General features: G+C 43.0%; 3 protein-coding genes and 1 long non-coding RNA gene across 7 annotated transcripts in view; 3 read left to right on the top strand and 1 right to left on the bottom strand.

Annotated features, from left to right (window-relative positions):
- The window catches only part of LOC116684802 (transcription factor CP2-like protein 1), a 7,428-nt gene extending 6,303 nt beyond the window's left edge, over nucleotides 1-1,125 (top strand). Inside the window, exons 10-11 of the mRNA XM_032510234.1 lie at nucleotides 322-373; nucleotides 487-1,125. Coding sequence (XP_032366125.1) covers nucleotides 322-373; nucleotides 487-524 — 90 coding nt within the window. The 3' untranslated portion in view covers nucleotides 525-1,125. The remainder of the gene's footprint in view (nucleotides 1-321; nucleotides 374-486) is intronic.
- An 8,394-nt stretch (nucleotides 1,126-9,519) lies between these two features.
- LOC116684801 (sterile alpha motif domain-containing protein 9-like) lies at nucleotides 9,520-17,759 on the top strand. 3 transcript variants are annotated; one of them, XM_032510231.1, is made up of 4 exons: nucleotides 9,520-9,768; nucleotides 11,566-11,630; nucleotides 11,781-11,839; nucleotides 13,186-17,759. In XM_032510231.1, exons 3-4 carry the CDS (start codon nucleotides 11,816-11,818, stop codon nucleotides 17,698-17,700), a joined length of 4,539 nt encoding a protein of 1,512 aa, XP_032366122.1. In that variant the 5' UTR covers nucleotides 9,520-9,768; nucleotides 11,566-11,630; nucleotides 11,781-11,815; the 3' UTR covers nucleotides 17,701-17,759. The 3 variants fall into 3 exon arrangements, with proteins under 3 accessions (XP_032366122.1, XP_032366123.1, XP_032366124.1); XM_032510232.1 differs by having other exon boundaries at nucleotides 11,775-11,839; XM_032510233.1 differs by having other exon boundaries at nucleotides 9,588-9,768; nucleotides 11,569-11,630.
- Nucleotides 17,760-35,051: 17,292 nt separating this feature from the next.
- Nucleotides 35,052-139,538, bottom strand: LOC116684804 (zinc finger protein GLI2). 2 transcript variants are annotated; one of them, XR_004330844.1, is made up of 15 exons: nucleotides 139,052-139,538; nucleotides 122,758-122,897; nucleotides 88,375-88,480; nucleotides 75,567-75,772; nucleotides 69,058-69,261; nucleotides 62,284-62,485; nucleotides 60,414-60,612; nucleotides 58,357-58,467; nucleotides 57,656-57,796; nucleotides 52,509-52,658; nucleotides 50,008-50,172; nucleotides 49,198-49,479; nucleotides 47,381-47,747; nucleotides 44,098-46,912; nucleotides 35,052-35,065 (listed from the first exon to the last, which is right to left on the bottom strand). XR_004330844.1 is itself a non-coding variant. In XM_032510237.1 (14 exons), exons 2-14 carry the CDS (start codon nucleotides 122,870-122,872, stop codon nucleotides 44,610-44,612), a joined length of 4,551 nt encoding a protein of 1,516 aa, XP_032366128.1. In that variant the 5' UTR covers nucleotides 122,873-122,897; nucleotides 139,052-139,538; the 3' UTR covers nucleotides 42,757-44,609. The 2 variants fall into 2 exon arrangements, 1 of the variants encoding a protein (XP_032366128.1); XM_032510237.1 differs by lacking the exon at nucleotides 35,052-35,065 and having other exon boundaries at nucleotides 42,757-46,912.
- On the top strand, nucleotides 78,375-95,335 carry LOC116684805 (uncharacterized). Its single transcript, XR_004330845.1, has 3 exons — nucleotides 78,375-78,478; nucleotides 93,352-93,359; nucleotides 95,326-95,335. It is a non-coding gene; the product is annotated as an uncharacterized LOC116684805 (long non-coding RNA).
- Nucleotides 139,539-144,179: the final 4,641 nt, after the last annotated feature.

Below are 144,179 nucleotides of genomic sequence, written 5' to 3'. Positions count from 1 at the left end.
CTGAAATCTAAAATGAAAGTATTTTGTTAAAGCAACAATTGTCAACACTACAATATTGACAAAAATATGGACATTGATGTATTTGGTCAAGGTGTAATTACGTAAATGAGTAACAACAACGGTATAGAATCAGTGGGGAACGCTTTCCTCTAGAGCCGACTATTTAACACTGCCTCTTCGAGGCCAGGAAATCCCACGTTAAAGGATTGTTGTTGGGGAGTTGGGTTTAAACATGATATTCAACCATGTGGAGATTTTAATTTGCAGCACGTTGGAAATGGAAGTGATCTGTGCTCACGTCGGTCGATCCCTTTGTTTCAGATGGTGCAGAACTTCAGGGATGAAACAAGCTTCATCCTCAGCATCATAAGAGGTCATTATTTTAAAGTCAACTTCTTCACAACTCACTGTTGGACATTCAGTGTCCACCCTGTGTAGCTTGATTGGCAGTCTCTGAATGATCTCTGACTGTTTTCTGTTTCCCAGATGAAAACACTAATGGCTTCCACGTCGTGTTGAAGTGACCGACAGGTACTCCGGAGCCTCGAGGTTTTTTCTCTGACAATCAGTGGAATTGTACAGCTTGTATATAATTCCTTCAAGACTGCGGTGCTTTTATAAACACTGTTAACCTTTAGGTTCACTGTTGATTTTGTTGCATTGTTCCTGTGTTATAGTTTTGTTTTATTCCTGTTGTTAAGTTAGTTTTTCATGCTTGAAATGTCTAGTGCAGTTTTCAGAGGGAACCCCTGCTGTATTACTCCTTCACATGGTCATACATTTTTGGTCAACACCTAAAAATGCAACGTGAGGGACTTTCATGATAAATAAAGCAGAGTAAATGTTTCACACCATCACGCCGACAAATAGAAAAGACAAATGAACAAACTGTACCATGCTGTTTGGATGTAATGCGATGTCCCTGCTCTATGCTCATGAATTATGTCCCGCATAATGCTGTCATGTTCCTGTTAGCCGTTCTGCTCTACGACCTATTTTCTTGAAAATTCTAATGTGAAATTTAATACAAGTGAGGTGGGAATGCACATAGACCTCTGGATGTTTAAATTCAGACCCTGTGTTGCAGTTTGGAAGGATGCTTTGGACTGCCATGGCTCTATGATTGTGTGTATTTCACTCAAAATAAAGTATTCTGCAGTTTTCTAGAGGTCAACGGACTTTATTCAAGTAATGAAAATGCTAGTAAAACTTGAAAATAGAGGCTAACAATAGAAGTTAAACTGAAAAATAAGTAGCTACAAAGCAGTCAGGTGCAAGTAAACGCAATAGTACAATGTTTTCCTCTACAGTAGAAGTACACAGTAAGTCAGTAGTATACAGTTAAGTTGCATATTAGGTACTTCAGGGTCCTGTAAGTAATGTTGAGGTACGATGGTTCTGGAGGAACCTGCGAGCCGTAGTACCACAGGCCAAGCAATCGGCTTGCTCCAAACAGGCCCTTTTTGAACATGCACTGCATTAGTGTCTCTAAAATACAGATCATTTCTTTTTAAGTCACATATACCTGTATCCCTGCAAATGCCCCTTTATTGCAAAAAGACGTTTCAACCCTTCCTGTCCAACCTGTGTGTGTATGTAGACCTCAGGCTAGCTGCAACATGAACTGACGCATTTATTTACGCTATTTTCCTGACAATACGCACATAATTGCTAGGGTGATGCTGAATAAAAAGGCACAGACTACTATAATTATCCACATTTTGCAGCAAGCGGAGGAGAGTTTAGCTGTGGTGATGAATTTGGAAATGAGGCTAAAAACTGTCAGAGTGCTCTATTTCTCCCCCAGCATACAGTAGTGGAACTGTTGTGTTTCAAATGGTGTTCTTTATTGTGGAATCGTCACAATTTGTCTAGTACTGGAACCCAGAAGCAGACCAGGACAAGGTGAGTTGGAATAACAAGGGGAGTATTTGTAGTCTGAAAATGGAAGCGGGTAAGTCCAGATGGTTGGGAGTGGGGGGGAACAGGCAGGCTGGGAGTTTGTACAGATCCCAGAATGCAACTGTGGGGTGGTAGTAGCTCAGTCCATAGGGAGTTGGGTTGGGAACCGGAGGAGTCATAAGTCCCCGTACGGATCGAAAGTATGGTGGTGGACTGGTAGCTGGAGAGGGGCCAGTTCACCTCCTGGGCACTGCCAAGGTGCTCTTGAGCAAGGCACCAAACCCCCAACTGCTCGGGGCGCCTTTCCATGGGCAGCCCCCTCACTCTGACATGTCTCCATTTGTGCATGTGTAGGTCCTGAGCATGTGTGTGTAATTCAGGCCTGTGTGTAATAACAACAGAGTGAAAAGTGTAGTTTCCCCTTGTGGGATTAATAAAGTATAATAAAAAAAAAAAAAATATATATATATATAATAAAGTTGTCGACCAGACAAGCGTGAGTTTCTATCCAGGTGGTTAACTGTAGACAGAGGAACAGGAGGCAGGTTAGTGACAGGCAAAGAGACTTCCAAAAACTAGAGGTTTGACACGAGAGCTACACACACTGGTTAGGCTAGCGATCCGCAGGGAATGGCTTACATGGTGCAGAGGTGATAACCAGCAGGGATGTGTTCAGGAAACACGACAAACAGGCTCAAGATGCAGGAGTCATGACATGAATGGCAGCCCAACAGAAAAAGAGTGAAGTCCAAAGTTGCAGGACTTGGCGGCGCTGAATGGGGGCTGACTGGTTGTGCGTTTTGCAGAATGAACATCATTGTATAATGCGTCTGTTCAGAACACGGTGGCTTGTTGTGGTACTTTCCATTTGTGTTTAACTTTAATTGAGGCGGCTGTTACGCTTTAAGGAAGTGAGGATCCAAACGCAGAGATGAGGCAGGAAGGCAGGAGTAGTTTAACAAGGATTTATTCACAAAAACGGTAATGACAAAACCAAAAATGCAAAAAACAAACAACTCCAGGAAGAGGAAGACAAAGTCCAAAATGTCTAAAATCAAAAAAAAAAAGGGTCCACAGAGAAAAGGGGAACCTGAAACCAAAGGGAATAGTCCAAACAGGTCAACGGCAGACACACAAAAGGATCTGAGGAGAGACAACGGCAACACACAGGTTAAATCCAGGCGGTAAGGAGGAAGGAACAGGTGATCCAACAGGTGAGACACGTCAGAGTGGACGACGATCTCAGAGGCCGGAAAACACAAGGCAGGTAGCGAAACTAGACGCAAAAAACAGACTATAATAAGTAATTAGCCTGTGCCTGTGTTAATGTTAACTAGCATTTTTAATTATTTTCAGTTTTGAGGGTTTTTTACCTGCTGTCTCAGCTAGCGGTTAGCTGAAATCCCCCCTCCACACACACACACACACACACTTATACCACTTATGATTAAACCAAATGTTGGTGCCATCTGAATAACATCTAAACTGGGGCTAAAATAAACATAAACTGTTAATCACTGTGTTGCATTGCATTCAGTTTATTAAAATGGGGCGATAAGTCCTAGAAACGCCCCTGGTTTTGACACAGACTTCAAAACCTGTGAACATATCCTCTAAGCACCCAAAAAAAGACAGTGATATGCACCATGCACCAGAGATAATAACTATATTAGCGCCGATATCATTTCTGACGGGATGTTCGACAGCCACTTCTGTCGTTACCATACCCCAGTGGTTCCCGAACATTTTCAGCTCAAGACCCGAAAGAGAAATTTGGTGTGTCCCCGGGACCCGAATTTACAAAAACACACCATGAATCATTGTAACATCTACATTTTTAATCTGTGGACAAAAGACGGAACAAACCATGAATTTAAATGTATATGAAGTACATTTATTCCATTATAAAAGTAAACAAAAACAGAAAAGGTCTCTCTTCTCCTTTCTGGGTCTCACCCCTTTCTCAACTCATGTTCTTATCCCCTCCTAGGATAAGAGAAGAGAGAGAGAGAGAGAGAGAGAGAGAGAGAGAGAGAGAGAGAGAGAAACCCCCCCCCCCACACAGCATCTGAGCTGAACAGACCAGTGTAGCAAAAAAAAAAACGCTCATTCACATAAGATTGATATGCATTTTACTCTGCCGAATGGCGACCCAATAAAACGGGTCAGCGACCCATTTTGGGTCCCGACCCTAAGTTTGGGAAACATTGCCATAGACCATAGACCAGTGTTGCCAGATCTTGCGAGACAAATAAGCAACCAGGCCTGTGAAAACAAGCCCAAAACAAGCGAATTTATTTTACAGAGCCCCCCCCCTAAGATCCTGGAAGAGAAAAATAAATAAACTGTGTGACGGTTTTCCAATCCGTGCGGACGGGTTGTCAATTTCCATCCACGTGGACAGATTGGTAAACTGTCCACACGTTAGTTTCATTTTCTCTCCCTGAGCTTCAGGACGATGACCACAGGAGGGAGTTAAACCACCTTTTAACGTTATTTAACATTAGAAAACTGATGGGCTATCAAATATACACTTTGTACAGTGATTTAGAGTTCCTCCTTTCTCTTCCTCCCAGTCTTTGTTATACTTCTTCCCGTATTTCGCCCACTTTATCCCGGGTATTTATTCCTCCAAAACCTCTCCTACAGTCCAGTCACCATCAGTCGCTCCTCGCGCATTTTCCTAACCAGAAAACAACAGACTGCCCTGCTCTGCCTCTGATTGGCTGGTACTCGTTTCCATCTGGGTCAGAGCCAATTAGAAGTAGGAGCTGGGCGGGAAATAACTCTGTTGTCTCCAGTGTGTATGGGGAAAGGGGCGGGACCGAGGAAACAGGCAAGACAAACTCCTACGTTTATATAACATATAGAAAATATCTGCTTGACAACTTATTATGAAGCTGGAAACAAGCCCAAACAAGCAACAAGCCCAAGAAAACCGCGACCCGCGACTACCAATATTTTTAAGCAACTTTAGCAAAAACAAAAAAACAAAATCCCAGCTAACAATCCCAGTTCGAACGAGCCAGGCTCGTCTGCGCAGATGAGCCACCGCAGAATCGATCACCGGCGATCGGCGCCCGTTGAATGCCGTGTGGAGTTGTCCGAGTTGATCCCGACTTGCTCTGACACGCACACGTGGGGGAAATCTCACGAGAGCAAGGGGCCGCAGTTCTGAGACGCAGGCGGCGCAGTTGCTTTTCACCGACTGCAAGCGCCAGGCGGACCCAGAGCATGCTGGGAAACGCCGGCTTCTCAGCTGATTTAACAGCTGATTGGTTTACAACATGATGACGTTTTATCTAAACTTTTTACTGTTTTTGAATCGGAAGGATTTTAATTGCTATTTGTCTGATTTAAAGACTTATTCTGTACATAACACATGTTGTGAGGCTGATAGTTAAGTTTAGAAGTCAAAGAGATAAATCCGTTCAGATCACGGATCATCTCCAGTGTGTTGTTCATTAAAATCAGCAACAGGTCGCATGTAGAGCACTTTGCCAGCTACTCTGTCATAACTAAAACAACTGGAGACTGTGTACAAGCTGATATGTTGGTCTGATTAGATTTTATTAAATTGGAATCGCACCACAGTGTTTTCATCACTTCCTGTCCAGCCTGAAGGCGGCTGGAATCGGATGGAAACTGTCCGACTTTGCCGCAGCTTTTTGTCCCCGCCCCCCGCTGCTGCCGCCTGCTCTCGTCCACTTTACAGGCGAGGCGCAGTTCATCTCGAACGAGCCTAATTTTTGGTTCCCAGAACGTTCTGGGAACGTTCGTTTTTGGTTGCGGGAACGTTCCCTGAAGGTTTGTTTTGGTTGTAGTTTGGTTGTCTGTTGGTTAATTGGAAGGTTTTCTTAACGTTCCGGTAACGTTCGTTTTTGGTTACAGCGAACGTTCTCGGAACGTTCCCCCAACGTTCTCTGAAAGTTAGTAAGAGTTAGTTCTTTAGAGAAGGCGAACGTTCCGAGAACGTTGCAACCTTTAGTGAACGTTAGGCGAACGTTCCGAGAACGTTGCAACCTTTAGAGAACGTTAGGCGAACGTTCCCTTAGCGTTGCAACCCTCAGCGAACGTTACAGAACGGTCTTGCAACCTTTAGAGGGGAACGTTCGCTGTAACCATAAACGAACGTTCCCAGAACGTTAAGAAAAGATTAGATTCCCATAACCTTACCCGTACCATTTGTGTGTATGTATGTACTGTATATACACACACTACATACAAAAGTTATATTAGTAGGAATGGATAAACAGGCAAACTTGATGGCATTACAAAACGTTAATATTCAAACAACTGAAAAAAATACAAAAAAGATAAGGATGTAGTGCAAATGTAGTGCAAGATGCATTAAGATATGCTTGTAAAGTGTTTGATAAATAAGTCACTAAAAAAAAAAAAATATTAATAAAAAAATTAAAAAGGGGCTCCATGGTTTCAGGGCTCAGTCCTTCTCTGCTGGCCTATAAAGAAATAAACAAAAGTTAGACATGTAATACTAAGAATGAACACATTGACAAAAGATTTTTTTTTAATGAACTTTATTATGAACGGACTTGGCAACACTGCCATAGACCGTTAATATTAATATACAGTCTATGCCATAGACCTATATATGTAGTCTATTTTTTTATTATTATTTATTAATATAACATTACAAACATTCAGACAACGCAGATCAAATAAAAGATCTTATGGAACAGAGAGAACAATAAACGATAGTAATAAAAATAGTACACGATAAATAAGAGCATGAGGTAGACAATGGTAAAGTAAAAAAATTAAAATTAAAAAATTAAAAAGAAGAATGTGACAGATTTGTAAAGGTGTATAAAATGTGAAAACATAAGTGTTTCATTCAATAGATTGGGGTATATATCAAAAATGAATCTAGCTTTTTTTTTTTATTAGTTATTAAATTCAGAGACTCAAGATAAGTATCAAATTCAATTTGGAATAATTTAAAACAGGGTTTAGAGTAGGAAAACTTAGATTTAGGAATGTGAAACTTTCCCAATAAAATAAAAAGATTAACAATATTACATACATTTCTAACTTTATATATAGATATATTTCTTTTTTTGCGCTTTATTTTAACAAGGAACATAACAAAAATTCAGACATCTCAGTTACAATGTAAATAATTACAAAAAAGAAAAAAGTGGTCATGATAAAAAGAAAAAAAAAGAACTAGAAATAAAAATGTGACAGTCTTGTAAAGAAAAATAAAGTGTTACAATATAAATCTTTAATTAAACATCTTTGAGTGTATGTCAGATATATATATATATATATATATATATATATATATATATATATAGCTTTTTGTTTGTTGTTAAATTAACAGACTCAAAGTAAATATCAACTTCAATTTGAAATAATTTAAAGCTGGGTTTTGAATTAGAGAACTTATGGATTTATGGATATGAAATTTCCCCAGTAATATGAAAAGATGAACAATATGACTTAAGTTCCTATCTTTACATTCAAACAATGTAAAACACATGTTTCCCTTCTAATGTAATTGTATGTGATGTTTTAGAGGTCAAATAATCTTCTAAACTTTTCCAGAATGTAAGACAAAATATACAACCAAAAAAAAGGTGAATTAATGATTCTGGTATTTCTTTCTTTATGTAGTCTATGGTTGTTACTGGCGCCGTCTAGTGACGTATCAAAGGGAAGGGTCGGCTGCACTGAAAGAACGCGTTAAAGTGCCATGTAGCCTACTTAATGTGTAATATACCAATAATATATATATTCCAAGATAGAATAGCCTATACGCCATAGACCGTCAGTATACATACAGTCAGAGATGGGAAAAGTACTCACTTTCCGTACTTAAGTAGAAGTACAGATACTTGTGTTAAAAAATACTCTGGTAAAAGTCAAAGTACTGATTAAACTTCTTTACTCAAGTAAAAGTAACAAAGTACAGGCTTGGAAATTTACTTAAAGTATAAAAGTAAAAGTAGCCTTAGAATGACAACAATATTTTTTGCAAAGCTACCTGGAGCACACAAATGTTACTAGAGAGACGCTGAGGAACTTCAGTGGACATGGAGGGTACGTCTTTATATGGCAATGGCTACATTTTAAATGGATGTCTGCCAATAGGCCTAAAACATAACATATATGATTATTATTATGACAGACACTGGGACTCCAGGTTAATAAGATTCTGACTCATTAGCAAGATATGAATTCAGTTGTTATCTGTAAGAATTCACAGATCCAGTTTCTATTTTTAATCTTCCCCCTAACATGTAAATGAATCTACATGTATGTACGTGTGCTCAAATATGGCTTCTGGAAAGAAAATAAAGGATTAAATATGAATAAACAAACTGACATTAATGAGGAAGTTCCCCAGCACATTGGCCAGGAGTCTTTCTTGATGCCTACTGTTTACATCTCTTTCAGATAAGGTCGAGGATGATGGGAATGTATTGCTGCTTGTCTGCCCTTTTTTCTTCATTTTCAATCATGTTGCCATCCATACTACCATGTGCTAACGTTAGCGCCATCCATACTACCATGTGCTAACGTTAGCGCCATCCATACTACTATGTGCTAACGTTAGCGCCATCCATACTACTATGTGCTAACGTTAGCGCCATCAAGCCTCAATGATTTGCTGTGAATGAATGCAGAATCTGTTGAGTTGTCTTAGTCGTGCGTCAAATGCAACGTACAGTAGATATATTCCCATCCATTTAGATTGAATATGGTATTGATGACATAAACAATAATAACAAAAACTCCAGTGAAATGATGTGAAAGTTGAGGACTAGATTAGGACTGGAAAGCTGATTCTGGTGTCCAACTTGGCCCCAGGTGTGTCTGTTAAAACAGACGGAGACAACTTCTCTCTAGCTAAGGTTCCATCCACTTGTCAATTGAATTACAGAATCTGAAGTTTGGTAAAAAAATAAAAATAAAAAAAAAACTCATGCGAATAGAGCTGGTAACGTGTAACCCAGCTAACATGTGAAGACCACACCAAAACCACGAGCTAACAGGTGAAGAGCACACCAGAACCACTAGCTAACTTACTTTAAATGTGCAAGAACTATAGACCAGTAACAGGCTTAAGTGAACTGACAACATGAGTTATACGACTTACAGTTCTCAAAGACTCACACACACAATCTCAGCTGGTTATCCTCCGACAGCTTGTCTCTTTTCTTTTCTCTCACTTTTTTCTCCGTGTGGCGCGCGCACCCGCTCGCGGTGTGTGGCGCGTGTCCGCGCTATTCTCCGAAAAGACGACCACTTGTACAAAACTAAAGTAACGAGCCAATTTTGTAAAATGTAAGGAGTAGAAAGTACCGATATTTGTGTTAAAATGTAAGGAGTAGAAGTAAAAAGTCGCCACAAAAATAAGTAGTAAAGTAAAGTAAAAATATCAGAAAAATCTACTTGAGTACAGTAACGAAGTATTTGTACTCCGTTACTTCCCATCTCTGCATATCTATCTATACACTTGCTATTACACAGGGAAGGCGGGGGACAGCTCCCCCCCTCCCTAAACTTATGAGGAAGCTAAGCGCATAGCTAGCTATCGTTTCTGTGGAACCAATACACACACACACACACACACACACACACACACACCACACACACACACACACACACACACACACACACACAGTTCTTCTTAGGTTTCGTTTTCTCAGAGCCGACCGCGGCGCAGCAGCACGGTCTCTCTTCTCTTTTCTAATCTTCTCTTCTCTTCTCTTCGCTTCTCTCTGCGAGCCAGCAAATAGACGTGTCCTATCTTAATTACTTTTTGTATCAAACCCTGTCTGAAGACGTCGCATTTGACGGTGTGGTGTGGACAGCAGTCTTTAAATGTCCCGGATGGTAAGTGGGTGTTATTTTCCCTTTGGCAGTGTGGAAAAAGTAGTTCCTAAATCTTTTTTTTTAAATGAATACCGATATTTCCTAAAAGTAGTTCCTAAACATGTTGTTTTAATTAATACCAATCTTTGCTACGTTTTACGATGTAGCCTATGTGAATCATCTGTAGGCTACTTCCTGGATCTAACTTGCAAGTTTTATAAATGGATGTAGGCTAACAGGCTAATCTTTTGGGAATATACTTGATTTTTTTCCCACTTTGTTATTGCATATTATAGGCCTAATTATGAAGTTATACTATATATAGCTATACTAAAGTAAGTCGGAATCATGTAGCCCTGCCCAGACAGATTCAGCTTCTTCCTGGTTTTATTAAGAGAGTGTGTCTCCATTATCATTAAACATTATAAGGAAAAATATAGAGAAAACAGATTGGATAGGGAATTTAAAATACGGTGTGTGGATTAGTATTGATATGAAAATATCATTAGTTCATAAGTGGAACTGTTGCATTCATCAACACATAAATGTTGTAAACTAGCCTTTAAATGTTATATTTTATGGACACGAGGGCTGACACAGCTACCTTACCCAACCTACAAACGAAGCAACTGAAAAGATAAAAAAGTGGCGAGGAAACCTCAATAACATACAGTAGTAGCACACACACACACACACACACACACACACACACACACACACACACACACACACACACACACACTGGAATGTTACTAAGCACTGCTTGTTTTGTTCACTAATTCAGGGCAGTCCGAGGAAAGGAAAGAAATAACAGATCGGCTTTATTGTGATAGAAGTGATGAAGTGGCATGCAACCCTGTAGCAGGACTTTGCATTCCCCATATTATTTCATAATTATTAGCATGAGTCATCAGTTTTAATACTACTGCAGTGCCCGTTCAAAATGGGCCTGTTTAGTACTTTACCTCAGACCTAGTTCCAAAATGGGTGTGGTCCGGGTGCATGAAGTAAGGTGCTAGGAAGTAGGAAAGTTCCTCTTCCTGAAGATTATATAAAATAATATATATATATATAAAGTCCTAGTCCAAAATATGCTCAGACATTTGTCAGACAGCTCTTGCTTACACACACAAACCTTATGCTCAAGGAGAAAAACATGGGCCCAGATGTGCGCCACTAGTAACACAATGTCAGCCTCACACTGCTTGCAAAGCACTAAACACACTTGTATACACACGATATAGACACAGAAGTACATCATGATGTCACTTCCTTGCAATTCCAAAGCACTGGCTGTCACGTGAGCACACCTATGAGCCAATCTGTGAAACACAGCCATCACTTGTGCAAGCGCATGCTTTGTAGACCTACCAATCAGTTTTAAGCACTATAAAAATGCAGCAGGTAAGTGTAGTGTTTTTTTTAAAAGTAATTGTAACCTGTACTGCATACAGTATTTGATGTTTGGCTGTTTTTTGCTGAGCTAACAGTGTTTATGCAGTAGTACTGTAGCATCTAACTGGGACATGTTTAGCTGTGATTCTCCATGGTGACATGTTGACTGTGATGGGTATATGGAGAGAAATAAATGATATTTTCCTCAGTCTGCAACATTGGTCTTGTGTAGTGTCAGGTGAACTTATTGTATATTTGCACTCTCTCTGTGTACCTCATTTACAGTACTCTAATCACTCAAAGGGTCGGAGGTGTTCTGCTGATTGGGTGAAGTGTTCTGAAAAACCGGTCCCTGCTTTCAAAATAGTGCTTAACCAATCAAAAAAACCTGTAGTATATTTATATGTATGCCTTCTTTTGCAGCAGCCGGGTAGTCAAGATTGGTGTGAAGTGAGCCAGCTTTTTTGGATGATCAGGAAAAAATGAAGGTAAAAATGAATACCAGGATATGATATTTTGTAGGCTATTTTATGTTTCCAGTACATTATTCAGAAATGTACATGTAATGTAGAAGTATCTTTTATTGTATCTATTCCTCTAGTGTGAATCGGTCTTTTAAATTATTTTTGTATCATTAGTGAGCTACGTCTGTGAAGAAGGAACCAGTGCTATAATGGCAGATGAAGGTGAAATGAAGGTAAGAAGCATTAAAACAATCTGCATTACATACCATAACCCATAAACTGACAACTATGATAAAATGCAGGGCTTAAAGCAGCCGTGAGCTAAAATAAATAAATAAATAAATTTGGGAACTTGCATGCGGGTGTCATATTTTTGAGTCAATTGATTCCAACAACCAATCATATGAGAGGAACGCTGCTCTAACTAAGGCAGAGCTCAAAGTACTCAGGCCTGGTGCCGGATTTCTGGGTCATGACTATTTTAGAAAAATAAATAAATGAAAAAGTCCACATGGGATTTGTTTTTGATGCGCTAGGTTTAACCAATCATTGAACTTCCACCTATCAATGAAAGTAGTTGTAGCCAATCAGATGCAAAGTAGGGCAGGTCCTTACCAAAAAGCAAAAGTGCGGTGTGTGGTCCGAGGTAACGCGGCTAAAAAAAAATGAATATAGGACAAGAGGAAAAGGTCACTAGATGCTACTCATTAGATGTAAGTCACTAGATGCTAGTCATTAGATGCTAGTCATTAGAGGCTACTCATTAGATGTAAGTCACTAGATGCTACTCATTAGATGTAAGTCACTAGATGCTAGTCATTAGATGCTAGTCATTAGAGGCTACTCATTAGATGTAAGTCACTAGATGCTACTCATTAGATGCTAGCCCTTAGATGCTAGCTTTGTTCCGTGCACTCTGTCATACGAGTACGTTACTGGCATTGACCACTGCAACTGTGCCTTTGCTGACCAACCGTGTTGGTGATTAAAACAATACGTGTGTGTGCACGTTGAAAGCGTAACATGATTTGTCATTAACAATGGCCGCTGTATGAAGTATATTTAAAGCCCAAATTGCCTTGACAAAACTGTATGGAATCAGCTTGGCCGTTATTTGAACATAGTTTCAGAGTCTAGCTATATCAAAAGCTAAACAATACTAAGTTTTTAATAAATGTACATGAAGCAACTAATGTCAACATGGACAAAATCATGAATGTACTAAATCACTTTGATAATGATGACCTGGCCAAAGTAACAACGCATCTAGAAAGTTTTACAATTATTTAATGTAGGATTATGATATTATTGAAATATGAAAATCTACATTGACTCTTTATTTAATAAATGGTTGGACAAAGTAGAAATGTACCCATTTAATTTTATTCATCCCCCCTTCCAAAAAAAGTTTCAGGCTCAGGATTCTTTTCACTTTAAGCCCTGTAAAATAAGTTTTAAAATAGATTCACAAGCATTTAAAAGATAAAGTTATGAAACCCACAAAACTTTATAAAATGTTAAACCACTTCAGGTCTTGTGCGTTATTACACAACAATAATAACAGCACTTTTAATTTCAGAGCGAGGAGGACCTTCCACCTGACATCAAGGATTGGAGTAAACATCATGTGAAAGAATGGATTCTCAAGGTTGTGGATGATAAAGTTGCAGAGAGACTGTTTCAGCAGGACATTAATGGACCTAGTCTTTTGCTTTTAAATGCAGAAGACTTAAAAGAAATTGGTGTGACTTTTGGACCAGCAAAACTTATCATTAATGCCAGAGATATTGCAGAGAAACTACAGAAAGAGAATCCAACAAGCTATACATATCAGCCTGGGAGCCCGTGCAAGCCCTATCCATTTCGTAGGTATGATGATACATATAGATACATGGAGAGCAGCATTCTTGATATTACAGAATCAGGTCCCTCAGACTTAATTGAACCCTGCCACGAGTACAAAGCTTTTATCAATACAACGAATGAAACTAAAATGAGCAAGTTCATAGAAGAGACTATTCGCTTTGCAGCTGCCTGCATGAACAGCCGCACCAATGGCACCATACATTTTGGAATTGGAGACGAGCCGGACTTCAGACACGGTCAAGTGTTGGGAGTGGTTGAAAAGGTCACTGAGGCCTATGCAAAAGAGCTCAAATCTGCCATTGATGGTTATTTTGAGCATAAACACAAACAAACGGCTCAAATTTGCATCAAACATCCGCGATTTGTTGGGGTTCTCAATAAGAATATGACATCATCAGACAAATTTGTGATAGAAGTGGACATAGTTCCTGACTTTACTCTGTGTGAAGAAAACATCTACCACACTTTCAACGTGGACACAAAAAAAGCCAAGAAAAAAGCTAAAGGTAAAGAAACAGACACAACGGACACAAAACCATTCAAACAATTCTTTGTCCGAGATGGCGGTAGCAGCAGGGATCTTCTCAAACCAACCACATCTGCCAAACCTATGGACGACTACAACCGGTTTGTTGACAGTGTGAAACAGCGATCACAACTCCGAAAACAAGCTGAAGAGAAGCACCTGAATGTGATCAAAAGCAGTACTCAAGGCTCCAGATTAAGTCAGATGATAACTGGTGGATCCCACTCTTTGGATAAGTCACACTTTGAGCAGTATGTGATAGTAGCTAACAAATCTCATCCAATCCAGTTTGAATCACTGGGGTTTATTGTGGAGCTCAACCCAACAGCTGTTTTGGACTTTGATCCGGAATCAGCTAAACATGGATGGCAGTATCACTTTGAAAAGCAGAGTACAACAAGTGTCCATTTACCAGCACAGTATAAAATCACGGAAGGAGTTGAAGACATTGCAAACAAGTTGAAATTGACTCGAAACACCAGTTGGGTGTTCTGCAATGGAGGTATTGAGGATGAGGTACCCTCAGACATAGACAAGTGGTTGATGGACAAGGGAGCCTCCGTTCGAGATGTGATTTCTTTCTTGTGTCGGAAAGATGTGCTTCCAAACAAAAGATTCCTTGTTATTTTCTTACTTTTGTCAACAGTAAGTGAGAAGATGGACCCTCTTGTTGAGACTTTCAGTACATTCTACCAGGAGCTCAAAGGCACAGATCAAATCCTCTGTATATGCAACAATGAAAAAGCGTTTACTTCCTGGACAGGCTTAATTAACGCTCGGTGCGGCACCAACATCTCGCAAAGATGCATATATGACCTCAGCTTAGCTGAAGTCAATGGCACTGTCCTTAGTCTTTTGTCAAAAAACCGTAGATCCAGCCGTTTCTTACCCTGTGGTGGAGAAAGCAAAGTGCTTCTTGAAAAAAAAGTGGAGCGTAGCCTGAATACCTTAGAGGTCCTGTGTGTGAACCAATGTGAAGGGGGAAATGAGGATCAAATTGCCATAGAGGAGAACTTCTACAAAGGAGGAAAAGTGTCCTGGTGGAATTTTTATTTCTCTGAGCAGCCTGGATCCACACCATTTATCAAACGAGACAAGTTTGACTTCATCATGAACACACTCCTGCCAGAGTTGTGCTCCTTGAGAAGAGCCTGTGTGTTGCTCAACCTCATGCATGTACCTGGATGTGGTGGGACAACTTTGGCCATGCATACATTATGGGCTCACCGGGCAATGTTCCGCTGTGCTGTTCTCAAAGACAGCAATGCTGACTTTGCTGAAGTCGCTGATCAAGTGGTCAAACTTTTAATGCATGAACATAAGGAGCAAATACCACGGGTCCCTGTTTTGCTGATGATAGACGCCTTTGATGATAAGGAAAAAGTGTTTGACTTGCAGCAGTTCATTGAAAAAGAATGTGTGAAGAAAGACATTAAGTCTACCACTCCACAGGTAATTCTCCTGAACTGTATGAGATCAGAGTCCTCTGACCAAACTGAACCAACTGCCGAGATGGTATTCATTGGAAATAATCTCTCTGAGACTGAGCAGAGACTGTTTGAGGATAAACTTAAAGTAATAGAGAAAACACACAAGAATGTAGACACATTCTATGGGTTCATGATCATGAAGAAGAACTTCAAGCCAGAATATGTTCAGAGTGTGGCCCGCAACACCCTGAAAAGCTTCAACATAAATCAGAAACATGCACAACTCCTGGCTGTTTTAGTTCTGTTGAATGTATACTGCAAGAATGCCTTGCTCTCCGTGTCTTTGTGTGAGGAATTTCTTGGTCTTCAACCAAAACCAGTTTGTGGAACAATCAAAGTCGAAGATGGATTTGGGAAATTCTCCACTTTAGTGTCCACCTTCCGCTATGAGGGTAAGGTAGTTTTCAAAGCTGTGAAAATGATCCATTCAAGTATTGCAAGTCACTGTTTGCAAGAACTCACAACAACACACAATGTGAGCAAAGCTGATATCACCGACCTACTGCTGAACACAGACAAGCTTTACGAGAGCACACAAGGCAAAGACAAACTCCTGCAAGATGTCCACTACATTCTGGTGAAGAGACATCATTCAATGGAGGAATCTAAATTCTCTCCACTAATTCAAGACATCTTAGCTGAAACCCCAAGACTGGAAGAGATTGTGCTTCAAAATGCATCCAAAAGATTTTCGAACGATGCAGTTATCTGTCAGTTACTTGCCAGGTACTATTACCTAAAAAAGAAGGATTTCTCAGAGGCAGAGGTTTGGGCAAACAGAGCTAGAGATCTTTCCAAAGACAGCTCATATTTTGCAGACACATCAGCGCAAGTCATCAAGCACAAGCTCAAGGATGCCATAGCAAACTGCAAGGAAGTGCCTATTCGTCCTGAAGAATTGAAAACGTGTCTTAAAATGGCTCAGTCAGCAATAGATGCATTCAAGGACACACAGAACCTTGCAAAAAAGGAGTCAATTCAGCGGTTGAATACCAAGACAGACAACTGCCCTTTCAATACAGCAGGGTGCCTTGGAGAAATTCAAGTTGGAGTACTTGTCATTGAAGTGCTGAAAAAGACCCCCATATTCTCTTCTGACAATGTCCGCCATGACATAATGAGTGGTGTTCTCTCTGGACAAATGCAACTTCAGGCTGTAGAGAAAAATGATCAACGGTACACCAAACATGCACTCCACTACACAATTCTCAAACAGTTTGAGGATGTACTTTACAACCTCAGATATAGGATGAAGGTGAACTTTGACTTTCTTGACAATTTTTATGTGAACTTGGGTTCCATATCTGGAATGAAAAACAGTCGTGAGCAAACAGCCCAAAACGAGCTTTTCAGATGTTTCAAACAGTATGTAAATCTTTTCTGCAAGACAGACTCTGCAGCTCTTTTGAAGACTAAAACCCTGAATAACATGCTGAAACTATACGAGGCAAACCAATTCCTGGAGATGCATAAAGCTGATACCTACTCTGGGATTCTAAATTGTCTGTCAAATGGCATCTTACCCGACATAATGACGAAGATTGCCAAACAGTATGCTTTTGTTTGCGCACCTGAACATAAGCCCACTGTGAAGGAGAGAATCAACTTCATCTATGTCAATGTTGTGTTGAGTTGCATCAAGCCGGGATCCCAACATCTTGTGCCGTACCAGAAACTACATGCTTTCCTTTGCCAAGTTCTTCGTGAGCAAATCCCAATAAGTGAGAACTTGCCACTGCACTTCATCGCAGTCTTGCTGTTGTGGCCACAGCAGTATAGTCCGGAGGTGGTTACACCTAGAAGTCTGGAGAAGTACATCTCACAGATTAGGACCTTTTATCACACAGTGATGAAGGAAGTGTACAATGGCAAGAGACCCGTTGTACATTTCTTCCTGGGAAAGAAGCAGGGCTATGAACGACTGGTACACTTTGGGGAAATCACAGCGTGCATCAACCTTCAGCAGGAAGACTTTGCCTCCATGTGGGAAAATGGCAAAATATGGAAAGAGAAGAAGGTGGAGGAGCGCCTTTTAAGGGTAACTGGCGAGGCAAAGAACAACATGATACTGGCACATACTTGTTTCCCAGATCTGAAGGTTGAAGTCACCCCAATGTTTCAAAGTCAGCTGAGTGGCTATGCACCGGGTTCAAAAGTGTCATTCTTCATTGGTTTCACAATGAAAGGCCCTGTTGCACTTGACATTGACTAAACTTTGAAAGCAGCCTATTCAGACCAGGGGTTGATGCACAGACTGTGTAAGTTAGGCCGGAAAATCTGGAATACCCCCTTGTGGCTGGCTGCAGTACACTTATGTCATGTGACTTGGACCAAACCAAGAAATTAAAGAACACATCAGATACATTTTTCCCAAGATGGTTTTTGTCATTTTAGGTTGTTCTGATCAGGCTCATATATTGAAGTGTTCATTCACATCTGGTTAAAATAGTTATTTGATGGCTCCAAAATAACAAGATGGCAACGATACTTTTATAAGTAGGAGGAAGTGGAGACACCTATGAACCTACTTTAGCTTACAGCTAATCATTGTGGATCCTAATGTGTGACACACCCTTGTAAACTTTAATGTTTTGTGCATTCCTGGCTCTGTACATTATTAAGCGGTACATTATAGCAATGCTTTGCAAAGGAAAACATTTGTCAAGTATAATCTTAAAATTAAACCTCTTAAAAAGCCTCTTGTTAAAAATGAACTGTAGCTCACAAGTCATTGTAAATATGAGTATTTTTTTAATAATGAAAATTGAAATGTTTTTTTTCTCATAATGAAATAATCTGCATCAAAAGTACAATTTCCACATTTACTTTTAAAATGATGTACTTTAACAATTATATGACAATTATGTGACAATTTGAATTTTTTTGCAATTAGTATCTTTAATTCTGCATGTTCTATTATTGATATAACTAAATTACTTTTAATAATCCTTTAACAGTGTTTTGCTTATGTAAAAGATTCTCTTGTATTTAACCGAGACCTCTGTCTGTTTAAACTGTATGTCAAAATGTACATTTATTTTGTTGGCTTATTCACAAAGTGATACGATGTTTAAAATACAACAGTTTACAGTACATAACTGGGATTTTGTTCAAATAACCTTTTTTTTGCATTCCAAAAAAACCATATTGAGCATGCACTTTTCCATTGTCTATTAAATAAATGTGTACTGTGACATTACCACAAAATGTATTTATGTTTTACTGCATTGTGTGTACATGCTGCAATGCAGTCACACACTTGAGAAACACATCACCATCCTAAAACTCAGTATTCCAAGCGTATTGTCTACATTTTCTCATTTTGTTTACATGCTTTAGATAGCTACTAATGTACCTAAGATACACACATTAATTAAATACATATTTGCAGTAAGTACAGTATTTGGAAGTTCATTGTCCAGTTAATGATGCTCTCATCTGTATCACACACAGGAGGGCGCCACAAGCTCAGAAATGATGATGATGATGGTTTGTGTTCCACAGAGTCTGCCATGTCCCACAATAACAACATAAGATATACACATTTGCCCAATCGTATGACCATATATCAAGAAGATGATAGCTGGTTACATTACAGATGTTAAAGCAAACCTAAATTCTCTTTTGATATCATTCCACTGGGCACTTAGACTCTGAAACTACATTACTCTTAGAAATTGTTTCTTTACTGTAAATACGACAATTACTTCTGTTTTTATGAAACATTTGCACACTAACAATACAAATGTTTATATACATATAAATATATATAAATTATACAGGTTTCTACCACACCCTGACGTGTATTCAATGTAATATTGATGTAATTTATATTTCATGTCTGTGAAACAAATAAACATAACATTAATGTGTAAGCGCACACATTAAACAGACAGGTGTTTGAGGATTGTAAACAGTAAAACAATAAGGCAATGCAAAAGTGCATACTGTTCCACGACGCCAGCAACACCAGGAGCATGTGGAAAGGCATACGGGCGATCACGGACTACAACACGCCTTCCGCCCCGGTGGGTGAAGTTGACACTGACTTCCTAAATGGGCTAAATAACTTCTTTGGGAGGTTCGAGGCACTAAACAGCACTCCAGCAGTGAAGGCTGTTCCACATCAGGAAGAGGAGGTACTCTGCCTTGACACAGCCGACGTGTGGAAGACTCTGAGAAGAGTCAACCCGCGGAAGGCACCAGGTCCTGACAACATACCTGGGCGGGTGTTAAAGGAATGTGCAGGTCAGCTGGCTGGTGTGCTCACAGACATTTTAACACCTCGCTGGACCAAGCCACAGTGCCAGCATGTTTCAAGTCTGCCTCCATCATTCCGGTGCCAAAGAAACCCCAAGTCACCTGTTTCAATGATTACCGGCGGTTGCACTGACTCCATCATTATGAAGTGTTTTGAAAGGCTGGTGAGAAACCACATCGTCTCCAGTCTCCCCACAACATTCGACCCGTTTCAGTTTGCCTACGGCGAAACCGCTCCACTGAGGATGCCATCTCCTCCGCTCTTCACCTGAGCCTTGCACACCTGGAGGAAAAGAACACCCATGTGCGGATGCTGTTCCTGGACTTTAGTTCAGCGTTCAATACCATCATCCCACAGCACTGGTGGGAAAACTGGAACATCTGGGCTTCAACACACCCCTTTGCAACTGGCTGTTGGACTTCCTCACCAACAGACCTCAGTCGGTCCGGGTCGGACAGAACATCTCTGACGTCATCACCCTCAGCACGGGCTCCCCTCAGGGCTGCGTCCTGAGCCCCCTGCTGTTCACTATGATGACTCACGACTGCGTCCCCAGGTTCTCCACTAATCACATCGTGAAGTTTGCGGACGACACAACGGTGGTGGGCCTGATCAGGGATGACAACGACCAGGACTACAGAGAGGAGGTGGAGCAGCTGGTTTGCTGGTGCAGAGACAACAGCTGATCCTGAACGTGGAGAAGACGAAAGAGATCGTCGTCGACTTCAGGAAGAACCGGCCTCACCACGCTCCACTGCTCATCAACAGCTCAGCTGTGGAGGTGGTCAGCAGCACCAAATTCCTTGGGGTGCACATTACAGACAATCTCACCTGGTCTGAAAACACTTCATCACTGGTGAAGAGGGCACAGAAGCGTCTGTACTTTCTACGGAGGATGAGGAGAGCCCACCTGCCCTCTCCCATCCTCACGACCTTCTACAGAAGCACCATAGAGAGCATTCTGACCAGCTGTCTATCTGTGTGGTGTGGAGGCTGCAGAGCCTCTGACTGGAAGAATGTGAGGAGGGTGGTGAGAACAGCAGAAGGGATCATTGGGGCTCCTCTTCCCTCCATTAAGGACACTTCATCACAGCGCTGTGTGTCCCGAGCCCGAAATATAATCAAAGACCCCACACACCCCCACCATGGACTGTTTACCCTGCTGCCCTCTGGAAAGAGGTTCCGCAGCATCCGCTGCAGGTCCACCAGGTTCTGCAACAGCTTTTTCCCCACTGCCATCAGACTGTTGAACTTCTGATCCATAAACTGAACTCTGCACCTATTGCACGCCATCGGGTATTTAAATGCTGCTGAACTTTTAGCCATTTCAGTTCCTCTCTTTTTTACTCTTTTTTACTCTTCAATTTGCACACTGTTCATCCCCTGCACTGTTTTACACTTTGATCACTGCTGCACTTCTGTATAACTATTTGTAAATAATCCGGAAATGTATTCCATTGCACCTGGAATATCATTGCAATATTTATAAGCTGTATGCAACGCAATTTCGTTCTGTATGCACTCTGTACATATAAAATGACAAATAAATAAAGTTGAAGTTGAAGTTGAAGTTGAAGATATGGGGCTGGAATAAATAAAGAATTATTTATGTAACAGGTGCTTATATATCTGAGGTAGGTGCATACAGTGTATATTGGACAGATATTTACATGTTTAAATTATGTGTTTAACACTATAAAAACTAAAAGGTGGAGGCAGGGTGTTCCAGGGTAAATGTTCCAAGGGTATTGGTGCTAAGCTGCGCAGCCTACCGCCTCCCATGACGATTGTTATGCCGCTGCTAAATAGTCTCAGGAAGGAACTTGTTTTGGTGGAACATGTCTACGTTCAGAAGTAGTTTTAGTCGACAACAGAAAACTCAGATTGGACAGATAGTCTAGCTAGCTGTTTGGATTTACCCTGCAGAGACCTGAGGACCAGGTAACCATAGTCCTCAGATTGGACAGATAGTCTAGCTAGCTGTCTGGATTTACCCTGCAGAGATCTGAGGACCAGGTAACCATAGTCCTCAGATTGGACAGATAGTCTAGCTAGCTGTCTGGATTTACCCTGCAGAGATCTGAGGATCAGGTAACCATAGTCCTCAGATTGGACAGATAGTCTAGCTAACTGTCTGGATTTACCCTGCAGAGATCTGAGGACCAGGTAACCATAGTCCTCAGAAATCCACCCGAGGTTAGAACGGCAACACAGAAACTGAAGAAGGTAACAGACCTCGACAAAAATACATGCTTTTGGCAGAATTTCCTGTGGCACTAAAGCAATCCTGGAAGTGGAACGTCGAGGATATAGACTAGAGCTGGAGCGATCCTCCCTGGTCATTTCTTTAAAACTTCTTTAAACGTATGGCACATAACCCTAATAAGAGTATTAGAGTGTAGTCTGATGTCCTGCAAACCAAAATGTATCTACAGGCCAAAGCCAGAGATGCAAAAAGCAGTTCAGAGGATGCTAATACATTTTAGAATCTCCTTGCTCGTGCTGCTCAAAAACAATAGACAGATGGTTCTAAGTGAACTCGAGGGTGGCGCGTCCCTGTGGCAGGTGATTGAGTCACAGGGCTGTGAACAGTGGAACACCCACCTCCTGGGACAATGGACAGTCTGACTTGTGTTGTCATCTGAATTTTAAATGGTCAACAGGGCAATGCTGCATCATGTTTCTGTTTCTCACACACGCCATATCTATTGTACATAGACTGGCATTCACATTCTCTTGTAGGCGTGCTGCAGATGCTGCGTTACCATGGGGGTCAGATGATTAGCGGGGCCTTGGAGCCTGTTCCTGAATATGTATGTTGCTTTCTGGCCTTTCTGGGGGCAGGTTCTTTAGGCAGGCCTAGTCTGTGTCACGCTATGCCAAGGCAGCAGATGGCTCAACAAGTGACAACATCTGTAAGAGATTGTATGTCTACATTTGAGGAGAGACAGCTTACAGAAATCATAAGCATCTGTTCAGTTTTAATATCTTGGTCACGTTGAATGCCATGAGATACAGCATGGGGCTGCATTTCAATCTGCAAGTGGTAGACCAGGCTGTTACATCTACCTACCTTAGTGTGGCAGGTTTCAACACTGGGGGGGGGGGGGGGGGGGGCTTTTCTGCATCAATTTATGGTGCAAATATCTTTATTTATGTAAAGGACATTATAAAAGTTGTTTGGGGGGGGCAATGTTGCACCGGCCAGTTTTGATGATTGGAGGGGTTGTAATGTTATGGACGGCCTAAATGGGGGGCACACTCTACCAGATGAGATAGAGGTCGCCCCAACGGTCTGTTAAATTTAGCAACACTGTGATATAAATAACAGGCCGTAGAATGCTCTGATTGACCAATCAGAGTATTCAACCAAGCCGTGTAATAAAATGGCAACAACAAGCTAATTTGGTTATTAGTATGCAGTGTTTCTGACTCTGTCGTGTCCGTCAAGATGGATGGAGTCAGATGACAGCCTGAAGTATGTGTGGTACTGCAACACATGGCTGAAAGCAATCTTCAGAGGGTCATCTTCTGGGGGTCAAAGGTCAGTCTGGTGTGCCCTTCCTATAGCATATTGCAGTGAAAAGGAGCTGTGGGTCACAAACTTGTCCCTTTCAGTACTCGAAGAAGGACAACCATCTGTAATGCTGCAATCTGTAGGTGTCCTGAATGTTCCTTTCTGTTTCTGTTCTCTCTTACTCGTTTTGGGATTGGCTTGGCTCAGTGACCAGCTGCCGCCCATACACCAGTGATCTGCATCTTTGGCACAGGGCTTAATCCTGTCAGAGAACGGACCTTCTACATCTTCTTAATACACCAGTTGGAAAGTGAAAGCAAGCCTGCTGTGTCTCTTCAGGAGATATCATATTGTTAAAGATAGAATAAGGTTAATAAATAAATAAATAATAATAATAATAATATTAATAACATTAAACCCAGTCAATTTGGAATGTAAAGTGACATTAAAAGAACTGATTTATTTTTTAGCATTTCAACCACATAACTGAATGAGACTCATGGAAAGATAACAAACTGCTGCAGCAGAACCAGAGACATTGTCTTTTTACTACCACGCACTTATCTCCTTGTCAAACCTGGGGCCTACATTACTCACGTTGCAACTTGATTCATTTTTTCAAACTAATTCATTAGCAATAATTTAAAGAAGAATTATCACCAAAAAGACCAACAATTGATCATTTTAACAAGTGTTGTGTGTTTAGTCAAAAGGACACACACTTCTTCATTACCATAAACACACAGTGTTTCACTCTGACTCAATCCAACATTCATCATTCAATATAATCTCAATAGCACAACGTGTGTATTAATCCGCTGCTGAAAATAGTCCCCAGCAAATGGACTGTTTCCTCCTGTTTTTTTGTTATCAATTATTTTAAATTACTTATTTTCATTATTAATATATTAAGAAATTAAACCTATACAAACAATTACAAACAAGACATGGAACGCGTCCCGGGGCCAAAATACACAGAGAGAAAATCTGGGCGGGAGGGAGACAGAACAACACGTGCAGAAACAAACACACACACACACACACACACACACACACACATATATATAAACAGATACACACACACAGACAGACACGAGACAAGGGACCAATCCCATGCGCAGGTTGAGGCCAAGGCTGCGGCACAAGGCCACAGTCCGGACCTCAAAGGGCCAGCGATGCCGCGCCAAGTGGCCAGGGTCCTTACCGGCGCTCCACGGATGCACTCAGTTGACAGTTCAATGCACATCCAAGAAGGCAAGGGTCCATGCATAGATAGACATGTCACGAGGTGGCTCTCGACAGGTTGCAATCATTCTCTTAACAGCTGTAAGACCAGCAAACAGCACGTTTTGGAGCTTCAGAAACCTTGAAGGTTGGCAGATCATTCAGAATCAAAACATTGACCTTAATAGGCACATTAACATTAATCAAGGTGGACATTTTGGATGCAATATTCTTCCAGAACTGACCAACACGCGAGTACTCCCAGAACATGTGAAGAAATGTACCTTGAGCTTTAATTGGGCAGAAAGTGCATAAAGGGCTGTTAATTTTTTTAACGTGGTGCATTTTCACGGGGGTGAGATGTGTCCATTGTATGAAATTGCATTGAATCTGCTGATGGTATGGATTGCGAGATACTTCTGGAATGTTAGACCATACAGCATGTCAGTCAAGAGCAGGGTATGGGCAATCACATGCCCAGATCCTCTCAATAGGAAGGGCAGAGCAGCCAGATTTCACTAATTAATTCCCTAAGAACTGATAAAGTCTCTATACCATACCACAGTTTTTAGGCTGACCAGTAAATAACTTCTGAATAGGATGAATGGGCAAAGGCCTCTGCCAAGGAACACCATGTGCCTTGAGTGCTGATCCTAACTGAAGGTAAAAGAATAAAGAAGAACGTGGTAGATTGATTGCGTTTTGTAGGTGAGAGAATGGTAACAAGCCACCTTCGCTAAAAATGTCTTTTAGATAATGAACTCTTTTGTTCCCACTGAGGCACTGTTATCGGCCTACCACCAATCAGGAGTGCTGTATTATTGAATAATGGGGAAAAAGTGTGCCAGTTCCAAGCTATATGGCAGTTTGCTTCAACTTATCTCAGAGTTTTGATTAATATGAGAGATAATGGGGCCAAAGCGTAGCTGTCATTGATTATTAGAGATAATGGCAAAGAGAAGGTCATTGAATGACCACGGCTCTGTCAGAGCACTCTCTAAGGTACGCCAGCAAACATACACATCTGGGTTAAACCAAGTGAGGAGGGGTCTTAAGGACAAAGGACCAGAAATAATGTTTAAAGCCACCATCCTCTCTCCTCGTCTGTAAAGGAGACATCTTGAAACGTGGTCGCTTGCCTTTCCAGATAAATTTGGATACCGCTGATTGTAATTCCCGCCAGTAGCCAACAGGAGAGGAGAGAGGAAGCACAGAGCTCACAAAATGAATCCTGGGTAAAACATTCATTTTAACTACTGAGATATGGGCTTGAATAGACAGGAGGAGACCCATCCACTTTTCCATATCTTTCATAACAATATTCAGACCAACATAATAGTTACTGTATTAGTTTAATAATCTGGTTTAAGCAGGGGAATGCCTTAACAATGCCTTATTTAAAGTGCTTAACAATGGGGATGTTAGCAGAGATGGTTGAGTTGCGGGCAGAATTATTCAAATGAAGTAGTGCAGATTTGGACCAGTTTATTTTAAAGCCTGACAAGCTTCCATACTCCTCGCATAATGATAGAAGGTGAGGAAGAGACCAAGAGGGCTTATCTGTAAAAAACAAAACATTGTCCACAAATAATGAGAGACGATGCTGCGTATTACGAATGCATATTGGTGACATCATAATCGATTGGCGAATGGCTTGAGAGAGGACAAGTAGCGCAGGACTCAAGGGGCAACCTTGGCGGGAGGATCTAGAGACTGGAAATAAAAAAGGAGGAGGTGCGTCCGGTTGACACATAACTACAATCATATCTATGAAAGTGTTACCAAAGCCCAATGTTTTCTCATGTTTGTGTGGCGGTTGCTAATAAACTTAAGGAGCTAATGGAGCTGAATGCCAGAGACATGGTGAGAAGTGAGAAGTATTGAGAGACGCATTAACACGTAGTTGCTTCTGGTTATCTCATGGGTTGACAAAAAAAAACAAAAAGCCAGGAGATTTACTGACTGATTGTCATGTAAGGGATTCATCATCATGCATTACTGTTTCCCCTACTTAATTAAAATTGAAATCTATTTGTGGCACTTTTTGCCCTCTTTTGAATAACCAAAAAAACAGACAGAACTATCTGATAGTTAATATTTATATGTACTTTTTTGATAGATCCTGTGAAATTGCAGTGGCTTAGCAGGTCTAGAGTACTGACCAGGTCTAGAGTTCTGTTTGGGGGGAGCCAATGATCTTGCTGGCCTGATTTCTTATCCAGGCATGTTGTGTGTTGTGTTTGAAGGTGACAGCATTGTATCAAGCTGACACATTTTAAGAGAGTATGGATTCAATGGCCCAATCCCAAAGTCCGGACTCACAGACTCACAAACTTTGGTGTGCGTTCTCGTGAAATTCATGAGGTCTTAGGGTTGTCCCAATGTCAAACTCAAAAGGGCGGGAGAGTTGGAGTACACACTCACCGAGCCCTTTCCATCAGTCTAAATCGATGCAGGCTTCACCAAAGGAAATTACCCACAGTTCAAAGTGTTTAACGCGGAGACCATAGGGAAATCCTGGGCAGGTGGAGGTGCTGCTGGGCTTTCTTGTACACTGAGTCAGTGTGCTGTGAGAAGGACAGAGATGTAAAAGATGTACAGTCCAAAAAGTGGTCTGGGAGTGCTAGAGGGATTTTGACACACCACTTCCTGCCCTGCAGAGAGCGTATCAGAGCCGTGGAACGCTGACCTCAGCTCACACTCAAGTCTGACTTAGAAACTTCCTTTTCTCTCTCCTTTTCTTTGGCAGCTTGATGAAGTTTTTTATATTTTAAGAACTGCATGTGTGTTCCTGTAATGCTCAGTTGGGAATGAAAACGATCCTGATCATCTTGCGCCATTCTGCCATAGGGTGCAGCTGTCCACCCTACATTAACACATCTGGAAAAGCAGAGCTGGCTGAAAATTGGAAGAAAAACTTTGGGTCAGCTATGCCATCGGATATTTTGCCTTCACAAATGTTCCCACTGTAATAATGCATCCCATTCATGGTACAGTGTGCTGTGATCGTAAGCTGGAGTTGGAGGAGTGCTTTCGGTCTCCTTTTAACCAGCGGTGCTCAGGAAGGGATCAAAGTACACAGAAAGGAGGACGAGTAATGACTAATGCAGTCATTTAAAAGTACAGGCACTCAAGGTTGATTACAAAAGTAATGAAAGGCCTTTGGACAAGACATTGAAGATAAGATAAGAGATAAGATAAGATAATACTTTATTCATCCCACAGCGGGGAAATTCCTTAGTTACAGTAGCATTCTCAACAATAAGAGCAAAAAACACACAAAAACACACAAAAAAAAAACAAGCGAACAGTAGACAATGAGCAGAAGGTAGACTGAAGTAAAGTGACGTCAAATAAAGGTTTTGTAAAGTAAAGTGCGGTTGCCGTAGAACAAAAAACAATATTGCAGTGTAAGTAAGTGACTTTAAAATTAAATTGAACATGTAATTAAAGTTACAAAGCAAAAGTAGGTAACCATAATATAAGTTATGTTCACCAGTGACCATGAATAATATGGAAAAATTAAGTACTTGTTATCAAAAAATATAAATACAGATAAAATTATACAGAGAGTGTGGATTAAATGAAAAACAGGAACAGAAACTACAACACTACCAGGTAGTGCAGGTGTTGTAAGAAACAGTGTTATGACTTTCAGACACGGCGACAATGAGATTGGCAGTCGCATCAGGTTTCTGAACCGTCGAATAGTCGACTATATGTTGTCACCCTGTTAGAGATTTTACTTTGCTAATAATGCTCAAAGTGTTTACACTGCTTTATTGTCAGGGGTGACACTCAACAGCTCTCCTTGCAGCAAGTAAAACTTGTCGTGTTTCCTGTCTTCTGTTGATTACTGGAAAGAGTCTTGGTTACGAACCTCAAAGTACCCAACACACCCCTACAAGATATATGAATGAATATAAATATGTTTAAGACCCATGCAATGATCATGTCATGCAACTGCTGAGTTAGGATACTGGCACTTTTTTTTCAGACCATTTCATGCACTGGTTTAATGCATGGATGTGTAGGAAAGTTTCCCACAACTCCCTGAGCGGTGGTTCTCATCGAGCCCAGAATACATCACCCATGTTGACCTTCTTCCCTATGGTCCACTACCAATAAACCCGACGTCCCCCGCTCTGTCCGCTGGCTCTGAATTATAACATTTGCTCACTGGCGGGAGCACAATGTGACGATTGTGATTGTATTTTAATTCTGATGGCAAAGTGAAAAAAGATAGCTTCCTCTGAGAATGGGCTAGATTTATGGGCCCTGTCCTGGCCGCCGGCCCCACATCCTCTCTGATCTGCTTTTACTCCGACGACCCCCCGACCCCCGGGGGTCGTTAGAGAACCCCTGAATGGTCCGGCTGGCCGCCAGCCCATCTCACACTGCTTGTTTTCCAATCAAATCACTATATTTAACGGGGACACGAGCCCAGGGCCAAGTCCAAACAGACATCTGTTTGGAATTGTTCCTCGCAATTATTTCACACAGAAGTTCTCGCTCTGCACCCCCCCCCCCCCCCCCCCCTTCCGCTCTCCTCGCCCCACTTTGGTCTTTTGTTGGTTGTTGTTTGTTTTCAGCAAAAAACCTCTCCCCCCCTCTGGATTGCTAATGGACAAAAATGAGAGGGGGGGGGGGGTTGGAGTTGGGAGGTGTGGTAAGAGGGACGTTCTGGCTTCTGGAACCGCTGTCACAGAGCTACGCAGCCAGAGGGAAATAGGAAAAGCAGGGAGAGCTTTTTCATTCAGCACAAAGCAGGTTTTTCACTCTGAACACAGGGGACCGCTTCTCCACTCAGGGGCCCCGCACTATTGCCAGCTCACATGACGTCTCCATTAGACTGTCTGTCAGCGGCTTTCATAACTCATATTTAACTAGGCTAATCTGATGGAGAAGAAGCCCTCATTATTATGATCATTGGTGCTGTGAATTGTCTTTTTTATTGCTTGTATTGTGTATTTTTTTGTAACGTTTAACAGGCAGTGAAAGCTGCTATAATATAAACCCTAATTCTTGTCATGTATCTTATTCTTTGGTAAAGACACACAGGGATGACAAGATTTGAATCACAGCAGCAGCAGATAAATGAGGTCAGCAACAATTAAAAGTTGTTAGTTTTTCCAATAGGCTTATCAAAAGCCTGTGTGAATAAAAATGGCATCACTTAATAAAAAGCATCACAGGAGTCGAGGGATAACAACAATGAGGGGAGATCGGGGGGCACAGCTTGAAAAGCTTGGCCACCTCGAGTTTTAAAGTGGGTTTAAGGGACATCCAGCAAATTCAGCTGGTGATCCAAGAGCTCGATTTGGCATAGAAGGATGGAGAAAGTCAGTAATATACTGGGGACTAACATTTTTAGGGTTCCAAACGTTAACACCAGTACTTGAATGAATATGAAATTTAAAAGGAAGCCGGTGAAGAGAGGCCATAGAATTAGTGTGATAGGTGATCTCTTGTTTGTTCGATTAAGTTTATTTGGAAAATGTTAAATATAAAAAAAGAACATACAAAAACAAACTACTCAGCAAGCGCGTCTTTAAGGATTATTGTAAATGATTCAAATAAGGATTTCCATGCTCCAAAAGAAGTAGGAAGAAGTTAAACAAAATGTGTTATGACCCTAACCCCGTAATAAAAGTACATAGTTATGTACAAACAATTCGTTATTCACTCATTTATACATGTATACTTACACCCATATGAACATGCATGTTGATATACACATACATATACATAAATATTCTTTTTTATTTTTATTGTCCAGCTATCACCCACTGGTGTCTATGTTTCATTTGGTCAGTTATATCAAACCCAATGATACTTGTTCCTTCTAGTTAAAAGCTGAGCGGCTGCGTTTTTTCTCGAAAATCATGTCCTTACGAAGATATTGTGTGTTGTGTGTGTATAACACTCCATAAGTCCATTCTTGTGCACTTGAAGCATTGTCATCCATATTAAGCCCCTGTCCATTTCCCCTGGATAAGTGGCTTAGACCCAAACGCCTCACCTCCTTTGGGACTTGGTTCAAACAGTTGACTCGGAGGAAAAGGTCAGGCCGAGATCCGCCCGTCGTCCACTCATGACGCTGTTCAGCGGCTTTAGAACGACATTAGGTCACATTCAGTGATTCAAAAGACTATAACCATGCTGGGGGCTCTGTGAAGCTGTAGCCCACTGAGCTAAAGGCTAATATTAGCATGCTATCATGCTCATGATAACAATTAACATGCTGATGATGATACCAGGTATGCTATATTGTCTGTCTATATGTGTCTGCTTGTCTGCCTGCCTGTCTATTTGCCTGCCTGTCTCTCTGTCTCTCTGTCTGTCTGTCTGTCTGTCTGTAAATGTCTGGCTGTCTTCCTGCCTTCCTACCTGTCTGTTTGTATCTATCTATCTACCTGTCTGTATGTCTGTCTGTCTCTATCTATCTATCTATCTATCTATCTATCTATCTATCTATCTATCTATCTATCTATCTATCTATCTATCTATCTATCTATCTATCTATCTATCTATCTATCTATCTATCTATCCATCTATCTATCTATCTACTTGTCTACCTGTCTGTCTGTCTCTCTGTCAGTCTATTTATGAACCAAAGCATTGGACAGTTTTTGACCTCATGGTAAAAAGGTTATTCATGTATGATAGAAAAGACACTCAAATTGTCTTAAAAATGGAAATTGATCAAAGTCTGTCTCTTTTTTTTTTTAACAAAAGGACAAGCTTTTTTTGTTGGCAAGCTGTGAAACACCACATATGTGTGCACCTAAAAGGCAAAATGAAGGTAGGGAGGCCAGGGTGGGAACATGTATTTGTCAAAATGTCAAAATGCACATTGAAAATCAATCTTTCACTCATGTTTTTCCCCTGTAGCCATTAAATTGAATAGACCATCAGAGGTCTGACTCAGCTGTCTGATGAAGAGGTTAGATTAGATTAGATTAGATTAGATTCAACTTTATTGTCATTACACATGTACAGGTACAAGGCAACGAAATGCAGTTTGGGTCTAACCAGAAGTGCAATAGCAGTAAGTGCAGGATATACAATGGTTCCGTAAGTGCAAGACATGGATATGTAATGAATAAATATAGAAAAGAATACTATTATAAACAGAGTTTTACAGATGGGTTTGTCCTATGAATACAAAATATAGATAACAGGTATTGTGAGCAAGATTTACAGCTAGGTTGATGGTTTTGAGAAAGTACTAAAGTGATCATTGTGGCAATGAACATTCATCACAGTAGGTCTACAGCTTCAACAGCTTAGTGTTTATACACAGAGAAGTGTGGGGCAATGGTTCCGACTGATTGGCCTACAGTGACTTTAGCAGTGGGACTCTCTTGAGTCAGGAAAGTCAGGAGTCCCCAACTGGGACCAAACTTGTCACAAAATATAATGGCTGGTTTCCTGAATATATAATGATTATTCATGAGTGCAGAATGATCATGATGGGTTGATCATGAGTAGACAACTAAATGAGTTTGCTAATAGTCTGTTTACAGTGATGAATTAGTCTCAAATATCCAGACTGTCCTCCACAGCGCTGCACAAGAAGGTCTGGCTAGTCCACACAGCATTCCTGGATGGGCTTTGGTTTATTGGCATTTCTTTAAATTTTTTAAATTATAATCATCTTTGGCGGTGGTCAGCTCCAGACGGAGCCACGGTGCTTCTGGAAATAGTCTCTGGGTGGAACCTGTTTTGGTGGAACATGTGTACGTTCTGAAGTAGTTTTACTCGTCAACAGAAAACTCAGATCGGACAGATAGTACCAGGTAACCCAAGTCCTCAGAAATTCTGGTTTTAAAGCCAACATGAAGAAAGAGGAAGGGGACGGACATTTGGCCAAAATGGGGGACATCCGGCGGAATTTACAGCGGCAACGGAACAATCTTGGAAGTGGAACGTTGTCGACATAGACTAGCGACGAATAGATGTGCAGCTGTTTGTTGGGATATATTTCAGCATTTAACAGGAGTATCCTGCCGTAGTAAAATGATGCTCTTAGTCCCCCCCACCCATGGAGCCAGAGATTAAATGTGTGATAATGCATTGCCACCTAAAATGGAACATTTTGACACTTTGGAGTGCTAAAAGCAGAAATATAAGTGAGGACATTAACACTGTACCTGAGTTACACTAAAAGCCAAGTACTGAGTGGTTTTCCTTCAGTCGTTTGGTAAGGATGCAACTAAGAACAAAATACATATGCTGGATCTTAACTCCATGGCCAGGAAAATGAAAATAGCATCAGAAAAGGCGTCTAATTATTATTATTTAAAGACAGATTTGGAACACAATCACAGCACCAGATTGTTGATGTTCAATGTTGTGAGTTGCCCATACATTAATCTTCAAATTTCTTGGATGGATACAGATTGGTAAAACAGCATGAACAGAAGCTAAGAACACTTGCTAAGCATGCTGTCTTGTTTCCAGTGTTCATCCTGATCAACTGAGACATGTTCAAGGCGCATAAGGCGATGAGCATTTAAAATAATAGAAAAGCAAATCCCGGTTCAGCTTTGTCTTTGACAGACAGTCATATGTTCATCCAAAAGAATATTTTAATTTGCAGTGTGGACCATAACAGAAGGAGAAGCCTTTGAAAAGTGTGCGTGCTCCACTGCAACAGGAGACACATGGAGTGAGCTGTCAATCTGTTGCACATGGACTAACTACTTTATTAATGCCATTATGTTAACAAAATTGGATTACTGTAAATCGTGCTGTCTAAGTGTGGAAGCTGAAGCAAGGGACATCCAACGTGCTACAGCTGCTGCACATAAGGTCTTCAGTGGTTTCATATTTTCTTTCAACATGTAAAAAAAAAATGCAAAGTCTGATGTTTTTTAAATGTTCTTGTTGTCAACAAACCCAAAGAAAAGACCAAAATGAATAACGTGTCACTCCGTCATTTTCTGACTTCTTGTCCCTAGCAATCAAGTCCATTGGTTTCTACTGAAGATGTAAAAGTTGAGCTACACAAATGTAAATTATTTATTAGCAATGTGTAAAGTGACGAGCGTATCTTTACCACCTGACTCAGCTCTCCTGAGTGTTTTAGCATCTTTATGCTCGGTTTTGGAGCTGAAAACATGTGCTATGAGTCCGACCCTTTGCTGCATGTCATTCCCCTCTCCTCTATCCCTTGCCCTGTCAAACAAAGGCAAAAAAATTCCATAATATTAATCAGAAATATTTTAGGTAAAGTTAAGAAAATTGTCCTGCTGACATGAAATACACAGTTGACAGGCATTTGGCACTTTTCCATCCTTTAGTGTGTTTAACTATATTTCCTAAGCAAAAGTAGATCACCCTCATCATCTGTCAACCAATAGTTTTTCATTTTTAGATGTAATTTGACCCAATTCCAGTGGTTTAAAATAATGCAAAAAGACAACAGAGAATGACAGAGGAAAGAAGTAGTTCCTGAGAATAGCCAGCGTCCCACGTGCTGACATCATGTTCCGGATATACGCAACACTTGTTCCTCCTACATTCTACACAGACCAGCTGATGCTTTTTGCTGCATTAGACCCCCTTTCCCGCCTCCAGTCCTGAGGAAAAGAAGGGTGCATATATGATACTTGTGAGATGGTAAGGCCTCATGTCAAACTCAAGTCCCCAGCTGGGACTCTTGGAGTAGTCTAAGGTAACTGACCCCAGAGCAGAGCGTGTTGTGGTTAGTTTCACTAAAACGCCTTATGGCACTTTGTTCCATTGATTTATGGTGGTATGAAGATGATCTTAGTGCTGAACTCTTTTAAGGGATTCCAGACCTGTATGATAAAGAAACACGTACATGCTAAATTATCTGTTAACAAGGTTGTAAGTCATTCAACTGTCTCTCAAATGTGCTCAGCTATTGAAGTTGTTGGCATTTCCACTTCATATATACAATTGTGTGGATGTCCCGGCTCCTAAACAAAGTCAAGGGTTCAGGTTTAGGGAGGGAAACCTCCTTTCGTCCATCAGTTTGTTTGCTCCAGAAGAAGCAAAAGTGTTATGATGAGAGATGACAGACAGTGTTGGGTCAACGTGGCATGGAGAATATGGAATTGAGCCAATTCAAAGGAACATTAGAAAAAATGGAACAGCCCATACTCTCTGTGGTCCTCCTTACCCAATGAAGTTCTCTTTGCTACAATACCAGTTCTATATTTAATATTTTAAAGCATAAACAGGAATATTAAAGTGTTACTTTGTTTTGTTTTTTCAACCTGGACTCTATGTTCCCATGTTTTTGTGTCTAAGTGACTGATGAGAACAGCAATCTTTAAAATTGGTCCAGTATTGTCAGAATCAGAATCAGAGATTTCCGAAGGGAAATTCTGTGTTGCAGTTGCACAATTTGTATAAATATCAAGTAGAAATATAAATAAAGACATGTGTGGATGTGTACGGTATTTACATAATTAAGGAGTTGTTCTGGTGAACAGTATTAATAATGATAATAATAATAATAATGGGAGCAGCAGAGTATTGCACACATTTGAAGCCAGTGTTATTGCGCAAAAACAGATAATATTGTCCAGTTTTAACCTCCTCCCTCTAAGTGTCACACTTAGAGGGAGAAGTCATAAAGTTTGATGGCCACAGCCAGGAATTACTTCCTGTGACGCTCTGTGGTGCATTGTGGGGGAATGAGTCTTTCACTGAAAGTGCTCCTGGGATTGAGCAGCAAGCCATGGAGTGGGTGCGAGACATTGTCCAAGATGGCATGTAGTTTGGACAGCGTCCTCCTCTCTGACACCACCAACAGAGTGTCCAGCTCCACCCCCACAACGTCACTGGCCTTGCGGATCAGTTTGTTGAGTCTGTTGGCGTCCGCTACCCTCAGCCTGCTGCCCCAGCATGCAACTGCAAAGAGGATAGCACTGGTCACCACAGACTCCTAAAACATCCTCGGCATCGTCCTGCAGATGATGAAGGACCTCAGCCTCCTCAGAAAGTAGAGACGGCTTTGGCCCTTCCTGTAGAGGGCTGGAGTGTTCTTGGCCCAGTCCAGTTCATTGTCCAAGTGCACCCCAAGGTATTTGTAGTCCGCCACCATGTCCACACTGACCCACTGGATGGAAAGCAAGACAAGCTGCAATGTAACGTTAATGGGCAATTACTCACCTTCATTTTCCGTCCACTTAAAGTTCTGTATTTGCCGTTTACAGACTGAGATTATTATTCTAACAACATTACGGAAAGGGTCTTACTCTTTACCAAAAAGATCTATACAGACCTTTTTGTTAAATAGTAAAGGTTAAAAATCTATATAGACCTTTTTGTTAAATAGTAAAGGTTAAAGGTCTATATAGACCTTTTTGTTAAAGAGTAAGATCCTTTTGGTTTAACATGAAACAACCCCCAAATTGTTGACTCCACCCCACCAGACTCTGGAAAATTGATTGACGAAAATTGATGATGGACATTGATCCTGTGTGAGTATATTGCTACCTGGTTCACTGCTGCCGGTTTCAGTGTTCTCGCTCAGTACTGGGCTAATTTCGTAGATTTCTGTCAACATTAGTATCTTAGACACTAATGCATTGGGAAATGCTGTAGTGACCAGGTTAAAAAAAATCCTGAAATTACCATTTAAAGAATTTGAAATGTTTTATTCACAAGGGTACAAGCAGACAAAAGGTGAATTATACTTAGTGCTGTTCAACCATTCATATCAAAGGGATGGTGCAGCGGGTGAGGGAGATGAGTGGGCGCACATTCTTTGTCCCGGTTGCAACAGGAAAAGCAAAAGTCTAAAAAGCATAAAATAGTAGCTCTAAGGGTTGCTGACCAAGAGCAAAGATGAGGTCATCCACTCACTCTCTCTCACATCCTCAGCCTCAGAAGAGCCCCCTGACTTCAATCAAACGGTTGCATTCCTCAGCGGCCTACTCATGGCGAAGTTCTCAGAGCATCTGACCTGCAGTCTGGCTGCCAATGGAGGCTAACCTAGGAGAGGTCATGATCTGGGTTGACCGGGCTGACCCTGGACTCTTACATCCACGAGGAAGGCTACAATGCTGGCCTTCATCACAGACAGCCCCTAGGCTCTGTGTGGCTTGATCATAATTCTTGCACTCCCAGAGTTTAGCGGGGCACGCTCTGCCCCTGGGCCAGCAGCAGCAGCAGCAGCAGCAGGACGGGCCAAAGCTCTTTCGGAGCATAGGTACCCCTGAGTCAGACACGGGTCACGTCCCCTATAAGGCAAAGTTTGATGCTGCAATCCTTTGATGAAACTGAGCCAAGCCTGGGGAGAAAGGCACAGCAGCCCCATCAGCCAGTGAATTGTTTTATTATGATGACCTGACCTCAAAGGTCCGAGAGCAAAATGTGACACACTCGGCTACGTCTTCAAATACATCCGGCATACATTTCAAACTGAATTTTAAAAACAATATAGAGTCTTTCATAACAGCAACATCAAAGTATCAACCAGTCTAATTGGTGGATACCAGCGATGGAAGAAGTGTTCAGATCCTTTACTTCAGTAAAAGTACTAATACCACACTGTAAACATACTCTGTTACAAGTGAAGGTCCTTCATTAATAATGTTAATTAAGTAAAAGTTTGTAAGTATCATCCGGGAAATGTCCTTCAATTATTAAAAGTAAAAGCACTCAATGCAGAACTCTCCTCCCAGTGTAGAAAGATTAAAGGATCCAAAGAGTTGTGTGTTTAATGGTCTCATCCTCTCAGCTGGACTTTATGTTGCCGTTATATTTTTGCAACATCTGATTTTATAAAAAAAAAATCTGAATGTGAATCTGAAGATCCTGGGTTCTTTGGTTCATTTTCCCACTGCTGTTCACACACCACGTGGACCTGGTGAGATCGTAAGAAACTAAATTCTCCCTCAAGTGGGAAAGATCTTTATTTATATAGCGCAAAATCACAACAACAGTTATCTCACAGCGCTTTTCATAAAAGAAAGGTCTAGACCGTACTCTGGGATGTAATTACATTACACAAGCCCAACTATCTGCCAAGTGTCTGGAGATAACTCTTGTTATGATTTGATGCTAGAAATAAAATTGAATTGAATGGAACTGGCACCAACTGGTTCTAATGACGTATAACGTTCTTCTTTTATAGTTTGCTCGGTGTGTGTGGGATGAGTCAAAATTAGCTGCAGAGTGTGTGTGTGTGTGTGTGTGTGTGTGTGTGTGTGTGCGGGTGTGTGTGTGTGTGTGTGTGTGTGTTCATGGTAACACATAGTGAATGTGCAACAGTGTGAATCGTCAATGTGTTTTTATTTGTAACAGAGCTAGTTAGACAGGTTGTACAGCATAACTGTTTTTCTACTTCAAAATAAACGTGATGACATTCATGTTCACAGATAATTAGCACAAATTTCAGCACTTTTTTTTCCTGTCCCTTTTCATGGATCTTCAATCGATTATTTTTTTATCACACAGACAAAGTTCCCATCATTGTTATCATCCCGGATTTAGTCATTGAGTTATTTAGTTATTACAACCATCCTGTAGCAAACATGAGTGTCTGTTAACCTGGTGGGGGTGGGCACCTACGCAGCCGTTAGGATTCATCGTCGTGGGAACCATGGATGCCTGTGCAGAATTATGTGCCAATCCATCCAGTTGATGTCAAGACATTTCACTGGATAGCAGGAGAACTTTGACATGATCATGGCGCTGCTTATGACGATAGAGGATCACAAAAGGAATGAGGACTCCTCCTTAAAGGACTTTGAACATATGTCCTAAATGTCATGGTAATCTGTCCAACAGTTGTCAAGACATTTCACTGAAAACAAAAGTTGAAACTAAAGGAAATATCCATGAATAACGCAACTAAAAAGGTCACAGTTATTGTCATCCCTAGAGCCAGCTTGCTTAGCTAAAGAGATATGAGTAAGCTAGATAATCACCGCAGAGATCCATCACCTGTCAACAGTTGTTCCAAACCCAAAAGAACTTTGCCACTTTGTGTCATTACCCCCCCCGAATAAACCAGGATATCAATGGTGCAAACATTATACTGTTGAACTGGGGAGCATGACACAACATTGGTTTCAACATTAGTAATGTAATTAGACTGTTGCATCTTTATTAGGTGTGAGGAGTAGAAATGAGTCATCCTCAATATTTGGGGTGTTCTGGTTTCACAAGGATGAAGACAGTTGGCAAACAATAAGATAATAAAGATACTAAACAGGCTCTACAGTATACAGGAGGATTCTTTTCCTTGGCAAATATCAGGTGTTCTTCATATGATGTACAGCTTTACACGCTTTATCTGAAATGTCTTGAAAAATAAAAGCATATATATTCTCTAAATGGGGAAAAAAAATCTCCCCAGGGGAGCATGCCTTTTGACCCCCCAACCCACCCCTAAAAATGTGAACAAGCTCAGGCTCCGCCCCTGCTTTGCAGCTTGCATTTGTTTTTTTGTGGGTCAGCTTAGGATAGCGGTCTCTCATCCACTTGTCCCTCGGCCTCTCTTTTGTGTTTTGTTTTGTCTGGTGGCAGCCATGGTGCAGCTGACTTCCTCTGAAGACCTCCAACTTTAGGGAGGCGAGACGGAGAGGATTCCACAGGTTGAGATCAGATGCACTTCCATATATTCCATATAATTCCTATCGGTTTTAATTTCAAGAGTATGCTCTCTTACTGACATCCTATCTTCCACTTTCACCGTTGTATGGGCTAAGTGCTGCTTAAAATATGTGCTCTTTCTCATTTTTCATGGTGGTGGTGGTGGTGCTAATAGATAACGTAGACAATTAATTGTTTGCTAACTTGTTAGTCATACCAACTTTGGAAGGCCATAGCATGTTGGTTTTTCAGCTTGTTGGAAGTCTGTCTCCAAGTAAAAAAAAAGATGGCTGATGGAAGTTTAAGATCAGGTGTCTCGAACATGGTTAAAATCTACCTGTGACTTAAAGACTCAGTGTTGCGCTGAGCATTGTCAAGGAAACAGGGTGATCCATGGATCTGTGTCTTTTCTACAGTTTCAGAGCACACTATCTCTCCTCATCTGTGTGCTTTGTCTAATCATCCATTTCTGCCTCACTAACCTCTTGTTCTCCTCTGGTGAGACTCCTTACCCCGGGGCTATTTTTCTCCCATCCTCTCTCTGAGAGAATAAGGAATTCCAGTGGCAAAAGCAATCAGTGGGCTCCACTTCTAACCAGTCCCCAGCTGCATTTGCTGTCAAATTAAAAGTGATTTGTTCTCTTTCTTTTAGCAATCTGCATCTTTTCTTATACCCACATCCCCTTCCCTTATCCCCAGTCTCCTTTTCTGTTCAACAGTAGCTCTCTCTTTTTCTCCTAATTTTTCCTCACACCAACTCCTCTTCTCTCTCTTCTATCCTGTTTCATGTTGCTCCCAGACCCATTTTCTTCGGGGCGAGCCTGCCGCTGTTAATTTCGGACAACATGCCATCTAACTTTAGAAAGTGCTCTGTGTGCGTTTTGTGCGTATGGAGTAGGCTATCCTCTTTCACTTGGGTTTTCAAACTGGAGGTCACTGTTGTTGCTTCTTTTGTTCTAATATGCAGAGTGAAGAATCAGGGCTAAAAAGTCCAACTACTGAGACTAATACATCATCTTTTAATAAGCAGAGCATCACGCACGATATAGATGTATGCTAAGGAAAGACAGAGCTTCAAAGAAAAGCAAATGTTGCGCTTCTATTATTGAGGCATGTGCACTGCAGTTTCCATAGAGCAATCTATAGAGACCCACCCTGGAGAAAAGAGAAAGGAGTGTGCAAAGAAGTTGGTTCAATTCAAAACCACATCAATGATGATGTTCTATCTATGTTAAATCAGCATTGACACACAGCTCTGCAAAGAAAACCATTTAGAACGGACAGTTTGAGGAATTTTTTTTTAAATTTCGCTTTCATCTATCCTCTAACAAAATGGTTAGAATAGAGAAGGGTGAAAGGGGGGTTGTTTACAACTTGTCGGGTTGTCTTGCCTCTCTTGATGATGCCCGGCTCGACTAAACCTGCATCCGCAGAACTCTGCACATTCAAAACCTGCCAACAAAACCTGGAACGCGCACATTTATGAATGAAGAAAATAAGATGCTTGATTTTGGATTCCTATGTTTGAATAGCCAGATCCCGAGATTAGTGCGTGCTCTCGTGGCACCGCAAAGAGAATCCAGCGCCGTGAGGCGTCATGTTGGCATGTCTTGTGGCATTTTAAACAAAAAGGAAAAACGGACGCGTGACACAGCATCACTGGTGATATAATTAATTACAGTTTGTTAGATGAAATAAAGATTACTGTAAAACTTTTATAAAATTGTTTCTATGTTAAGATAAAAGATGATGAGCAAAGAGAGCTCTTACGTAATCCCTTAAAGGCCCTTGCCATCATACGGTAAATCAGGGGGACCCTTTACTAAATAATGTATAAAATGGAGTTGCACATTAAACTGGGCCTAGAATAAGGCGGCCTAGAGCCTTCAGACAAATATTGTGTTGGGTTCATGTTATTTTCTTTTTAACTATCAAACAATAATTTGTCAGCCCCCACTGCAGCAATTTCTGAGGACCCCCAGATCCCCTGTTGAAGATTTCTGCTCTAAATTATGTTATAGACCAATTTAACCTTAATGGCAATATTATCTCCAAAAATCAACAGGATTTGTTTGTGATGACTTGTAATACAATGGCAACCGTTGCACATGGTTTGGTATAGTAATTAAGCATGTGCAGCCTTTTGCCAAAACTGCATGGTTTGGCCAACTTTTGTCGTAGAAGTTGTAGCAAGCTAAGATTTTTAGATAGTGACTATCTGGTTTCAGAAAAATAGAAAAGTCTAAGGAATCCAGTAGTACCAATCATGTAATGCTAGCTTGCCAGGGAGGCTGCTAAATAATACTCCAATGATAGGCTAAATTTTGGTGAGAGAAGAAATAGCATGGCTATTTTAAAAGTGGCCCTTCCTCTCACCGCAAGAGATCAGAAGGAAAATGGGTTTTATGGGTACCCGTGAGTCTTCTCCTGACAGATTTGCCCATATCATGCTAATATCATGCTTTCTCATGTTTTTATCATGCATTACAAATCCCCGGTCTCCCACCCCACCCCCCCCCCCCCCCCAACAAAAAGGGGTGGACATTTATTACTAATTACTAACTATTTATTATTAATACATTTATTTTCATATGTTGTCATTTAATTATTTTCATAAATCAATGCCATTGGTCAGCCATTACGTTTGTCAATGGGTTTTACAAATATGTGAACAGTGACGAGGCAATTATTTATTTTATTAATTTTAATTAGATGAAAGAGCTCATTAAAATGTTTTTTAAATTGGCTTTTTTTTTCATTTTCTGAAAAACAACGGGTTATGGACGAACAATGTCTGTCCCCGACAGCAACACTAGAACGGTCTAAAGACCACTTTTTGAAGGTTTAGTCTCAGAGGTCTGAATTAAACCCGAGGTGTCAAGGAATAAACCTCTACATATGTGCACCTGCCATACCAACTGAGCTAATCTGGCTACAAATTGACTTAATTCTAACTTGAAATGTGTTACTGTTAACACCATTTCCTACGAAGCGCCTGCAGAGGTGTCTGCAATCGCTTTTGATTATTTAATGAGGCATTTCTCATGATACACTTTTGTCAATGAAAGAGGTGAATGAAGAAGAATCTTAATTTGTTTTCTGTGGGTGTTTTTATATGGGACTGTGGACATTGGTCTCGCCCTGCCAGGTCCTTGGTCTTGACTTGGTCACAATATACCTGGTCTTGGTGAGATCTTAGGACCAGGTAACCATAGTCCTCAGATTGGACAGATAGTCTAGCTAGCTGTCTGGATTTACCCTGCAGAGATCTGAGGACCAGGTAACCATAGTCCTCAGATTGGACAGATAGTCTAGCTAGCTGTCTGGATTTACCCTGCAGAGATCTGAGGACCAGGTAACCATAGTCCTCAGAAATCCACCAGAGGTTAGAATGTCAACAGACATTTTTCTTGGCCCGTTGATTTTTGTAAAACATCATGTTAGGTCTGCCTTTTGTGTATGCACTACGTATGATCAGCGTGGGTACCATCGTTTAATATCAAGGTTGTTTTCAGAAGCATATGTGTGAGTATACTGGGGTTTGGCCTTAGAGCTGTACTGCAAACATGAGAGCAGTGTGCCAACATGCCAAATGTGATTTCACTTGTAGCATATAGCTCTACTTTCATGTCACCTCCAGGGACCACAGACTCTGATATATCAAAGAAGACACAACGCCGGGATTTAAACAGAAAAAAGAAGAGATAGTTTATTTGAAATGTACAAAAGCTATATACACACATTCACACAAAACCACACACACACACACTGAGCATAGTAGATGTAAATGATAGCATACACACAAACATTTTAAAGGCTACTTAGAAATTCAGCAAACATTATAAAACTGAGGAATTTGCAGGGCTAGTTGGCCATTCCTGTCTGAAACAGGATTTCATTATCAAAGTCTGTGCCCCTTCCAGGACTCTCTGCAGTTCATCCAGAGCCCAGGGGAAGGATGGGGAGCGGCGAAGGGGGGGTTGGTATGAATGTGTTAATTAGGTTCAGATCTCGACTGAAAACACACAGAGGTACTTGTATATTCTTTTAGAGAATGCTCCTCATCAGACACGGGTTCATGTGCCCTGATAGACTGACACAGAGGCGTATCCTTGTCCTTTTCAATCATTTACCCTTGTGAAATGGGACCACGGTGAGTTAATGCCTCTGATCCAGAGGGCAAAGAAGGAAATCGGATTTTACAGTGCCATCCCCAAGAGCTCAGACCATGATCAAAAAGCACTCACTATCTGTGGCTCATAATGTACAACCACATATTTAAACCAAGGCTGCCAAATGCTTTCATATCTGAATTGCAATGAGTCACAGGTTTCTGGTTTAATATTGAATTTAATGAAATGTCATGAAAAAATGTTTAATGTATGCAACATTAGCTCAGAATCACAAATAACCTTTATTCCAAAATCTTTGTGTAGCTGAAACTCAGCAATACAAAGACAAGTTGTGCACATGACAGGTTCCTATAATGGCACTTCTCTGCTTATTTCTTATCCTGCAAGATAGCTGAATTAAGTGCATACACACATTGCAGTAGCTGTTCATGTTCAACAGGCATGTATCAATTTCTACTTCTGCATGGTTTGTTTATAGGCTTTGACTGCTCATTAACAGTAATCAGTGCTTTAAGCACCTGCATGTTTGGCGTAAAAGTGAAAAGCTAAATAAACTGTAGTTCTGTAAAGATTTGCCTGCATAACAATTACATACATTTCTATGTACAGTATGAACTTCTGAGCTATGGCATAGTGTTTGAAACCTTGTCAAGTAAAAAGTACACCTTTCTAATTAATTTGCATAACATGTGTACAGTGTGTACAAGGTTAGTCTTACTTATGAAGCATATTGTATTGTACACATAAAAGGTAGCGAGAATTTTATTTTTCCAATCCATGTGATTAGCACAAAGCAAACTAAAAAAAAAATAAAAGAAAATCGCATTACAAATCTGTCACTTTTCTTTTGTGAATGAATAGTAGGTGCCCAAATTTTACTGTACATTTGACAGCCCTAGTTTAAGTCTATAGCATAATTTAAAGCAAGTACCATACAGTTTAATCTATACACATAAAGGTCTTCATGAGAAAATATTATCTGTTATCTACATACATATCATGTCCATTACCTGCTAACTGTTTTCATGTCATACTCAGATGCTCAACGTCGATGTCCCCTGCAAGGTAATACATGTATGTGAACCACTTTCAGTGCACCACTTTGTAAAGGGCTATTACACCGGCAAATACTGGCAATTGTTTATAGATGCATTTATATACCTTGGGCTACTCGTAGGTAAAATGAATGGCTTTTTAACAAATAATGATAGAAATGATCCTTAATCCTAGCTTTACTATTTTTCTTTTAATGTAAGTATAATATTACAAGATAGGCATATTACTATGGACAACGAAGAAACTATTGCATGAAATAGCCAGTTTTACTTTGTTCAATCAGTGCTTTGTGTAGTCCATATATTCCTGGGTTAAGACTGGATGGATGATGACATGTTTGATTGCTCTCAGCTGATCATGTTGAGGAATTTGCTTTCTTCAGCCAAGGCTGTGAGCATAGAGTTCATGTCACCGATGGCCATGTTGCCTATCCCCGCTGGTACGGAGGCGAGGGTGACTGAGTTGCGGGGGGTGGTGAGACGTGAGGAATTCTGGGAGAGGCTCTGCAGAAGGCCAGGACTCAGGGTGCCCGACATTAGGCTGGAGTGATCCCCGTCATCTAGCATGGTGTCAAAGTCAATCTGGGCATGCTCCGTGCCACCAGATCCACCAGTGGAAGAATCCACCGTACTGCTGGAAACATGGTTGACTCCCGGTGAGGCCATGTTTGCGGCAGCAGTGGTGTTGCTGGCAGGAGCCTGGCTGGCACTGGGGGACATGGGAGCATCAAAGCTGACAGAAGTTGGCTCAAACATATGAATCTGACCTGTGTAGAACACAGCAGAGTTTAGATTTTCAGAGTTGATGTTGCCACTTGGCCTCTTTGGGCTTGCCTCTGAGGTGTCAGTACCACGACTAAGACTCAGATCACATGACTTGGGTATTCGGCTCGGTGGCATCATGCTAGATCCTGTGTGTTGCCTGGCATTCGACTTGGGCTCTATGGGAGGCCTGGGTTGTAGCATTCCTCTGCCTCCATTATGGATATTGTGCTGCTGTTGCTGGGAGAGAACGCTGTAATTATGCTGCGGATCCACTTGGTTCACGTGAGAATACCCATCAGCCTGTGTCCTTGCTCTGCAACTTTGCAGTTCGGGCTCTGCCATAGTGTTCCGGGTAGGTCTCATGCTTGTGCTTCCAGATATAGAGTTTGGGATTGCCTCTTGTCCAAACCCTTGCTGAGGACTCATTTGCTCACTAAAGTTTACACTGTTGCATTGCCTCTGTTGCTGATGCTGCTGGTGGGAGATGTTCATTAGCCGCTGGTTGCTGTGGTTTGCATAACCCTGCATAGACATATTCTGACTCATAGGCACGACTTGCTGGTTGCTGCCCAGGCCCTGACCTTGTCCCTGAAAGGAACCAAAATTTTGCCTCTGCTGAACCACAGCTAGGTTCCCCCTGAGAGGATGCTGTTGTTGCTTGCTGAGCTTGGTTGTGGTGTCCACAGTTCCTGAGCTCACCTCGTTCCACTGCACCGGCATGTTATTTTTATTCATATTGTCCAATGGTGTAGAGAACGACTGCTGGGAGCCACTGGGACCCATCTGGTAGGATTGCATGTCCTGACCAGACTGAGTCATGGTGGTGTCCACCATTGCCATCCTCCTCTGCGCATAAAATGATGCCGGTGGGGCCATGCCTATCTGGTAGCCTTGAGTCTGATTGTTGGAATGGCAGTCCACTTGCCCCGAGTTGTGACCTGAGGGGCCAGAGTTCTGCGACGAAAGGTACTGCACCACATCATCTGGAAGCACCATGTCGTCCTCCCCACTCTGCTCCCCCCCAATCATCATCCCATCTACTGCCATGTTCTCCATGGCTACATTCTCAGAAATGCTAGGTGGTCTAGGGGCAAAGGGGTAGCGTTGCAGGCTGCCATCAGAGCGAGTGTAGCCCTGCATAGCCAGTGTTTGGTGGGGGTCAGCAGATGGACCATTCATGGGGTTCATGCTGTTCATGCTGTTATAGCGCTGAACCCTTGGGAAGGAAAGAGGGTCCAGTGTGGGACGACGCACTGGATCGCTGGCACGACGTGGAAGGTTGGGGGGTACCTCATGTGGCATCATGCTCCGTGTGCCATATCCAGTGTCACTGCAACGCCGAGGCACAGTTCCAGAGGATGGCTGATGGAAAGGGTATGACGAGCCTTCCTGGGAGTCACTATAGAGTGCCATGCGGGTCCTTAGGCTCATTCGATCCATATTGGGGAGAGGAGTAGGTGGACCTCCACCAATGGCAGCAGCATACTTTGCCTTCAGTCGATAATGCTGAGCTGGTGTCAGACTAAGAAGGCTTGGGAGACCCCCTCCGCCTCCTCCACTGACACCTCCACAATGGCTGGCCTCGCTGGAGCGGCGAGACAGATCGGTGGAGATTGGGTCATAGGAGTCAGCCGAACTGATGTTGTTATGACGATTGGTGCCAAACTGGGACGCCTCGCTGGAGCGGCGGCTGGAATAGCAGGGTGAAATACCAGAGGAGCGCCGACTCATGGTGTAAGCTGAGCTCATGGTGCTAGTGGTGCTGTCACGACGCTCATTCAGCTGGTTCAACAGTGTCACTTCATATGAAGACAGGTCACCCATGCGTTGGCCAGGATAAGAACTGCTTAAGTTACTTATCATGTTGGAGCTCTCCAGCAGGGAACCTGGCAGACACAAAAGGATATTATTTAAGATTGTCAGTTGATTAAAATATGTAATGGCAATTAATGGAACAATTGTCCATAGATAACATATGATTAATTTCAAATTACTCACACATTTTATATCTGTTCCAAATGTGAGGGATATTTTTTTTAAAGTTTTTTATCAACATATATGCTTACTTTATGCACATGTTCGTTATTATTGCAACAATGACAAATACAGAGTAGAATATTCTCCTGAATAACAGCAAAGGTACTGTATGCTCAAGAGATATGCTGAAAGCATAGTATCACAAACTCAAGCCCATCAAGACGGACTTTGTAACTAAACTTGCCATTTAAACAAATCTTTTCTTTATCCACGTCTGCTCGAGGAGGCTTGTTTCTGCTAGCATTTCAGCCATCTTGCACCCTCATCACACAGTACAGAACTTTTAAAAATGACAGCAAACAACCTTCCACACTTACCGACTGCAGGTATGGGAGGCAGCTTCATGCTGTTGCGTTGGCCCGGCGGTGGCTGTGGTGCAGAGTTGACCCAGGGGCAGGAGTCCCTCACTGTCTTCAGCCTTTCCTTCTTAATATTCTCCAGCTTGATGGTGACCGCTCCACCATGACCCACAGCTTTTCTCAACTGAAGCCCCACCCCAGCCTGCTGTCCCCCAGCGGGAACAGTGGAGTCAACCATGGGGCAATCATCCTGTGCGCTGAGGTCCCCGAAGCTGCCCCCGCTGTGCAGGGCCATCTCTACCCCACTGTCGTTGTTGTTGGCGCTGCTGAGAGGCGACGGCTCGCTGCTGCATGACGAGTGGCCGCCAGGACTGGACTGATATGTCTGGTGGAACCAAAGTATAGAAGCTTTATTAGAAATGATAGTGGTTCAACTTCCCAGTAGCAATTAGGTCGCATTCTGCAAAACTTTGGTAACACTGAAAGCAATTTGCTCTTTATGAAAAATTATGAAAAAAAACAAGCAGAATTTAAAAATAGAATTCCACGTTCAGAGAACTCCATTATATATATATTCTTCAATATTAAATAATCACCACATTTAAGAAATTCAGATTGTAATTCTGTTTTGTAATAACTAATGTAGGCCTGTACTTCCATGATCTTATGAATTATAAACGAGTTTGATTTATTTACAACAAGTGGATAATAAATGAGTTCTGTGAGCAACTGTCCAGCGGAAACATTCAAACTGGCGAAAAATGAACTAAAGTGTTGATCACAGCTTGATTCTGGCACTATTTGTTTGTCATGCTAAAACAGTCCCAGCCTTTGAATATTAATGTGACAATGACTTTTATCATCGGCCCGACAGCAGAGGCTACTGCCAGTGAGCTCGAGGGCGGAAAAGTCCAGTTGAATGGTAGTTAGTGTGTCTCCACACATGCATATACTGCATCCCATACACAAAGGAGCATGTTTTAATGTGTGAAAATGGATAATCATGCAAAAAAAGAACATTGTACATCATGAAAAATGCAACAAGCACAAAGCACGAAGACACGTTGACACACTTCCCCCATGCCGAGTTGCGACCAGATGGAGAGATAGTTCGAGTGCTCACCTCAGTGAAGTCTGTCCATTAGAAAGGTTAACTTGAGAGGAGCAAGTTCAAGCAACAACCAGAGAAGTGAGTTAAGAAGGATGCAGGAGTTGGCAGCAGTAAACAGTTAACGTCAGAGCAATGTTAGTAAAGCGTAAAAAAGTGTGTCCTTGTCTTTCTTGTTTCCTAAACATACAAATGCATGCAATTATGTTACATACCATGTTATATTAACAGGTGATATTGATCATTTGGAGTGCTGAAAGTTGCACATTTTGGTGTCGCACTGACCGCTACAAGACGTCATTCCTACCACAGGCAATGAATCTTTATAACACTTCATCACTGAGTGTTAGATAAGACTTACATATACATACATCACAATACTGCATTAAGTGCAACTTGCACAAACATGGCTTTACTTACAACTTTATGAATACTACTTAAGTGGTTGTACTTGTAGATTCATTCTTTCCTTTGTATTTTTTTTTGTATTTATTGTATATTGTATTCTATCCTTTTACTTATTTATTGTATGGCTGTTTGGCAGCTGACATTTCCTAATTTGGGATCAATAAAAGTCTATCCAATGTAAGCTGATCTACTTTTCTTCGAAATGCAGTCAATCAAAGTTTGATGGAAAAATCTATTTCCTGCACCCACATATTTGTACAAAGTATAAAGGAGGTTTGTATGGGATGATGTTTTTTGAATGTATGTGATGAGGACCCACCATAGAGTTCTCGGTCTTGATAGATTTGACTTGTAGGCAGTCCTCCACTCCTCTAGAGGTGCTGTTGGCCTCAATCTTGCCGTCCATGCCTCTCGCTCCCAGCTTGAAACTGGCCTCATTCTCCCCGTTGCCTTTGGGTGGCTGCAGTCTTGGAGGAGCGTCGCTTCGTTGTTTCTTGGTGACGTGGGCTTCGGGTCCGTGGACCGTTTTGACATGCTTCCTGAGAGAGCTGGGATCCGTGTAGCGCTTGGTGCAGCCCGGGATCTTACACACATATGGTTTCTGCCAAAAGGGATTTACTTAAATTTCCAACTGAAATTAAATTGCATGTTTTGGGGTCTGCTACTGCATTATTACTGTAAATATGTTCTGTATATTACTTTTCCTGTGTTTTCCTTTGAGAAATACCAAGACGGAATTTTTTTTGGTTTCATGATGGTGCCACCTAGGGCTGCAACTAACGATTATTTTTATAGTCAATTAATCTGTTTTCTTGATTAATTGATTAGTTGTTTGGTCTATAAAAATGTCAGAAAACTGTGAAAAATGTGGATCAGTGTTTCCCAAAGCCCAAGATGACGTCCTCAAATGTCTTGTAATGTTCACAACTCAAAGATATCAAACACTAAGCTTATTGTGGCTTAAATGCATTGGCACAGATTTCGAGGGTGGGGTGGGTGGATGAAAGACAACCCACTCCCCAAAAAGAGGTAAAAATATTTGTTCAGGCCCCTCCCCCCAACCTATGCCCTTGCTCAAATGCATGAAATCCCACTTAGTAAGTCAGTCGATGGATGTGTGTGAGCTTACCTCATTAGAGTGTGTGCGGTTCTGGTGCTTGGCCCGGTCGGAGGCGTTGGAGAAGGCCTTGTTGCAGCCTTCGTGCTCACACACATACGGCTTCTCCCCGGTGTGGGACCTGAGGTGGGTCTTGAGGTTCTCCAGGCGAGAATAAGCTTTGGCGCAGCCCTCAAACTGCAGAGAGATGGAGATAGATACATGTCCCAGGGTGTAATGTAAAAGACATTGAAAACACTCTTAGTATGTCAATTAGTGGCTAGTAGACAATGAGCTCTCTATGCATAAGGGAGAGACTCATACAATCTTGTTCAGTACAAAAAGGAAGTTGGCAAACCAAATACTTTAAAGGTGATGTGTAACGGGTCTGAAAATGTATCTAAATCAAGTGTCACACCTTGGGTTTAACATTAGATCAATCACTTATAGGTGAATCCATTGCAGCCAAAGTGTTAGCCAAATGTACCTGTAGGTGGAAGTTTTTATATCACAAGACGAAGCTTTGTGACTTTTCTGTTAATGGTCTTGCCCCCAATACGCAGCATAGTCATGATACTAGGGTCAGCATCCGTGCTTGCATAGTTCCTAAAGCTAATAATGCAATTAAAAAGGATTTCTTTTCATGGGATAGTTTGCCTACTGCTACTGCACTCCTATCAGCATGAGGGATTTTTAAAAGACGGGTCAAGCAGCTTTTATGAAACAAGGTGAATATTTCTTGACACATTGGATAATTGTTACAGCATTTTTGTTTCCTGTTTATATTGTTTAATGTAATGTCCCCCCCTCCCCCCCCACAACTAATTACTGTATGTCTTCTTAGTACGAGTTTGTCTGCTTCTTGTTTATCGTTACCTGCGTGTAACACCAAGGACCGTGCTGGACGGAAGTATTTTACTTCAGCATGTCATCCTTTGGATTAGTGTTTTAATGTTTTGATCCAAAAATCAATCAATCAATCAATTAATAGCCAGATAGATAGTGAGACTGCCTGAGTGCTGGGCTGTTTTGTCTGCAGCTGGGTAGAGAAAAGAGCTGGTCAAACGAAACCAGTGGGTTTCAGTTTTTCAAATGTAATCTACTCTTGGACTTGTGCCTGCCTACTGTGGCATGCCACACAAAAGCAAAGCAGTGCCACTTTTTTGTAAAAAGGGCTATTATACAAAATATCTAAACTGAGTGTGAGGTGTGGTAGAGCTCTATGGCTGGAGTGCTTTGTTGAGAAAAGAGAAGTCTGTGTTTAGCCTTTGGGTTCACTTGTGCTGCACAAACTATAATTTGGTATTCCTTCAGTCAATGTGAACGAAATTGGCTTTGAAATTAAAAGAGAATAAAACGAGACCAGCTCATTGGATACAAAAAGTCAGAAGATTCTCCGTTGAAAGACGAGACTGCAGGGGAGTGTTTTGAGAAGATGCACGTGGGAGTAGTGCCCAGCATACACAGCCTGGTCTTAATAAGGACCCCAGACCCCTACTTGTCTGCAGATTTTAATTACACATTACACATTCTCCATCTCTCCTTCACAAGTCAGCTGTTTGAATGCATCCATAAGAGTCTGTGAGCAAGCTTTGAAGCCAAACAAAAAGGCCCTCAATTTATTCTTTACACAGCAAATGAAGGCTTCAATAAAACCCTCATGATTTCTCAACATGGAAAATATCACTGGTTCTAAGCATAAAGGACACGACAAGAGCGTTTTATTTATTTGAGGCAAAGGGAAGGGTTGTATGGTAGAGACTGTTCGGCTGAGTAAGTTCTAGTTCCACCAGTCAGTTAACCACAAATGCGTAGGTGTTATTTTTTCAAACTATCCTGCGTACCCCATGTTAATAACGACCCGCACCAACTGTTCCAACGAAACATGTTCCTTCCCAAGACTATTTTACAGAGGCGCCATTGCTGCAGCCGGTCGATTGTGATTGGTTTAAAGAAATGCTAAGCGGGTTTTTTTCTGCTATCCCAGAATGCATCAGAGGTGTAGGCCACAACTCACTCCAATGCAAAATGCCTAACCAAAATCCTGCATTCCAAATTGGGGGGGGAAATAGGGTTTAAAAGACATGGACATTTTGGTAGCCAGGTTATAACTAAAAAAGCTTGCATCATTGCATATTTTAGCCTCTGCTACTTTGATTTTGAAGATTGTTCTGTTTAGAGTATGTATATATTGTGTGTATATTTTAGTTTTGGTTGTTTTGTGTGCAAGCACAGTGTGAGTAACGATGCTCCAAAGAAAAATTCCTTGTATGTGTCCTCATACCTGGCAAATAAAGCTGGTTCTGATTCTGATTCTTCTTAAACATCTCACAAGTCCCCCAAATTTCAAGGAAAGGCAATAATAAATTGCCGGAGTATGCCTTTTAAGGCAGTAGCCAATCAGTGAGCGAGTCAGTCAATTAGTCAGATGATCCTGTGCTCAGTCAGTCAGTTGACTAGCTCATGGCCCAAATAACCAGCTAAGTTCCCCCAGTTCACCCCAGTGTTTTTTCACAGGGGTTCAGGCTTCTTACCGTGCATTTATGCGGCTTCTCCCCTGTGTGACGCCTCATGTGGACCACCAGCATGTACTGAGCCTTGAAGGGCTTCTGCTCCCGTGAACACTCCTCCCAGCGACACACAAACTCCTTCTTTTCGCCGTGGATGTGGTCGTTGTTGATGTGCTGAGGAGACAGTTTCATTTAGGTAAATCATCCCAATGTAGCATAACGCACAGTCCCCCCCCAAAAGTAATGGAACTTCAAGGCAAATTCCTTTGTTTTTGTTGCTTACTAAAGACATTTTGGGTTTTAAGATCAAAAGATGAATATGAGACAATAGTTCAGAATGTCAGCTTTTATTTCCTGGTATTTACATCTAGATGGGTTAAACAACTCAGGACATGTCACCCTTTGTTTGAACCCACCCATTTTTCAAGTGAGCAAAGCTATTGGAACATGTGACTGACAGATGTTTCTTGTTGCCCAGGTGTTGCCTTTTAGGTTGATTGTTCAAACAAATACTAACTAAATAGCTCTGCATGACCAGTCTAGGTTTCTATCCTTGGTTTAAACGTATAAAGACTGCATTTCTTGTTAAAGTGCAGAAACCAACATGAAGACCAGAGAGCTGTCAATGGGAGAAAAAGCAAGCCATTTTCTAACTGAGAAAAGAAGGAAATTCAACCAGAGCCATTGGACAAACATTGGCCATAGCAAGCAACAATTTGGAATGTCCTGGAAAAGAAAGAAACTACCGACAACAGACGTCGAGCAGGTCGGCCAAGGAAAACAACAGTAGCTGACAGAAATAGTGTGACAGCTGTGAAGAAACCCCCCAAAACATCGGTAAGTGACATCGCCAACGACCTCCACAGTGCAGGGGTGAAGGGATCACAATCCACTGTTGGAGGACGACTCCAACAGCAGAAATATAGACGCCATACAACAAGAGGAAAACCACTCCTAAGCAGTAAGAATCGCAAGGCCAGATTGGAATTTGCAAAGGAGATATTTAATGATGATGTCACTGATGGTGGTGGCAGCAGAATGAATTCAGAAGTGACCAGTAACATTTTGTCGCACATTTAACAGTATTGCATAAAAACAAAAATAATCGGGAGGAAGTTTATCATGCAGCAGGACAATCAAAGGACTTGATCGGGGGGGGGGGGGAAGCCAAGTCAGTCACTTGACCTTAACCCAATAGAGCGTGCATTTCACCCCCTGAAGAGGAGACTGAAGGGAGAACCCCCCCCCCCCCCCCCGAAACAAGCAAGAACTGAAAGAAGCTGCGGGGAAAAAGCCTGGAGTAGCATCACAAATGAATAATGCAACAGTTTGGTGATGTCAATGGGTCGCAGGCTTGAGGCAGTTATCGCAAGCAAGGGTTGTGCCACCAAATATTAAATGCCATTTACTTTATGATTATTTTTTCCATTACTTTTGCTCACCTAAAACTGCTGTGGTCTAATACAAAGGGTGACCTGTTGTTGACTTGTTTAAATCCATCTAAATGTAAATACCAGGAAATAAAAAGCTGAAATTCTGAACTATTGTCTCATATTAATTTGTATTTTTTCAACAAAAATAAAGGAATTTGCCGTGCTGTTCCAATACACTTGGAGGGGACTGTGTGCTGAGATAAAGGTCAAAACTAGACACCAAGTGTGTGTGAGCATCTGTGTGTGTCCGTATTACTAAAAACCAGTCAGCAAATTCTTGTCTTTTTCCCACCAGAAGGGACCATGTGTATGCGCACGGACACACACACACACACACACAGATTGTGAGTGACGGTGCCATCCATTATGGCTGACAGTTTTTATGTATCTGTCAACAGGAAACAAAAACTAAAAAAGCTTGTTTTGTCTTTTCTCTGGCTCTCTGTGCGTTTCCCAAGGAAGAGGAACTTCCTCAGCTCCCAGTAAAAGTGAGCGGGAAAAGGATTTTGGGACCGACTCGTATTTATCTCCCATTCTCCTGACGTTTGATGGATCAGGAAGTCAGTGAGGGACCAGACTAAGCTTCCTGTTCAAAGCTTAAACTTAAATCTTGTATTAGCTAGTGTAGTAGTGTCAGACCTAATTGTTTTTTTTTTAAATGTTCCGTCTACAATGAAAAGTACACATCCTAGCGTAATTCCATGAATTTCCCTTCGTAGGAATTATCCATCTTTAAAGATTTTTGACTGCTGTAGAAGGAGGCAGTCAGTTACTCCTATTACATTGGGTGGGGGGAGATGGATTCATGTATGTATTGGTATTTTTTCCGCCAATTTTTAAAATCAATTCTTTTCCCTAGAACCAATGAAAAAATGCAGCAATAATATACCTAAATATCATAAGCAGTGGTATAGTTTACACAGTACTGCCAACTACGTCATGTCCACTTCCAGCAACACAGACGGAAAGCTGTAAATACACGTTATTTTACTTCTATGCAAATGAAATAAATGTGATGTGCATTCATTTTTTTGCATGCAATCATATTTTTTAGAAATGTCTCATGATGTCCTTAGATGTGTATTATTCAACTTTTGCTTTTTATTCAAAGACAAAGCGAATCACAATACTTCTAAGAATCGGACTAAATGAACCTCGTGATACAAATCAAACCGACACCCATGTATTTATGTTTTTTAAAGATTTTTTTGGGGACATTTTAGGCCTTTGTTGACAGGACAGCTGAAGACATGAAAGGGGAGAAAGGGGGGGGGGGGATTACATGCAGCAAAAGGCCGCAGGTTGGAGTCAAACCTGGGCCTGCTGTGTCGAGGAGTAAACCTCTATATATGGGCGCCCGCTCTTCCAGCTGAGCTCTCCGGTTGCCCGACACCCTATTCTATTGTGAGAGAATCGAATCGGGACAGAAGCATATCGTCATAGCCCAAGTGCTTTGTGTGAGTAACTCAGACACATCACGCAAATAAATTACGTTGCAGACAAACTGCGCGCACACACACACACACACACACACACACACACGTTTCTGGACAGACACACTTAAAAACTCTTATCCTGTGCACCACACGCAAATCCACACACCCAGAGGAACCACTTCATTTCCGGAGGACATCCAGGCCAACAACGCTCCAATTATGTGGCCACTTCTCCGCCCGCGAAAAAAGCTCAGTGGTTGACCATTCTGCTGAGATCTATTTTAGGTGAAGGAGGAGGAATGGATTACGTACATGTGTAAAATCCATCCTTTTTGGACCCTTGAAACAGGATTACTTTGGTCAAGCAGAAGCCAGAAAAACTCACAGGTGTGTGTTTTTTTTATATTGTCATATTATAATAGTATAATATTAACCTTGTGTGAAAGCGGGTCTGTGCTGAGTGACATGCTTTCAGGATCTTTTTGCAGAAAAAAGGGGACTATTACAACCAACCATTGGTTTCTTGGTTGTTTTTTATAAACTCGACAGAAAGCAGAGGCCTTTAAAAAAAAAAAAACATGGTCCAGTGAGGATTTAAGAAGTGTGTTGGCCCTCACATTGTCTATCCACACCCAACACCTGTCCCACCTGTTCCATTCAATTTTATTTATAGTCTCAAATCATAACAACAGTAATCTCGAGACACTTTACAGATAGAGTAGGTCTAGACCACAATCTGTTGTTTATAAAGTCCCAATAATTCTAGTAATTTCCCCAAGAGCAAGCATTTAGTGCGACAGTGGAGAGGAAAAACTTCTTTTAGGAAGAAACCTCGGTCAGACCCAGGCTCTTGCTAGGCGGTGTCAGACAGGCCGGGGGGGGGGGGGGGGGGGGGGGGGGGGGATGTGATGAACAGTGGCAAAGTGCTAGCCTGCTCACTAATCCTGGCGAGCTCTCACAGAGTTTGTGGCTAGGGATCTGGAGTTGGGGCAACAGCTCTGAAAAGGTAACTCTGGCCCTGACTCGTAGCAGCCCATCAGCCACCAATTCCCCCTGGTCTGTGGTTCTGTGGACCTGACACATGCCCCTCCTACCACTGCTCCGGGATGACTGACAGCCAGAAAGTAGAAAGCAAAAAGAGAAGTTGGAAATAGGGGGAGCATGAGGTTCCGTAACTCCAGAGCTTCTGGCATGACGATGGATTTATGGCTGGCCCTCTGGGCTTCGGGGGGTTAGGGGTTAGGGGTCATGGGGCTGAGGGGTTTAGGGGTGGGACAAGGGGCACAGCTGCAGGACTTGGGCCTGAGTTTGGCGAGAGCCGGCAGTCTCATTAGGGTTGCGCGTGTCAACCCAACAGGAAAGGATCAGTAACGGGACAGCATCAGCATGCATTTAATGAGCAGCAGAAGAGTTCTTTGAACTTTTCCCTTTTTTACACAACAAAATGCAGCGTTTCCGATGGCATGGTTTGGAATTTACTTTCACCACAGCCAAGGAAACGCACGTACGCTAAAAACGAACGCTTATTTTTTTTCTTTGCTCTAATCTCTCGAGTATTTTCCCGATGAATGGCTCAGTTGTTTAGTCTCTAAAACGTCAGAAAATGGTGAAAAATATGGATCAGTGTTCCTCAAAGCCCAAGATGAGGTCCTCATGTCCATGATGTGTCTCGTTCTGTCCACAACTCAAAGATATTTGGTTTACTGTCACAGAGGCGAGAAGAAACTAGAACGTATTCCCATTTAACACGCTGGGTTTTTACTCTTTTTCATATGTAATGAGTCAAACCGATTAATCGACTAATCCAGAGATCTTCAACAGGGGGTCCGGGACCCCTAATTATTGTTACTTTTTTGAAAGTTTAACGTGTAACATATTAACATATATAATTCAGCCTATTTGTGGAAAAATAAAACCCCCACTCATGATAGGCTAACTGGCCCTGTAGGTAAGGTGGTCACTAAGGTAACCATCCGCTGATCCGGTTCATCCTGAGGATTCACTGTGACACATGTAAGTCTAACAATAAAACAACAATTATTTTAATAATGTATTTAGGCTTTAGGCCACCCTGCAAGTTTTTGTAGGCCCAGTTATATATGCAACTTCATTTTAATACAATATATATATATATATACATATGTGATAGGGGGTCCCTGCCCTGTCTCTCCCTGGTATAATCTTTGCAGCTCTATTTCCCAGTGGGATTTCCAGTGTAGTCTCGGGGCTGTAATAGAGTAACACTTGCTGTTTTTTTAATAAGTCTCAATAGTAGCATTAGGATAGCACGCCTATCACTCACATGAACAAGTTGGTCCTGGGTGTCATACTCCTTGCTGCAGCCCTCCCAGTGGCAGTTGGTCTCATATATGGCCTCGGGTTCCTGTTTGCACTCGTCTTTATCCAGATCCTCACTCAGGTCCAAGACCCCCCCACAGTGGTCCTGGAGAAAGGGGACAGCACTTTGTCAGAAAGGGGGCTAACAAACAGTACCGTCCATGTGTATCCATTAATGTGTATAGATGACAAGAATAAAAGCATGCACACACAGACTACTGTACATCTTTTATCTGAATCTGTGGTCAATATGGTCTGTACTGCTTTGCATCTCTCTTATCTTATCTGTTTATTAATCCTAATGAGTTGTTGCTTGATCGCAATGCGTGACACACCTCTCGTCATTGATTAAAGCTGCAATTTTATTCAATGGGAGGCACATGTGCAACTGCAGGTAAAGCGGGGACTATTTGTCCACTATAGGAAGCTGAAGCTGTGATAGAGATAGCCAGAGCACACAAACAACAACCCATGTAGTTATTTAGGATTTTTTAAAGGTCATTGCAGATCCAAAAAGTAAATTTCTGAAAAAAAAGTAAAGCAATGGTCTGAAATGTGCAGTGCAACTAGAAAAACCTCCCATCTAATGCGACCTTTTGTCTTTTCTTTTTCTTCAGGATTTCAGACTCTTGACTTATTTCCACTATTTTCTTTTAATTGTCTTACATGAGAGGATGGTGAGATGGGAAGCGAACCCTCTGCTTCCGTCTTAACCTTTGACCTCTTGGTGATCAACGGGTTGACTGTGCTACTGACCGCGGGGTCTCCACTGGCATTCTGAAGGACAGATGAGAACAGAGACAGTTTTTTTTAGTGTAGCGGATGTGACATCTTGAAGCAGAAAAGGAGGCCGAATAATATAGTTTTTAACCATGCTCCTTTTGTCATTCATGCATAGAAATTCTGGGAAACCAAAAACAGATTTAAAATGTCTCCATTTATTCAAACACCCATCCACTGACCCAACGACCCGCTCATTCATACCATGTGAATCATTCCATCAAGCCTAACACATCAACATCAAGCTACGTTTCCATCCATCCATTAGTGCTCACACTCATTTAACCCCCCCCCATTCCCTTTATTAAACCAGCACATTGCACACAGTCACCACACAGGGCGACGAAGGGAAAAGAGATAATGAAGTCAAGGAGATACCACGCAGTTGTTTTGGGCTCGACAGTCGGCTGCAAAGAGTTGTGTGGAGACATTGTTGTGCCAGGCACCGCGGCCTATAAGTCAGACTTCGACCCGCCGCCGAGACTAAACAGTTTAGACTGCTCTACGATTGCCAAAAGCCACAAGGAAATATGAAAGAAGAGGAGTTATTGCCCTCTGAGGGGGGAAGGCGGCAGGGTCGTGGGGGCTGGGGGGGGTGCTTTGATCTGCCAACAGATTTTTTAAGACGACAGAAAGACAAAGACACACAAGGCCTGTTAAAGCTCTAATGAAGACCAAAAGAAAGGAAAGATTTAAATGTATAGCAGCTGATACAGGACTGTGTGTGTGTGTGTGTTTTGCCGTTCACTGGAGGGGGTCCAATATTAGAGGGGGGGGGGTCTCCTAATCCCACCCAGACGCTACAGTGCAGTTCGAGATGCCTGGGGGCCTCAATGATTCATTCAGCTGGCTGGAAACCGAGAGGGAAATATGGTTCTGATCACTGCTGAAAAGAAGCCAAGAGTGTGTGTGAATGGGGGTGTGTCCTGTTTGTGTGTGTGTGTGTGTGAGCGTATACGCAAAAAGATACATGGATACTCTTAGAGTGTGTCAGTAGACAGTGCGCTGACACAGCGGCAGGAGGCAGCTGACAGCAGTGTGAGGTGGCGTGATTCACGGAGTGGGAAGTTTACATTACATTAGGCTGCGTTGTATACTGTGGGCTGATAAAGACAGACCGAGGAGACAGTAGGAAGGAAGACAGATGGCACATGGGAGGCCTCCTGCATATTTCTGCCCTGAGACAACTCACAAAAAACACTTAATGCATGACAACTTGTAAATGTACAGTAGGGCACATGTGGAGTCCAAGCCTTTATCCTCAATTCTGAAAAAGCGTTGATATGTTGATCATTAGATGGTGCTCATCAAGTGATTATGTAAGTCGTGTATGAAGCGCAACATGCTTTACCTGGTTCCTTGTTTAGGACTATTTGTTTAAAACATTAGACATTTAAAGCTTTCAGCTTTTGGCTCTATGAGATTGCGATTTTAAATGCAGAAAAAGTCTAATTTTCACCTTTAATATGGCCCAATTTTGGGTCTTGTCCATCAACAATTAATACTATATTTTTCTCCATTGTTTTGTCTCACTCATTGTTTTCAATTTCCTCGTGGGAGTCATCCCAAAAGGATCAATAAAGGGAAGTCTAAGTCGAAGTCAAAGTCTCACTGTTTTCCATGCCAAACGTAGCCCAGACCGCCAAGACTACTGTCCACGTCTCCTGTTTTAAAAATGTCTGCTTAGGTACGTTCATCAATGGCATTGGGACCTTTTGTCGCACGTCATACCCCGCCCCTCTCTCTCCGCCCAAGATGTATTACATGAAAGTAAGAAAAGAATTATCTGAATCATTGAAGATGGATGGATGGATCAATCAATCCTACACACTACACATCCATATCCATGGATCTAAAGTAGAGAAAGTGTGTCTGCCCTTGAATTTGTGCAACATTATTAGAGAAAGTGTAACATTCCGAGGTACGAATGCTCCCATTCCTACCTGGTTTGCCTCAGAGTTTGAGCTGTTGTGGGAGGTGGACATGGGTGAAGCTGGGAGGGGGTGTTGGCGAGCAGAGAAGGAGGACGCCGATTGTTGGATGAGAGGAGGTGTGTGGCCGAAGGCGTTGAGACTCCTCTGCTGGGACAACAGCTGCTGGTACGCCACCGGGTTGATGGGATGAGGGAAGCTGAACGAGGGGCTGAGTATGATGGGAAAGGAAAGAAGTCATGTCCCGGCAAGTAGGAATGGAGACTTAGGGCCAATATTCAAATTCAATACCCACACTAGAATTATTTTAATGATTTCCAACTGATTTGTGTGTCCTGTTTTTGCCTAATCCTCACTGCCAAGGGATGTTGGGATTAGTAGTACTACTACTACTGTTGAAACCAACAAAGCATAAGTCCGTCTACTCAGTGCTTTCTGACTCTTAGACCTTGTCTGTGTTTTTACTGAATGTAAAATGCTGAATGCAATGTCCCAAAACAGCTGAGCACTGTGTTTTTTTTAGGAAAAATTATTTAAACAGGAGTAAATTGCGCTTTTGTCGGGGACTATTTTCAGCGGCGGATTAATACACATTTGGAACAATAGTGAGTATTTGCAGCAGTAGGATGGTGTTTGTGAGTATAACCTAATGCCAGTGGTTTTGGTGAAGAAATATGTCACCCAATGGGGATGATTTATGTGTTGGTAATAGTTTTTTGGGACAAAAATTGAGCTTTTGTAGAAAAATACAACATTTGTAAAGCATAAAACATCTATTCTTCTATACTGTAACTATTGGCTGCTCAATTGTATAAAAAAAGAAATGGGACACACAGAAAAAACGCATTTACCCACAGGCCATCTCTCTGATGAACAGCTGACTACTGACCAACAGTGCCGGATTCAATTCTGGCCAATAACCCAGTAACACTGTCTCTACAGCACCTGTTTACTGGTTCCACTATTATTCCATTTATTCCATTTATTTAGTATTTATTCATCATTCTCATTCTCATATCTCACTTATTATCCATTATTCATATAATCTATTTCAGAACTGTTCATAATGTTCATACTGTTCATATTGTAATATAATAACTTAATACTATTTATCCCAGTACCCTTTGCATTATGTTCCACATTGGTCTCTTCATTGCACTCATCTCTCTACATTGTTTCTGTTTGGAGTATGTATATATTAGTGTGTCTATATTAGTGTGTATATATTGTTTTTTGGGTTGTTTGTTTTGAATGTGTAAGCACATTGTGAGCAACTATGCTCCAAAGGAAAATTCCTCGTATGTGTCTTCATACCTGGTCAATAAAGCTGATTCTGATTCTGATTCTGATTTTCTCACTGGTTTTATTTCAACAAATGCAACGCGTTAAGGACCTGAAAAATGTGCAGCTCAAGGTTCACATTTTGTAAATTTCTAAACTGATATAGGAGATAAAGTCAAAATTACTGGAATACAGTAGGATACAAAAAGTTGTACTTTTTAAAGTACTATCAATCATTGTCAGAGGTAAATCTGCATTATTGGAATACAGTAAAAGAACGCTATTGGAACTAGCTATCTGGGAATTTTGAAAAAAAACTGTATGACCTTTATTTTTACTGTACGCACAGAATGCTCAATGCTGGTACATTTTTATTTTTTGATTCATACTTTTTTTTATTGATCCCCAGTTGGGAAATTACAATTTTACACTCTGTTTGTTAGAAATCACTACACACAGGCTTGGAATACACACACATGCTCAGGACCCATTAATGCACAAACGGAGAGATGTCAGAGCGTGGGGGGCTACCAGTGCTGAACCAGCAGGGGGGGAGGGTACCAACTCCTACTGTATGTGTGTATGTGCAGTGTCTACCTACCTGATCCCTCCAACGGACAGGTGTCCGTAGGAGCTGCTTGCGGCCGAGCTGGAGCGGGAGTTGTTTATGTAGGCCACCAGAGAGTTGGGTGAGGTGCGGATCATGGTCTGCAGATCGATGCTGGCATCTGACAGCGGGGAGATGGACAGCGCCCTCTTCCTGCTCAGTCGCGGTGTCAGCCGTGGGCTGGAGAAACGTGACACTGGACACAGACGCACAGGGATCGCAATAGAAGAAAAAAATGATCGGGATGTCTAACGTGCAGCGTTACAAACTTTGAGGACACAACTTTGGTGGCTCACAGTCAACAGGCAAGAAAACTAATGTGTAAATAGCTCGGACTTCCACTAAACCTCTGCCTGCCCTCAAAAGAAACCTGCAGTTACGCTGGACCACGTTAGGAGGAACGTTCAGCCCTGAGCATTGTAGTCCAGGTCAACGCCACGCTAAGCTACACTCCATCTCCTGCATCTCTCAGACACACACACAAACACACACAAACACACACAAACACACACACACACACACACACACACACACACACACACACACACACACATACACACAGCTCCCCTATTTAACATCCTCTTATGCATAATGCATCGCCCCAATCATTCTCAGTAATTACCGTGATAGCAATCTCTTTCAGACCGCTGTACTTGAACAAGTTAAATGGAGGCAATTTAAACAAATTGATCTCAGAATACCATTAAGAAAAGAACAAGGCTTGCTCACAAAGGTGGGTTCACGACCTTCCGCTAGACCTGGCTATCATTATTATTACTATTTTCTTTTTTACATTGAAAAAAAAAACACAAGAAAATGATGGGGGGAGGCTACTTTCCCATGAACTATTTCCCAGGCTTTTGTTTTTCCGTACATTATTTGAGTGTATTTATTTCTTTTACATTTCTGGGGCATGTAGCTAGCTCCCGCTCCCACACTTGCATGGAACCAACAGGTGCTGCTTCACAGTGTGAGGGGACGGAGAGCAGGGACTGGCATGTGTGTCTTTGTGCACTTGTGTAATTAGGTCTTACAGCAGACATCATCAGAGGCGCGAGAGGCAGGAAACTCCTAATAGGCCCATCACAACTCACCTAAGAACACATTTCCTACACATCAGCTTCACTGCTGTCAATATGTAGTCAATCCCCGACTCTTTGCTGGTGGAACTCACAAACCCCTCGAGCAAAATGAATCCAGGCACCGCCATAATCACCGCGCCAGACCTCCAGCCATAAACCAGGACCCAAAACTATTATGTTTGGAGGTGGCAAGTCGTAAAGCAGAGGCATATGCACTTAGTTAAAAAGGCCCCCAGCACGGAAGACAACGGTAGTTGGGGGGCCTAAAAAAAAAAAGAGTGGTATATATGATAGAGTCGTGTATGAAAGAGTTGGAAAAACAACAAACGGGCCTCAGGAATGTGCCTCTTTACAGTCGGGCCAATAAATAAATGACTGTGTCCTCTCTGGTTAACTGGTTGCACTGCAGTAGAAACAGCTCTCCAGTGTCTACATAGGTAGTTTTTTATTATTGTGATGTCATTTTTTGGAGCCTCTTCAAATGTTAAATGTCCCTAAAATCAGTACAACCAAAGCTAAAATTGTATTTAAATAAAAAGAAAGAAATATGGAATATGTTTACGTGTTTACATGTTTACATTTTTGAGATATGATTATATAAACAGTATATATAACATTTAAATGAGCAGAGTGTAAAGGTCTGTTGTGATTTAACGTGATGACTTCATCATGTCCATCCAGCAAAGAAAAGAAGCCTTATATTAGATTTCTGCTCTGAAAAAAAATGACTTCTCTAGCTGTTATGGTTTGTACTTTAGATCGATTTAAACAGGAACACGTAAACAAGGGTTAACTACATAGAGAAAAAGGGATGGAGTAAAGGAGGGACGCGGGAAGGGAGTGATGGAAAAGGAATGTGGAGGGTGGAGAGGCGGGCGATCCATGCATCGTCATGAATGAGGAGTTCTTTCTGATGAGCTATGCATGGCATACGGGGACGTGGGGCTGCAGGGACTTTCTGTTTCTGTCTCGCCAACAGATTTAATGGGAGATAAGTTATTAATATTCCCCTTTTATAAAGCAGGAAACAGGCCTCACAGCCTGGTGGCCTGCTAGCCTGGCGCCTGCCTCACCCTTCTGGGCACTGTGCCCAAAACACCGCCCTCTACCTCCAACTTCAAACCACCCCCTCAATCCATACATCAGCCTCGGAGGAATTCTTAACGCCTCCACCGACAAAAGCTCCACTGTCTATAATGTCGCTTCTCCTAAAGCTAAGGTGCAAACAAGCTAGTTTTGTGTAGCACAGTCATGTTCCAATGGTGTAACCTAATTTTACCTGGAACAAATTTCACACAAACGTGCACACACAACTCTCGCCACTTGGTAAAGGAGTGTTTTATAGGTGGCACTTATAATTGAAAGGGTGAGCAGGTTCCGGCAGCGAGTGAGAAAACAGATGTTGCACAGGCCTTGGTGGTGCTGCAGTATGTGGTAATATATGGCATATGTGTGTGTGTGTGTGTGTGTGTGTGTATGGGAGTGTGCGTGTCTATGTGTGGGACTGCATCATGGGCGGGTTGTAATTGTGGGATCTGGATTTATATAGAAAGTCATAATTACAGGCGCACCAGTGCACATCGATACAGTAAAGAAAAGAAATACATATTAAAAAAGGGATGAGAGTGAGGACAGTGTATGTGTGTGTGTGCGAGCGTGCGGGATTATTTTAAGCGTTTGTCTGCGCAGTTTTAACTGAAATGGCTTTGTGGAAAATGAAAACACTTTAATTGGAGGGTTGTGCTAATCCCCCAGAAGCAGCTAGCTCTCAGTGTCATCCTGGCCCCGAGCACACGGCCACATTTCCCTAAAACATGGAAACTCTCTCATTCCATAACCCATAAGGTCCTTGCGGGGGTGTAAAATGGACTGAGTGAAACCAGCAGCCTACCTGCTTATTGTGCACACACATGACTATGTCAAAACGACTACATCGCCTGTGAGCGGAGACACCGATGAAATTCACAAGCGAGAGGGAGAAACTATTCCTGAGGAAGGTGATGTGATGGATGTAAGGTTAGCGAGCTGATTACATTACATCAGCTGCTGCAGACTCAAATCTGGTTAATCAGCTCTCTTGACAAGGTGTGGGTCAGTCCAATGTGCTTGGCGTGTAAAAATGTGAATTGTTTACTTTCAAATTAAAGTCATGGAGTCGTCTGAGAGAAGGCGTCGTTGGAAGGACCTTTCAAAAATTACCTGGCAGCGATTCTTGCATGATATTTTGTGAAATCAGCTGCCGTGCACGGTAAGGTTTTGCAGACACGTTTGTGTGTACATAGGGAGGGACAAGGGAGCCCCAACACAGTAAACCCCCCTTATGAAGACACCACTAGACCACTGGGGACAAATCCAAGAGGTCTCTGGAGGTCAAGTTAGCAACATCGTTATGTAATCCGAAACCTAGTCTAGGGTCTGTTTACACAGCATTCCTGGATGGGAGAAAAACATGCTCTGGTTTGTTGACATTTCTTTAAACCAATCACAATCGCTACTGAAACGTGGTCCTACGTAATTTGCTTTTGGGTAATCTTTGGCTTGTTCCCCATGACCTCGACTGGGGTGAGCCAGGCCTAAGCAAATCCCCCCCCCCCCCCCCACACCACAACAACTTGAGTTGGTGCCAGCAGGACCCCAGGGCTCCACAACTTCAGCCAGCCTCACCCCCCCACGGGCCAGTCGGAGAGGGAAAATGTTTATTTTTCCTGCTAAATCTCACTAATACTAACACTGTGAATTTTATTAGCGAGGGGGCTCGCGCCGAATCCTCTATGAGCCCCCAGTGTCCAGCCCAAAGCCGGCGTTGTGTTTGCGTGTGTGTTTATGCTCAAACCTCCACCCATGTGCTCATGAAGCCACATATAAGTAAGTGTTTGCGTATGCAGTCTGAGAATTCTCTCTCATATAAGTCCTATAGTGTGGTTTTCTTTGCCACAAATGGTATGAAGAGGCATTAGAGGCCATTTAACATTATATGATTAAATAAGGTATTCTCCGGACCACAATTCCTCTTCTATAATGTGTTCCATTGTAGAAGTGGTGAACCAAAAGGATAAATGATGTCATTGAAGATGGCTTTTTTTCCGGTTTTTAAATCGCGACTAAAAACGCATTTTTATTCCCTGGCTTTTAGTCCCGCATGAGAACTGTAGGGTGGGGGGTGGGGGCAGCACCTTATGTATCTTACACAAGAAAACAAGTGCAATCAAACAACCATTCTGCTGGGTGGGTTTTGTGTTTTTTACTGAGTACATGAAAGGAAGTTTTCCCAAAGTCTGCAGCGGGGCCTGCATGATTTTTAAATGTCTCCTTCTTATAACAGACAAATTCCTGTGTTTAAGTGTCTGACTTGAGGCGTGCCCAACAGTAAATCCTTGAACGCATGAGTGAAACGGTAAGACCTGCAGCCCTGTCACATCCCCCCTTCCCCACTGATGCATGTGTCCACAGCTTTTCCACCGGCACAATTCTGCACAGCAGCACTCAGTGTTACCTGGTTCAGCCTCTCAATTCACTTATCCAGAGGATAAACAGGGGCAGGAGGGGGAGGCGGGTGAGAAGCCGTACTATGGGTTCACTGAGGGCTCCCAGTTTTTTGCGGTGGGTCTGCTAAATATTAGTGCATAAATTGATTTTTAATATGGGTTTTATCTGCGCTGCCTTCCAAAACTAACGGTAAAGGATGAAGCACATATTTGCCACCTCTGCCGCCACTCCTCCTCCCACGCTCTGGCAGTAAATAAGGTCTTTGATTCAGGCCGAGGCTGCCCGCAACGACCATTAGCTGGCCGTCTTGGTCAATATGGGCCCTGTCTCTGGAGGCCGCAATGGAAGAACCACCAAAATGGCAGTGTGGCCTAAAACTGACCACATCACTCCTAGCATGGGCCAACACTAAAGAAAAGCTGCCGGGATGGTGGCAGCATGTGTGGACACCGGGTTGGGGGGGGGGGGGGGGGGGCTATGTGGCAAACAGCCTCGCCAAACAAGTGTGGGCAAGGCAGCACAGCAGCGGTCACTGAGGAGGTGGTTGGAGGAGGAGGGAGGAGAGGTGGTCCCTTTCAGCACCGCCGTGTTTGACTAAGTGATTGAGGTCATTTCAAAGATTAAATTGCCAAACGATCCCGTATCTGATTCACTTTTGTTCTCTCTGTTGTCTTTTCCTACCTGTGCGTGCAGATGCCTGCATTAGTGTCATGCAGTGACTTGGCCGAGCGTGACACTGCAGCGTTGAAAGCACCGGGGCCGTTTTCTTTTTCTGGGTGGGTGGTTGGTTGGAGGAGATGAAAGAAAGAGCGAGTGCTCCTGGCGCGGGGCTGGCGTCGGAGCCAACGGGAGGATTTCATTATCAGGCATCGAAAAGGCTGACTTTCACGGACAGTTTTTTCCACTCTGTGCTCTTTCTATTCCCCATTCATAAGGGCTGAAGGATTCTTGGATGCGTTTCGCTGCTGAAATCAAACGTCTGTTCTGGTGCCTGACCGTCATCTTGATAGCGGGCCGCGGTTCCTACTGCCATGAGAGAACAGGCCGGCCTCTGTGAGTTTGTGTGCAAACACGTGTATGAGTTTGTGAGCATTTGCCTGGCTGTTTGATTATTTGTGCACCACTGTGTGTGTGTGTGTGTTAAACTGCCTCATCCCTGCCATTAACGGGACAGCGCATGCAGCCCACTGAGGTTAATCTCTGCCTTAACTGCCTGACACAGAGAGCAGCCACAAAGGTCCCAGGGTAACACTCCTCTGCCTCACACAGCCATATTCTCTTCATGCTGCCCCTTTTTTAATAGTTATCTTGGATTTGTTTGTAGCCCATAGCAACGGTAGCAACACACCTGAAACACCATCAGAATGAGAGACTCTAAAGTAACGCATGTTTTTACGAGCGCCTGGCCTTGGGGCTTTTAGTGTTCATGCACCCTCAACCCTCAACTAGCCCCCATGCTACATATAAGTCCAAAACTCTCCGACGCCTTTGATGTGGGGAACTCTTGCGTGAAAAAGCCTCTAGAGGAAGAATAAGAGGATGGTATCAACATGCTTGGTGCTGAGAACAAAGGGCAAGATGGCTGTTAAATCTGGCTGTTGCTCTTGTACCAGGGATGAAAGGCATGCATGTGCTTTAGTATTACTGGGTTGGGAGTTAATTAGAGATAATGAAAAATACTTTTACATGAAAATATCCCACTGACATACAGCGTCATGTTGGTGATTCAGTATGCGTTGCATTCCATTCTCTTTTGGATCTGGTTTATAAAATACCCACGTTTGCTAAGCTCCAAGGCTAACGGATCTCTTGAATCTTCTGGCCCTCCTCCCTGTATTTGATGTTATGCAAATCATTCAGGGGGAGTGGGTTTATCACTAAAAGTGAGCGATGACCATCCCCTTTGGCAGTTAAAAAGACTTCCCTTGAAACGTTTGCCAGCTCCTTTTGTGTGAACAGTGTCACAGCCAGATGTGTTTGTCTTTTTAATGTATAATCTTATCAGCTGTGACTATTGAGCATTGATACCCCCCACACTAGGTTCAAACACAGATAGCTACTGGCACATTCAAATGCTGCCTTCCCTGGATGGATTATGGATGTGCACAGATTTCTAGTGTATCGGTAGTAATACTTAGTAAAACATCCTGAGTTGTATTTCTTTCAAAAGGCAACAAAGCACACGCTGTCTGATCCTCACCATCCACGGGGCTGATGTAATCCGGTAGATGAGCCGCAGCCGCAGCCGCCGCCGCCGCCGCTGCACTGCTCTGCATCAGCAGGTCACCGTACGGGCTCCGCTGGCTGGCACTGGCCATCAGGTGGTAGTACTCGGTGGGGTTGGCCCCCGGCGGTGGAGGGGGGAGGCTGAACAGGGCGCGCTCCTTCAGGTGTTCGTGGGTCACTGCAGAGAAATGGGAGGAACAAACAGGAGATGACAGGTTCATTTTTCTCTAGTGGAAATAATAGTGTGTTAGGTGCAGATGACGACTCAGTTGCATATCAGGGACATCATCGCACAGTTACTTGCAACCTAGGTTTGGTGGTTGTCGGTTACAGCGAGGGAGAGATTACTAAAGCAAAACATGGAGAAAGACTCCACCTTCAAGCTAGCCCACCTTAAGAGAGTGAGCCTTAGCTCGGTGGCTAACTGCTAACTGTTCAAGGATAAAAATGTTTATTAAATAAATGTATTATAAACTTGAATTTGTATTTTTACTGTTTATTCTTGTGATTTATATGTGTGTTGTTCCAATTATTTAGACGGTACGATGACAAATGTAGCAGTTACGCATGATCAAATAGAAAAAAAGGCAGAATAAGCAGTGCCTTTACTGCCCATTCAAGCGATTAGCCAATGTTGCGCATGCGCACTTCGATCCTGTATTCTTTAACATGTACGTCAAAAGGCACAACTCTGCCGTGCCTTTGTACGTAAATGTGTTATGCCAGTAATCGTCTCCGTTAGATATCAAACATGAACCAATTAAAATCGAGATATTACTGGCCCTTTGCGTAGCTGACGTCATTACACCAGCTACGTTGTGAACGCAATCCCCGCGAAATTCAAAGTCAAAATGACAGCAGCGGTGTCCGCCGACATCACAGCGGTGAGGAATTTCTCTAAACTGGACTACTGCAGCAAAAGGGACAAATACTCGTCGCATCGTTTCAAACTGACTGGTACGGAAGAAGAGATGTGGCTATGTGGCCGTGCTAACAGTGAGCGGCGGGACCTCTACGGGGTCCTGGATCTGAACAACCCGCCCGCAGCTTTAACCAAGCAGGAAAAACCGTCAGCTCATATAATACCGGCAACTACAGCTTCGCACATCCTCCACCCTGAAACGGATCCAAACATCCAGTCGGAACCGGACCGGGTCAGCACGTCTTTCAGCCCTCGCCGAGTCAGAGACTATGCAAACTAAAGCGCCGTAAAGACGAGTTTTACAACGCTGTGATCGAGGCCTTCACGAGAAAGCGTCGGATGGATTTTATGTACAAATCTACCGATTGGTGAGTCAGAAACTATTTTGGGCTTAGTGTGATTGAACTAATGCTGCTAGCCATCTGCCTTCATATTCAGTTGAGCAGTGTGTGTTTTCATTGTTGCTGACTGGGACTGACAAACATAATTAGCCGCTGTGCAATAATCAGAACTAAGATGGTTTCATAACTTTCTGATAGCATTCTGATGCTGGACATTAACGTGTGTGTGTGTGTGTGTGTGAGAGAGAGAGAGAGAGAGAGAAAGAGAGAGAGAGAGAGAGAGAGAGAGAGAGAGAGAGAGAGAGAAAGAAAAAATATGTCACCCAGAGTATTTGTCTGAAATCTTAACACACTGTCATTGCGCTCTTCAAATCAGCTGGTTTTAGAAGTCCTAAGGTCCAGGTGTAAACGGTGGTGGAGTTAGGCTTTTGCGGTTGGTCCCCCGAGACTCTGGAACAAGTTACCCCCCGATATTCGCACTGTTACAGATGTGGCTCTTTTTAGGTCCAAACTCAAGACATATCTGTTGAATCAGGCATTTAATCCGTAGCTGTGGTGGGACAGTTTCATTCTTTTGTTTCTTTGAGACCTTTTCTGATTTTACTGTTCGCTATGTTCTCTCTTTCTATTGGATGATGTCATTATACTCATTCTGTTAAGCACCGTAGCCTGCTGGTTGTTGTAAAGTGTTATATAATTACATTAGATTGATTTTGATTGATAGATTAATTGGAAATGTCTTGCTATCGACCGCGCGTGTGTGCCGCGCTTGTGCGTAACGTTTTGATTATTAGCCTAAACAATAAATTAGGTAATCTGGCTTTCATAACTCAGTGCCTACCCTCTTACTGACATCACCGCACGTCACTGCAAGACACAGGAACTTGGCCTGGGCCCTGAGGAGCTGTAACATGAATTTACCTACAGATAAACTGTATAAACTCTGCACTGCTATGCTCACAGCTATAACCTTACGGCTAGTTCACCGGCACACACACACCTCCCTCTCTCCTCTCCCTAAAGGTCCCTTTAGACCAAATGCAGCAACCGCACCGCAGTGCTCTATACCCCACGGTGGTCATAACCCACGGAGTGACGCATTTTGACAAGTCTGACAAGAGGGGCTGAGCAAAATACTGTTAGATTTTTGTCATTTGACATAGCCATTGACAGAACGACAAAACAAAGACAAGACCGGAAGAACTGAAAGGCTCAACGGAGGAGACGAGGGATCTGCTTTACAGATTTGAAGATTTGTGCTTGCGTGCATGCCCCGGGGCATAAGGCTTTTGATAAAAGATGTCTGATGTCTTTGAGGCTCGCTGGGCTGTGGGAAAGTATCTCTAGGGAGTAAAGGAAGCAGAGGGAGAGATGGATCAGTGCAGAAAGGGGTGTGTGTGTGTGTGTGTGTGTGTGGGGGGGGGGGGGGTGGCTGTAGAGGGAAGGGATACCACATTCACGCACTTCTCTGGTGTTGTGTATGCACTAAGTTTGACAGGCTGAAGTCATACACAGAGTGCAGGTGCACGCAGATGCACGCTCATAATGCTGAGAAAGGCTTAACGCTGCATGGGCAAAGGTAATATTGACCCAAAATGTGTTAACACCTGCGCTAGTGAAGCCACATTTAAAAGTGTCAAGAACTATGAGCGTAAGGGATGGATTGGTTTTCCTTTTTTCCTACATCTTACTGTGCCCGTATCCCCTCTTTCCCCCGTTTCCTGCTCTCCCTTTCTCCCCCAGCGGGGAGGGGTGTGTGGGCCAATGGCGGATTAATATGCATGCTGGTGGAAACGGGGGGGAAGAGGGGGTTGGGATCATTGGTTGGGGGCCAAGTGGGATATTGAGGGAGCAAAAAAACCTCAGCTTCCCCCACCCTCACACACACATTGGCGCACACATAACCACCCAAAAAAATCTGGATCCATCAGAACGTGTTAGGCCATGGCTGTGGTAACAGTGCACAGGCAGTGTGTTTGTCCTCCATATTCCTTTAGTTTCTCCACGGCTGCCGGATCACGTTACCACCTCTGCAGAGTCACATTTTGTTTCAGTGTGGGACCTCACTCATTCTAACACAGAGGATGACAACTACGCCTCCAATGGTCCCAAAACAATCAGACAAAAAGTTACACTGGTAAAAAGCTGATTTTTTCCCCACCCAAACACAACCAGTGATAGTGATAGTAACATAAGACTAAAGCAATGTCTGAATTCACTCCCTCGTCCACTCACTACCCCCGATAAGGCAAGGCAAGGCAGCTTTATTTGTTCAGCACATTTCCGCAACAGGGCAATTCCAAGTGCTTTACACAAAAAAAGTAAAAAAACCCAGTAAAAATACAAAGATAAAACTCAAGAATAAACAGTTAAAAAATAAAAAACAGATACAAAACAAGAATAAAAGTTACAGTGCATCGTCAGGGAAAGGCTGAGCAGTTTACTTTAGGAGAAGTACGACGAGATTTTGGACTATACAGTACATACATGTTCACATTGTAACAAGATGGTTGTGTGTTATCTAGTAAATAGACACAGGCCATGCTAGTGGCTCTGCAGGGCTCTACTGTACGTAGGTGCAGTGGTGTTTTGAGCCATATGCTAACATAAGTGACAATGCTAACATGCTAATGTTTAGCAGGAAGAAGGTTTTCCATGTTCACAGATGGGAATGTCATTAGTTTGATGGTTAAAAACTAAGGTAATGGACAAATCAAAATGTTGACCTGACGATGGTGAAAGATGGAAAGTTAAAGGGTCAGTTCCACACCAAAATGTGAAATTACATTTTTTTTTTTCTTTTACATACTGTATAGTGCTATTTATCAGTCTGGATAGTTTTGGTGTAAGTTGCCCAGTGTTGGAGATGGCTGCCTTCTCTCCAATATAAAGGAGCTAGATGGCACTCGGCTTGTGGTGCGCAAAGCCCCAAAAAATACATTTCAGAAAGTCAACAGCAACATCTCTTTCCCGACATTGTGCCCCGGTTACAAAAGATAACCCACAGACCTGGTTGTGAGCATTCGAAACTATCGTGAAAAGAAAATAGTTCCAGCATGAAACTGCTCAGAACCTTTAAAGGGGGCACTACAGTTATTATAATTCATCCTGAGGGGAACATGAGTGTCATTTGATGTCACAAGGAGTATGGCATTACACTAGGGATCATGGTTATCGATATATAGTAGAACCAACACATTACATTTACTATCATTGCTGTAACAAAGTTGTTTTTTGTGTACTATCTTTAGAAATTGCCATTTTACACGTTAAGTCAGGGTGCGCGTGGACCAGTGGTTGCACCCGGGGCTGTTAGCAGTTAGGGAACAGTACATACTGTACATGCAACAATGCAATAAAATTAAGGTTCACGGCATTATGAGTTATAGCCCAAAACAAACGCACCCGCAATCTAATGCTAAATATATGTGACTAGGTACATCAATAACAATTCCATCTGTAACGTTCATCAACGTCTTAACGTTTACTCAAAGTAAATATTTCTAAAAATAGTAAAGGCTACGGAGGAATAAAAAAACATGACGGACTCTTTTTTTAATTTTCAGCGTGCAAAAGTCACCGGACGCCCCGATCTTGGGAACATAGTCTTACTGAGAAATCCAGAGAGTGTTGTGTGAATTTGATAATTAATTAGCTTTGTACCAACTCATTTGGCGAAGGCTTCGATGTAATGGACGTTCATTGATATCAAAAAGTTACGCACGAAAGCTTGAAGCGCATTTTAACGCTTACTTGTGTGCAAGTTTCTAGTAATCTTCCAGCTTTGACTAGTCCTTAAACAGTTAGTGTTTTACACGGCTGGCCCCCAGGTATCGCTATCAGAGGGTTTACACGCGCTCCACTGAGCTCCGCCGTTATTTATGTTCTGCAGAGCTGCACAGTGCCCTCCATTTGGTGCCATACTTCCTTGCTTTACTTTATCAGTGACAGCATCTCTTCCGCATTGCTTCTCTTGAAAGGCGGGGAGGCATTACTTGCCAGCAGCGTGCGCTTGGTGATTTATCGGTGCTGGGTGCAGGCCTGTGGCTCCTCACTTCTCCAACCTGTTGTTTGAACAGGGGGAGCGAGGACAGGTCTGTCGTCGTGTGAACTCAATAGTTTAGTCATGTTGTTTTTTTTCTGTGCTGATTTCCATGGTTTCTCTCCTGCTCAAACACACACACATAATGTATATATATTTAAACACACACACACACACACACACACACACACACACACACACACACACACACACACACACACACACACACACACACACACACACACACACACACACACACACACACAATCGAGCAGGGAAGTTGCCCGTACCGCAAAGTATCCCGGATACACCTGCAAATCACCAGCGTGCATTGCACACACATGTAAAAACACCGTAACGTGCTCGATGAAAGGTGTGCTTCAGTACCTCATGTAGTGGAATGTGTAAGGTGTGAGAGTAATTATCGCCGTCTGTTAAATAATCAACTGTGTAAATAAGAGTGTGTATGCGGTGAGCTGTGGCCAAGCAGACAGAGTTGGTTTATAGTGAACAAGAAACTTAAATTCTGAACCCGCTCAACTCTAATCTCACCTCCTTAATGTTAACCGGTCAAAGCGGCTGCAGAATAGGCGCCGTGCGAAAGATTTTCCGAATCACTCACTGTTTGTTCTTCGTATTATGAACACGTCATAAGAAGACTAAGGCTGAGTGTGTGGGTATGAGAGTGTTTATGGATGAACACCTCTGCCTGGGCATTGGAAGTCATTCACATATTGTAGCACTCCGGTGGGAGCACTGCTGATCAGACTGGAGGGCTGCACAACTAATTTGTTGATTTATCATCGCAACATCAACTTGCATAATAAAACATGAAAGCTGCAAAGTATAGCGAAACACACTCAGAGATCTTTTGTGTTAGTTGAAACAGAACATCAGTAGAAAACTACACTTTAAAATCTAACTGCCATTCTTTTTTTTAGTGGTGCCTTTTATATTCAATTCAATGTTCAAAGTTTGTTTTAGCAAGGCCCTGAAAGCATTAGTAATGCAGAACTATGTACACTTTAATATTGGTTAAAAAAGTAATATTGATATCCCGATATTTAACAACGTTATCACACATTTCCCTCATATTTTCTTTAGCTCTGTATTTGCAAAACAGAACATGTACATATTAGATAGATATCGTAGTCAATACAACGTGAGGTGAATCTTACCTTCAGCAGGGCTCAGTCCTCGGGCCGCTGAGATCATGGAGAGGGTGGGGCTGCTGTGCACCGAGCGCAGGTAGTGCTCCATGTGGGGGCTGACATAATGATGCGGAGGGCTGAACGGTGACTCACCCGACCCGGGCGCCGCATGGGGCGACAGACGGATCAGGGAAATATCTGAGATGACTGGGCTTCCCGTCAGTCCTGGAGGTCTGTGAAGACGGAGCAAAGAAGCAAAAAGAAGGAGGATGAGGGTCAAAGATGAATAGAAAGACACAGATGGTGGGAGATGGAGAGAGTGGAGACCTCCTGTCTGACGACTTGTATTGTGCTGTTATCTTCGTGATGGATCTTCATTGCTATGTTCCTAGCCAAGCGTTAGCACCTGTTATTCCACAAAGTGTCTGCAGTCTCAATCCACTTACACCCTTTTCCCCCGCTCCAGTCCCACAGCTAATACATAATAATCCCCTTTTGTTCACTTCGCCTATTAGGGCCTGGAGCTACAGACAAGTCGAGACCAAGGGGTTTTCCACTCTTGAGACTACCAGGAAGTGTTTTCTCTATCTGTTTGGGTGGGCAAAATGACAGGATTTCTTTCACATCAGGTATTACACATGTAAGATAAGAGAAGGCAACCGGATGCTCAAAGCCTTACAATAAGTAGCTGCCTGAAGCCACCAAGAAAAGTCAGAAGTTCTTTGACTCTCTGCCGGTCACATTAGGCTGTACAGTAAATGTGTCTGCTCTGACAGGTAATCAGCGGCTCTGCTTGCAGAAACACAGACACACAGAAACACCTACTTAGGTGTTGTAATACTCAATAGCCCCAAGGGGTTGAACTCGAGATAAAAAAGTCTGCTGGCCGCTGGCAGTGGCACAACCCTTTGAAGGGGCGCGAGTGCTTATGTCAACCTAGTGAGCTTTGGCTCCCTCGGTGTGTGGTAAGAACACCTGGTACAGATTCAGCCCTCAACAGGACTCTGGAGCGGGAGGAACCATGACTAATAGAGGGAAGGCTGATGACTGAGTGGAGTTATAAGGGCTGCCCTCAACAACGGAGATTCTCCACTGGGACACAAGCAAATGCACCCCTTTATATCTTGTGTTTACCAGAGATGTGCTTTAGTTTCATGGAAACAAGTCATTCACACTGAAAAAAGCATAAATAATTACTAATCAAGTAAAGAAATCTCAGTCGAATTAGACCAAATGACCGATTAGTCAACTAAACGACCAAGCAAGAGCAGCCCTGGTTTTTTTAGTATATTTTTGTTTTTTCCGTATGTGTGTGTGTGTGTATGTTCAAGTAACTCTTCTACTTGTAACACATTCATTTCTCAATTTGGTATTAATAAAGTCTATCTATCTATCTATCTATCTATCTATCTATCTATCTATCTATCTATCTATCTATCTATCTATCTATCTATCTATCTATCTATCTATCTACATTGCTGTTTTAACTTTTCCTAATAAATTGTTAATTGACAGTGCTTTGATCCCCTTGCGTTAAACAGACAAGTAGAAAACAGTGTTGTTTACTTCATCCAGGTGAAAGGAAGTCTACCCAGAACGCTTTTACAAGTGAAGAATGGTTCAGTAACTTCATGGAGAGATAAGATGGAAATATTCCTTAACTGACAACAATTGACATTTTAAAATGACATAAGAAAAACCAAAGAATGAGTGAATGATGGATTTGCAAGAAGTCCAAAGCACATGAGAAACCTAGGACCCCATAAGCCATTGCCTTCATGAAAACTGAAGTAAAGTAACTATAAGCCATCAGTAGGGCTGGATATCGGTACTCGATACCTTTAAAGCATGGACCCATATAACCCAGTACCAACCTTTAAAGTATGGACCCATATAACCCAGTACCAACCTTTAAAGTATGGACCCATATAACCCAGTACCAACCTTTAAAGTATGGACCCATGCAACCCAGTACCAAGTTCCTTGATTAAACATGACGTGTGATCAGCCCACTACTTCTGTACCACAACACATACAGTCAGTGGTGTCGTGAAGTTGTGCACCGTGTATTTGAGTTGGCAGTTCACAAGTCAAGATGCTTTCTTTCACATGATGGGTATCCAATAAAGTAGGAAACAAGGTATTTAATGAAGTACGTATTGGTATCAGTATCACTTTATTAAAGGGTATTGGTTCTGGTGTTGTTTTGTTTTTTAAATGAAACCAAGCCCTAGTCCTCAGTCAATCTCTCTTAAGAAAAAGGAGGAAAGCAAGACAAAGGGTTGAGGGTAATGAACCTTAAATGGAATGAGCAGACTAATGACTCACTGCATGCTGTCAGTGGGGAAGAGGAGGGCCTTGCACAATGAGCCTGAGCACCAGATGAGTCAAATGTTTGGCATCAGTTCACTGTCAGTTCAACATTTTGAATCAAAATGTTCAATTCTTGCTGCCATGTTTATCCCTACTTTGAATTGAGAAAATATAGTGACTTTATGCTGGCGCTGTTGGAAAAAGTCCAAGATTACACACAACTAACTCCACTTCAGTCTGTCTCATGATTGGGAAAATTTTTTGTAAGACGTACAACCACAGCAACACATACAACAATACAGTGTCATCCACATAACAGAAGAGTTGTCTTTATAAGCGCCTGAGAGCAAATGCAGCGCGATGGCTGCCGAGAACACAAGTGTTTGTATGTGTGGTTTGGATTCTTGGCAGCAACAACTGCATACGCAAGAAGAAGGGTGTATGGAATGGTGGATCTAGAAGGCTGCTAAGATGATTCATTAATGCTATTTATTGAAATGTGGAGATTAGTGTGTGAATAAAATAGAAACAGGCAGTTTTGCATTTTGCACCACTGATTCATGGTTATTACACAGAAACTACCAGACGTGTTTCCAGTTAAGAAGTCACAAGATTAAACATATTTTGTAAAGCATTACCTTGAAACAAAAGGGGAATATTTGGAACATATCAGCATTATAATATGGTAATTACCGATTTTAAATTCCAAGAAGATTTATCTATAATGGAAGGTATTACACCTAAATTACTGGAAAAACATCAACATATATTACCTCATTATTATCATGTTAATAATATTAATATAGCTATATCACCACTACCCAGACATACATATGTTATCATCAAACCCATTCCTAGTTATTACCTTGGTACTTGCTTGTTTTTTATATCTGTTACCCTCTTATCACCTTATTACCCCAGTATTACATATTATTAATGTAATGTATTACCCAGTTATTACTTTGGTGATAACAAGTTATTACCAATATATTACCTCTTTATTATCACACTTTTACCCCACTATTACCATCTTATCACTATGGTGGAATGCACGGTGCTACCACCATTTTTAAAATAATGTCCCTTTGGAAACTTTGTCAACATCTGTTTTATCTAAAGATAGTTTGTTCATCCTACCTCTTTTTTTATTGTCAGCAGACCAACTAACCAACAATGACATGGAAACGTAAATGTTGCACCCACCTGCCAAACTAAACTGTTTGGACTACAGTCTACCTTCATTAAATGCCAACGAGTAATTTGGACAATGTAACGTGTTCAGGTCCTTTAGCAACTGGGGAATATAGAAGAAAAGGATTGATTCTTGGCGTCTGTGTATCGTTACAGTATTGCCACAGAAAATATCGCAATGCTATGCTGTATTGATTCCCCCCCCCTGCTCTAGTGGAATGAGTGCAATGCAAGACTAATACTGAAAATAGATGTCTTAAGGTCAGCAAATAGTGGATAAATGTATTAAATATTTCAGTATACATCTGGAAAAAAAATCCGCCAGGGATGTTGAATCATTTGACTCTGAGTGTGACTGATCCAGGTTGTAGTTACTGGCTGTGGCTATTAAAGGTGGGCATGAGACCCCCCCACCCCCCCACCACCACCAACCATCCTCCCTTCAGAGTTTCCCTGCTCAGTCTCTCATTCAGTGTCTCTGTGCGGACGCCAACCTGCACCCGGCCCGGCCCTGCCCAACTGCAGGCTGAGCCAACCAACCCAGAGCCTCGGCCATCGCTCCATTTCCAGTAAGCGCCTGCAGACTGCTGGCCTTGTCTGAGGGCCAACTTTCTGCCGTCAGGCCCAGTCTTCCCCCTGCAAACAACCATAAAGAGCCCTCTGTTCTGGGCGGGAGGGAAGAAGTGAGAAGAAACAGACGCTCCATACACAAAAACACGCTTCCCTCAGTCCGCCTCCAAGAAGCATACAGATAGCTTGGCAGTGCCGCCTCAGATTAGTGTTGGTGCTTCACTGAAGGACTACCTGGGTTAGCTGGCACTGCTGCTGGCTCTCTTTTCCTATCAGACTGCGGGACTCAAAGCGCATCAACGTTAATCGCACACTGGGATTCCCAGCATTTAGCTCAAGATTCGAGATTCAAAATCCTTTATTAATCCCACAATGGGGGAATTCGCACTGTTGCAGCCGAAAGAGATGGGTGGGGGGAGGGTATACACACAATACATCAATAAAAGTAAAGAGAATAATTAGTAAAATGTATTTGCAGGATATCAACCCATTCTCACTCCGAGATGACCAAGCGTGTTATATGATGCTAAAGGAGACGACCAAGCGCATGTTATATGACGCTAAAGGAGACGACCAAGCGTGTTATATGATGCTTAAGGAGACCACCAAGCGTGTTGTATGATCTAAAGGAGACGACCAAGCGTGTTATATGACGCTAAAGGAGACAACCAAGCATGTTATATGATGCTAAAGGAGACAACCAAGCGTGTTATATGATGCTAAAGGAGACGGCCAAGCGTGTGTTATATGACGCTAAAGGAGATGACCAAGCGTGTTATATGACGCTAAAAGAGACAACCAAGCGTGTTATATAACGCTAAAGGAGACAACCAAGCGTGTTATATGATGCTAAAGGAGACAACCAAGCGTGTTATATGATGCTAAAGGAGACGGCCAAGCGTGTGTTATATGACGCTAAAGGAGACGACCAAGCGTGTTATATGACGCTAAAGGAGACAAACAAGCGTGTTATATGATGCTAAAGGAGACGACAAAGCTTGTTATATGACGCTAAAGGAGACATCCAAGCGTGTTATATGACGCTAAAGGAGACAACCAAGCTTGTTATATGACGCTAAAGGAGACCATCAAGCGTGTTATATGATGCTAAAGGAGACGGCCAAGCGTGTGTTATATGACGCTAAAGGAGATGACCAAGCGTGTTATATGACACTAAAAGAGACAACCAAGCGTGTTATATGATGCTAAAGAAGACAACCAAGCTTGTTATATGATGCTAAAGGAGACGACCAAGCGTGTTATATGACGCTAAAGGAGACAACCAAGCGTGTTATATGACGCTAAAGGAGGCCATCAAGCGTGTTATATGACGCTAAAGGAGACCACCAAGCGTGTTATATGACGCTAAAGGAGGCAACCAAGCGTGTTATTTGACGCTAAAGGAGACAACCAAGTGTGTTATATGACGCTAAAGGAGACCATCAAGCGTGTTATATGACGCTAAAGGAGATGACCAAGCGTGTTATATGATGCTAAAGGCGACCATCAAGCGTGTTATATGACGCTAAAGGAGACCATCAAGCGTGTTATATGACACTAAAAGAGACAACCAAGCGTGTTATATGATGCTAAAGAAGACAACCAAGCGTGTTATATGACGCTAAAGGAGACGACCAAGCGCCTGTTATATGACGCTAAAGGAGACCACCAAGCGTGTTATATGATGCTAAAGGAGACAACCAAGCGTGTTATATGACGCTAAAGGAGACAACCAAGCGTGTTATATGACGTTAAAGGAGACCATCAAGCGTGTTATATGACGCTAAAGGAGACAAACAAGCGTGTTATATGACGCTAAAGGAGACAACCAAGCGTATTATGCACATTTGAAGCCAAAGCCATAATGCAATATAAAAATGCCAGAATATTAAAAATGCTAACCACTAAGCTTGTTCTTAGTGGGTAAGCTTGTTAAGCTTGTAAGGTACATTCTTCTTTTTCTTTCTGTCTGTCCTTCTGTCTGAAAAGGAACTGTTTTATTTAATTTTATGGATAAATACAGTAAAAACATTAGTAATAATATTAGAAATGTCTGCAGGAACCTGTTGAGCATATTTCAGCTTTACCTCCGATTCTCTGATTGATGGAGATAATGGATAATGATGATGGATCACAGTGCGTGCCAGATGTAATTTATTTTCAGTTTTATGTATGTACACTCATACATGTACATGTATGTATAGTCAAAAAAATGCTGCATTTTTAAATAGATGAAGCTGTCATTATTGCATATTTTTTGTACTGTCCCCACATCTCCCTACCAGGCTCAAATAATAAAATTAAAATCACCAACCTCATCCTTTAATGCCAGTTAAAAACAGAATGTCAATGCAGATGTGAGCCACCCCATATTGGGATATGAAAATCTTCTGGGAGAAAAATAGAACTTCAAGTGTGAGCTTGCTTTGAAAAATCTGTTTTAATCATAACCATAATGTCCATTTCCATGCTTCACCTAGTGAAACCACTTTGCAACATTTGACTTCAAACCTGTATCAACAATAGTTATTTGTTTCTTGGCCGTGCGTGTCGGCACACATCACTCCAGCTGCAGTAAATCACTCCAACGACCACAAGTGTGTATGAGGCCTTGGTAATAAGGGGAAATTTACTGCGTTTGGCTGTCGGGAGGCTGCAAATAATAGTCCCGTCTGGCAGGTACCATTATTGAAGCCTTGTCGATCCACCCTGTTTCTGACAAGATGTTACTTGAAGTCTGTGTGTTTTCCTGAGGCTCCGGTCACACAGGGTGAATGGGAAGCTCTTATCTCTCAGAGCCTGTCTCTTAATTAGTGGCTGACATTTAAAGAAAGTTCCATCATACCTGCCTGGCCTGTTGGAAACACACTACTATAAAGTGTGCTGGCATGCAGTTGAGAAAAATTCTAAATTCTTTATCACTGCCAAATAAAAGTGGCAGGAGTTGGTCCTTGGGAGGATGATTCTTGAGGAGAAACAAGGATAGACTGAGGAATAGGGAGCCAGTGTGAGACAGTAGACAACGTGCTTTCAACTGGGTAATTGCTATTTGTCTCTGTGTTCCGTACTGTGTGGTTACATGCTCTCTGTTGTTCTATTGTTAAAACTTTGCTGTGAGAAAAAGTGATTTGGACATGGCGCAGCTTGTCGAGCATATGAGTAACCTGTTAGTTAAGTGCATACCAGAGTGCACGAGCATTTGAAACAGGGTCGAGTGACACTTCATTCCAACTAGTGCATCTCATTTAGGAAGTTAAACCTACAACTCTAAACCTATTTAGTTTTACGACATCGAGTAATGGACTATTTCTTCATATAGCGCCTTTCTAGTCTGCTCAGAACGCTTTAACATAGTACAGGAACCATTCAAAACTCAGGGGGACAGGGCTTTTTCTGTGGTTGGACCTAAACTCTGGAACGCTCTGCCCCTCTATGTCCGAACAGCCCCAATAGCTGAGTGTTTTAAGTCTCGTCTTAAGACACATTTTGATTCTTTGGCTTTTAACTCCATGTGAATTGTGTTGTCCTCTGATGTCTCTTATTGTTTTACTGTATTTTAGTATTTATTCATTTTATCTATGTTTTATTTTTTTTTAAACCCGATGCTCTTATTTTGTTTTTACAATATTTTACATTAATTGTTTTGTATGTTTGAGTTTTCAGTGCAGCACTTTGGTAACTTTGTGTTTGTAAAATGTGCTATACAAATAAAGTGGATTGGATTGGATTGGATTCACCATTCACACACGGTGGCCGAGGCTGCCGTGCAGGGTGCCCCCTGCTCATCAGACATTTACAGCATTGGGAGCAATTTGGGGTTCAGTGTCTTGCCCAAGAACACTTCAACATTAGACTGCAGGTCCAGGGATCGAGCCACCAACCTTCCGATTGGCAGGCGGCCCCTCTACCTGGACCACAGCCGCCCCAATAGAGCTCCAAAGATTAACTGATTTGATTTGCTATCCAATTAGTTGGTTTGATAATTGATAATTTGAGTCATTTTCTCACGAAAAAAAGTTCAACTTCTCATATTTGAGCTTGTTAAATGTGAATATGTTCTAGTTTCTTCTCTCCTCTGGGACAGTAAACTGAATAAATTTGAGTTGTGGACAAAGCAAGACATTTGAGGTTGTCATCTTGGGCTTTGGGAAATGCTGATCCACATTTTTCACCATTTTATAAACCAAACAATTAATCCATCCATCAGTAAAATAATCCACAGATTAATCAATAATGACAATGATCGTTAGCTGCAGCCATAGTATGAATGGGTCTTTTTGCCACAACATGCTGCCCATGTGACCTGTTTGCAATGTAAGGTGTTCAAGGTACACTCCGACTTCAAGTTCACTTTCTTTCTTTCTGTCCGTCTGCTTGCCTGCCTCTCTGCCCTCCTGGCTGACCAACAAGTTAAAATTTGCCTCTCTGGCATTTTCCCTACTGGCTCGGGGTTGGATGAATTATGATGTGACACACTCCCTTCTGTACTTCTGGGCAGCCAAGGCGATCAAGATAAATCACCACGCTGCCCCACAGGGGACAGGCTAAGATCCTGCCTTGGTTGTTTTTGGGGCCCCAATCAGGATGCTGAGGATTTGGACACAACTTGATACTGTGCTCGCTAAGAAGCGAGGACTGTGTACAAAGGAGGGGCCCAGTAGAACTATGTCAGACCATGGCATAATGTGCCTAAATGGGACGGGACTATACAGAGGGTCATTATCCATCATTTGGCTCCGCCGCTGTCACGTACCATTTATTCTTTTTTTTGAGTGCAAGATAACTATGTTGGCCCGTGTGATATACCGTGACCATCGCAGACTATTGATTTGCAACTTCCCAGTCATTTGATTGATGGGTCCCTTGTCTTTACAGCAGAACATTCCTGGCTGTAACTCAGGGAGCATCCCAATTCAAACGTTAGCCGTGATGATGAGCCAGAGCTGGATAGCAGCATAAGATAACTACATGTCGGTCAAAACCACTGACAACCAATCATCAGACTTGACAATCTGCCCACCCCCTTCTTTACACCCCATCCTCTACTCCTTTTCATGTTAACCAAAGCAAAACAATGAAGGGGAAAAAACAACATCAAGCTGAATGTCTGATCTGTAAACTGTATTTAATCAACACATTCCTTGCTGTGGGGCTGTGGGCTTTGGACAGGCTAATTGCCTGCTGAGTGGGACCACATCTGTTTGTGTACAGGGGCGGCCTAGGCCACAGCTCTGCCACACAAAAACCTTGGGCATATTTCGACTTCTCAGTGCTGCAATTTGCCCCCCGACTGCTTCCCGAAAAGCATAAATACGGGCTGTGGAATGAGCGGGGGATTTGTTTTTCTCATCCGTTGCGTTGTCGTTGAGGTTCTGGGAACGGAAGGCTGGGTTTCGGATGCTAATTACCCGGTCAAACATGCTGGCACGGTGGCTGGCTTTCCTGGCTTGTGGCTTTGCACAAAAGATGCCCGACTCCACAATATCCACAATATAAGTTCTACTGTCATCCCACGAGAGGCTCTTCCCATCGTGTTCCAGAGACAGTCAGGAGGTTACTTCTGCCACATCCAACACTCTCACCTCAATTAAAGCATACTAACAAGATCTGAAGGATCAATCCAGCGTGAAGTAAAAAAATGTCCTTATGAACTAGAGATGGTTCGATACCATTCTTTACCGAGTACTGATCCAATGTTTTAACAGCTGTGTACTACTATCCCTGTACGGATGGGATTTGTTGTCGGTCCGGCTCGGGTTAAACTCTGTGAAACATGAACAAACTTTGACATGAACTTTTTTATTTATTATCCAGTTTAACAGAAAAAACAACTTTAATAAAGTACTTCAACGTAGAATTCCTTTATTTTTTTTTATTTTTTTATGTGGTATCAGATCGGTGCATAAACTTCCTGAAAAAGAAGTTCCTTTCAGATATTGATTCCGATACCTGATCATGTTTGTATCAACTGATACCGTGTATGATCCAACATCAGTGTGTTGAAAATAATAATATTTATAAAATAAATATATTTGGGGTGGGACCAAATATCGATATGGAAACATATCCTTGTCCTTTGTGGGGTACAATCATCAATACGCTGCAAAATCACGCTCAAGCCACGCTCACGCTCAAGCTCACCTTCACACCACGCTCAGGCTCACGCCACGCCACGCTCACGCCACACCACGCTCACGCCACGCTCAAGCTCATACTCACGCCACGCTCACGACATGCCACGCTCACGCTTAAGCTCACACTCACACCACGCTCACACCACACCACATCACGCTCACGCCACACCACGCTCACGCTCACACCACGCTCACGCCACGCTCCCAATCAAGCTCACGCTCAAGCTCACGCCACGCTCAAGCTCACGCCACGCTCAAGCTCACGCTCACGCCACGCTCAAGCTCACGCCACACCACGCTCACAGTCACACCACGCTCAAGGTCACGCCACGGTCATGCTCACGCCACGCTCATGCTCACGCCACGCTCATGCTCACGCCACAGCCACGCTCACACCACGCTCACGCTCACACCACGCTCAAGCTCACGCCACGCTCAAGCTCACATCACGCTCACACCACACCACATCACGCTCACACCACACCACGCTCATGCCACGCTCCCAATCAAGCTCACGCCACGCTCACGCTCAAGCTCACGCCACGCTCAAGCTCACGCTCACGCCACGCTCAAGCTCACGCTCACGCCACGCTCAAGCTCACGCCACACCACGCTCACAGTCACACCACGCTCAAGCTCACGCCACGCTCATGCTCACGCCACGCTCATGCTCACGCCACACCCACGCTCACACCACGCTCACGCTTACGCTCACGCTTACGCTCACACCACGCTCAAGCTCACGCCACGCTCACGCTTACGCTCACGCTTACGCTCACGCTTACGCTCACACCACGCTCAAGCTCACGCCACGCTCAAGCTCACGCCACGCTCAAGCTCACATCACGCTCAAGCTCACACCACGCTCATTATCATTTTTAAATAAGTAAACAGAATCTATTGATTAGAAACATAACAGATGAAAAGAGGTGTACCGGGGGGTTTCACTTGGGCACAAAGCTCCAGTACACAGGGAGAATGTTCATTGGCCTACTGAGTTACAGGATAGCCCCAGTCTATTCCCTTACACTGTCAGCCAGTGAGCAGAGCAGGTAGCAAAGCAGTGAGCACAGCAGGATCTGCATTATGACAGCGGCATGGTGACCTGCAGCCTTCATTATGTTCCAAGTGACAGTGACGAAGGGCGCTCCATGCAGAGTAAGCGCCATCCTTCAGGCAGCAAGTCCAACCCTGACACCCGGTAAGCAGCCAGAGACAGAACGCCGCCAACGAGCGCCCCTGCGCCGACACCCTGCTCCATTTCGCCGCGACAACCCGCCGTAATTAGGTGAATTTGGCGCATGCTGGGGAAAAGACAGCTAGATCAAGGTCTTGATGAATTAGTAGGAGCATTCTGTCAGAGTCCCGTCACATTAATCAGAACAAAAAGCAGGTTGTTCCCCCCTCCTTTCTCCTCGCTTTGCAGGTGATGAATAGCTCTGCCTGCGCTGTGTATCACCTGATCTTGCTGAATTTAAATGTAAGCGCACAGTTCTCACAAAACCTCTATTGATCTTACTCCCGGGTTCCTTTCATGGATTCCAATATTTTAGATAAGCATAAGAAGGCCCGGCAACGTTAGGGAAGGCCAGACTTTTATGGTAATAAAGGCAGAAAATAAATTAGTGTTTGTTTGTAGGTCAGGTTAGAAAACCAGTTTAAAATTCAAGCGCAGGGCTGGACTGCCAGCCTATTTATCCTCAGCAATATGCTGGGAGTTCATGTTTTAGAAATGAGACACATAAATGTGTGACTGAATGCGATTTTTACAGCAAATAAATAAGTTGTTCAGAAGGATTTTACTATTATGTAAAACATATCTATGTACTTCTTCCAACATTGACTATCTCTCAGCAGAGCTGATCTAGAGGCTACTACGAGTCCTAGCACATGAAATGTGAAGAGTGCTAATGTGGCTTATCTCTCTTCCTCTCTGTCTCCCTCTTGCTCTGTGCATCTTGTCTGGCTTTGATGTATTTGAACTTGTCTCCGTCAATGAAGCTCAGAAAGAACAGCAGTTTGTTTTTTGAGGAACTGCTATGATATAATTTTTGCTTGGTTAACGCATTTTTTTCCATTAACCTAAAATTGGACCTACAATAACACACAACCTACAATAACATACAATTGGAAAGGTTGGAATATTGCTGTTGTGACGACCCCTCCCACTCTGCCTGCCTGTCATGTCTCTGCTCCTTTGTTTCGGCAGGTACTGGGAGTGGACGGGTGGGTCGACCTGGGAGGGTTGTCTGTACCTGGCCATCTGGGCGGGGCTTACCTCCTGGGAGTCTCGTTCTCTTTCAGATGGGCCTTCTGCATCCACCTCAACATGTCGTCCTTGCACCATCCAACACACATCACACCATACATTCACCCATCCACACGCTGCCAAAACGACCGATGTCTTCTACACCGACACATACCATCATTAAGGCAGCGTTAACATGTCTAATTAGTTAAATAAACTATGTTTTTTGTGATCTATCTAAACTTTGGAATCTCGCTAGAATTTCAAATCAACTTTGGTGGATTTGAACAATGTTTGGTTGCACAGCAGGGTTAGGTTTGTTAGGGAAGGTATACTGTGGGTGTCACCATGATTATTTGTATCATCCAATGAGACTTACCCATGCATGGCGTGGAGTGGGTGTGGCTCGTAATGGTACCGCCCCTCGTGGTGTCTCACGTCGATTGGGATGGGCGTGTGGAAGGTGGGGAAGAGGTGGTGGGCCCCTGTAAGTGCACAGAAGAGAGAATAAAGGTCACACATACAAATCAACAAAAAACAGTGACTAACGTGAAGACTGAACTACAGTTCCTGACTAATGCCTGCAGCGCAGCATGAGATGCAACTGTACCATTTTACTGTTCCTGTAATCCACCAGTAATTAAAACCTTTTTCCCCGAGAGCGATATGTTCATAAAAGGCCCTCTCCGTCCAATGAGACCAAAGCAGGGTTTACACAACATTGAATGTGTTTTTATGTGTCAGACAAAGAATGCACAAATCCAGCGTTTCCTGCCATAAACGGTCTGATGGCTCGAGGGAAGTCTCATTAGGACAACACAGCCGATCTTCATTAATTACTGTGATTACAGCGGCTGAGTAGGAGAAATTATTGTCTTGATTGAAGGAGGAGGAGAGCTCTAATCATAGACAAAAGCCTACTAATTCTCTCCTGTTTCGTGGTAGAGTTACACATGTTTGATGCAGGAAAATAAACCAAAAACAGCTACGCTGGATAATTTCAAACCCATGAACCCAGTTTGTGTGTGTGTGTGTGTGTGTGTGTGTGTGTGTGTGTGTGTGTGTGTGTGCACTATGGAGGGACAGAGAAAGAGAGCATAGTGCACTGCCGCTCCCTTGGGATGATCTCTGGTTGCACGGTCCAGTAGAGCTGAGATGCCCTGAGAGCGGAGACCACCGGGGTCAAAGGTCAGAGCTCAGTGAGCGCAGATCATTATCTCTACCTGAGAGGACCACTGGGACTGGCTGACAGGGGGACACCAATGTGATGCCAATGTCCCACGAGCAAACATATAGAGGACGTTTAAGTTGGCCAGAATTGATAGACATTCAGCAAAATATCCATTTTTCTACAGCTATATTTCAGTCGGTACATCCGTCATGCCATACTTAAATACTAGTTTCATTAATTAGGATTTTGATAAATTTCACTTTGCACGTTTTATACTTGCTATTGTCTATAAAACATGACACTTCCTGCAAACCTTTCATACAGAGTCTGCCAGGAAAAGATCCATTAAAATGCCCACTGGAGGGCTTTTAATGTGAAACCTCTATGCAGGAAGGGCTGTGTTTCAATGGTGGTAGTTAACAGACTGGGGGGAAAACAGAAAGATGGAAGTGACTGGAATTAGTCTGTGAATTTTTTAATACTGTTTGAAATATATGTTTAGAGCAGCTGAGGGGTGAGTATGAGTATTTGTTGTGTAGAGTTCACATCATACTGATTTTATGGAGACAGCAGGTAAATATGGAGGATGTTTTGAGTTGATGAGACCTCTGTAATATAAGTTTTGTCCAAATGGGTGGCACGTGGCTCCGTGGGTAACAGTTCTGCTTAGTTTGATCCCCAGTCTGGGCGGGGCCTTTCTGTGTGGAGTTTGCCTGTTGCGGGGGGTGCTCCAGTTTCCCCCACCATAAAGACAAGAATGTAATGTGATTTTATCTAGTCCACATCTATTTATATATATATATTTGTATTTAATGTTATGCACATTTTAGGATCCCTATCTATGCTTTATAGAGAGCTTATTGTTACATCTGGCCAGGGACTGCAGATGAAAACTAGATTTTGTGCTAATTCTGGAATATTTACAGACTAAAAAAACATGCATGCGAGATAACTAGGACTACAGTTAAAAATGAGCCGTCCTGATCAAATAAATACATTTTAAAAACTACATGCCTGGTTCTCTGTCATTGATTATAGTTTTCCTTCTGGATACATGGAGTTTTGCATTTAAAGCCCTGTGTTTGTCACCATAATCACTTCTCTTTTCAAAGTCTGTCATTTTGAAACACCTCCGTGTTGGAGGTGTGCCTCAGGGCTCCTTACGCGCTGCAGACAGCGCTGTGAAGACAAGGTGTAACAAGACTCTGTGCCTCTGGGCCATGACACAACGCTGACTGTTGTTTTTAGGGTGCTGCCAATCACAAAGGACAGCCATTACTGCTGCTTTACCCTGATTGAGCCTTTTGTTGTTGTGACTGAGTCAATCATCCTGCCGTTGGAGCGTCTTGTTCTTAGTTAACACTAATGGAATACACACAGACCGCCAGAACCGAGTTTCCCTGAGGGCAGCCCTGGATTAGATTAGATTAGATTAGATTAGATAAGATAATACTTTATTTATCCCACAATGGGAAAATTCCCTTGTGACAGCAGCAGTATTTCAGTGAAAAGCAAACAAACAACAGAAAATGTGTAAAAAGTACTGAATAAATGTAAAGTGGCAATATATAAAAAGTATTTTAAAGTAAAGTGAGGTGGTCATAGTATAAAAAAATTGCAATGTAAGTAGGTAAGTGACGTGAAATTAAGTTGAATAGAATAATATGTAATTCAATAATTTAGCAAAAGTAATCATGATATGAATTACATTGAAGTATGACGATAATATAAATAATACAAAAGTACTCGGAATGGAAAAATATAAATATGTACAGATATACATAAATCTATTTACAGATATGTCTTTACAGATATACATAGGGGAACCATTTGACTGCTGTGAAATTGGCCTACAAAGATTGTTTTCCTTACTTTAGAATTATACCAAAAATCGGTTAATTCATGTTTTTGCAAAGCAAATTATCATCACCGTCCGGCGCTTGGCAGCGCCCTAAACAATCGTGATTGGATAAAAGAAATGCCAATAAACCGATCTATGTCCGCAGATAAAATAAGTCTCAAACTCAAAACGTTCCACTGCACCCCCATAGTGAAACTCGCCTGTGAAGCCAAAGTGAGTTGTAAGAATCGGCGCGCTGCCCCTCGTTCCTTGTCTCCTCTTGTCTTTGAGCGCAGAAGGCCAAGGGCTCTGTGTTTCTATCAAGATCTATGCCGCTGGATCTCGGCCAGTGACCCTCCCTTGCTTTTGTGTGTGAGACAGGCGGCCAATTCTGAGTCAACTTGTGTTTTAAAAGCCAAAAGAGGCACCCAGTAAATGAGTGAGAGGGAGTGAGAGCTGGGAAAAGGAGTTTGAGCTTTGTTTCACAAGTGGAGCCAGAAGTTGGGGCTTTGTGTGAGAGATGCTCCCTGCTTGTGCTGCCTGGCACATCTCTGGTGGGGGTGGGGGGGGGGGGTCATGGGACAAGAAGACTAGACTGAGACAAAGACAGCAAGGTCGTGCTGGAAGTCAGGCCAGCACAGTATCTTCTTTGACGTATTGGAAAGTTGATCCATTAAACCGTCAAACTGCAGGACCCTATTCTTTTTTTCTTTAATTCATTACTTTGCATTGCACTTGTGCTGGGATGTATTCTGGTCTGGTATACTTTTTAACAGGTAGTGCTCTTAACTTCCACCCCTTCAATCTTTGTTCAGCTGGGGTAGCTTATATTACTGTACGGCCTTCCAGACACCTGCCTAATATCACATATTTAGGCTACATCTACACTTTTTGGAGAAAAAAACAATCCACACAGCTCCAGAAGCAGGAAAAAAAAAGATGTTGTCTGATGTTACTCTGCGGCTAAAAATCACAGATGTATAAGTTGAAACTACAGAAAATACTTTAGAGAAAAACAACAACGATGGAGTTTAATAGGAGCAAAGATTTATTAGCTTGGAGCGGGGGATGAGGTGGACTGTTACTGAAAGGTATGTAAGCTACCTAACCATTAACGAACCATATCGTCGTTTCCAAAGGTCTACGTTGGTTTTCAAACCAAAACGGGGGCAGCGGTGTTTCCAAATGTCTTTGTTTTAGGGTTAGGGTTTTGGTTTGCAAACCAAAGCGTGGTAGTGTAGATGTAGCCCGAGTAGCACATGTAAAGCATCAATGAAAACTGCTGAAGAAACATGGCAGTTTATTCAGATGAAAAAGTCAAAGATGACTAACGATTTTTGGTTGAATTCCTTTACAGAAAAAAAATGTCCATTAGTAAAACACATGCACAAACACACCAAACTAACCACCAGCCAGAGAGGCTGGATTCCTCCCCTGCCTGCTCCCAGCTTGCTGCTGAAAGTGGGGGTGATAAGGGCTGAACAGGCCCTTCCATCACCCAGACAGCTGCATTGTTCCCTGGACTACAGGGACAGCTACCGAGAGGTACATGGCTGGGACCATTCACAGTTCCTCAGTTTCTCGACATACTCGCCGGGCCGTGTGTCCCCTTTGGGTGTGTTGGCATGCAGGGTCATTCCACCCTGGGCCTCATACTGTAGATCCAAAGCAGCAGGGACTGTTCACATCCACATCAGCACAACTTTTATTTTGTCAACTTTTACCACAACGCGTATTGACATTGAGAGGAAGGATCAAATGGTCACAGTGATAGGTGTCCAGAGTTCCATCTTCTCTTATTGCTAACATGTATATAGTACACACAGTACCAGTCAAGCAAATGAGAAAGCATGTTCAAACTTTTGACTGGTACTGCATTTATTCTGGTTTATGTGTCTAATATGTTTTGTTTATTTCTCTTGTTTAAGATTTTTTTTAATTTTTGATTATTCCCTGGCCGCTGGGTCAAGGACTGAGCCACTATATATTGCTACACGCTCTACCAGGTGAGCTAGCCAGGCGCCCTGTTTATTTCTCTTTAATGTGTATGAATGCACCAACAGCCAAGGCAAGTTAGTATTAAAGTACTCATTAAATGCAGTTCTGATTTGTTGCTGAGTTGTAAAATCCTATCTTGTAGTACTGTAAACCACTAGGCTTCTAATAAGTCTCCAAAGTCATGCATCTCCTGCTCAAACTGGACTTCCAGAAACATTCTCAATCGTCTCTCCGGTACCTGAAACCACACACCCTCACCGATGTAGCCCAGCAACTGCTTACAGAAGGTTTCACAGCTTAACAATGAAGCCTCACTTTGGGTCATTAGAGGTCATTGCCTTAGATAGGTAATCATGTAAAACATTACTAAAGGGGATAATTAGAGCCGCCCCTGCTTAGTCGATTGGTCGACCAATCGGTCGTTTTGGTCTTAGCTGACCTATTAGTCCTTTTCTATGCTTTTTTTCCATTCTGAATGACTTATTTTTCTCTAAAACATGGGAGCACATCTGTGGTAAAAACAGGATTTAAAGTGATGCTTTTGTACAATTCTTTGTGGTGAAACCCAGTTTTAAAGAACTGACGACAAAATCGTATCGGTGTTAGTCATCTAATCAAAGACAGCCCTAGTGCTAATTTTGTAAATCATCGCCAGGGCTCAAAATGAAGTTAAGTGCACCATGCACAGTGCCCTGAGGGGCTTTATGCTGGTGGGATCTTGTATCATAAATCAAATCTAGCCCACAGGAACATGTAACTAGTGGTCCTTGTTTTAGGCAGTCTCTTCTCCGATCTCTCGTAACGTGTTTTAAGTCTGAACAAGTCTTTGCCCCCTAGCCCCAATAATGAGACGTGCCAAACATCCTGCTACATCTTCCCCTTTTTAGTTTGCATCTTAAAGCCCAGGTTTGATCTCTCACTATAGACAAAGCCAGGTGTTCGATGTTAACAAAGGCCCCCCTTCGAGTATCATGACTCAGAGACAAGAGAAGGAAAAGCTCCCTCTCATTACGTCCAAATGAAGCCCCAGATCAGGACCATGCTGAAGTGGAGAGCGGAGTGGGCTCATGTCTTTGAGGAAGTACTCAACCATAATAATAACGCCCTGAGAGGCCAGGCCAGGCCAGGAATAATTTTGAGGGGGAAAAAAAGCCTTTGTTGTGCTATGAGAGAAAGGGGCAATGGGAGAGAGCGAGAGAGAGAGAGAGAGAGAGAGAGAGAGAGAGAGAGAGAGAGAGAGAGAGAGAGAGAGAGAGAAAGAGTAGAGAGGGAAGAGCAGAGGAGTAAGAGAGGTGGGGGTGCTCAATTCAGACAGGAAATTCCAGCAGCAAAAGTTGGCCTGGGTCCTAACAACACAGCATCGTGCCAAACGACTATACACAAGTGCTCATGTTCACGCACGCACATGCATGCATGCACACACACGTGCGCACACGTGCGCACACACATGCACACACACACACACACACACACACACACACACACACACACACACACACACACACACACACACACACACACACAGATACTGATTTGTTGTGCAGTTCAGTCTCAGTAACAACCATCAACAGTGACTGAGACAAACACAAATGTGTTACTTTTATGTTTAACAGACATGCCTTTCACACACACACACACACACACACACACACACACACACACACACACACACACACACACACACTTCAGCAAATGTTATGCACCAGGTTAATAAAAAGTGTATGTTTAGCTTAATCTGGGAATCCTGCACTACACACACAACATGAAACCTGCAGGTTTAGTTTGCAAGACATCGCTTCCTCTAGGGCAGTACATGGGCGAGTGATGGCGACAGAGGGATTAGAGGCTTACAGGATAGCACGGAACCACTGCCATCCATGAAAGGAAGTCTTAACAGAGTGGCTCTTTACTTTTAACAGCCCTCAGGGAGGGTAAAATGATACCTTTTTTATTGATAGGAGGATTTTGGGCAGAAGGTAAGTGGATTAGGCCAATGATCTCTGTCATGACACAAGATGGTTTGAGCGGAAATTCATTAGTCCCTGTGAACTCGTGCAAAGTGCAAAGTATGTTATGATGTACACATCAAACACCCTCTCCCTGGGAAGACTAACAGTTGTGTTCCAGAGGCTTGGAGTCGACACTGTAAAGAGAGCACATTGCTTGGAGCAACGTCCATTAGTCAGTAGTTATGACTAGGGCTGGGTATTGAACCTCAATACTTTTATAGCACATAATACACAGTATATTCAAAAGTGACACCGAATGCAAGCTGAGATTATCAATTGGGACTTTTTAGTTGAGGCGAAGTTCCGTTACAGCTATTTTGGATAAAATAAATAAAATTGGTTTCTGTATTCCTCATTAACGTACCAAAACTCAGGTACAGTATCAACTCTAGTACCAAAGCAGCAGAAATACATTTTTTGGGCTACTTGCTGAAGTTATTACACATTTTACGTAATAATATCTTGAGCAAACACTTGCCTTTATACCCTTCCAACAGACAGGGATCGACATTAACACTCATTTGGAGTTGTGTTTCTGACGTCTTACTGAAAAAAGTGTAATATTCACTCTCTTTGTAGCTATGTTTTGGTCTCCACCAACTCTTGAGAAACAGATTCTTTAGCTGCTTAATAGTCCACTATGTTCACAAAGTAGTTGCTAACTTTGTCTGCTGTCTGGTGCTGAGCAGGTAGTTATATTTTGTGTATGAAAAATGTATAAAGAGGATGTTGAGAACCAAACCAGTGAAGTCGTGGGCATTTAAACCAAAACAATAAGCTGAAAGACGTTAAAAGGACAAATTCAAGTGAGCGTATTAAATGTGAATATGTTTTTGAGCTTTGGATTCACATTTTTCAGGTCTGCATTAATTGTTTTCTGATGAGCTGTGAGCGAGTGTAAGACCAAAAAACAGTAGTTTATTATGTAGGGCCTTGTGCCTGTGTTTATATCCTGCTGCCATGACGCCCTGATCCCCGCCCCCCCCTCCAGATGTGTTGTATCACCTTGCAGGGCTTGTTGTGTAGCTGCCGTGGTTCCTGTCCCGCCCTGTTTACAGATCCCACTCAGACCCAGCTGGCCTCCCTCCTCTGCGATCCGTCTCTGTCAAATCTGCACCGGGGCCTCGGCCAATCACGCCTCAGTCTCGGTGTCAACCCCACGAACCCACCGCCAGTATGATCCATCACCTGGCCTATAAGATGCTGCACCGCCTCCCCTAATTGTTCTAAAGAGTGAATGCTACCAAGACCTTATCTCACCCGGGCTGCCATTTGCGGCCGGTTCTAACATCCATTCAGAGTAACACAGGCTCCAAGAGAAGTAGCATGGCTAGACGAGGCTCTTGCTTTGGTCAGACGCTTGCACCTCCAAATAAAGTGTTTATGTTTATACCCATCAGCATGGAGGTTTCCTTTAGTTTCTGCAGGTTTCACCAAGTCAGCTTTATGAATGAACTTTAAAGACCTATATCAGAACATCAACTAAGTCCTAAGTTCAGTTTTCAAGCTAAGTGTCCCTAACAACGCACTCTCCCATGGCTGAAGAATAAAATCTGTGGTACAATCCGAAAGAGACTCACGACAGTAACGGGAAAGCTGATTGGCTGCAATATATATAGCATATTGGTCTCGTTTTTAGTCACAATACAGCAAAATTATATTTGCACGAGCAAAAGAAGACATATAAGACCTCGGAATAGAAAAAGAGCATTAGAGGTAGCGTTGCATGGACGTTTGAAGGTGACTTTACATTTTTTGCATTGGTGACATTGTAGTTCCTTTTCAGAAAGCTCACCAGCAAAAATGCTACGATTGTCGGCCCACTGAGGGCTATGATAGAATAAAAACACACACAAATCTGAGTTTCAAGGTTTCCATCTTGGAAGTGGTGGTGTAATCAGTGGTGTCCAGCAGCAGCACTTGGGGATCATTCCCTAACGACGGCCATGCATCACGCGGCCGGAGTGTTAGGCGTTTAGTGGGCCTGGGTGCAGCCTTCATGTGTGAGTGTGTGATGTTAGCGTACAGGTAGCTTGGCTCTCCTTGTAGTGGGCCTCTCTGTGAAGACTGATGAGGTGTCAGGGTAACCCGCTTCCCGTGCAGACTTCTGATTTATCGCCTGGCCCCTTTAGAGCACAGGGGTAGCACAGGGGTAGGGCTGATCAAGTAATTAATGCAGTGGGTTTATTGTTATTGTTGCAGCGGTGGTAATGTCAGGTCAGGAGGATGCGAAGAAAAACGAGATAAAACTTAGGTCCCAGTTGGAGAGTGAGTGTCCATCGGGCTGCGCACTTGGAGCTTCAACAAACGATTATTTTCATTACCGATTAATCTGCCAATTGTTTTATTGATTAATCGATTAATTGTTGTCTCCCCCTTGCTCTGTGCATCTTGTCGGGCTTTGATGTATTTGAACTTGTCTCCGTCAATGAAGCTCAGAAAGAAGGGCCATTAATTCCGAGCTCTGGTGCTGACCAATAGGAAGGAGTAGTAGCGCAATTCTCAGAGAGAGGCCTGAGCCTCCTTTGCTTTTCAGACATTATTTACCTCTGGAAAAAAACAACAACTGGGGTGCAGTTGTAGACCTTAGTAGTCCCCTAATACTGTATCTGAAGTCTCTTTTATATAGACCTTAGTAGTCCCCTAATACTGTATCTGAAGTCTCTTTATATAGACCTTAGTGGTCCCCTAATACTGTATCTGAAGTCTCTTTTATATAGACCTTAGTGGTCCCCTAATACTGTATCTGAAGTCTCTTTTATATAGACCTTAGTGGTCCCCTACTACTGTACCTGAAGTCTCTTTTATTTAGACCTTAGTGGTCCCTAATACTGTATCTGAAGTCTCTTTTATGTAGACCTTAGTGGTCCCCTAAAACTGTATTTGAAGTGTCTTCAGAAACCCTCATAAAGTGACATTTCCATGCCATTGGGACCTTAAAATGTCTTGTTGTGTCTAAAATGCAGGAAATCTCCATATTTGAGAGGCAGAAAGAAGCATTTTCCTTCTAATTAACGATTAATCGATTAACATAATAGTTGGCGATTACTTCCCTCAATCGACTAATCAATTAGTCAGTTTTCGCTACAGCTCTACTCCACACTGAGTACTTGAAATACTGAGTTGTCATTATTATGCGTTTCCTGCTATTCTCATTCATCAAAATAACACTGCAGAATCAGTGCATGTGTGACTTCATCACGGATCTCTCTCTCTCGGGTTTCGAACAGCTCTTACTTGCCAGTTTCTGGCAAGTGTGAACGCACCAATAAAGCCAAGTCACTACAAACGGCGGGAACTCAGAGCTTTCCTCTGTGTTCGGCGAGGCCTTTGACCTCTGAGACACAGCTGACGGAGAGGCTGCCAGTTCACACAAAGAGCGTCCTCATCGCCCTATGACGGCATCCTCAGCGCAGGCTCGGCACTCCCCCACCGCGACTTGTAAAAAAGGGCTTTTTTTCCCCTAAAGGAGGGGGAAAGGCAGAGGAAATGAGGTAAACCCCCCCCCCACCCCCCCCCACCCCCCGGGGAGTGGGCTCTCCAGGCCCAGGCAGGAGGGCTGGGGAGTATCTCCTGGATGGATGGACCTGGCCTTCATCAAACTGCCACGCTGAGTCTGCCGTGTGTCTCACAGGATGATGCGTTCACACGGCCTGCGTCGGCCATCACACCGTGTGGAAAAACACAGGTGGGGGAATGGGGGTAGTGCGTTTAGGCTGCAAGGGGGGGGGTTCTGCCACAAGGTGGGGACGCAAAAAAAACACAGCGAGCCTGTGGTGAAAAGTTATTATGGATTATTATTAAAAGATATTTCAGCGAATAATGTTGGGAAAATAAGAGAAAGTTTCCAAACGAGTTGCCATATTTGACAGCCACCACGAGTGAAGCGTTTTGTCCAATCAGGTGCAGCCATTGCGGTTTCAGGAGGATGTGTGTAGCCTGTATTCTTTGCTTGCCAGTGGTCATTGAAGTTAAATTCAAATTAAAGGCATAAATGGTTCTTGATGGAGAAATAATTCATGTTTAAAATAATTTCTGTCCCTAAAAATGAGTAAAACCCATCTGCATGGAGGCTGTATTGAACTAACGAGCGATATCCATTAGTTCCATAGTGACATTAATAGAAGCTATGTTTAAAACAGCTCTGCAGACATGTGGCCCGTTTCAGACGTAGCAGCAGGACACAGCGGGCATCCCTCTGCTTTCTCTTCATGTGTGTTTGCATTTCAACGCTGACCCGTTGTTAGTCTTTTAAAAAAGGTCAGCTGGCAGGGGAGAATAAACTGTTGGAAACGTTTGGTGCGGTCCATTTGTACCATCTGAGATAAGGTTTACTTCCATTTGTTTAATGGAAGGCCGACTCTCGCTAAACATCCTGTGAGTGTCACTTAAGGCTTGACACTTTCAAAAGCAGGAAATAGAAAAAATCGAAACTCTTGACAGTTAGTGGCGTTCATAACACAGGGCAGAGCATCTCTCAGGTCAGCTGTTAGGATAAGATAAAACGCTAAGATAAAGCGGACACCCAACGCACACACACACACACACACACACACACACACACACACAACAGCAGCAGCGGGGTCTTATTAAGCCCCTTCTTGTCAGGCCTCTTCAGGGCAGGATTGAGCGTGGAAACCATCTCACTCTGGGAATTTGTTTTAAAGTCCTAACAAGAAACAGCTGTGAAGCAGGTCAGAAGGCCTCCGACCAACTAGATTGGCTCTCAGGTGACCCCCCCCTCCCCCGTCCCTCCCCTTCTCCCTCCAGGTCTGACAGTGCTGCTCTGCTCTTTCTCTTTTTGTAAAGGGTCCACGTCTTACCAGGAAAAGATGCAGTGGGTAGTGGTTGTTGTATGGGATATTTAACGTTTTCAAAAGGCCTCTTAGTTAGAATGACCATTCCCCATTTGTTCTCTGTACATGACTCTGCATCGAATTATCTGCCAAAACAGAAAGATAATACACTGTTTCTAACGGTGTCTTGACTGTTTATGGAGTCGTCTGTCTTCAAATAAAATGGTATTCATGCCTTGTTTAAAGGCATCCAAGACAGTCTCAGAATAAAATCTTTAATAGAAAACTGATTTAGTGTGAAGAATACCATACAATACGGAGAAATACCTCGATGCATACATTAAAAACCTGCAATCCGATGTCAGACTGGGTCCTCTGCTGCTGCTCAGAAGTTATTAACAAGTGGAAAGAAGCTTTCCGAGCTAGCGATCCTGCTAACAGTCATGTAGGCAACTCATTATTATCATCTCCTTTATGAAAATAATTTCACTGTAGCAATGGCCTGACATGCTTCTTAACATGTTCTTTTCCTTGTCTCTCTTTCTTCACTTTTTATTTCCTCCCTTCATTCAATTTTTGTGTCCCTTTTTTAAGGACCATATGTTTTTCATTTATTTTGTTTTCTATATGCTACCCAATTTGCCAAGCCCCTTGCGGGTTTTCTAGGTTTCCTTCGCATGTCTTTTTTACTTATTTTTTTGTAAATGCGCCATTATTATGTTGTAATTTATTTTATTTTTGTATGTGCTAAATAAAGAAATCTAATAAATCAAGCTATCACAGTGACGACAGAGGATTGACCAAAGCATTTTAACAGCACTGCCTTGAGTCTCCAGTCTGATGAAAAACCGAGGAGGGACATTTCCCGTTCAGCACCCCCTTCTCCCTGTAGCTCTTTGACATGAGGCTCTTTATAGAGGCATCCTGGTTGTTTTATACAGACTCAGTGAAAGGAATTAGTCCCCTGGTTGAGCATGGAATGCCCAGTGGTCTGAAAGATGCAGAGAAAGCGGGACAAAACAGAGGATTTAGTTTCACTTTTTACCACCGGTGAGTGACGTGGAGTTAGAGCTGTGCCGGTTTAGTGACACGTAGTAAAGTTCACGGGTGGTGCTACTGGTTATTGGTTAAGTTGAAACAGCATCAGTTTCCCGTCTCTTGAGGTCCAGATAGAAAAACAACAAACAAGAGTGTCTTGCCTCAGGCTAGAGTGAAGGAAAGAATGGAAGAGAGGCGGTTGATACAGTGATAAGGGAAGAGGAAAAGGAAATAGGAAGAAGAAGGGGTCAACATGGGGTCAACAATGGCATTATTAATTAGGGCCACAACCTCTGGGATCTGCCGGGTCACAAAACATGTGATTTAAACATTTCTCTGGATTACTAACGGGCCTTTGAGCTGAAAAGGAAAAATAACCTTTGCCTTGGCTTGATTTGTTATTACGGCGTATTCTGTTGAAGGGTATTTTTTTTATAAAATTAGTCCCCATTTCCCTGTGCATTGGTGTCTAAGTGACTAACGAAGAAAATCTCTTAAACTGGAATGCTGTAACCTGCAGCCAGGAACCAGACTCCAATGTAACCCTAGGGCAAATGAGCATCTTCAATTTTAGTCCTCTAAAAGTTGTTGTTGCCTGACAGTGTCTGACAACATTATGGGATGGATCCCTACAGAGATAGACCTTTTAGTTAAAGAGTAAGATCCTTTTAGTTTAACATGAAACAGCCCCGAAATCACCATCACCCAACCCACCAGACTCCATGTAAATAATCACTACTTTTAGCGTGTATAGAGCAGCATATCTCCACCAGACTCCATGTAAATATTCACTACTTTTAGCGTGTATAGAGCAGCATATCTCCACCAGACTCCATGTAAATAATCACTACTTTTATCGTGTATAGAGCAGCATATCTCCACCAGAGTCTATGTAAATATTCACTACTTTTAGCGTGTATAGAGCAGCATATCTCCACCAGACTCCATGTAAATAATCACTACTTTTATCGTGTATAGAGCAGCATATCTCCACCAGACTCTATGTAAATATTCACAACTTTTAGCGTGTATAGAGCAGCATATCTCCACCAGACTCCATGTAAATATTCACTACTTTTAGCGTGTATAGAGCAGCATATCTCCACCAGACTCCATGTAAATAATCACTACTTTTATCGTGTATAGAGCAGCATATCTCCACCAGACTCTATGTAAATATTCACTACTTTTAGCGTGTATAGAGCAGCATATCTCCACCAGACTCCATGTAAATAATCACTACTTTTATTGTGTATAGAGCAGCATTTCTCTACCAGACTCCATGTAAATAATCACTACTTTTAACGTGGATAGAGCAGCATATCTCCACCAGACTCTATGTAAATATTCACTACTTTTAGCGTGTATAGAGCAGCATATCTCCACCAGACTCCATGTAAATAATCACTACTTTTATCGTGTATAGAGTAGCATTTCTCTACCAGACTCCATGTAAATAATCACTACTTTTAGTGTGAATTAAGAGTTTATTTCAACCAGACCAGAGTGGTGATTGTTGGAACAGTGGACAGAACCCGAGATGTTTTTTGTCAACTTTGAATGAAGTGTGTTTGGTGATGGTGATGTCGGGGCTGTTTCGTGTTAAACCATAAAGATCTTACTCTTTAACTGAAATGTCTATCTCTGTAGGGATCCTTTCCATAATGTTAGAATAATAATCTGAGTCTGTCAGCGGCAAAAACAGCAGGGTAGGTGGACAAAAATGGAAGGTGCGCGATTTCCTATTAACGCATCATTGCAGCTTATTGCTTAATACTGGACCATTTTCAAAGATAGTTTTTTCCATCAGTCACTTAGACACAAAATAAATGGGAACATAGGGTTGGAAAAAAAACAAAGTTACCCTTTACGTGTCTAGTTCATTTTCCAGACACAAAGGCTTGTTATTCTGGAATATAAAACTGCAGAAACTCTTCACCCTGCATTATATCAGTGCTGAATGACATTAATCAGTGGTTCCTTCATTGCCAGGGAGATCTCCGTCTCCTCCCTGCAGCTACCTCTGGCAGCAAGGGTGGCTCAGCATGGCGGACGCCTGCATCTCTCCAGCTTAGAGGGCAGTTGATATGTTTACTTGGCCTTAATGCAAGTATGGAAGTCAAATAAACACGGGGCCCTATGAGTAACACATGTCGCTTTCATCAGTCCCTTGCTGGCAATGGGGTCCAAGCGTTTATAAAGGAGCAGGATTTGTGACATTGAAAGAGAAAAGGAGCTTGCTCTGTTAGTCTACATGTCTGTCTTCATTAGGTTGTGTGCAGGCAAAATGGAAAGGCCATCAGGCTAAGTGGTGGAAAACGTAAGTCAGAGAGGAAATGGCAAACACAGAGAACAGTTTGCCTACGGGGTAAATGACACCTGAATCTGTGTACCTGTTTTCTCTGCAGAGCTGTACTTGAAATCCAAAACATTCTCACTCCCATCGCATCAAAAAGGGACTCTTGGCGTTTGCTGTTAACGCAAAAAAGTTCCTTTATGGTCACATTCAGACGCGCTTGGTGACGCTCTCGGGACTCGCGTCTAGGCATCATGCAGGACAAGAACGGGAAAGTTAGGTTCAGGAATAGATGGTGGGTGGGGTTCCAAAATGTACAATTCAGTGACACGCGGGACAAGAACGGGACACAAACCCTGATCTCCTGGGTGGAAGTCCACTGTTGTTTTTCCCGACCCCCCCCCCCCCCAACCTACCTCGTTACATGGATTTTTGGTCTTTAATACTACTATCTACCACTGTTTCTCTTAATACTACGTCATGTTACGACGCCCCGGGTCGAGCTGTATTATTAAGAGTATTAAGAGAAACAGCGGTTCCATTCAGACCATAAAGGATGATTTTTGCGTCGATATCTGATGCTGAGAGACACCGACCAAGCGTCAGTATTTAACGCGCTGGGAGTGAGAGCGGGTCGTGAAGTCCTGTGTATGTCCCATTGTGTGAGCACAGGTGTGTACCCGCGCACACATGAGAGTAATGTGAATGTGGTTCCTGACAGCTGAAGCCCCTGTAGGCTCCAAAACCAGGAGCTAGTGGCCAGGACATTACTCAGCAACAAACAAACAACAGGCCTCAAGATAAGGCATAATTTGTCACTTGAGCTGCACTGACAAACAGCATGCATTGTGTGATAAAATTAGCCAACCCGCCACGTCCCTTGTGTGACACTGACAGAGTTGAGTCACCTCGGGGTAAGCCTGCGGGGGAATATCTTTTATCTGACCAACTCTATCGTGGATATGGTGGGGAAGGGCTCTCAATCAGGAGGAAGTTGCTCTGCACTTTTGAAATGAAACTTTTATTCATGAGAGGTTAGCTTGGAGCTGGATTATAACTAACCTGTTTCAATACATAAATGAAGTTGTGACGGAGTAATAAGGGAAACGTGAATGACAAAATGTAACAAACAAGAAGAGATATTAAACAGAAAATATAAATTTAACTAGGTTTTTTTTTATTATCATGCATCTCCAAGCAATTTAGTACACCATGTGATTCTATTAGCTATCTATTAAACCAAGTTCTGGATTATTGTGATCTCAATTTGGTCTCTTGTCCAGTTAGGTGTCTTTACAACCCCCCCCCCCCCCCCCAGCTCTCTGTTCAACATGTACACAGACTATTCAGTCTCGTCCTCTCACTGGGAATCTGCCCAGTTTAACTGGAGCTACTCTACCGGAACAAGGCTAATTTTACATACAGCTTATAAAATATAATGCATTTTTGGATGACAGCAGAATTCCTCTTTTCTGTTTGGATTCTGTGAGGGAACAGATTTTCCTGCCAACTGTATAACTATTTATTATAATGGTTCAGTCTTCGACAGAAGGGTCTCTGAATGGTGAATGGCGTTACATTCTCTTTCTGACACATGGTATAGACCATAAGATTATAGAAAGAATATGGACTGTCCTTAGGTTATTCATAGCGTTTAATAATGGGCTCCATTAAAGCTAAGCAAGAAGATCTACCTGTCATACAAGAGACTTTCATTTGGTGATTAATGAGAGGGAAAATTACTTCTCTGAAGATTTCAATGGGGACTTAAACAGGAGGGTCTGCCTTCACAGCTCCCACTGTTAACATGAAACAAGTAAAAAGGAACTGACTCTTATATGGATTCCCATTGACTTACACCCACAAAATGTCTTGCCTCTGCATCTGGACTGAATTGTGTGTTCATTTGCTCTAAACCACTCATATATACCCCTACAATGTTTCTGCAAACATGCCAAAACGTGCAAATGTCAGAAAAAAGGAAATCCAATTGAGGTATTTGATCAAAAAGTTAAAAGCAGAGGAGTGGGGGTGGGGGGTCGGGGAAAATGGCAATGTCAGTGATACAGTCAAGTGGTTGAAAATGTAGTTAAAGCATTCAGGGTCTGATTAAAGCCTAACTCTCTATGTCGCTGGTCCCCATGCAACCTGAAACTAAGAGACGTAGGCGACTGAGCTGGGATTCCAGAGACGAGGGCCTCGTTTAAAGAAGCTGAAGGCCCAATCCATGTTCATGTGAAGAGAAAGACTCACTGACTCACTGCTCTGACATTGAGATGGATCTCAATGTCAGAGCAAGTAAGTGACAGATGTCTTAGTTTCAGTATAAATCACTGAAATCGAAAACTATTCATTTGTTTCACTTTGTTTCTCTTAACCTGGCGGGTAGTTTCCTGGTTGTAATGAGATCTTGCAATCCAGTGTCAACAGTTCTATGCTGTCCCTGTGGCTCAGTAGAGGCGTTGAGAAGTGGGAAACATTAACAGTGACGATGTCATAGTGATGTCATCAGGGCAATCTTGACAGAAAGCCTTTATATTAAAAATGGTTGATAGTAGAACGGATGGTCCCAAGGGACAGGCAAAGGCACAACCCACCTTACTTGGCCTCTGATTGGCTTACACTGACATTCTTACCCTAAACCTTAACCAGTCTCACTGAACACCAACCAACCAACCAAACCAATGAAGGCAATGAGTACCAGCCAATCAGAAGCGGGTCATGCCTTTGCCCGACCCTCCTCACCATCCATTCTACCATCAATCGTTACAAACGGGGGGCATAGAGTTTAAAAGACGTGGGCAGGGACGGTCTAATAACAATATGTTGCATTGTGGGAAAATGCAGGCTCCTGTATTTTTGGAGTTTAGGCCATATCAGGGATTATAGCCAGGATAACTTGGCCTGTGCTGCATTCATTTGGACCATTTTTTTCTCTTGTGAGTACTCCAACTTTAAGGAAGTGCAATACGCTTTTAAACCTGTTGTGACCAACTGCATCATTGTTTGAGACCTAAATGTGGAATAATGTGAATATGTGCCATCATGGCATAGACGATGAAAAAAAAAAACATTCTACACTCTAATTATAAAATCTGTACTGTATTCTTATAACATATCTACGTTTGGTGACCCATACTTAAGAATTTTGACTATAGACCATGGTACCCTGTCATTGAGCCCATTTCTTGACTAAATTACTGCCAGAGAGCTTCTATCAACATGCAAAGTGAAACATTTGGGGAACAAATTGAAGACAGTGTCAGTAAAGAATTTCTTACTTGGACTACAGCAGTGATGATAACAGTGGGATTTCATCAAACCTTGACAATTTGGAGGGCTAAAATAAGACACCCGAAAATGGGAGAGAGTTCCATATTCTATCTCAGCCTTAGTGACGGCGCTATTGAGAGGCAACATGGTGAAGCAATTACAGTGTGGACCCGAGCCAAACTCCAGGCTCCAGAGCAAATCCAGGGTAGAGACTTGTACGCTTATCTTGACTTGATTCAAAAAGGGGGGTGAGCGCTGGATTCCATTTCTTCATTCTTAAACATTTTGTTGTTTTATATATCCTAAAGAATCCCCAAAGGGAATTTTTGCTCAGCTTTCATGTGCAAAAAAACCAAAGACTACAGACTGACATTTCATACGATTCTTTCACTTTTCCGATTGGTTGTCCCTTCAGTAGGAACAAACAAATAGAAAACCCTCTGGCTCCTTAGGTTGAAGATGGTTGTCTGAGAGTTTAGACATTGTGGCTTTTGTTTTTGCAAGCTCTTGATTAGAAAGCATTTTCCCTTTGCCCTGCTTCAAAGCCCCACTCTAAAAGCACAATGAAGTTTTCACTGTTCCTGCCTGGCTCTCGATAATGATCCACATGTGGCACAGTTGTGATCGTCATCAACCAACTCTTGTTCTTTTTTGTTGTGGGGAAAGGGTGCCACATGCTGCCACTGTATTATTCCTAATCTTCTCTTTAAATGCACCACATTAAGCGCTTACAGCAAACATCATGTGAAGTTGCACCATACGCTGTGGTTTAGGAGAGGGGGACTAAATCATGGCTCCAGCAAAGACTGTTAAAACAGTTGTGATTTGGGGGTTTTAGCTATCTCCAGATCTTGGTAGAAAGAATCTACTACTGGTATAGACCCATAGATATATATATATATATATATATAGATTTTAATGTTTGTTATCAAGGCCTAAAATGGCCTGGCATTGGAACATTTGTCCAAGATTTTAAGCCTTCGGGAGCACAAGAGGTCATTGTGGCCTTCATATCAACTGGTTTAAGAAGTCCCAAGGTCCAGGTACAAACGGTGGGGTGATCGCTCCTTCGCAGGTGCTGCCCCGAGACTATTGCAGATATTTTTAGGTCCAAGCTAGGGTTAGGGTTAGGGGTAAACTTATTCATTTAGAAAGGCTTTAACACGTAGTAGTGGTGTGACAATTTCCCTCTCCTCCTCCGGTTTCCATATAATATTTTATGAATTTACTGTTTTCTATGTTTTTTGTATGTTCTGTTGGTTTATTCTTGGTTCTTGGTGTAAAGCACATTGGATACCTGCTGGTTGCTGTAAAGTGCCACATAAATAAATGTTGATTGATTGATTGATTGATAGTTTCCATCCAAATACTTTTTCCCTCACTGCTGTTCCCTTGCATTTTAGGTAGCCAATGAGATCTTTTCTGTCATCCACCCTAAGAATGCAGCAGCACAATGTCTGTGGTACGGCATACGAGTTCCCCATACTGCTGTTTCAATCAAACCCCACACACCAGCGTTAAGGTGTGCTTTCATTAGACGCACCATGTCAGGAATCTCCCCTGTACCATGTGCCATCACTAACCAGTTGACAATCTGGAAAAGCTGTGACCCTTTCACAGTCCCCCATGGATTGTTGATAGCGTGTCGTCTTGTGTGGTGTTGTAAGTGTCACAGTGGGCGGGGAGAAACATTTCTCTGAGTTCTATGGACACCGACGAGCCACAGTCCCAACATTACGAAGGTTACTTTTCCTGGTAAGGAGGAGCACTGCTGTATAAAAAGAGATGGGAAAGGGGGATCCGGTCAGTTTTTCCTTCTTTAGGTGAGGGAATAACTGACGAGACTGCCCTCCCGAGAAAAGCCACCGCATTTGTTACAATGTCTAGTGCAACCTATATGTTTGCCTGACAATGACATAACTCCTGAATCCTTATCAGGACACATTCTATATATTTCATTGTATGTGGAGTGGCCGTGTTGAGTGTGCACATTGCAACACATTGTGTGCACAACAGGCATCAAACAGCACACATCCTATCTACATGTCACGTCTGGTGTGTTCACAATAGAGAAAACAAAAGTTATCGTTATGTTTAGTGTTTCTGTGTTTCCCTGAGGTCTAACATACGGGTTGAATGCATTTCATTCCACCTTAAACATTTACAAAGTATTTTAAATCCAGAATTATTTACATCCACGAACAACTCAGCGCTGCTCAAGACGGTTGTGATTGGTTTAAAGAAATGCAAATGTAAATGGACTCTTATACAGCACTTTTCTGGTCTTACCGACTACTCATCGCACTTTCACAAGGAACCATTCACCATTCACACACATTCTCACACTGTGGCCGAGGGTGCCGTACAAGGTGCCACCTGCTCATCAGATGAACACTCACACGGCCTCTACACCGCCCAGTAAGAGCGTTTGCCCCCATGTTGGCTGAGTCCTGCAGCGGCCCGGGTTTCGAATTCGACCAGCGGCCCTTTGCTGCGGGTCATCCCCCATCTCTCTCCCACTTTTCTGTCTATCCACTGTCACTAATGGATGGAAAAGCCCCAAAAAAGAATCTAAAAAAAGTTAAACATTCACACACAGCATTGGTGTCTTGCTCAAGGACACTTTTGACATGGGACTGCACAGCCAGGGATTGAACCACCAACCTTATCAGTTGGTGGGTGACCACTCTACCACTGAGCCACATCCCAGAGCTTTTTTTCTCCTATCCCAGAATGCGTCTGTGGTGCCAGACCTTATGTCACAGAGCTGTGGGGATAGTTCCGGCAAGGCGAGACCACTTCAACCGTAGACCAGTGGAATAGTGTAAAACCATTGGCTGGACTTTGCATCGTGCATGTGCATCCTTTTGTACGCGTATGGCATTAACAAAACGGGGACCCACTCGTAGAAAAAAACAAGCTCCATAGCATTATTAGAGGTCTAAAACTCTACAGGACCCTCAAATTAAAAGGATCAGTTTAAGACAACGGAACATATGGATTCCAGCATGTGTGTCTATTAAGCCAGTGTAGGTCTAGAATGAGTGAGTTGTCCTTCTCCACAAAGACTCTATTTAAAGCACTCTGCCATAGGCCCCCGTCAGACACAGAGCTATGTTTCTATAGCAATAGGCCAGCCCAAGCCATCTGATCTCCCCCTGTCAGACCGCCACTTGTCAGCTCCTATTAGGGCCAGCGGTTGCCTCTGCTTACATGTGGTACCCATCACCCCAGGCCATGAGGTAGCAATCCTGTTTGGCTGCCGCAGCGCCCTGCCCACCGGGGACGCTCGCTTCACTCAGCCCCGGGATCACCTCGGGTTATATGTGCCGTGTTATGACAGTCTAATGGTGCTAGTAACTGTGTGGCAGCAGAGTGTGAGAAGGGGGGAGGAGGGAGAGAGAAAGTTAGAGAGTGGAAAAGAAAGGCCGAGGTTATTAAGTGCGTATCTTGTCTTTCACAAAGATCAGAGTCAGGAAGTGTAGCACAACATCCTGGGCCATGTAGAAAGGCATTCTCTATTGGCTTCTCCCCAAATCCACAGCTATTCATTTATCTAGCATTTTTTTTGGGCCCTCCTCACATGAGGGCCCTGGGTACCCAGTCCACCTTTCCCCCCCCCCGGTCCAACGCCCCTGATCAGAGTTGTAGCAATGTCTATAAAAAGTATGGACAAAGGACAGCTCTGAACAGTAAAGTTCAGCTTTCATTTTATGAAGGAAAATATTTCTCAGACAATCTTTGCTAAACATAAGCCCCCCCCACCCGCCCCCTCCCTTGTTCCTTCTCCCAGTGCAGACTCATTAATGGCAAAGGCAACACAATTTGCAAGTGTGTAAAAGTATTGAGTTACCAGTGTGTAACTAAGGCAACAGTTAAGCTGAAACACACAGAGTCTATCACAAACACTTGGCCATAAAAATCTAACAAGAAAGTATTATTAAATATTCATACTGCACTCTGACATCTCTCCGTTAATGCATTTATATGTCAGCCCTGTGAGTAATATGTAACACACAATGTTAACATGTAAAACTAGGCTAGTTTTGCAAGATGTTCTGGTGTGAGGAGAGGCGAATCACACAAAATAAATACCCTGTATTATTGTTGTTACACCCTCCGCCACACAGCCAAGTTCTGGGGATATAACGCTGTCTCTACAGCTATTACAAGCAGGATAACACACACGGCTCATTTCACAAACTCACAAGCCGTCCAGTATTGACTTAACTTAATGCACACCTGCAAAAACATCAGTATTGCAGCTTCCCACACTTCAGTTAGTCAGTGTGTTCTAACAAAGTTCTTACAAGATACTAACTAAAGCTTTCACATCTGCCTTCATCTCTCCTTTTGGATTATAAACTGAACAAAAATTGTCCTTGATGGCTTCATGCGCTGAATGACTTGCTTAATAAAGTGCCGGGTCTTTTAGGAGGGTCCCATTTGTCCCGAATGGTTATTTTCATCGTTGACCAGTGTGCAGATTACTTTCACGATTAATCATGCGTTCCACAAAATGCCGGAAAATGCCCATTCGCAGTTTGAGTAGTAGCAAGGTGAGGTCTTTAAAGTGTTTGTTTTGTTAAACCAACAGACCCTCTGCACATTTCTTCACACTGAACATACAGCTTAATAACTTGTTGATGGATAGTTTTGCAGTGCCCGTATATTCGACCCTACATACTCTGAACATTTATAACTTAGGTCAATATTTGCTCACGTCTGTCATAAAGGCTCACTGTGCAAGGACCCATCTGGATGTTAATTACCAAACTTGTTATTAGATGGCCTTTTGCAGTAAGTGTTCCAAAAAGTTGGGATGATTTTATGAAGTGGTGTCCAAAAGAACACAACCCCCCCCCCCCCCCCCCCCCCAAATCCTTCTGACCAGACGCCTATAAGTCTCTACCAGTGGAGCTGGTCTGGCCTCACGGAAGAAAATATGACTTGGAGCGGAGCACTAATTGGCAGGCGCCCAGACACCCCACAAGTGCTAATGAACAGGCCAAGTGGCCACAGTAAAGAGTGAGTGAGAAATCCAGATCGAGGCTGGGGGAGAGGGGGTCCAGAACTCACTGAGGCTCTCTGTCCGGGGCTTAGGGCCACTTCCTCTATAATTACGGGGTTATCCCCCCGCACAATGGAGAAATTAAACTGCAAAACCTTGCGAGGTAAATTACTGCTTTTCCTGGGAGTTAGAGGAAGAGTCTTGATATGTAAACAATACCCCCTCTTCAGCTGAGTACTCTCTCTCTCTCTCTCTCTCTCTCTCTCTCTCTCTCTCTCTCTCTCTCTCTCTCTCTTCCTCTCCCTCACCACCCACCACTTGCCTTCCTCTTTGTTCCGTGGGAATTTCAGATGGGCCCGATTCTCTCTAAGACTACAACTCTGCTGAATGAAGAGGATTTACAGTACCTTTATCGCCTAAGCATCTCAAACCTGTTTTGCCAAAGCTAACGCTCAGAGAACGTGCACTCATGGAAAAAGCAATCCCAGATTTCAACACACACACATACACACACACACACACACACACACACACACACACACACTCAGTACACATGTTGACTTTTAGCTACACATGCTACTACCCTTTGTGTTCATTATAAAGTCAAGATGGTGCAAAATGTACAAATTACCACGCTATCTGTGGGTCTCCAAAGTAGGACAGCAAATAAAAATTACTTTCATAGTCGACTCATCTGTTGATTATTTCCTCAAATGATAGAGTAGTTGTTTGGTTTTTAAAACATCAGAAAATGGTGAAAAAAATGTGAATCTGTGTTTCCCAAAGTAAATAACAAAATAACATCATCACATGACAGTTTACTGTCACAGAGGAGAGAAGGAACTAGTACGTACTCACATCTAACACGCTGGAAGAAGAGGATTAATACATTATCAAAATAGTTGGAGATTAATCGATGAATTGATTATTCTTTGCAGCACTGATCTAAGAACTGTTTGGGCTTTTTAAAGGCACCTAGCAATGAAATAGCTTAGCACAACTTTTTATCATGACATTTGATGCCGAGCGCATAATCCCTGATAAGACCAGGGTCAAGAGGTCATGCTGATACTACAGCATTAGCCGGTAACATTTAAAAAAAATTCCTTCCACGCTAGGATTTTCAGGTTGTTTTCATTAAGCTCTCTGTCCACACTGAAAGACCCGAACAATAGGGAGACAATTCAATCTCTTCTCCTTCTTTTGGTCAGCAAACAACAAAACTGCACATCGCCATTTCTAGCTGCCGTGCTACTAGCTAGCTCTGTTAGCCTTACCGTTTGTTTGATTGTGAGATATCACAACTAAACCTAGATATCTTGACAAATAAAGTCGAGATCTTGAAAATAAAACTCAAGATCCCCCCCCCCGTTTTTTTTCTCCCTCCATGTCACCTCCGGGGCTCCGTAAGAAAAGCCGCTTGCATCACGGAGTAAAAAAAAAGAAGAGATGTGAAGAATATAAAGACAGCCACTGTGGGGAGTGTAATTAAATCCCAGCATGGCTGGACAACATGCAGTACGTCCATTTAGTCCTGTGGCGGTGCTATTAATTCACTATTGTAAATCAAAAACTATCCAAGGCAGGACACCCCTTGCGTAAAAAACTAAATACAGCTTTGGTATGGATGTACTCTTAAAGGGCTTTACTTTGCACAATGTGAACGTGTGTGAATGTAAAGTATAGGGCTAACACTAATGATAGTTTTATACATCGAGTAATCTGTTCTGAAAAATGCCTTTCTGAAGATGTAATCTGAAAATTACCAACACAAATTCCTACAGCCAAGGTGTCCTCATGTTGCCTGTTCTGTTTTGTTTAATGTCAAAAACCAGGAAGTTTTCAATTTACAAAAGAATAGTGCAAAAGAAGTGTTCTTCTGTCACTTGACTAAGGGTTTCACGAGTAGGAGTGTATGCCTTCGCGTGACAACACACGGTAATGCTGTAAAAATGAATAATTTACAAGTATTGCAGTGCTTAGACAATTATTCAGTCTCTTTCTGAAGCTGTCTGTGTGTGTGTGTGTGGTGTGGGGGGGGGGGGGGGGCGCACACGTGGTAAAATGTAACTAAATTAATTTACTCAAGTACTGCTCTTAAGTACTTAAGTAAGTGTGGAGGTACTCACTACTTCTAAGTAATCTTTTCTTTTCATGCCAGTTTCTACTTCTACTCCATTACATTTCATAGAGAAATATAGTCCTGTGTGTGTGTCTGTATGTATGTGTGTGTCTGTATGTGTGTGTGTGTGTGTGTGTGGACTAGAGGCGGGGAACTGCCCTCTAGCACCAAGTCCTTTCAGTTTTGGGACGCTCTGTTTCTTTTACAAATCATAGACAAACTCAGAATGTGGGATGATGGGGGTCAAGCCGACACACAGCTTGCTTGCAGTGCTGTGCGCGTCGGATCCACGTCTGCCGTGAACATGTCTGTATCCGCCGCTGCCAGGGAATGACCCTGCTGCTCTTTGAAGCCAGCGCCAAGAATTCTCGGGCTTAGCTAACACCGTCGGGGAAATCACCTGGCAAACAAAACACAACAGGCTATACACGCTATACTAACACACACAGGCTTTCATTCAACAAACCCTTTTCATTTGGAGACTGCTTATTAGACAGCTGCCTCCTTCCACTTACGTAATGGAGCCATAGCAAAGCTTGTCGCAGTAATCGCAAAATCACGAGTGTGATTACATCTTTGAAGAACAAAACTTTAATTTGGCAGCTCTGGGTGTTTATTTGACAGAAAAGGTTGGTAATAAATGGACGGATGGATGGATAGATAAATGGATGGATTGATGAATGGATAGATGGATGGATGGATGGATGGATGGATGGATAGATGGATGGATGGATGGATGGATGGATAGATGGATGGATGGATGGGGTGGGTGGGTGGATGGATGAATGGATGGATGGATGGATAATGGATGGATGAATTGATGGATGGATGGATAGATGGGTGGGTGGGTGAATGGATGGATGGGTGGGTGAATGGATGGATGGATGGATAGATGGGTGGATGGATGGATGGATAGATGGGTGGGTGGATGAATCGATGGATGGGTGGGAGAATGGATGATTGATGGATGGATGGGTGGGTGGATGGATAGATGATGGATGGGTGGGTGGGTGGATGGATGAATGGATGGGTGGGTGGATGGATGGATGGATGGATGGATAAATGGATGGATGGATGGATGGGTGGGTGGATGAATCGATGGATGGGTGGGTGAATGGATGGATGGATGGATCGGTGGGTGGATGGATGGATGGACTAATGGATGGATGGGATGGATGGATAGATGGATGGATGGATCGGTGGGTGGATGGATGGATGGACTAATGGATGGATGGGTGGGTGGATGGATGGAACTTGACCCAAACTCACGCATTGCCCGGTAAAGAAGCATCTCATTCCTGCTTTTTATTGCCCAGTTCACCTTTCCATTTATCACTTTGTTAATTTTGATTTCATTAGTGTCAGGTTGCCCTTTGAATCTATGTCCTCACTGGTTTATAGTGTAAATTACAAAAAAAGCTAAGAAAGTCACAATGAAAATATACTTTAAATGTGTCACGATGTCTCCTTTGGTTTATCTACCTTTTTGATTGTACTGAGGCCTCTGAGGTAAAAGTCGCACTGTGAACCACATTGGGTAAAAGTATTGGCCAAAGGACAAAGGTAATGTTTGGGTAAGAATTTAAGATTTAAATCTCAGACATCCCGTTTCTTTCACACTAACAAAACAACACTGCCAACTCCAGCCAGGGATAGCACTCAATCATCTGTTGCTACCCAGCTGTTACTGAACGACTGTCTTTATTCCTGTTTCCTGCAGCTACATGATGAATGACATTACAAATCAGTTTTCCATATGGCAGCATTTGGTTTGCCTTTCTTTAGAGGGTCCATGACAACTGTACAATGGCCCTGTGACAGGCTGGGCTGTGATTACAGAGCAGTGTAACTAATAGTAGAGCAGTCCCAAAGAACTTTCTCACTAAGAATATAATATAATAGCAAATGGATGCTTATGACTGGCAGAAAATCCTTTTTTTTTATCCTGGAGTAAAGAATGGTACAAGAGGAACTGTGCAAGAAAAACCAGCCTCTAAATGAAATTTCCTCTCTATGTTGGACCAAATTAATGAAACTAAATGACCAATTACATTTCCAACAACTGGTTTGGAGTGAGTAAACCCAGCTACAGCGTAGTATGTTCAGACGTTGGCGCTGTAAGCTACTCATGGCTGTACTCCACTAGAAAACAGAGTAGAAGAAGTGCTGGTTTCTAAACACTAACTGTATCCTTGACGTTCCACTTCTAAGATTGCTCTGTTGCTGCTGGAAAATCGGATTTCACTCATTTAGGCCGGGTATCTGTTGCCTTGGGCTTTCTTGGTTTCTTTGACAGTAAAAATGGAGAAAGAGGTCTTCAGGAATTTGGTTTGATTAGGCAGTTTTAATTGTTCTTTCATGTCAGCTAGGATTAGGGTTGTATTCAACCAAACAAAATCTTGGTTGACTAACATTCTACCAACTACTTTACGAGCATCAACCAATCGATTGGTTGATGGTCTGATTGTTATCTCTACATAATATGAACTACGTAGTCTGCAGTTTCCTGAGGCCCCTATGAGTTTTTAATGCTTCGCATATTCACACAATGCTACAAACACCATCTTAAAAGCTAGTCACTGGAGCTTTGGAGTAGACAAATAAGAAGTCAATAAAACACAGCTTGAACACCTAATTTTGATTTGTGGTTGCATGTGTACTTGTCTAAGGACTTTCAGTTTTTCCCCCCCGATCCTGTTCTTAGGACATATGTTCCGAGAGTCAATGAACTGCAGGCATCTTTTGTTTGTTATACCTGCGCCCACTCTCTTGACTGAGGCAACCTCATCTGCTTATTTTGCTGCTCGCGTGGTTTACTCCGACTCGCCTGCGTCCTGTCCTTGGAATCAGGCCATTGGGGAAGGCCGGTGTCACGACCGCACGCTCCATCTGGAGAAAGATTCTCCCCAGATATATTGTAGAAGTTTATTTTTTCACAAATGTTTATGGAATTCCTCCCGCCTTCTCTGCAAACCTAGCTGCTGACTTGGCAGGATGGTTTGGTATTGTTTCTAGCCGCGACCATTTTATTTTAAGGTTTGAAACCAGTGCTTTTCAATTAGTTTGCCCGCTGGCTGGCAGGTGATACGAGCACGTCTAGCGCTGTCTGACTGCGCCCCAGAGCTCTCAGGGATTTGGTGATGTGCTAAATGCTAGCAGAGGCTGGAGAGTGGCAGCCATAAAACTCTAGATCTAGGAATAAGAATTTCACTGATGGCAAAAATCTATTTCCTCTTCTTGTTTTCTGGGGAAGTTACAATGCAATCACAACTGTAAAGACCCCTAATGTCCACTGGCATACTCAGGCTAGACTAGAGCTGCAACAATTAGTCGACTAATCAATTAGTCAATCAATGGAAACATTATCGTCAACTATTTTCATAATCAATTAGTCATTAAAGTCATTTTTCATGCCATTAATTGCATGAAATGTTTTCAGTCTCTCAAATGACCTGCTCTTCTCTTTTTGATATTAGAGTAAAGTGATTGTCTTTGGATGTTGGACTGACATCACATTGAACTTTAAGAAACTGAGATGGGCATTTACTGATATTTTATAGATCAACCATGGCCCTAGCTGAGACACAACTCTGTAAAAAAACAACAACTAAAATATGAAGCTGTTGAGGGGTGTTAAGAGTAGATTGTTGATGCAAACTTTTCGAGGTGTTTATTGTTTTATATAATCTCGACTGATGCCTCAGTAACTACAGACATGCACTTCTCATCACGGGTGAGTGGGCTTTTTTTGTTCCGTGCAGCGCTGTGATAGATTATTTTCCTCCAGCAGCGTTTCAACGAGGGCGGACCACAGCTGTGTCTGCAGGCGAAGGGAGGGGGGGTAGTGTGTGTGTGTGTGTGTGTGTGGGGGGGGTTACAAACCGGAAGAGCCTGACCACAAACTGTCCGCCCGTAGACCAACTCAGCCATAGGAACCAGGCCTGTTTACACAAGCGCCTCCCGCCCGTGTTTACAGCTAGCACACATTTTTGTTTTACCACGTCTAAACTCCTCGGACGTTTATTTTGCTTCACTTGAACTGTGAGTGTTAGGGCTACATTAGCGTATCAAAGTAGCCTCGGCTGGCAGACTGGTTGCTCAAGTCTGATGGATGCGGAGGGTTACGCGGGGTCAGGGAGACTGAGAGCTGACAGCATAGAAATCCACGGGCATGGACTCTCAACGAGTTCTTTAATAACATGCACCGTCATCCCGTCAAAAGAAAGCGGTTGCCCGAGGCGACACCTTGGAGAAGAGGAGAGAGCCAGGCACCTTATTGGGCCGTTTCCCATCAGCCCTACAAACAAAACAGGCAGGAAGTGTCTTAGAGGCAGGGGCATGGATTACACTCGGCGCACTGGGAAAGAGCTCTCTGTTGAAGGGAGGATGAAGCACAAAAAGAAAAAGGGAAGTACAAGGGAGAGACTTGAGGGATAGGGAGAGAAAGCTGGTGGACGGGGCGTTGGTTAATCCCCTAAAGCATCCATATATTGCCTCCACCTCCGCTCCTTCTGCTTGTAAATGGTGAGGAATGCAACACGTTGTCTTTGGGCCCTGTGTGTGTAGACGCCTCTGGTACCGAAAGATTTATACTCAGAAATTGCCCAAAGCATACCACGTTGCTTTTTTAACTCTGGGGATGCTTTGAAGCTGAGGCAGAGCGTTCCAAAGAAACAACCAATATCAGAAATGTCCTCTCATTTGAGGCTGATTTATGTTACATAACCACATTAGAGACCTTCCAAAGGCTGCCAGCGCTCCATTCAGTTAACATAAGCATTGGCTCCAAAAATACTATTCAAAGACTGGCTTTATATTTGCCAATACGACTGTCTTCTAATAATTCACTAAAATAATTTTTTGTCTCGAGAGATGTCTTTTCAAAACTAGGAAGACACGTCTCAATAGTGCTTTTCGATTTGTGCAGAATTCCTCTGAACTCTGTCGTTGGATTCAGCTTGTCGTCTCTTCGCTTCGTTATTTCAAATCCAGGAAATGGATGTGTAATTCAGTTTTAAATCAATTGTCAAAATACATGTTCTGAAGCTTAATGTACAGTATTAGGCTTCATAACCCTTGTGAACAAATGCTACCAATCACTGAAGGATAACCACACTTGAATTAGTATGTAGGCCACTGCTGTGATGAGAACGCCCTGTAATGAGTGATGATAAAGGTTGCAACTTCATGAACCCGTGTTTTAGCTTCTACACTGCAATCAGCAAGGCCAAAAAACAATGAAAAAAACCCAGATGTCCCCCTTTTGCTATCGCGTAGTATATCTACTCTTTAAATCCAGTTATTTTGTTGGGCCTGCGAACAAAATGGAAGTCAAGATAAGATGGAAAAAGACGGACAGAGAAAGAGATGCAAGGACGGAAGCTGGGTGGGGAGGTAAATAGTGACTTGGAAAGCAACCAAGTTAACTGTTTATAAGAGCCCCATGACTTAATGCAAGCACGGCTCTCTGTAACCTAGATAGCCAGTCAGCCATTCAAGTATTTCAGCAGTTTAAAAAAAAAACAGACCGGATGGAGGTATATGAATATTGAAATGGAACTAAATGGATGGAATGTTGCATTAGATGTGTCCCAAGTAAACGCACACTGGACATATCAGGCCACTATCTAAGTGTAAACTGACTCTGCACATGATGAAGCTATAAGTTTGCAAATAGAAAGTCATTCCGGGACAGAAACAATACCGGCCTCTCTTGAAGTCATTCTTGGAGGACAATGAGTTCCTGATAGTGTGCGGCTATAGACCCTGACAGGAAAATAAACAACATTGGGACATGGTCAATAGGCCTTCCTGTAAGCTTGTTGCTTGCAGTGTCTTCTCAAATATCAGGAAAAGGCATTATTGATATGCTGTTACAAAATGTTACTGTTACTGACACCTGATAGAGCCGATTCCTTCTCAACACCAATATGTACTTTGGGCTGTTAAAAAATGAAATCCATGATGTTTGGAGGATTTCGGAACAAGGCGGGGGGGGGGGGGGGGGGGTTCTTGTATGCATGCCTCATAAACTCGATCTCTTTCTTAAAATAGCATTAACATAAAGCATTGCATTACACAACCTTAACCATGTATAATTGTTTGCCTTGGTAAAAAAAATACTGAACTCATCTGGACTTTACACAGCACCATGGCCATTGTGAAGAACTGCATTTTTCTTTTTCTTTGCTAAAGTAGAACACTTCAAGCATCGGGAGATGGATCCTCTGATGCTTTCAACTAAGGTGGAGGGCCGAGGAGTTAAACCAAAAAAGGGGGCACAGGGGGTCTGGCATGAATGCGGTCATCCCTGCATAACCCTAGTCCCTGAATCCCCCGCCCCCCTCCTCCACCTCTCACCCGGTCTGTGGAACCACAGCAGCGTAAGAGCCTCATTTAGGAGCATAGAAAGAAAGGCAGAAATCTCTTTCTCAGGAAGATTAGTGGCCGTCCCTTTGGAGTAGGCCTGTGGACGGGGAGGGAGCTGGGGGAGGCGGGGGTCTGTTATGCTCAGGGACATTTTTCTCTGTCAGGGGGTCCGTGACCTGATCCAGAGCACCCTTTAGTGAATGGCCTTGTGGCCAGTGCAGAGACCCCAGTGGAGACTCTTCAGACTATAGCTCCATCTAAGTCTCACCCATGATGGCCATGATTAACACGCGGCTCCTTATCGCAAAGCCACCCTCTACTCCCTGCAAGACTAATTATCCCAGACTCCTCTTCTTCATCCATCTGTGCTACAGTGACCACTCCGAGTCAGACTCACAGCTGATCTATTTTCATGGAGAAAACGGGATGTTGGGTGATTTAATGCGGTATTCATGTTTGAGTACCGCGTTGTGAGACGTCTCATTGGCATCCTCCTTGAATACATCAAAGCTGTGAATACTTATCCGTGGACAATGTGTTTTTTAATGCTAAAGAACATCAATCTCTGTCAGGAGTTCGCAAGCTATGTAGTCGGACTCTAAGAAAGATGAATATAACACAGTGCTTAGGCAGAAATAATCCGAGTGTTAGTGGGCTTGTCTGCTCCACTGGCCTCGTACAGTCAACACAAAAGTGAGGGATGACGGAAAAATTCTCTCTGGAAAACTTTCTCACGATATAATAAGGGCCGTAAAACAACAAGATGGCAGATCTGTGTTTGAAAGTGTCGCTCTACCTCAGTACGGAGCACATCTGAGCGTCCCTGTGCTGGTCTTGGGTATGAAGTAGAGAGGAAGGGGGTGAATCAATCACAGGTATTCCTTTGAAACAGTGAGATGTTTTACAGTCTCGGTACCTAATCTGGACACATGTTACTCTGACATGGTAAAGCGCGAGCCGACACAGACTCGTAAATCCTGGGGCGGCGGAGTCGGGTTGCAAAGGCAGTGCCTGTGGATGCACGCCCTGTAGCTGCGAGACAGATGCAGGCTGTCACGCAAAATGTGGGTGCCCATTTAAAACCATTAACAAGGCCGGGAGAAAGAAGCTTGATTCCTATCATGAACCCAACCTGCATCCCTGGCCTCTATCCTCTTTACTTTACTTCCCCTTGGACACACACTCCGCTTTAGTGGCCACTCAGACACATTTCCATTATGTCTTGACACTCAGAGACACGGACGAGTTCAACAGGGCAAGGCACGTCTCTAGGAAACACAAGCACAGTGAGCTCTCATGAAACAAGTTATGAGATTCGTAGCCAGCTGACACAACGGATTAGGGTGAACAAGATGTTCTCAGGGTGTTCCTGCTTAAGTTACACTATTGTCTCGTGCGGGTTCGTTTTCAAGCTTATGAGAACTACAATGTAGTCTGCATGGCTTGGAGTACTTTGCAATTCCATTTCAACTACAAGTACTTTGAATAAAAGAGGACCTTTAAGTAAGCCAGTTTGTGACATCTTAAGAATGCTCCCAAGCTCCTTCATTTATTCACATTTGCCCCACATCTCTTTGTCCGCTTGCATTCTAATTTGTGAACCAGTTCCGATAAAAAGAAAGAATAATCAAATTGAAAACAAATGCACAGCATTAAAACTATCTAATGACATACTAACGTCCTACTTTTACCGTTCCCCAGTGTAACAAAGTGAGCTTTGTGATGGCAGGCCAGCAGGCCCTTCATTAGACAGCGAACCAACTTGAATGATATGTTCCTGCAGTGGTCCCTCAGTTGATGCCAGTGTGTCTTCCTGAGGGGGTTTCAGTGTCCACCAGCTGGCTCCACCAGCAGACGTTAGTAATTTATAACTGGTACCTCAGAGGCCCGAACAAGGTCCTCAAACCTCGTTAGGAGGAGTTTTCATCACGCATTCAGTAATGAAAACATGAGCTCATCTTTTAATTATGACCCCTTTATAGTGGGAATCGTGCACACTCTGCACCCTCTGTGGTACCTCACAAGCACAAATAAGCCCTGATGGGTGCAGACTACTTTTCCTCAGTGGTGCAAGGTTATGAAAATCCAGCCCCTACAGCCCACACAATGGTCATAACTGTGTAACTGACTTAATAATTCATGTCATGGCAACATTTGTTTCTTTGCTGCATGGTTTGAAAAACTTGTGGCCTCTTTGTGGAGGTGCCAGGGAGGGCACACTGAAACGTCCTAGTTTCTCACCCCGCATCCCTAAACAATTAATGCTCGTGGCTCATCTCATGGCAGGCCACCAAGCCCCATCATTAAGCAGAAATACCGCCACAAATGTCATACCATATCTTCTTAGCATTTCAAAGGTGCCTCCCTGCACCCAGCCTTTATCCGAGGACTCTGATGCACCATGTCGTCCACTGCTATGCCAGCCTTCTTTAGTAATTCATGAAATGTACACTCGGGAGGTGAGAACAAGGTCTTTCGACCTCATTATAACACTTTTTCATCACCCATTCTCTGACATCTCTGAAACACGCGGCCCTCTCTTGGTCTAACTCTTTTCATGTGCTAGCCAGCTACTTATGTGACTAGCCATAATGTTTCAGTTCAGTTCAGATTGCATGACCCCACGGAAAAAAAGGATACAACAGTGCTATAATATAAAAGCATTTAAAATGAACAGAGCTGAAGGGCTGCTGCTTTCTCAAATTATCGAATGACTCTACTAGCTGTCACTCTGCAGCTAGCATGTGTGAGACCTACACATGTCTTACACGTGTCCAGCCTACGTTGAATATCTAGTATAAAGAGTAAAGGAGAAAAGTGCATTGGAAAATAGCTTTACCTCTGGTCAAAGTGGTGGACGAGGGCTTCTTTGGAATTTCCGAGAAGCTGCTTCCATCCAGACCCGAACCCTTACACTCCTTCTTGTCAGTGGCGGGGGGAGCTGAAGTCTCCATGATGCGCTTCAATATCCGTCACACCCTAGAGAAAGCAGGACAGACACTAACGTTAGGTCAAATATGAGATCTTTGCTGTGACTGTGCAAAAGAAAAACATAGAGTAATGCATTCAGGTTGATAGGAGCTGTGTGTTTTTTTGTATGGAAACAAATGCACGTATGGCGCTCAGGAAGGAGGTAAATGACTATCACGGTTTTAAAATAGTCTCTTTTATCTTAAAATATTTGGATAGTGACCCCCCCAAAGAACGTCATGTTCTTCTTCAAAGACAGCCAGAAAACATCAATGAGTGAAATCCCACTGATTTATGGTCGCTAGCGGAGCAGCAGCTAGCCTGGAGGCGTTTTTTTGGAGGATTATAAAAACCAAACCAGAGATGTGATAATGAAGTCAGGAATACTGCAGGTAAACAGGGAATTTATTTTATATAAAATGTATTAGGTGTAATGATTCTCAGCCACGAAACTGCTCAAACTCCTGACCATGACAGCCGTGCTTTATGTCAATCTGTCGATTTGAATTTGTATTTATTCTAACGTCAGCTAAGGCACTAAACACACACACTCATACACACACACACACACACACGCTCACAGGTTTCTCAGTTTAATGTAATGAGTTCAAAGTCCTCTTCTGTTTCAATTGTAAATGTGAGTGGCGCTGAGGTTTGAGCCGCACACACTGTGTCAATACCTCCTCATGTCTGTGTGAATGGCTCGATGACTTGGCAACGTGCCACTTGTTTGACTTGGTGGGACCTACAAGATCATCCTCCGCCGAGAACAAACAGACCCAGCGCCGGCCCGGGGGGGGGGGGGGGGGGGTGAGAAGTCATTCCACGCACTGCCGCTAGCCTGCGGCCGTGGCTTTCCACCTGCCTTCAGCCACGGGCGAGAAAATGTTCGTGTGCGTTGACAGAGCGCTGACATGGCATTACGGCAAGGCCGGGCAACGTGGCTGTAATCAGGGGGCGGGAGGGGGGGGGGGTATTCACAGGTGCGAGCGAGGAAAATGACAAATTTCCTTGTTTGGAAAAGTAAGCACGTTTTAGTATGCATGTGAATGCTTTGGAGGCATCCGAAATGAAGCGCTTCAGTTCGCTCCTCACACCCGTTGGCAGCTATGTAAGTGTAAATTAGTTTGATTCAAACTACACAAACGTACCAAAAAAAAAGTTATTTTGCAGTCTCAAGTTCTAAACAACAAAAAGTGTTTATGACTTGACTCGTGCCCAAAGGACATAAAAAAAACACCCTGAAACAGCAATCTGGAAATTAGGGAAACAAATGGGATTTTTTTGGAAAGGAAAAGGTGAATGTTCAGTGATGTGGTTAGCTCTAGCCGAATGTTTGAAGTGCTGTTTCGGGGTTTCATGTGGATATCCAACATGTCAACCCTTTATTGGGACGTGTCTGTATTAGCAGCCATGTCTGTGACCCTTCGGAGGTGCCAGTCGCCTGTCACCGAGCCAATGTAAGCCGATTAGAGGTGGATGACTAACAGGTTTAGGCTGCATCTGTTTCTTATTTTCTGGTGCCAAAACGTCCTTGAGTCTTGTCTTGGAGAACTCCGTCACTCTGACATCACCTTTGTGATAGAATTTAATGTGCTCTTTCATGGGCTTTTATCTTATTCAGAGTTGGCCAAAGAACAGGCTCCTTTTGGTAGTGAACCCTCTTGGCAAAGATAAGACGTGCCCATGAACACACCAGTGCTCACAGCAACAGAGTTTGCCTTTCAAGCAGCCCTGGCCCTTAAAAATAACTAAGAATCCTCCCCTTAACATCGCCGTCTGATGAACATCTGGCACCGCATTAATGGCTGTTTCCACGCTTTAAGAGCATGCCAACTATTTGCTTTCCTATTGCCTCTGAACCTTGAGCCAATATATATACATATATATACACACACACACACACACACACACACACAATGAGAGGTGTGGGGTACAAGTACCTGTAAAATGTCTTTTACCAAAAATATAAATAAATAACTGAATTTAAGGGACTAAACATTGTTAAAGTAAAACTGCTTGATTTGAGCTCATTTCTCCAAATGCAGTCTGGATCGAGGAAAGTTTTGAAGAAGAGTCAGATCTTGTAACAAGGCGGGCCTGCTCGGTTCTTTTGGGGAAAGATGGTAAAGATTTACAAAGAACATGTTTAGGGCCTTTCCTCTCTAACTGGGAGGTTTTGGCGCTGATTGGTGGGACTGCATCCAGAGATCCACTGGTCAAGTCAAGTCAAGTCAAATTTACTTTATCCATAAAAATGGAAATTACAGTGCTCACGCTCGCCATCTTACCCATAAAAACTAGAGTATAAATACAATACCACAAATACACTACAATATTATACATAAATACAATGAAAAATAAAAAAATTAAAAAAATAAAAACTTATAAAAATGTACATTTAAAGTGCTTGTTGTGCTGCCTAATAGCCTGAGGTATAAAAGAAAGAGCATACCGCTTAGTTTGTGTCACAGGAGGTCTTAGCCTACCACTACGCTCTATGACCCTACCGGTCACATTACCATGAAGAGGGTGACCCGGGTCCCTCGTTATTTTCTGTGTCATTTTTACCAGATGATCGTCATATACCTGATCCGCTGTATTTAACTCTCCCACCATTTTCCCAGCCCTTTTAGTCACTCTATCAATTCTGGCCTTCTCAATCAACCCAGAATTCCCCCCCACCCCACCCCACCACACAGTAACTCCAAACACTAGATATAACTGACAGACAAAACATTCTCACTACATCTGTATTCACCTTAAAGGACTGCAGCTTCCTCATACACTAATTTTTTCATCAATGAGTCAACATGATCAGACCATGTTAGTCTGTTGTTAAAAACAACGCCCAAATACTTGAATGTGTTCACTCTTTCTATTTCTACACCTTTGATTTCCACTGCCTCAGCTGTAAAGGCACTGGTAAGAGAGAAGGACTTTTAGACATGTATCAGCTCATTTAAATAGCTCACCTCTCTGTATTGTGTGTACACTTAACTTCATTTAATATAGAATGTGGTGTGTGACACTTCCACCAAAACAAGTTCCTTCCTGAGACTATTTAGCAGAGCCCCCGTCTCTTAGCACACCCAAGACCATTGGGAGGTGCTAAGAGACGGGTTTAAATACATGTGTTTTTCTCCTATCCCAGAATGCATCTGTGGTGTAGCCAGACCTTACTCCGCAGCGTCGTTAAGTAAGGCAATGGGAGACTATACTCAAGATGTGGCCCCAACTTCACCCTGATATCCCCCCCCAGCACACCCCTTTACCCATCACACACACACACACACACACACACACACACACACACACACACACACGCGCGCGCAAACACACCGGAGTCTCCCAACAGGCTAAACCCGCGTTGCCCCCGATGACAGGGAAGCCCAGCTCTGACAGGCTGGTACAGGTGTCAGGAACCGAGCAGACAGATGGCAGGGGCCAAAGGCGAACAAACTACAAGGGTCCACTTCTTTTCTCATCTTCTGGTTGGCTGGGCAGCCCATTGCGGCACGAACAGGATAAGCAACCCCCCCCCCCCACCTTCTCCTTTCCCCACCCTCTTGTGGCTGGGGACTGGGGACTTGAGATAGCAGGGCAGGATTACCCCCACTCACAACACACACAGTCCCCAAACTCCATCAAATGATGATTCTTTATTTTTCACATAAATATTACGCATAACAACTCTTATGTTTTATGTTGTGTCTGATATATCGCTGTTTTTACCTCGAGCATCATGACCACTTTTACATCTGGTGTCTTGAACACCAAAACATACAAGTTTTAAGCAAGGGAAGACGCCCCAGGATTGGCTTAAAATGTCTGATTACCAAATGGTTTCTGGGAAGTGCAGGGCAAAAAACACCATAGCAATGTCTGTCTAGCAACCAAATCCCAAAACAGGAATCTACCAGATTACTGCTTTAAATGATTTATTTAGTTCATTTCAATGCAAAACTACTTTTTTCCCCCCATAAGACTAGACTAACCATATCCGAAACCTTAACCCTAAGTTTTACAGTGAGGCTGCTTTGTTCTCGTTCCTTCCTGCCACACAGCCACAAAACCGGAGGTGTTGTTTTTCCATTGGGAAACGTCTTTAGCGAATTATCTAACAAGCATTTAAAGTGAGGTTGGGTGAAGAATATACGTCCGTGTGTTTTTTTCCAAGTGCAAGACGGTTTTAGAAGTGAAAACACAGCTGCCAAGATATATGTCCTCTATTTTCTTAATTAAACAAAAAGCTGTTTTCAAACTTAGTCCCACCCACACGGGAACACTATTACTATGTTCTGGCTTATGTTTAATGATTCGTAACTGAAATGGGAAGCGGAAAAAGTTCCCAGAGAAGAGTTTACAGTTTACAGCAGAGGTGGTGCATTTCCTCCACCCGCCCTGGCTCTGATGGACCCTCCAGACCGGGCCACTTAACCACACGGGGAACAGGAAAAAGGCGGAGGTAATTGGGAACGGCACTGCTCCGTTAGATCATTCCACTTGTTGAAGTAGCTTGCTTTCTGAGTGAATGCGAGCGAGTCAGTGTCAGTAATAATAATCGCTTATGATGCTGCAAATGATGTGGTTCTTACCAAGATGGAAAAAAACACTTAGATTTAGAGGTGTTGGATAATTTATCTTATTTTAAGTGTTCAACTTTGAAATCTTAAATCAAGCGAGCTTGTCAAGTGAAATGATCTCGCTGCATGGACAGATCATTTCACTCGTTCTGAGGACCTTTTCCCTCAGATTTAATGTTTTGATCGTTGAATGTTTTTAGACTCCCCCTTTTTTTTTGCGGTGTCAGTAATTATTTCACACCATTTCCACAACAGTATCTGTGCCTCATCTTCTCTGAACTCTTCTTCCTCTCTCCGCTCATTTGCCTTCAGGCCTCCTCCCACCTCAGACTCGCAGGACCTTTTGTTATGAGACCTGGCGCGTGTTTTTTCTCAGCGCTCGGTCACTTTCAAGTGTTCCGTTCAACAGCTCCCCTTTCACCAACACTGAGAGGAATGCAAACACACATCAAAAGAGGCCCTCTCGTTTTGAAGACTTCCAGGCTTTGCTCTTCTTACTTTCTTCCGTCCTATCTTTCAGTCAGTGTGATCCGCATGCGGGTAGGCTCTCTTTCCTGGCACAGACACACACAGACGCACTCAGACACACACACAAACTTACATGGGTGCACGCAGTGCTCACCAACTGCCGTCCCACACTCTGCTCACATGGCAAACATGAACAAGATAGATAGGTGAGGTCTCCCGCCCCTACGCCGCCTGCAGAACTCTCTACTCAAGTTTCTGATGGTCACACTCATGCAGGTTAACAAAACAACCATCAAAAGCCCAAATATGGTTTTGTTTCACATATTTCTGTGCCTTCATCTCAGACGCGATGTCATTTTTCGAGAGCTGATTGAGAATTTATCGCGACACTTTTTCTCCAGTTTCAGGACTAACCTGACACACCAGATGGTTTGGTAACCTAGGGTCTTTTTGTGAATGTATCTGAGTCAAACTTTAGTTTAAAAGCACATTTAGGATGGAAGCGCCACTTTTAAGATTTATTAAATTCTTGTTTTGGGTCAGAGCTAGGGGCGCTACTATGATAGCATTAAAATCTCTATTTTTCAAAACATTAACAAGGCTCGACTTTGCTTAAAGTCTCACCAGGAGAGGGGCTCTACACTCAGCATGGAGAACATTGTTGGTGTGCACAAACACAAACAATGTTCTCAATGCTCAAGGACAAAATAGTGATTTTGATGCTATCATAGTAGCGCCCCTAGCTCTCCCATTCAAAAGGCCATTTGACCCAAAACGAGACTATAGTAAATCTTAAAAGTGGAGCTTCCGTCCTAATTATGCTTTTAAACTAAAGTTTGACTCGGGTACTAAAAGACCCTAGGTTGCATTTTGGCGAGAGTTACGCTTTGAGATAGACCTGAAAAATCTCCAACCCTGTCCTTTAAGCTGTGATGCATGCCAAACCCGTCCAGTCTATGCACTGCTGCAGCTCTGAGTCCCTTCCTCCTGGTGCACCCTGGGTGAGCAAAAGGCCGACATCAATGGGACACTCCAGAGGAATGCTGGAACCGTCAGATTTAATTTACAGGTGGACAGGTGTAGGAGTGAGGGGGGGGGGGTGCTGAGGGAACCCAGACAGCCTTGTTGTTTCTCTGGACTTCAGCTGTACCTTCACTACATCCGGATCCAGAGAGCTCCTTGTATAATTCATACAAAATACAGCTGTTGTTCCCCTCACATAGCCTGCCCTAACCACCTTGGCTGGACTTTCTCTGGTACTCTGCGACAGTTTCATGAGAAACCTTTAATTTAACTTACCAAAATTAGCTTGCTAAATATGTCCTTTCCTCGACAACACAGCTCATTTTTAGTCTTGGCTGCTACAGTCAAGTGCTATTGGAGAGACGGGAGCAATCCAATATTTTCTTCTGTCTCTCTGTGTTATTATTGTTCTAACCTCATTTTTTTGGAACCTAACTACTTTAAAACCGTTTACTGAAATTTCCCCCCCGTTCACATGAGTGGACCGCTCATACATTATTTTCACGGAAACACAGAAAAAGAAATACAACTTCCATAAAAAACTATCTGAGCAAATTGAATTACACATGGTTGCACTATGACCCTTGAGGTGACAGGAGTGCTATCCAACATGGACTCCGATGTTAACCGAGACCAGAATTTTCAAGTGGGAAGCAACATCGGGACTTTCTAACCAGCTCTTTTCCTCAAATTTAACACCATGAACACATATCTAAGAGAAGTGTGTTCACCAGAATCCACTCCTTCTAAATATATCAACATTCTCACAACAGGAATTACGGTCTTAAAAAATAAGCCAAAGTTTGAGAAGTGCCTCTCGCCTTAATTGTCATTAAATGAAGTGTCTGACCCAAGAGTAACATAGCAGTTACCATCGCCAAGGACAAACAGCTGATTGAGGTTAGCTAATTAGCTCTCTCTGTGTCTTTAAACAACCAATGTGTTGTTCTTTCTTCACACTGTACTGTATGCAGCTTCCAGGTAAAACAACACTTACAAACACTTTCGCCTTTTTAATGTAAGGGCAACTACTTTTGTTGCACCTGCCTGGTGCGTCCATACAGACGCTGAAGGGGGATTATTGCATCAGTACATGAGCAATACCGACCAAGCGCCAGCATTTTACAAGTTGGGAGTGAGAACGGGTTGAGACTAATTACAATTGCAAGATGGACCGAAACACGTCTATAAATCAATGCTAATGTTGCTTCGTGTCTACTTGATGTGTAAATAACCAATTGCATGCTCTAAAGTTAAAAGGTGAAAACACAAAACTTCTCCGACGCTCTTCTAAGAACTAGGAAGAGTCCTTTCACTCTGTATACTTTAGATACACACCATCAATGTCTTGTTTGAGGATTCTTTACTTTATGCCTTCATACTTTCAAAAAAGTTTAACATAACTTTAAAAACAAATACAGCAAAACGTGCATTATACCGTGGCAAAGCAATTCACATCAGACTGAAAATGTCTATGTTGACAGCTGACACACTGCAAATGGACGGCAAGTTTCAGAGACCTCTGAGGGAGGACAAGTTCAGACTGGGACAGGACACATTCTCCATACGTGAATCACTCGTTGGAGAAAAGGTCTTCCTGTGAGGATTTGAAGCTCAGGTCTAAAAGGTCATGTAGGAGATTGTTTGAGGTCTGACAGGAATGCATTAGCCATTACTCTGAGATTGAACAACATCCCTACACCACACATAGATTCAGGTCTGTCAGATAAATGGGAATGAGAGTATTGCCACAAAATTTTGTCAAACCAGAGTGCAGGTTTTCTATAGGCAGGCCATTTAAGTGTGCTTCACATGGCTCAGTAGCTGAGGGAAATTAGAAAGTAAAGGAAAATTAACATTTGTGTGACTCATATTCCAATCCAAAATGATGTCTAATATCAATCAACAGCAGGTTTGTTCATATACGTCCATCCTGTTTGTAATCCAGTGAATTAGGGCTTTAAAGAAAATGCTTTCCAGTTTTCTTCTGTCCGTTCCAAAACCTTTACAATCTGCTATTTGCACATGGGGACTCAAATCCCTTCCCAAAACCCAATCATCCAGTGGATTGCAGGAGATACAGAGTAAGGAGCACCTAACAACTGATGTAATATAAAAGGCATCTAAAACAGCAGAGAAAAGCCCTGTGGATGGGTTCTTACCCCCACCCCTGAACCTGACCTTTCCTGCTAGTAAAGGCAATATCCTGTGGTCGATCTCTCCGTCTCCCTCAACCAACGCAAAACAGATGTGGAGCTCATGGCCTACACACAGTCCCGGGCAGGGAGGAATCTACATGGATGGAATTTGGCTTTTTTTTTTGTCTCAGAGAACGAAAAAAAAACGACAGGGAAGGAACCGATACAAAGCAAGGTTATAGAATAAAGTAAACCCTAATTAAGAGGTGTACAGACTGGTGGGTCAGGTTACAGGATGTGCTCTGATGGACCAGTGACTTCAATCAATAGACACAAAATCAGTTAGAATCTGCCGAGTTAGGGGAGGTGGCTATTGCAGTTACTTCGTCATACCCAAAAGTATTTCACAAATTGAAATATGGACCAGATTGTGGCACAAAGTAAATCATATTTCCTACTGTGGGAATCATGAATGTGTGGACCACATATTTGTATCAATCCATGCAAAGGTTGTGGAGACAGATAACTTTTGGGGATCTCCAGAACCAGTAGGCTTCATCCTCTGAGAACCATGAACGTCTGGACAAATGACGCTGATAGCGTTGCGTCCCTTGAGACATATTGCTAACGTTAGCTAAAAATGCTAAATGCTAACTGAAAAGCAAGCAATCTGAGTATGTCAGCATTGGCTCTGTAAAATTGTCAAGTGCATTTTTCCAAAAGCAGATCCATTGATAATTTAAAAAAAAACCTTTTGAGTTTAAAAGTGCTTTTTATTGCTGACATATCACAGCTGAATGAACACGAGTCTGACCCTTGTAACTATGTAACGGAGGTGTGTGCGTCTGTGTGTAAAAGTCACAGCTGTCACCGGTGCCACATGGCACACCGCTGAGTCGAGCCAGCTTCCCCTTCTCAAGCATTTGGACTGGCTCATTCACCCTAAACGTGTTGTTAGCACTCCCTCTCGACTGCTTCAGCTGTCAATAACCTCGCAACTACTTAAGCAAACCTGGCTCAGCGTGTGTGTGTGTGTGTGTGTGTGTGCACGTGTGTGGAGAACCACAGCGGATATGCCTACAAGCCAGTAAGTAAAGATTTAGCCAAATCAAAGTGGGCATTTGCTACACTCAGGTTTCACTGTAGTGCAACTTCCACACTGTTGCGGTGAATGGACCGCTCCTGCCTGTGAGAGCTGACAGTCTGTGGCTGCGCATCGCTGGCACTTACAAGCCAGCTGCCGCTACGTTTAAGTCAGATCTCAGGTCTTTGGTGACAGGAGGGGGGACTTCCCTTGAAGTTGGGGGGAGGGAGGGGGTGTCGGTGTCTGCGTGTCTGCGGGCCCGGGACCAGTCAGTAGCAGCTGTCAGAGCATGTCACCAGGTGAGATCTTGAGGTCACTTTGACTCCCTACGTCCACACTGAGCCGGGACACTTTTTTAATCAGCCTTTATTCTTTATATGCGACGGTTCTATTACTGTTCTCTCGTATCTTATTCTGTTGTAAATAAGACCAGGGCGTAGGTTTGGTTTCAACATAGGAGGGGACATCCGGGTCGTTTATCAAACATTTCATTTCCTGCATTTTGGGCAATTTGTATGCATCAATTTATGCTGCAAATGACTTGATTCACGTATGTAAAGGAAATGATTGCTCTCCGGTATTTTTCAAAACTTTCTGCATATTCAAAACATCATCACATTTTCTTAGATTTTTTTTTTTATTATTTTTTTTTAATAGTAGACATTATTTTTAACAGTTTTTTTTTTTTTACCTCTTTTCGGGAGTGTGGATTTTTCAAAAATCAAATCTACCTCGGAAATCCATGCCTATGAAATGAGAATAACTAAATAACTAAATCCCGAGTTTGGCCGAATTAAAACACTTGATCGTGATGAAGAAAAGACTGGAGGAGGATAAAGAAAAGGAGGTTGGGAAACATGTTTCACCATTTCTTTTGGACATTTTACAGACTGAACAACAAATCGATTAATCCAGATATGAGAATTAACAGATGACTCGACAATGAAAATAATTGTTAGTTGCAGCCCTAGCTCTGATTGAACTGGTATAGTGTGGCAGTCTGAGCTAGACTCAGAATAAAAAGCATGCATACGGCTTTCAACACTGAGAATAAGACAAGTATGTAGATGCACATGTAGATTTTCTATGTCTTCACCGACCTTTTTTTCCCTGAATTGCTTTTGCGGTGCTATGACCACCTGCTGACACCGCTGAGTTCAACCTGACAGCAGTCTGACATTACCAAAGCCTTGCATGTGAAACAACTTAGCGCAGAGATGACCCCGCGCATAACCAGCGCGCTTTTCATCCCCCTTTCTCTCTAATGAACTGATTACAAAACATGGCCCGGAACCAGAGAGCGAGTGAGAGCGAGAGAAGAGAGGGAGAGGAGATGATGGCAGCAGCAGAAATGCAGAGAGGGAGGAGGGGAAGGCTGCAGAGCTAGTTGCTAAAGACAACCACATGTCTCTATATCCAAGCTCAACCCTGACTCTCTCTGTTCCTCCGTCTCTTGTCTCTGCGTTCTATCTGAGAGGAGACTGTGGCCTGGCACAGAGTAAGCATGATTGGGAATCTAATATCTCCCATCATATGGAAACGTAAGGAGAAAAAGGAGCCCAACCGCCCGGCCCTTGAGGCTGCGTTGACTTTGTAGCTATGGGAGGGCGTGGAAGTAAATCATAACTTACAAACTCCTTACCCTCTCCCCTCCCAACACAAACCCCTGAGTTAAGAGAACAAACAGATCCCACCTCCCTCCCCTCTCTCTTTCTCTGTGTGTCGGGTGCATTTTGTTGTCAGTGGCCTCCACGTAGACCCCAATCTCTGCCCCTGCATCAGAGTTAGGCCGGCCGCAAACATGGCAGACAATGGCCCATTGTCCGGGGGCCTGTGTATCGCAATATCTCGCAGTCACACAGCAAAGCCTGTTGGGTGTTAATGATACAGTGAAGGGAAATCCTGATCCTTCTCCTACAGTCAACAGCCGATCATCTTTTACAGCACAAATTGATATTTTAAAGGTCCCACATGATGCTCAGTTTCAGGTTGATACTCACACGTATTTTCCACTAGAACGCGTTTACATGCTTTAGTGTTGAGAAAACACATTCCTGTTCTCGTACTGACTGTCTAAATATCCCTGTATTCACCCTCTGTCTGAAACGCTCCGTTTTAGCGCCTGTCGCTTTAAGACCCCTCTAAAAGAGCCCAGTCTGCTCTGATTGGTCAGCGTTTACCGTTCTTTGACATCTGCGCTCTCAGCACAGTCAGGGAATGACTATATATAGTATAGTATAGTATAGCATAGTATAGTCCTGTCAGCTCGTTTAAAAACATATAGCTAAAATCTTGGAAAATGGTGACATTTTTACAAATGTAATTTATAAAAGTCCAAAAAATATTCAGTTTACTACCATGGAAGACTAAGGCAAGCGGCAAATATGGACATGTGAGAAGTTGGAGCTAGACTACGGTGGGATTTTTGTTTCCTAAATAACACCAAATTAGCACGGGATTTCTCTAAATGTGCTGAGAGAAGCAATGGTAAATAAAAAGGATTCAAAGTGTTAAAATAATGATAAAATAAAACAACCTGTCACTTTCACTTGTCAGTGGAGTTTATTTTGTGTTGAGATAATGAAATTAGCTTCCCCATCCCCCCTTCCTACAACTGAGCTGACCTCTTGTGACCTACGGCCACCATTGTTCCTTTGTAAGCCCATGGACAATGATGAGGTTACTGCCTAAATGCTTTTGGGAAACTGGGTTTCCGATGAGTCAGTATGTGAGCTAAGGAGTGTGTGAAGAGTTCGGCCAGGATGTGACGGGACCACTTTGGGCTGTGTTGGTGATGACACACCATGCATCACACACAGTGCACTGTATATACAAGACGGAATCTGTTTAAGCTTTCCTCCCTTTTGGATGTATTGGAGCTGGCTTGTTCTACTTCTTCTTCTGCAGTTTGAGAATTGCAGAGGAAGAGGGTTGTTAGACCTTGTCTTGGAAATACAGTTTTTCGGAGACAACCAATTTCCACTGCAATTGTGCATTCCTGTTCCAGACAAAGTGCTCGGCCTCCAGTGATTGATGAGGTCAATCGGCCTGTAATGAGCGTGTCAGTTGTTTTACCGTACAGTCTTTAAAACGGCTTGTTAAAGGCACGTCAGGCCAGGCGCCATTTCTCAACGCCATGTGTGTTTGTAGAGGCCTTACGGTGCAAACGGGTTCTTTTGGCGGCGGCGGTACAATCCAGCGTGACCTCAGTTGCTGTTCGGGGACTGAAGTGCCCACTCATAGCTGCTCTAGTGTAAAGAGAGGGGAGGAGGCGAGGGGGGGGGGCAGGGGAAATGTGCCACCCCGACCCAGTTATGATGTGAGCCTATTTAACCTCGCACACTTGAGGGAGACTGAACGGGATGCCTCGAGGAGAGTGAAACAACGGGGCGTTAAAACAAGCGGGGATTGTCCAGTGCCCCCCCCCCCCCCCCCAAAAAAAAGGCCAAAAGGAAAGGAGATGGGATTCAGTGAAGGGCTCTACAGATGAACGTAAGTGGCCATCTCTCTCGCTCGCTCTCATATGAAGTGCCTGCTGACTGTGAACGATCGCTGCCTTTCACAGCATGGCCGTTAATGTCCCGGCGATTCATCCCCGATGCTACATTAATATTCATCACCATTCATTGGGAAAAAATCTTTTATGAAGGAAACACCCTGTCAAAGTACCAAACGTGCTGCTTGTAATACTGATATTACTACGGAGCGGTAATACGGTATACCGCGGGGTCTTAATAATAACAATGGTATCGGTTTTAACACATCATTTAAAAAAATGCAATAGGAGCCAAGGATTAAATATTAAATATAATGTATTTAATTATTGCTGGAGCTGCTCCCCCTGCGACCTGATACCGGATGAGTGGACGGAGATGGATGGATGGATGTAATTTATGTAATGCCTAAAAATGCGTGGTTGTCATCACGTGACAGTGTGGAGGAGAGAGAGAGAGAGAGACCTGGTCTGGAAGAAGAACAGGACTCCTGCAGCACTGGGGGTTCCTCCCTAACGAGATGGTGAGGTGTTTGGGTATCAGTGTTTGGTTTTCAGTTTCTGAACGGGGGAGGCACACGCCAACAGTTTGGTGACGCCGTCTGAGCCTTACATCATCATCGTTTTTTAATTGGTCACGGTAATACCGCATACCGGGGTAAAATAGGGAGGTTTGACGCTATCAACGTTTGGATACCGCCCAACTCTACAGAGAAGATTTGGTTCCTGTGCTTAAAATAAAAAAAAAGACTTGACAGCAAGGGGAAGCCACTGATCTATCCCTGATCTCGCCACCTCGCGCTGCATGTGTTCATCAGGTATGACTGGTTGAAAGGTATGGAGCGTAGAGATGCTTATTTCTTCATGCTCAGTAGACCAGAATGCCCCGCAGCCACAAGACATGTACCAGCGTCCTTTAGCTCTTTGGATGTTTCACACCACAACCTGACTACAACTTGGTGCAGCCGGGGCTGTCCTCGCCTAGAGACATGCTCGACACTCGATCGTAATGATGATTGTGTCAACTAATCGATTGAAGTGATTTAATCAACAGATCTGTAAAATGGAGTTTTGTATTGTGTGAAGTTACATATATGTATGTAAAAAGTTCCAAAATGTCCAGCTGCGAAGGACCAATCCCGGAAGGGAAACGCTGGATGCAGACCAGCGAAAAAGGCAGCAGCTACCCTTCATCCACAGCCGCAAAATTCCACTGCAAACGTTTTTCAGCCGAACCACAGAGGCCTCAGAAGCCCCCCCCCCCCCCCCCCCCCCCCACCCAACCACACACACTACCTACCGCGTCCCCACACATGCTGGTGGCAGGCCGCCGAACGGCTTCATCGGTACCGTGCCGTGTCTGAGCAGTGCGAGGAGGGTCGCGGTGGGATGCCTCAGGGTTGAAGGCCCACCCCCCCCCCCCCAACTTTTTAGAATTTACTCAGCAGCACTGGGTGTGGTGGTGGTGGTGGTGGTGGTGGGGTGTGCTCCTCCCCTCCTCAGAGTCACTCAGACTTCACCCTCTCCTCCAACCCTCCTCTCTGTCCCTGTACGCTAGACTTCATCGGTATTTGCTTTCAAAAAAAAAGCTGTACCCCCCCCCATGCCTCCTCCTCCTCCTTGGCCTATACCCCTCCCACACACACACACACACACACACCACCCAGTCGCTCCTTTTCCAGTATTTGGTTCATTATATTTTCTGCAGACTTCCAGAAAAGAGGCAAAAAAAGAGAGAAAAAGCAGCGGATCAATAAAGCGGGGCCCGTGCACAGAGGCGATGTGAAAACGGGGGCTAAAGCAGCATACATACAACAGCACCCAGGGGCTGGGCTGGGGAGATGAAAGTGACATGGCCACTATAGGGTCTCCCCCGAACTGAGGCTGAATGAGCTGAATAGGCTCATCCATTCTTTGCTCCTTTCACTCTCCGTAGGCCCTAACTGTTGGAGCTCTTCATTCCTTACAATGGCCAAATGCACTAAAACTTTTTCTTTTTTTTCTCATGCAAATCACCTCGGCCCTGACGGGAATTGTCATCATGTGAAGCGGAAAACACACATGCATACACTCTTCCTCGTTGTTTTTTTTTTTCTAAGATCATTGTTATTTCAAACTATAACACATAATCCATATCTTTTTTATTTACTTGAAATATTCCTTAAGTTGTCTTTTTAAGGCCTGCTCTTCTTTGCCTTCGTTTTTTTAAATCTTTTAATGTCAGTTTCTTACAGAATAGGGTTGGGGCCAATGTGAACCATGTATTTTAGAACTGAGATTAAAGTCAGAACGCGTACTTGAATCTCAAGCCTTCTGACTTTAAACTCAGAACCCAAATCAATGTTTCACATGTGTGTGTCACGATAGTCTCCCCTAGTCTCTCATCAGCAGGCGAGAAAACACTTTCTTTTTCATGTCTATGTAGGCCAAAACAACTGAGGAAAAAAAGTGGGACTCATAAGTACATACATGAGTTTGGAGATCATTAGCAGCGCCTGTTAGATAGGAGCAAAAGCCAACAGCAAATATAGCTGCTGAAGGGCCCCACAAAGGCGTCAAGTGTTTGTTGACTGCTCAGGCCGGAGAGCAAACAGTAAACCTTGAATCTTTCAACAATAAGTCCACATGTCCCACAGTCCTGTCCCAGGCAGCAGTGTGTCCCCGCTGCTGCTTCAGCCCCCCCCCCCCAGCCACGGTCGGCCTGATGTTTGGGTCTTTGCTTTGTGGCATTAAGAGATTAAAACAGTAAAGTGCTCCTAACGCCAGTGTGTGTGTGTGCCCGTGTGCCCGTGTGTGTGTGTGTGTGTGTGTGCGTGTGTGACTGCATTAGTGCAATGTGGGACATTATAGGTTAATTGTTTTAATAGTTTTCACACATGCCTGGCAAGGGTGAAATGGTAAGTTTAAAAAAAACTCTATGCAAAATGCTTTTCTTGGTGTAATGCAAAATGGGCTTACATTTTCTTACAATTTTCAATGATTTGCAGATTTTTTTTTTAGTTATTAAATCTTAGATTTAACTATAAAAACAGCGTCCGTGTCGAGACTCCAGTATTTTGTGCTGAACTATGAGCAGCCGTGTAGAGGGACTGGCGCCGGGCTTTCTGATCACATCTCTTCCCATATGGATCATGTTGCAGGACAGAAATTGTTTGGATTCCTGTGTCAGATAAATTCAAAGTGCAAATGAGAATGTGAAGCTGCCCTAGGTCTCATCTGCCGTTGACGTGCAAAGCAACACACAGAGAAGGAAACCCACCGGTCAAAGACTTTTAACTCCACTCCAAGTGGGACTATATCAGAGCCGGACGCACACCGCGCATTACAGCGACTTCTCCTCCTGTCAGCATCACAAACCCAAACTTCCTTACCTTCGCTGCCGTCTCTTTTCACTTCCAACCCGAGGCTCTTCCTTCCACTCACTCTTTTTTTTTCTTCTTTCGTCCCGAGGAAAAACTTTTGGAGTGGGATTCCCGTAAACTAGGACCGAGCTGGCGAGCTGACGCGAAACTCCATGAACCGAGTTCAGAAAAAGAGAAAGAGAAAAGTTTTTAGGAGCCACTCAAAAGTTTGCACGGCATTACCGCCTCCTCTGTCTGTCCCGGAGAGGGGGTTCAGTGCGCAGCGCCAGAACAAGTCGACTCGAACTTTTTCTTACAATCCATCTTGTCCCCGGAGGCGCGTGTCTGCCCGTGCGTGCCTTCTCCCCGTGGCGCACTGCTTTCTAGGGGAAGCCTAAAAGTTTGGGAGTGAAAAGCAGTTCGGAGCTTCACTCGGCAGTTGTTGCAGAGACATGCGGCGGGGTTGAGATCTTCAGGCTGCTGATCTGTTTTCAATCCGCCCCCCCCCCCCCTTTCTCTCTCTCTCTCTCTCGCTCTCCCCCCTTCACCATCTCCCCCTCACTCACTCCCCTCGCTCCCTGGTGAGTTGGGCCATTTGCTGCACCAGATGGGCCGGGCTAACTCCTGGGGGGTGGGGGGTGGGGGGGTAAAGTTTACAGTTAACCATGCCTAGCAGAGCCAGTTTTTGGATTACAAGTCCCAGGAATTACTACACTTTAGTATAGCCTACACACACACACACACACACACACACACAACACACACACACACACACACACACACACACACACACACACACACACACATCTGCATCAGTTCCATCCGCGCTGCATAAAACCAATGTTAGTTCTTTTTTTCCATCAAATTTCCTTGCAGTTCGAAATAAGAGCTGTAATTGTGTTTTTTTTTTTTTTTCCTTTTAGGGATTCTGTGAATGCGTAGACAGATAACCAAGGACCTCTCAGACCATGAACACAACCAAACAGACTCCCCCCCCCCCCCCCCCCCCCAAACACTCCAGACCCTGTGGTCGATTTAAAAAGTAGACAGCAAGCAATCTTCATAATTCATGCTTTGTTTATTCCCCTCTTTTTTTTCATGTGAGTTGGAACTTTCTACCGTGTTGCCCTTTTTTAACTGTTAATCCATTGTGAGCTTGGGAGTTCTGCTGTAGGAATATTCCAGAATGAGGTTTCAAAGAGAGACGGCCTCTAGCTCACCAGTAAGAATAAGAGATGTTGGCTGAGTCTTTTGCACGTGAGAATCCAACATGCTTTGCTGCATTTCTTCCCCTCTCCTGTCTATCCACTGTCACTATCAAATAAAGGGAAAACAGCCCCCAAAAATAATCTTTAAAATTTTTAATAAAGGGCGCCAGGGACCCCTAAATCCCCCCTGGTCCTATAACCCCCTCTGCTGTGTTGCATATAGGCAAACAATATTTATTATGTGATTCTTGTAGATCTCATTGAGAGAAACACTGTCTGTGCCAGCTCATTCAGTGTGTGTTTGATTAAAGTCCATTGTTATTTTTAAGGAAAATGAGATAAAGAGAAGGAAGAAAATGAGCTTCGTTTCCCCCCTCCCACCCCACCCAGAGTGCATTGTGTACAGTTGTTCTATGCTGGTACCCCAATCTGTCACAGATTTGCTGTGAGATTTTCATATTCAAAATAAGAACTCAGGAATAGACAACGTATACCAGAGATCTTCAACAGGGGCCCTTCAGAGTCAATGCAGGGGGGGGGGGGGGGGGGGGGGCTCTCTTCAATGTTGAAAGTTGATTTCAAATTCAAATGTCTTAAGATGAATCCAATATGTTATTAGTAAACATAAATCCCCACTGATAACAGGCCAGTTAGCCTATCATCAGTGGGGATTTAGATTTGCTAACAACATGTTATGTCTACAGGTGTAGGTAAGGTCGTCACTAAGGTAACCATGCACAGATGCAGTTCATCCTAAGGACTCCCTGTGACACATATATGTCTAACATTTAAACATGACTCATAAACTAATCCTATCAATTATTATTTTAATAATACACGTTATTGTGGGCCCAGTTTAACCCTAAAGAGTATATGTAGTATGGGGTCCCCGCTCCGTCTCTCTCTCTCTCTCTCTCTCTCTCTCTCTCTTGCAGTGTACAGTAGCAGTGGGAATCACCAGAGGCCTCACAGCACCATATCATCACCATACTTATGTCACAATACCATATTATTGAGATTTTGCAATGTATTGCAATTTACAACCTTTTTTTCCAACTTCTAAATTTTTCCAATTTCAAACGACGTCCCCAAAAGGAAACTTAGCCAAAAAATATCTAAAACTATCTGAAAGAAAAATTTCTCACTCCATTATATACAGAATACCAGCTGATCTGAGTGTGTGCGTGTGTCTGTGTGGGGGGGGGGCTGATCTTTAATGCAATATACACATTGCCCATTATCAGCAACCATTCATCCAGTGCTCCAAAGGTTCATTGTGTTCACTAATCTGATATCATTTTAAAAAACTGCCTAAGAAAACACTGGAGAAGCCTTTTGAATTATGTAAGCGTATAATATAATGTGAAAACTGCTGCCCTGGTTAAAAAAACAATGCAACCAATCTCAGCTGGTCCATAATGTCTATAAAGGAGTGCAATGGACATTTCTAAGTGACCCCAAACTTTTGACCGGTAGTGTCTATATGGAAACAATTCAATACTTGGCATCTGTGTATTGATACAGTATTACCACTGAAAATATCGCAATACTATACAGTATAGTATACAGTATAAGCACAGCAGTGGAATGATGGTCTTAAAACTAGATGTGTGTGCAGCCAAGATCAGATAATAAAGCCCACACATCTTTATATGTCATTTTCACTGCTTATTTGATGAAGTCGACACCAAACGGTTGGAGCTTTTGGGGCCCTTGGTGTTCTCCTATGGGGCCCGGGGCCAGCAACATTTTCCCCTGTTGGTACCCAAACCATAAAGTGAAAACTCTTCTTTTTACTGTCCCCCAATTAACAAGTATTCACATAGTTATGGTAATAATGAAATATTATTACAATGTCATTTTTTTTAGCGCTGGATAATTGAGGAGGTATTTCTTAAGATAAGTTACATATTTCTTCGGAAGTATACATTTTTAATTGAGTTATTGCCATCCTAAACTGGTCAGAACTACAAGGTACTTTGCTGAATTGAAGAATAATACACAAGGTTTTACCTCGTACTTCAGCTGTAATACGTAGAGGTAATTATAGAGAAGAAAAAGCCAGTTTGTAGTATTACATGCTGTTGGTAGTTCAACATGAATAGAAAAAATGTCTAAATAAATTAGGTTGGTGCATGAAAGTGTCGAAGTCCAGCCCATTTACAAAAAAAACACCCGGGTCAGTGGCACCAGCTTAGTCCATAGGGAACCGGAGGGTTGCTGGTTCAAGTCCGCGTGCGGAGTGGGGTACCAGTCCACAGAGAGCAGAGGTAGGGTACCAGTCCACAGAGAGCAGAGGTGGGGTACCAGTCCACAGAGAGCAGAGGTGGGGTACCAGTCCACAGAGAGCAGAGGTGGGGTACCAGTCCACAGAGAGCAAAGGTAGGGTACCAGTCCACAGAGAGCAGAGGTGGGGTACCAGTCCACAGAGAGCAGAGGTAGGGTACCAGTCCACAGAGAGCAGAGGTGGGGTACCAGTCCACAGAGAGCAGAGGTGGGGTACCAGTCCACAGAGAGCAGAGGTAGGGTACCAGTCCACAGAGAGCAGAGGATTATTGGGCCGTTTGGGGCGTTTGATTGGCCTGATAACCCATCTAAACAAAACAACGAAAAGTGCTGTACTTTGGCTCGGCTACAGCTGCGTGTCCCTCGGCTTTTGGTTTCCCTCCCCGACTGAGAGCCCCGTTCACCTCCAGGGCGCTGCAAAGGCACCAATCCCCCCCCCCCCCCCCACACTGCTCGTGGCGTCTGTCCAGCAGTGGCTGACATCTCTCCATTAGTGCACGTGTAGGACCTGAGCATGTGTGTGTATTCCAGGCCTGTGTGTAGCGTGTTCCAACAAACTGAACATTTACCCTCTGGGGATCAATGAAAGTATAAATGATAAGAGATGAATTCAATTAAAATATGCGTTATCGTCTCATCCCGGAGCTGAAATGAAGTCCTCAGTGTGAGCTTCATCCCACTCATCCTTCCCCCGTGACTCTCTCCTCTCTCTCTCATATGAGGCCCTCATGTAGCTGTTTAGCACACACATGTACAGAGAGTCTGAGAGGCAGCGCGGCATCTTACAGGAAGGTAGGGCCGCATCCACATGAGGGAAATATGTGTTATACATGTGTTGCATATCGTGTTACAATAAACTGATATTAAAGTGTAATCAGATCTGCATCTGCACAAATTGTTGTTTAAAAAAAAGCAATAATAAAATCCTTTCCAAAGTACTGAACGTTAAAAAGCACGGTTAGAAAACCGAACGTCAGGTACATTTTGTATCATTTGGATCTTATGCTTTTGTGTTTTATTATGATTTGCTGTGATGTTAACTGTGCTTTTAATGATTATTGATTTGTTTTAATGAATTGTTTGTTTGGCCTGTGAAACCCTGTGACTCTGTCTGAGACAAGTGCTGTAAAAACAAACTTGACTTCCTTTATTATACTGAGCAGTTTTCTACTGATGCTTACTAACTAATTAATTTAAAAAAACGTTTTGCAATGTGTCACATTGTCAATCTGAAAGACCGGAGAGGAGGCAGGATGATATGGGGTTCTTTGGATGCTTTTAGAGACCTTAATGGTTCCCTAATACTGGATCTAAAGTCTCTTTTATGTAGACCTTAGTGGTCCCCTAATACTGTATCTGAAGTCTCTTTTATATAGACCTTAGTGGTCCCCTAATACTGTATCTGAAGTCTCTTTTATATAGACCTTAGTGGTCCCCTAATACTGTATCTGAAGTCTCTTTTATATAGACCTTAGTGGTCCCCTAATACTGTATCTGAAGTCTCTTTTATATAGACCTTAGTGGTCCGTAATACTGTATCTGAAGTCTCTTTTATATAGACCTTAGTGGTCCCCTAATTCTGCATCTGAAGTCTCTTTTATATAGACCTCAGTGGTCCCCTAATACTGTATCTGAAGTCTCTTTTATATAGACCTTAGTGGTCC

Source organism: Etheostoma spectabile, unplaced genomic scaffold, assembly GCF_008692095.1.
Source record: "Etheostoma spectabile isolate EspeVRDwgs_2016 unplaced genomic scaffold, UIUC_Espe_1.0 scaffold00569331, whole genome shotgun sequence".
Lineage (NCBI taxonomy): Eukaryota > Metazoa > Chordata > Actinopteri > Perciformes > Percidae > Etheostoma > Etheostoma spectabile.
Note: the sequence above shows the minus strand (reverse complement) of the source record. Positions and strands in the feature narration are given on the sequence as shown.

Bases quoted from the DNA above. Each gene is read 5' to 3' on its own strand.
- LOC116684801 (XM_032510231.1), top strand. From the start codon at position 11,816: ATGGCAGATGAAGGTGAAATGAAG. The intron at 11,840-13,185 runs GTAAGAAGCATT...TTTTAATTTCAG, and splicing joins CAGATGAAGGTGAAATGAAG to AGCGAGGAGGACCTTCCACC.
- LOC116684804 (XM_032510237.1), bottom strand. From the start codon at position 122,872: ATGGAGACTTCAGCTCCCCCCGCCACTGACAAGAAGGAGTGTAAGGGT. The intron at 60,613-62,283 runs GTAGGTAGACAC...CATCATACTCAG, and splicing joins CTGTCCGTTGGAGGGATCAG to CCCCTCGTTCAGCTTCCCTC. The intron at 47,748-49,197 runs GTGGGTCCTCAT...TGGTTCCACCAG, and splicing joins TCAAGACCGAGAACTCTATG to ACATATCAGTCCAGTCCTGG.